A 144,179-nucleotide genomic window follows, 5' to 3' on the forward strand; every position below is an offset into this window, starting at 1 on the left:
TAGATGTAACAATACTGTGACGTACTTGGGAGGAAGCCCACTTGAAAATGACTGTATTTATTAATTTTCTGTTTAAGGTATGGTATTTTACGCCCATCAGTTTACACTATATATAAACGAAGCTGGAGAAAACCGTTAAAACACGTTGTCAGTAAATCTGTGGTTTTCTCAAACTGCACATGTGTCACATTCTAAATGTCTTCCCAGGATTCCTCTGCAAAGTTTCACAGAATAAAGTATGTAACTCCAAGACACCAGAAGCTAGACAACCTCTCCGGCATCAAAGCCTCTCTGCCACAGAACCCCAGACTATGAATCACCTCCATGTGAGTGACAGTTACCCAGCCAGCATCCCACAGCGAGCAGAGCTGACCAGCTACATGTCCAGAAGAGTCCTGCGAGGGCTGCTTTCAAAGACTCACTCTGTCCCGTCTCTTCAACATCTACCAGCCAAGCACTCGGAGGTCGGGGACCTTTCCTCAAGGTTTGGTCGGCCTTTGGCTTTGAAGGTGAGCGAGGACGGTTAGTGGGACAGAAAAAAGAAAGAAGAGCGTGGAAAAACTGAAGCTATGAAGACTTCCATTCGCAGCTGTCACTGTAAGAGAACTGTCGGAGAAAGTGTTGTGGCAGTTGCGGATAGCGTTCATCCTCGCTTTTGGAGTGTTTTGAAATGGAATCAAGTCGCACCGAAAAGTGTAGAAGTCACTGCCATTGTCAGCCGACTAGTAACTTAAGATAAAAATCTTCATCTCATTCAGAAGTGTTTTATCAATTCTTTGAGTGAATATTGAAATTGCGTTACATAGCTACACGTATCTTTTTCTTAAGTACAGCCCTGACTGACTACGTAATGAGCCCTTAACCAACAGCCTTGCAGGACAATTGGCTGCGATCGATATCAGGTCCATACAGCGCTGTGAGAGAGGCCAGAGGCTTCATTTAGATTGTATGCCATGCGACACAGCAAGCACACGGATACTAAAATCCTATGACTCAAGTTTATCAGCTGTCAAAAGGTTAGATCTAACTCTTCAGATTGAACAGAATAATCAATAGGTCAAAGCTCGACTGCTGGCCACTGGATTGAAATAATGAAAATGATCATTTAAAATAGAAAACATTAACGTGTAAATATCTCACTTGTACTACTTGTATTACCACGTGATAATGGAGTAATGGCCGCAGATAATTCAGCCTTGAATGTCATTTTCAATTACATTAAAAAAGGAAATATTTCACAATATCGTTTTATTTTTATTTGTTTCCCTTCATCACACGCAGGTCACGTTACGGTTAATAAAATCAATTGATCTTAAATTGCAAGAACATTCTATGGACACAATAAGGTACACAGAAAAAAAATGCTAAAATGTTTTATTATTTTATTATCATTATTATTATCATCATCGTCATCATTATTATTCAAGTTTAGATGTAACAGACATCTTTGCCATCTTTATTGAATCTTTTTGCATGTAAAAACCTACCACACAAAAAAGAAAGAAAATAATAATAATAAAAGTTAAGGTGGCAGCTGAAAAAAAAAAAGAAAAAAGAAAATCCTAAAATCATCATCTATGCACTTTAAATGCAGCAAGTGTAAAAACAATAACATTCTAAGAATAATGGTTAAAACATTTACATATTTATGCCCTTTGCCTTGACCTTGGCCAAACAAGCTTCCAGGCTCCATCAAATACTCCTTGTGTTTCAATATTGCTAAGACCTTCAAACATAGGCAAGATCTCTTTCATTTATTATAATGCAGTACCTGTACTTAGCATGCTAATAACACAGTTCATCTTTCTTCTTTTGCAATAGAGTAACTGAAGTGCAAGCATTAACATTTTCAAATTAAAATGAAAATTTAGACATAAAAATAAAAATAAAGAATCTTATGTTATTTAATACCCAACTGTATAAATGGTTTGTTGAAAAGCGATGGTCTATAATGATTTCAGTTATTTTTAAGAGGCATTTGCAGTTAAGCAGCGTTGTAAGGCTAGTTTCTGAGAAACGGGGAGAGAAAGAGAGAGAGCACAAATTAGACATTTTGAGTCTCAATTTCCTTCCTTTTCCCCAGTTCATATAAATAATGTCTGTATGAAGTCAGACTAGACCCAACTCACTGAACTTGTGACCATGAAAAGGAGCGTGTAGAGAAGTACACATGAGAGCACAACAACAACAACAACAACAACAAAACAACAACAACAGACATCTCAAAAAGTTGCTAGCAAACAAAAACAGAATCTGGGAGGTTTTTGATTTTCCTATTCAAATAAAATGCAAAACTGTGAAGATTCGTGAACACTGTTAAAATGCATCAAGTGCGCGACTTGATCGCGTATTTCTGGATCATTTCTGAGCTCATTATTACTTAAAAACAAGTTTTTCGGTCGCTCAGGTAAGACAGTTGCCCACTCCACATGATAAAAGTTGCAAAAGGATCATAAAAACCAAAGTACAGCTGGGTGAAACAACAATATAAATAATGTTATGCCTCTTTGAGACAACTGCCATCGAAAGGCACCAGAAACACCTGCAGTTATTAAGTTTCATCAACAGTACACTGAATAAAATTGTTAAAAAAAAAAAAAAAAAAAAAAAAAAAAAGTCAAAGGTGTTTTTAACTGCTCTTTAGAATTAAAGGTGGAACAGAATGAATTTAGACTGACAGAAAGTTATTATTTTTATATTATAGAGCACTGGCTCCCATTAAAATGACCAAATAAAGCACAGACTCATCAGTTTCCCTTGAATGTTCGAGCAGGAGAAAAATACAGGAAGACTTCAGTCCAATACAAGCTTCTTCATCAACTACAAAGCACAAGTACATGGTAAGAAGAGGCAACAAAAAAAAAATGACAACGCTTGGAATGAATAGTGCCCTTTTGTGGCCAAAACTAAAAAAGACATAGTACTTTTGTTTGATATTCCACCTTTGGAGGAAAGGAAATTGAATAGTCTTACTGTTTTCAAAAAAAAAAAAAAAAAGTTCAGGCGTTGCTTCATTACGACGTTTTGCTACATTTGCAAATGTAAACGTTTGTCAGAGCCAAACTCCAGGCCCTTTTCAGATGCGAGTTCAATGTTGCATATCAACATCTCATGTAGAAAATACTTTGTACAATATATCAGGCACTGATAATATGATTTTACTATTAACAACCTAGAAAAAAATATTTTTTTTTTATTCCTTCCCAAATTTCTAGAGTAGAGAATTGCATCCCAGCAACTAAGGCAGCAGCTTAAAAGTTCTGATGGAATTCTGTGACTTGAGTTACTTAACCCTATAACTTCAACACGCACACAAAAAAAGACAAGAACAAACAGAAAACCATAAGACATTTAGTATAATGTTAACTCGAGACAAACTATAAACTAATGTTGTCTATTCAGCCATACACATTCCCTGAGGATGCTGGATGTTTGTTTGAGGACGGCAGTCATTTATGCTGTTGCCATAGCGACAGACGACTGCCACATTTTCCTACACTGAGCCACACATGCAGAAACACATCCTCATTTTTATCAGAACCAGGTAAGAGAACTTTCCATAAATCTGCGAATACACACGGCGACGTGAAACGAAGCATTAAATTGGAGTAGATGTACCTTGCTTGCTGAACTGCCTTGTCGAAAATTACATATCTGGACTAACGAAAATATATCTAGATTGAGTAGCTACATGTACCGATGTCTTTGTTCGTTAAAAGTGTACGTGTGTGTGTGTGTGTGCTCCCACAGAAATGCTATGCTGACTGAAGTTTCTTGCACTGGCTGCTTAGGCACCATGATCCGTCTTGGCACATTTCAAGCAAAAAAAAAAAAAAAAGAAAAAGTTCAATGCATTCATTCGTACAAGCGCTCGCTTTCCTCGCTGCTCTAGTTGTGCTCGGTCCGCAGGTTTGTAAAGCTCATTGGTTAGAGGAGTTGCCGTTCGCCTCGGGGCCGGCCCGGTGGAGGCCTCGCTGGATGTGTGTTGTGAAGTCGTACTTATCGGCGCAAGCATGCAGGCAGATACTGCACTGGAAGGGCCCGCCATCACCATGGCAACTCATGTGCAGGGCGTACAGGACCTCGTCCAGGAAGACAATGCCACAGTGGGCGCATTTGCTCGAGATGTCATCTTGCGTGGCCTGATCGACCTTCTCCGGTTGGACCACTTGCGGAGTAGAGCGTTCCTCTTCGGGTTCTTCCGAGCGTTCCGTCTCGCGCTCCCTTTCAAAAGTGGGTGACGCCCGTTTCTCCTTGGCGACAAGGGTCCCGTTAGGTGTAGGACTGGGTTTGGAATGTTTCATGGCCAGGTCGAGAGGCGTGTCGCTTTCGGGTCCAGAAGGGGTCGGTGGGGGGAAATGAGGCGGTAAGCCGAAGGCAGGGTAAGGCACAAAGCTTTGGCACGGATTGGGAAGGCCAGCCACGGGGCTCAAGTAGTGGCCCGGGTTGCCCGGCACGGACATCTTATATTTAGTCCAGAAGCGTAACCAGTCCGCCTCGTTTTGCAAGTCGTTGTGGAGGAAGGGTAGGCTGAAGAACGGGTACTGGTACTTCTCGATAGGGCTTCCAGGAGGCGAGTAGCTGGCCTGCTTTGAAGGACGCATGTACTTCTCGATAGGGCTGCCCCGTTCAGAACCACTCTTGCCGTCCCCTCCCTGGAGTCCTGTGCTGAGCCCGTTGCCCTCGGCCCCGCTGTCCGCAGGGCTCTTGTGCATATGCAGGGGTGGCATGCGCTTGTGGATCTCCAGCGTCTGGTTGACGAGGAACGCGTGGGTGGAGCGAGGGCTAGGGTGACTTTTGGGTGCTGAGGGACCGTAAGCCTCGTATTTACCCAACTGCGCTTGGGCCTCGCCACGTGACAAAGACCCATCAGATCCTGCTTCCTCAGTCCTCCTCTCTAAGGGGCTGCCGTTGAGACGCTCCTCGCTGTTGACGCGTTGCTGCTTGGACCCCACTTGCTCAGAGGGTACGGGGTCAGGATTCAGGCGCTTGCGTGTCCGTCGACGGATGATTTGCTCACCATTGTTTTGCTTGATAATGTTCAGCGGTCTGGGGGTCTGAAAAAGAGACATGAAATTAATACAATTTGAAATTAGGGTCATTGATATGATGCTTTTTTTATATAAAGTTTAAGTAGTTGTATCACAACTTTTTTTCAATTATTTGTTAAGACAACATCTCATTTTCATTTAAAATGTACATTCCTTTTAATATTTCTACTTTATTTTTGTTTGAGCATTATTTTAATTAAAGATAAAACACACCTAGTGGTTTGATATAACATTTTATAGAATAATTCATTGCATTTGTTTAAAAAGTTTATTAATACTATTATTAATTAGTGCTGGGTAACAATTAATCATGATTAATCACATCTAATATATAATAATAACATCATAATATATGTATATACTGCAAGTGTGAGCCTTTATACATACAAAACCTTTATTTTGAAAGGCATTTAATCACAATACATTGTTGCCCAGCACTATAATAAATATATTTTTGTTAAGAACAATTATGATATATATGAAAATATATATATATATATATATATATATATATATATATATATATATATATACTGAATAAATAAATATATAGTATATATATAGATATACGATTTTTAAAATTATTATTATTTACTTAATAGTTAAACTACAACCATCAAAACCATGTATATAAAAAACAATGCACTTTGAAGGATGTAGACAGGTCTTGGAACTAAATAAAAAAAATGCAAAGCTGCAACCAGAGTATAGAGATATTAAAATATTAAATATTACATTTTTTAATACCAGATTTAGGTACGGTTGGTTACAACATCCGTGTGTGATAAAAACAAACAAACAAAAATTAACACGCTCTCCAAAGTGTCTGTAAGACTGGACCTGATCTATTTACTGCCTCATAAAAAGGTCTCTGATCTAATATTGTGATTTCAGTAGAGTGATTCATCCCTTCTGGGACACAGAGGAGTCACTCCTGTAATTAGGCTGGTTAGCATAATAATCTCCCATCAAATGGCTATTAATTACTGCTTTATTTTCACTAGACTACGTAAGCCTAGCTAGAAAAAAAAAATCAAGGCACTACTGTGAGTACTGTGAAATACAAATGAGTGAATTATAGAAGTGACTTTCAGCTTGACTACCAGAAAGAGACAGAAATCAATGGGTGAAACTGTTATGAATTGTGCTACTTTACAAGAAAAAGCCTGAAGTAAGAGTACGTTCCTTCGCATTTCTCATCCTTTACGTCTATGCTAAAATGGAAACTACTGTGGTTGGAGAGATGTGAGATATGCATATTTCCTTTGGTGGCAGACCTGCAACACGAGGGAAAGAATGGAGCACTTGTCTGTAATCTATTTTTCTGAGCTCAGATTCCATCCGGGTAGGCAGTGGCTCGGGGGGAAAACTTCAGTAAGGTGACGCAACTCATCTAGCTACACTGCCAGACACATTCTTCCAAGTCCTCACTCGATGCAGAGATCACCCACGACTCACCCAGAGCCAGAGATAATTGGCAGAAGAACCATGTCGCTCCCCTCAACCACCACCTTCCGACTGCTTGTTGACTTTGAGGTAGAGGAACATGGAGGGAATCAATCGTGTATGGTAGCCACTTGCCTTTGTAGCACCCAGATCCACCGTCATGTTCGAAGGCTAAGGAAAGCAATCTCTCTCAAAGACGAGGAGGCTTGGGAACCCTAAGTGTTTTTGTATGACAAAAGGAAAATTTTCCCATAAAGCTGGAAAAATTATTTATGCAAAAATTTAACTCCGCCTCAAACTAGCCTTTGGCTCCGCACCATATGTTCTGGGGGAAGAAACGTGAGATGCATATTTTCAATAATATTTGGCCACTGGGGACCAGAGTTCAATCTAAAACAAATCTTACTGTGTTGCTTAAGTTCAGTTAATGCCATGTGATGGACGGTGTTAAAATAAATGCGAGCGCTCACTCTTTGGAACATGTCAGGCCAGCTGTCGGTCTGAAGAGAGGACGGGGATGAAAGCCAGACAAAAATGAAAGAGTGCCCTCTACTGCTGGACCACGTCAGGCCCTCACTGCACACTACAGAAAGAGGGCATTCTTTCCCGTTCTTCTCTCCTTTTTTCAGACTAATTTTGTAAGGATTACTAATATTTCAAAAACGCGCAGTGCTTGAACGAACAGTTGGCTGTGAGTTCTTGACTTTTCTTTTTCAAATATCAAACCAGACAAGAGACATTCAAGTCGTAAAGTCTTTGATTACATCTACTTCCTACTACACAGAGATCAACTAACTCCTGGGGAAATGACTTTGGTGGTCCCTGCACATTTAATAATAAAATGTAAGCATTTATGGTATGAAGAAAAACAGTATATGGAGTTCATTTTAGAGAACACTTTTTGTGATTTTTAAAAATTAAATAAAATAAATATTGAAAAAATTAAATTCTATGACAAATGCATACAGCAAAAATGGAAGACTAGTTCTACAAAAATTCTCTTTCATAATAATATACTGTAGAGCTATTCAGCATCCCTGGGTATCTCTCTATTTATTTCATCTTATCTTTTTTTGACATTTTGAGTACCTTAGGTAAAGACTTTTTTTTTTAAACACTAAAATGTATTAAGTGCTTAAAGGAGCCTGGAAGGCCTGTCTCGACTATGCTGCCCATGAACAAAGCCTTGTTGCTATTCCAGCTATTTCTTTCTACCTTTGAGGCTTTCCAGTTCCAATGGGTGGTCAGAGTTCAGAAGCTGCGAGAACTTTTTTTTTTTAGAGAAAGAACGACATATTCTTTCTGCGACCCACATAAAAAAGTTCCATGATGGTGAATCTTAAAAAACGGAGGCGGCCGCAAGTTTTATGTCGGGCATTGACGCAAAGCTACGGCGCATGTCGGGTCCTATTATTAGAAGATAAAATCTGAGAGACATTTATTATTGCAATGTGTTTTGGCACGAGGAGACCAGACCTCCATTTAGGGCTCTCTACAGTGTGGTTTTATGAGGTGCTATTATGAAATGATTTCTGTACAGCATATAAAAGTTTTTATTCAAAAATATAAAAAATACTACTGGAAACTGACTGCTAGGCTGACATGAAGGACACAGTCTCCGCTGGCCCGCGTTAGTGCGCCATCAGTGAAACGGTCACATGATTATTTATTAAACCAAGAACCTGAAAGACTACGAGATATCTTCTACTAAACATCCCTACTGCCTTTACTCCGTTCCAGAGCTCAAACTGCTGTAGATGACTCAGCATCTTATAGCCGAAACCAAAAACAGAAACATCAGGCAAACAAATCCTGTAGCCAATCGGCAGTGTTTTTTGAAGGATCCCGAGGGCTTTGGAGAGATGTCTCCACATCTTGTTTATTAGCTTCTAGTGGAGTGTGACGTGTACACAACCTGATGGTCCACTGCATTAGCTACTTTACAGTAAAAGAACACAGAGAAGACAGACTATGCCCAACTGGTCGTTCAGTTCACCGCTGGAATGTACAGGCTTTTAGATCATCGCACCACACAGCTGTATCAAAAGTGAGCACTGAGCTTGAACTAATAAAATACAGATCTATGCTATTGCTAGTTTTGTATGCAATATGAGGGGAAATGCACATTTCACCAGCACTCTATACACGCACTGTACAAATGCAAATAAAAAGAAAAAGCTCAATAAAAGAGAGCAATTCTCATTACTAGGTTTAAGGTCATAGCTGATGACATTAAAAATACCAGAACCAAGGATTTTTATAAATTTCGTTAATTAAAGGTTCTGAAATATCTACAATATTCTTTCACTAATACTGATAGTGCCACTTTGAACTTTGCCATTGTCAAGACAGTCAGTTTATTTTCTGTCAGCTATCAAAAATCTCATTTTAAATGTATGATTCATTTATTCCTGTGCTAATAATGCATAACTGAGCATAGCTTCTGTGGTTTATGTGTCACTTCTGTATAGTCTGTGAACTAGAAATATTTTTTTATTTTATTTAATTTTTTTCACAATTTTAAATGATAATAATATGTCACGTGTAACCAGCTATCTGCCTGATAAGGCCTGAAAAATAACTGAAGCCACTCTCATCAAATTCATCACCCCTCGGCTTTTAATATCAGTGTGATCTCAGTAGTAAAACTGTCGAGAATTGTTCCCATTTCCCTCAAAGTCATGGCCACCCCACTTTTTCTGTCCCAGGAAGCCAGAGAAAAGACTGATGCAAGCTTCAGTACAGCTGCTGCATCAATGCATGATGGAACTCCAACATAAATGTCAAAGTTAGAAAAACTTCCAGCGTGAGGAAACTTATTTACTCCAGACAGTGTTTAATGTGGGGCAGTAAATAGAGCATACAGTATTTCACAAGCTCTGCCGTGAAGCGCCCATTGATTGCAGGGTCTCTGATGAAGCGGTGCAGACAGACGGGCAGATGTGAGTGCCTGCGCCGGGTCAAGTTAGCACGACTCAAGCCACCAGGTGGCATGGCCCCTGAAAGAGCCTCTTGTGGTCTGGGCGCTGTGGTGCCTAAACGCTTACCCAGTCGACCACACTGATTCAGTCGGCCCCCTGTTTCCAAGCCTGTGCCACCCAGACACTAGTCCCGATAGCCCGAGGCCACAGAGGCAAAGAGCGCTTCCAACATTGCATATCAAGACAGGAAGAAACCGTAACACTCACAGACTTGACCCAATTTTAAAGGAGCTCCAAAGATTAGAAAGCAAAATCAATGTTAAGTCCAGCAACGGGCTCGGGCACAATGCTTTTTCTGTTTCTCCGGCTTAATTACTCACATGTTTTCGAGACTGTTTACCCGTCATGTTTATCCAGACACCATTTCAAAAGAAATAGAAGAACACTAAAACACTTTCAAGGCTGCAGACAAAGCTTTAGGTATGACTGCAGATGAAAAAAAAAAGCTAATTCAGATCAAAATTAAATTGGGAGAGCGGAGAACTGAGGCGATAAAGCAAATCAAATTAAGTCATTTACTGACAGGCTACAGAAACGAGCAGTTTCATTTCTTTGTGCACATTTCACACAGACTACTATATTCACATTTTATGCATGTATAAATGTTATATATATATATATATATATATATATAAATGTTATTTTATTCAGATAAACAAAAATGACTATAAAATGCCAACTCACCTTTTGCCTAAGTATTTTTGCTATGCATGTCACAGTAACACTAGATCAGACTTATAAGCTATGAATCAGACCAACCAGCTACTAAAGAAATAACATTACAAACGTTCATTTGAAGGGAAAAAATGTTAGGAGAGATAGGAGAATACTGTTCATATAATGTTCGCATAATTCAGTGATTTTTCTTTCATATCAATTAGCTTATAACGATTCTTTGAATGATTGATATTTCTTTGCAGAATCGTGGGTAATGCAGTTTTTCACAAGGAAATCTGCTGTAAAAATGAATGATTATTGAAAAAAGCAGGCTAATGTCTTCAGCAAAAGCATTTGTCATTGATTAAAAACCTTGGAGCTCAAAAAAAAAAAAGTTATAAACCTTTAAAGGCTTAAAAGTTATTAAAAATCATTGCCCCTATGGAGAAAATGAATGAGTTTTTTTTTACTTTAAGAACCAAAATGTCTATAACACTCATAACAGAGAGGTGGTTAAAAAAAAAAAACTTAAAAGGAATAGTTTAACCAAAAACAAAATTTCTGTCATCATTTTTTCTTCCTTCCAAGCTTTGACTTTCATTAGACTTATAGGCTTTGGAACACAATTAGAGATATTTAGCAATTCCCAAGCTTCTTTTCTGCATACTAAAGAAAACGGCCACTAAAATAACTAGTCGCCACTGACCTTTTTCATATGGAAAAAAGCTTAAATATACAATTAAACGTTTCTTTTTGTGTTTGTGTTGTTGTAAATAAGAATGTGTTCTTAAGTGACTTGCCTGGTTAAATAAAGGTTAATAATAAGAAGAAATTCATAAGGGTTTGGAACTACATGAAGGTGAAAAAATGTTAAAGAAAGACTCCATTTGACTGGGTTTTAAGGTTGTGCCAGTAGGCATTGTGTCTCGGGTTTTAAGGTCAGGTGTTTGTTAGGACTGTGGGAAGTGGGGCTCCCAGCTGGTGCAAAATTACTTCCATAGGGCCATTAGCTGGCTGCAGGGCTGAAGAAGGCCAAAAGGGCTCTTCCCCCGGGGTCCTCGCCTGACAGCGCGGAAATGAAGCGATCAAACCGGAGCTGCTACGCTGTCACCTCTCCGTTCATTTTGAACTCTGTTTCTGCGATTTGTGGGTGGGCTGGCAAAGCGTTCTCGCCATCCCTTGCACTGATGTTTTCTTAGTTCCCCCCTTACCGAGTGCAGCTTCTGATAGAGGCCACACGCGTTGCACACGTAGCCGCCATTGGCATTCTTCCTCCACAGCGAGGTCTTGGTGGTCAGACAGTTGGCGCAGAAGACCCCCGAGCCCCGCCGTCTCTGAAATCATAAAAAAGAAAGAAAGCCAAAATGAGTAAAAAAAAGAAAAAAAAGCAGGCTGTTGAGAAAAAGAGGGATGGAGATTCAAGCTCAGCATGGAGACGGGAGGTGAATGTAAAAGAGAAAGCAAGAAAAAGAGGCAGAAAGAAGAAAAAGGCAAAAAAAAAACCAAGACTCAGCAGGGTGTAGCTGGATACGGAGCTCTGATGGTAAGGGACACAATGTGTTCAATCACAAAGCCAGGATGAGGCACAATTAATATAACCAAGTTGATTCCAACACTAATTAACCTTCCTGTGATTTATAGGCCTAAGATACCAGTGACATAAATATTTTGATCTTTCAACAAATGTTTCATCTCGAACACATGCATGACAGGAAGCTTTAAATGCATGGCTGGAACTCTAGAATATCTAGTAGCTTGAAATATTGCACTCTACTGTGAGAGAAGGGGGAAAAAAATAAACAAGTCGGAAAAAAAAGGAGAGAGATATAGCCACATGAATCATCCACCGGGAACGGACAGAACTACAAGTGAATCCCGAGAGTCAACCGGGGCAAATCACAGGAATTATCTCGATTACGGTCCCTGTAAAACTCATTTAGCCTTATAGAATGTGTACGATTTATTTAGCCTAACTTCAGACGGCTTGAGCAGGGAGCACATTTCTCCTGCCAGAAAAGTACAATGCTCCTAATTGTGCTCTAATACATTTAGAATGGAAAGCTTTCTGCAGACATAATTTTGGCTTCGAGTCGGTAGAGCTTTTTTGGCAGGGAAAGGGCACTTGATTCATCGGGTGTTTCACAACGTATCAGTAAAAAGTTTTGGGGCGCCGCCAGCTTCCTATAGGGTAATTTTTCCATCCAGATGCGCCATTGGAGGGCCCTGCATCAGCTAAACTAATTATGATCTCACCTTCGCTGATGCTTGCTCACTCTACGGTTCGACATCTCCCATTAATCATAGATACGTAGAAAATGAATGTGAAAAGAGAATGAGGGACGGTAGCCTGCACAACCATAAAGAATAAAAATGATGGCAATAACTTAATGAGATGGAGCAATGTTTTCCGTGAGCTATCAGCAAATGCAAAGTCACTCTGACAACTGCCCTTTGCAACCGCAGAGCATCGTTCTGATGCGTGTAGCATAACAGGCCGAGAGGGAGGGATCTCACATCCTATTTGTGCACGTGACGAGGTAGGTAAACTCACTGAAGGTGCATAAACACCTTTCTAATGGCTTGCAGCGACAATAATGACCCTAAAGGGTAGTGTCATTATTGTTGCGGCATGCCATTACAAAGCATCACACTTGCTCAAATCAAGAGATTTATTATTTATAAAAATTAATATAGCACTATAATATTATGTTGATAGCTTTAGATGGTTATGCATTTGCATATTCTATGGGTACCTTAATTAAATATTAAAATTCGTAATTCCGTATCTGCAAGGCCTATGACTGGAATGGAATCGATTTGAATTTGTCACTTTTAGGTGAACTGTCCCTTTAAGACAGCAAGATGTCTGGCATATCCTTCAACACAAACCCACAATACCTTGCTGGAAGATTATCTCAAAATCGAATTATGGCTCATTTACGTCAGAATCAGTGCTTTCTTACAACCTTTAAGCGAGAACGTATATATTTTCTGATCTCAGTGGGGTTTTTAGAGGGCCACATGCTAGTCCTGACAGTTTAGACATGATTGATTGATTTATTCTTTCCTATCCTGTTCTAGCGTTACAAGCCAAACAAAGTGTCCGTCATCAGCTTTGTGGATTTCTCTCCCTGGCCTTCTGGGCTCCAGAGCCAAATCACTCACACGTGTTTTCTCCGCCTGGCCCGCAGACCTTTATCGTACAACAGCCGCAGAGAGTTAATATACATACAACCTACACACAGTGTGAACACAACTGATAATTTATCTTGTTGGTCAAATCGTTCATTTGAGCTGGGCCTCCTGTTTAGCCATCCAGAAAGCTTATATGGTTATGTATACAGTGGGCCAAAAGCTTTGGATTTAAAACAATATAAATCAAAAGCTCTTGACTCTTAGTGCCAAAACTAAATCAGAATGAAAGGCTGATCGTGACTGCATCTGGTGTCCACTAACTGTGATAAGGACTGTTTCAGTGTTACTTTGTTACTACTTTGATCAACAGGGAAAATAAATGGTAAGGTATTTTTCATGCCATTCCTAGTTTGTGTGTGTTTGTATGAAATCAAATAATGGAAAAACATTGCATATATAAACAACATGTAATGAAAAAAAACTAAAATCTAAAATCTATGTATAATTTTGAAAAGAAATATTAATTTAGTTAATAAATATTTGCTTTAAAAAGCCCTCTTAATTCATCCACCATTATATTAGTCAGTAGCAGTTGTAGTAAAAAAAAACAACAACAACAATTTTTAACTGTAAAATTAACATGTCTCCATTAAAAGAAAAAAACTGCATGTTATTCATTAGGTTTATGTTCGTTGTAAAGACAAGGCTTTATATATTAGTTTTCTTACAGCAAAACATTCAAAATACAAAATAAATAAACACACAAATCGCTAAATAAAATATAAAATGGAGAGGCTGACCATATCTGCTGGACTCTGATGGAATTTGGTGTGCTGGATCACAGTAAGAGCAAGTTTTTTTCTAATAAACAATCAATTATTGACATCAACAATATTGCAGGGATTGGAAGAACAACTTGTTGCACTGGTATCTGGTCAAAGTGAATTCCAAAACAATCTGAAGCAAGTTCACAACAAGTAACTAAAGAAAAAACACCAAATAAGCAAGCTATAGAGACAGTCCATTACATTTTAAGACCGGATCGAATAAAAGTAGGAGTGTAAATATGTTGAGATGTGAATGTGTTTGGGAGCGGGTCGTGGGTCAATTACACAGGAAAACCCAGAAATAGCCTTCTGCTGTTGAATGGTACACAATCCCAGACTTCCTTTTCAATTATCAACTGGACCAGTCTGCCATCTGTAAAAACGTATGAGTACCTTGCTTTGCCAGGTTCTGTTTTTTTATATCTTTCCCCCTCCATTACATCTCAAAAACGGACAAGTTGGCGAGAGAAAAGAAAAAAAAAAAAAAAAAAAAACGCACATTTGACTGGCTTGCTGCAGCTGCTCACCAAAGGAAAAGGAGGGGAGGCGAATGAGAGAAAGCCCTGATTGTCTTTGTTTTCCCAAAGTGTGGGGCGATTTTTCTCGCCTGCCACGTCTGGCCGTGCTGTGAGGTGATGCATTGTTTTTTTTCCGTGGGCTAGAGGGGCCGCAGAGAGCCCAGGCCCTGTCTGTTTCCTGGCCTGCTCCAGTTTATCACTGTATCTGCTCTCAGCGCAGCTCCCGCTATCTGGTATCCGTCACAGCCTTCGCAAGGTGCCATGCATTATCACGCAGCACCGTCACTGGTTAAAACGCCGCTAATCATAATCAAAACAAACTTTGTGCTACCTTTCATCTGCAGTGGGATGAGGTGTAGTAATAGGTTGGATTATGTATTTTTTGGCATCATTTATTTCCATACGGCGAGGGCTACAACAAAGGTACGCGTGCAGGTAGCGCGAGGTTAGAGGTACTCGCAGTAAACAACAAAATGGCTGTTCTTGTTTGCATTGCGGGCTGTGATGAATGACCCTGCTGCACTCTGGTACTTTCTGTGGGTGTAGCCTGTGCATTCTGTTTGTATGTGATTGATTACGCATGCCTAACACTACGCGCTCTAGGGAGTCAGACTAATTCGGTCCTGGTGAGAGGAATCTGAAGTAATTAGAGGCAGGACCTAATTACATCTATTTATTTAACGAGCATGTTCCCACAATCCCATAAAGCTCTCCATTAAAAGCTTCTAGTCTCAGGTGAAAGAGGCGGGGAAGAAACGTCACACCTTTCTGTCTTAAACCTATTACGGTAATCAGCTGCTCTCAAGGTTTTGCAACCGGTTTTGCACCCATTGTCTTGAACTGATTTTCAGTTCTAAACAATAGAGCGTCTATGAAAAATGTCTGCGTTAGAGCTGAAAATAATAGCTTTCAGCACCTGGGAGATATTCAGGCCTTTGCAACGGCAATAGTAGTTTTAGTGAGGTGGACAGCAAAATCGTACCTAAAAGCAGAGACAGTTAAAATGATAGGGAGAAGCAGGGGATGCTTGGAGACTGACACACATCACAGACGTAATATGTGAAAATAAGGGCTAATATCCCATTTGGCATGCCGTGTGGATGTAAGAAAGGATTCTTTGGTTTAAAGGGGGCGATTTGCACACAAAGCCGGTGAAATGAAATTACATGTAATTCACTTAGGCAATCTACGGGGCCTCTTACATTAAATAAACAATTATTTAATCAGCTGCGGGGAAATTAGGTGAACCCCTACTGACAATTTCAATTTTAGAAATCCTGCATCAACTTTTCAAGGCTCAGGCAGTACCATCGAAAAGCCGTCGGCAAACATCTGGATACAATTGCAGACATATCGAACCATCAAGTCGTATCTTTGGTGGATGTTATACCGGGTTTACGCAAATCCAAAGTCTCTCGCTGAAATGGAGTCGTAATTATATAATTCAGTTTGATAAATAAGGTTTAATATATTCTGTGAAAGCCTCATTTCTCCTGGAACCTGGGAGGCCACGGTTCAGGGTAATATTCCCACATCACATCCACATTTCTTCACATTGCTCTCAGAACGCTTCATGTCAGGATGAAGTCTTTGAAAAAGCAGTAAGGATGGTCTCAAATCATCTGTAGTCAATCGGAAGGTTATTTAAGCACTTTACGTGCTGGAGAAGAGTTGTCACATTTCTCTTCCTACAGGGAATATTTCTCAGGGCTCCATTTTTTGAAAGTCTGTAAAATTTATGGAAGTTTAAAATATGTATGAGATGAGATACCTCATAGCAGTGGGTCTCAACCAGTGGCCTGGGGCCCAATATGGGGCCCTCAAGAGAGCTTATTTAACTTAAAACAAAGCAAGCATTAAAACAAATAAAACTTCAATTGAGATATTTCTTACTTTGATTCACTTCTTCACTGTCTTAAAAGATATAGATGTAGTTGTGATTTCACATAATATATATATATATATATATATATATATATATATATATATATATATATATATATATATATATATATATATATATATATATATACACTTGTACTTATGTACTTAATTCCAGTATAAACTTCTGGAATTCTGAAAATTCAGAGAAACTAAGTGTCTCTTCCTTTAAATATTGTTGTGGATAATAGGTGGTGTTGGAATCAAAAAGGTTGAGGACCACTGCCAACTAGCCTCAATAACCCATATGTTTAAAATATTAGTTGTGAATTGTGAATGCATCTACAGGAAAGGAAAGACAGAAATTAAGGAAACTGTCAACCTGCCACAGCTGACCAGTTCCCTCGGCCCAATTTCAAGCCACCAAAACTCTCTGAGGAGATGGGCTTCAGCTTTTCGTTCAAAGACAGCCCTGCTGTTATCTCTATCCAAATCCCCATCCACCCCCTTTGTCCTGTTCTGCATCACACCGCAGCGTACCCTGCTGATACACGAGACTCCAAATCAGATTGAATTGGACGACATGATCAAAGACAGACGGTTCTCTATCTGGAAGTGTGAAGAGCAGATATCCATTTGCACTCAAAGGGCTTATGGTTGTAGTCATGAGAGTAACTATTGTACTGTAAAATTCAAAGGTCTCCCTCCTTCTTGTGCAAATAGAAGGCGGCTTTATGTATTCTGGAATAATCTATTCCAGGGGCCGAACAATGCTTTGGTCTCTCCTTACCGCTACAAAGGCATTAGGCCTTTTGACACTATCGCTACACCCGTATCCCTTATCTAGGTCTTCCTTAGATATGTGGTATCCTCTTCTGAGAAACAGTTCCGAAGACACATCCTGTCTCGGTGACAGAAGAGGAAATCCGGATACGTCGCAGCTGGCCTCTAAATGTGTCATCTGTCACCTCCATAAGGTCCTCTTCAATGCTGTTTGTGTCGACTCGTCCTGGATGTCATAACATGGGTCCAGCTGACCCGAAACAATAGTTAAAGTGACTGACAATGACGGGCAGGAAAGAGAGCAAAGAGTTCAGGCATGACTTCACCAGCACACCTGCTCGTGTGTCACAGAGGCCAGTGAGGTTACCGGCAGTCACAGAAACTATGCCTGCTGATCTAGAAGCATTTTCTTGGATCTACAATTCAACATCTACAGAAATAAAAAAATATACAAATTCTGGTCTTGGATCAGTATTTTAGTATCAATGTTCATCCTAAAAACTCAATGACCTACTTTGTTTTCTTTGCTTTTTTTACATTAATAATGCATATCGAATTTATACATATAAAAACTGGAATATTTTTTTTACTCTATTCATTCATTTTTATTTAATACTTTTTCAAAAACGTTTATTTTAGACAATAATCATTTGACAGCAATAAAAAAAATAAACTGAACAAAAATATTGCAAATCACAATCTATATTAATTATTTATATATATATATATATATATATATATATATATATATATATATATATATATATATATATATATACATATATATATATATGTGTATATATATATATATATATATAGGTCATATTTTGCAGAAAACCTGATAAATAGAAGGATTGAGAGGTGTCTTGTAAAATAAGACGTCACCATGGAGCTTTTTCCAAATATTTTCTGCAGGCCCGGGGCAAGCAATTCATTTCTTCCCCTTTTAATTCTTCACCAAACTACGCAAAATAGAGACTGTGGGAACTGCCACTAGCAAAACTCTTTAGTAGTGTGTGCTATAATATTGTGTAGAAAGAAGGACATAGAAACCTCAATTCACCTTGCCCTGGAGGGGAAACACAGGCCACAGAGACATGTGAAGCTGTCTATGTGTGGGAGAGAGACAGTCTATACTACACAACACTCGGCACCTGAATGTGAGCCGCTCCGTACACTAACAATGACAGCCTTTTTTCCACTCAACTAATGTTTCTCTGCTGTAAATTTCACATAAGCTTGCTAAAGTGAGCTGTGGGCTGCTACACGTTTGTGGCTTTGCAATAAACAACAAGTAACGAGAACGCCACCGTTGAAAATGACTTAAGCTGAAAAGAAGTAAACCACATGCACACACTGAGATATTCACACCTAGCAAAAGCACACAAACTCTTGCTTTCCATTTATGTGCAATTAAGCCAACTGTAAAATACTCGAAAATACAACCAGAGCTTTTCAGCTCATATCAGTTTCACTGTCAGACATGGAGCATCACAATAATTGCCCTGTAACTCAGAACCAAATATTTTACTGCGCTCAGAGAAAATATCAAAATTCACAAGGATAACACTCATACGCTTCACCTCAGAGAACAGTCTGGCAAATGTACCCACTCAAAAGCAAAGAGAGGGAGAGATTTTGTTTGAGATTTTGTGGTGTAGGCAGTCACTGCGTGGGATCTGATATAACAGTGACACCATTTCACTTGATAAACATGGTCAGACATGGTTGAGGCAGCTTGCTGCTCCTGGATCAGGGGTTCAGGGTAGGCGACAGACGTTAAGTTAAATATAAGACTGACTTTTGGAATGATTTGAGATATTATTCCCCTTTAAGCTGACTATTTGTATGAACATATCAGACTACAATTAACGGCAACATGTCATTTGAGTATTTGTCATATGGTCTCAATGTTATCTTCAAAATGGTCTTTCGACAGATTTGCATCATTATATTATACAACAATGTATAATGGGACACATTAGAAAAAAATCAACTTGGCAAAAAAAAAAAAAAAAAAAAAAAGGTGTATAATGAACCTTTCCCTGATTGTACTTTAATTACTTCAAAAGCTTTACTTTTATTTGTTTTCTTACTTTTTCTACATTTCATCTCTTGGCAATCATCAACTTTCACAACTTACACAAGTTATAAAAAGCAATTTTTATAACTCTAAAGAGATTTTTTTTTTTTTAAATTAATGTCAGGATGCAGAACTGTGATGTTGTGCAGTAAGATTAACAAATGTCACTTTTTACAGACATAAATACAAAGTAAACAAATAACTTCTCTTTTCATACCAATTAAACTGATATATATATATAACCTATATTTAAGGATTTTTAACATAACAGGGAATGTCTTGCAATTTCAGGATCAGCGTCTCTTTCTCGGGCAGCTTAACAAACTTCACCGTTATGAGAAATAACCAACATTAGCTAAAGTTATGAATTAAATGCATGTGCAAAACTGCTCATAAAACATTTATGAATAAAGCGAGTTTCCACATCACCAGTTGAAGAGAACAAAATCGCCTCTCCAGTAGGAGAAAGCACTGTATATAATCATTTTTAAATACAATAAATTACTAGCACATCGGTCATGTTATTTTCAGAGCCTACGTTGGAATTAAGTATAATGAAGCATTTTGACGAGACTTTAGAATGACAAAAATAGCATTTCAGATGCTGTGCAAAGAGATCGGTCCATTGGTTTGTCCAATTTTATGCTGTGTGCATGTTTTCTTACCAGATAAGAAATGTATCCAAATTAGTTGAGCGCATACGTTTTATGCTCATTTTTAGAATTTATTTTTTATGTGACATCACCAAAACATGCATAGGAAAAGGTGGATGGAAAACATAGCTATTAAAAAAAGCTAATCGAAACTACCGCCCCAACAGAACATTTACAGGAGACAGAAGCTGAACTCAAAATTGACAGGAAAAAACGAAGAGAAAAGGGGGTAAAAAAGATGAAAAAATGATAAGCTGCGGGAAGGCAATGCCCCACTAAGCTAAAATTAGCAGTAGCGTGACAAACTCCAAGGGGCTCAGACTGAGATCCTCCATCATGTTGCCCAGAAATCATTCACCCACTCAGAGTACACAGGAAGGGACCATCAAGCCAGCAACCAACACTAATGAAGCCTCCATGGAGCTTCCATAGTTCAGTGCCCATCAGCTCGAATCACTATACATCGACACTGAGCTCAGACAAAACGCTCCTGACTGACACTACAGCACAGTGGCGTTTGGCTGTGCATTAAGTTCAAGTACAAGAAAACCAAAAGGAACAAAAAGGCATGAGGAACATTTCCGACATTATTTAATAATGAACAGCGTTCATTGACTACACTGAGAAGTTGTTCTCTTTGTCTGTTTGAATGGGTAAAGTGCAGCTTAGCGAAACCACTACGTGATTTGATAAAACTAACACGATGTGTTCATTGCGCAGCTAGGGTGGGGAACGTTCGGAAAGTGTATTATTCGTGGCACAGGCTTTGCAAGTAAAGTGCCTAAGCAGTTTCGAGGGTTGAAATTGCCTAGCAACCCTGGACAAGTGAGCTTTCTAAATTATCTGCTAAAGAGTGGGAAACTTCTGAGCTAGTTGAGTAAATTTCATTGTGCTAAATTTGGATAATTACAGTAGTTTTCAGGCACTGCTGTAATGAATGGCACTTTGTTGTATTAAATCCGGGGCTAAATGGCTGGATATGGCAAAGATATATTGGAGGATGGGGGCCAACACCTCCATCAGTCTGCAGGCAATGACTGAGATTCCACTGTAAGAACCTCATGAACCCAATCAAGCCATAATAAAGCTCTGATTGAGGGGGAGGTTCCTGGAAGTGATTGCATGAAGAAATAGGAGGAGAACAAAACAGCCCACGATAATTATTCCAGTGTAGAACATTATAGTATTATAATCTGATAATTTGCAATGAGAAAAATGCAACATGCTCAGTCATAGTAAAAAATTCAACTACAAAACAGGAAGATAAAAATACTAGGGCTGTCAATTTAATATGTTTATTTAGTAAAAATTAGATAAGGGCTCAGTAAGAGTTTTTGAAAGCTACAATAACCAAAAATACACTAAAAATGGCAACATTGTGAAACACTGTTACGAGCAAATATAATGTTTTTCTTTTAAAATATATTAAAAAAAATAATTTTAAACAGCTTTGACATCCTTTAATGTCAAAGCTGAATTTTCTAAATTTGTTGGATAAATATAAAGTTCAATAAAACAGCATTTATTTTGAAATATATTTATTTTCTATTGATGATAAATTACACTTGTCAGTACAGTAAAGTAGCTTATAGAACATGTACTTTGTAATATATAACATTTCATTACATTATAAAATAATAAAAATGAACTTTGTGACTACTATTTACAATATAAATAAATTATTCCAATTTATAAAGGCTTTTGGCCTCCATGTAATGCATTTAAAATAATTTACTGCATAGCAAGGTTTGGATTGTCCCTTACTAATAAACAGATAATATGCTAATAACAGGCATGCAAGTAATTAACTAATTAATAGTGAGAATCGGTCCCTATTAGTTGGTTATCATTTATATGTATATATAAACACTCATGTTGAGAAATTAACATTTAATCATACCCACTAAACTCTCTCTCTCTCTCTCTCTATATATATATATATATATATATATACACTGACATGTGTGAACAATTTTATTAAAATGTATAATAATTTTACAGTCGGAAAAAGGGAAAGAGAGGAAATGGAAGGAAAGGAAGAGGATATAGAGGATGAGGAAGTAAAGTTTTTCTGAAGTCTGTCACAGCCTCTTGGCCATGTTCACCTTGACCCCGCTGGCCTGACGAGCTCTGCTCATTTCCCAACACTGGGCTCCTTCCCCACCACTGAGCTAATCAGAGCAGGCAGGTCACACAGACCAGCGCCCGCCAAACAGGCCAGCAGTGGAGGAGGAGAATCTATTTTCAGACACAATTCTGGGCCTTCACATTCGAAAAGACACATGGAGACATGAACGGTGTAATTTGTTCCCTTCCTTTCAACGATTATGCTTTTACTGTACTGGTAAAATTTAATCAGTCATGTGTCCGAAAAGTTACTGGAACAAAATCTATGGCCTCCTAACAGAAAATACTTTAGTTTTCTGTAGAGTCACCAAGACCATAAGTTACAAATGTAATGCCAGCCAAACTGCAGAAACTGACCATTAACTCACTGCTCTAACATACGGATATGATGAAACTAGCTAAATCGGATTTTAAGCAACTATACTTATATACTCCATGTGCCGGACTGTTCCTCGGGATCGGGATAGCACAGTGTTTTTAATGGGTGAGAGCAGCGCTAAGGTCCATTACCAATTCCATCTGGAAGAGTGTCGAACTACAGGGCCCCCATCTGCCCTCAGGCGAATTGAATGACTCGTCTGTTTCCAATTTTCACACTAACTCTAATATCTAAAAGATACCTACATCCAACCTCTTTCTCGTCTGGTGCAACTCACCCTCTTAACAATGAAACGACAAATTCAGCATTTTTTTTTTCTCCGTGCCTGTAACACACTTTCTGTCTTGACCTTTGCTGCTAGCTAGCATTCATGCAAGCCATTGTTAATTACCTCTCCAAATGCTTAAATGTGCTGGTTTGCGGACGTTTAATTAACATGGCCACTGTAAATCCCATCTGAGGGCACCAGAGGCAGAAGATGAAGGGGTTTGGTGTGTAGGCATTTTTTGACACTTTGATTTTTAATAAAGTGTTGAAAGTCAAGCACATAAACATTCGGCGGTCCAGCGCAGATGAGAGTCTTGACCCTTATTTATTCAGTAAATGGAATTCAATATCTATTACACTGAATATACTTTTATGTTTGCACCTTGTTATATACCTGGCACAAAAAAAAAAAAAAAAAAAAAAAAAATCAAGATACTGAAAACTCTGAAAACAAAGAGTGAGTGTGTAAACTGCTGTCAGGTTTCCTAAAGTGTGTTACTCAGTAAAATACTCATTTCACTCTCCTTCAGTCACACAGATTCATAAGATGTGACTTCTGCAATCAGAGGAAGTCAGAGTGAACCATTAAGTGCCTTTCAGTGACACTAACACTCAGACTAATGTGGCCTGTGGGAAAAGTGACTTTACCGTTGAACCCACCGTTTCATTATTGGGGGGTAGTCTAGCTGTGCAGCTGCTGTATGACCCACCAGAGCTGGCTCTGCGTTTATAGATGAACACAGATCGCTCAGAAGAGAAACACTCCTTTATCATTTAAAAAACATTTTTGAAGATTCCATCATTGATTCGATTAGCTTCTAGTTTAAAATTGCTTTTCATGCGGTGTGTAACACAGTGAATGAAAACATCCTGCAATGTTTTATATCTGAAAGTGAACCATGTTTAAAAGAAAGAGCTGACTCTGAATGGGAAAACCTTTTGCGATGGTCTGAATGAAAATGCTAATTCATTTTTTTTTTTAAATAATTATGTAAACTTCTAACCAGAAATTCTACAACACAAAAATAAAAATTCAAAGTACAAGATATCTATAAAAGGAAAAAAAAAAATTATCTGTTATTTTTCTCGCATACACTTTCATAACTTCAATCCATAAAGTCTTTGAAGCTGAACAGTTTCATACTTTGAGAATTAAAGTGGTTATATCATGAGAGATCAAATTTTCCTTGATCTTTTAAAATAATAAAGTTTCATGCAAACAGCAATTTCAGAACTCCAGGCTTTCTCCCTAGTTTAAAAATACTATGACATACAGCTGCCAAACTTGAGAATGCTTTTGCTAAATATTACAAAAGGCATAAATGAACGATCAATCTTTTAATGAGACGAATGGAAGCTCTGAAAGTTCTATAGGAGGTAAATCCTTACCACAAGCTTTTTTCTGTGGTTACTGAATGCCGCTGATGAGCATTATGGGAGATGGCTATTCTCTGAGTATCTCTCCTATAGAGATGAGCACAGCAGCTGTGATCAATACATGAATTACAATTTCGTTCTTTTAGCTCTCTGCTCTTGAACACACTCTGTGGGGAGAGTGTGCTCATTGCATGCATAGAGTTGGGCTATGCTAGTGGGCTTACAACAAACAGGCGCAGGCTTGAGGATGACCCCGGTGCGCGTCGGTGGCTGAGTGGATCGAAGCCTATCTGGCGTGGGCAGTGATCAAAACAGCCGTGAAGGGAATTGATGGAAGCGGAGTGCCGGGTCACAGTGTTCTTTTTCACACAAGTCTTATGACACTGAATCTTTGAACCAAAAGAATTACTGATTACAGAACTAGATTTCTGCTCTAATTATTGAATTCCGATGCATAGGATGGCCCTCGATTTGGGCGTAGAGGGATTGGGTCACTGATCTATTTCAGCTGGCTGTGCAAAGTGGAAGAAAAGACCGTCTAAACTCATCGGAGACCACTGAACGCGCTAAATGTCATCTAAACATGCACTATAAAAACCTAAGACACTTTTACAAGTTTTATCTAGAAAAAAAAAGTTTTTGGTAACATTTTAGATTAGGGAACACGAGTGCACTATTAACTAAGAGCTTTACTTCAATAAACAATTTGGTGCTTATTGATGGCAAGTAAGGTAGTTGATGTAGTAGTTTTGTAGTGGTAAAAGATGTGAAATATAGTCATGCATTATTATGTGATTTAAAATGTACTAAATAAACAGCCAATGGTTAAAAGGTGTCAAATCATGATTAGATGATTTTCACATAACATACAGAACACATAAAAAGAATAAATATATAAATTCCAAATTGCTTGGCAACTATAAAGTCTACAGTCAAGCCAATGAACTAAATTACTTGGCTTTGCATCATGACTAAAATGCCCTTTAACCTTAAAAAAAAGTACAATTTGAGACCTTGACCTCGAATGTCTTGTTGCATTATTGAATGAACTGAAAAACATCAAACTTATTCTTAAAGAAATGGCAAGAGTTTCACTTTGTCTGCCAAAATGTCCTTCAACTAAGCAATCCCTTGTTGGATCCATCAACTCAAGCGGCTAATGTATGTGGAATACAGAATTGTCTCCAGTCAAATCAATAGATCTGCTAATAGTCTTAAATACTTTACAAGCTTTATTAACCTAACACCTACTTTATTTCCATTATGACATGAGCTCTATTTCAGACATAATAAACCCAGCGGACACGTGGCCTGAATGTCTCAGATGCACTTTAAACAAAAAGGCGGACGCGCCGGACCAATCAAAAAACACAAGACCAGTTCATTTCAGGTGTCACTGCTGTTGATGTCACTGGTAAGAGACCTTGTGACATCACGGGCCTCGAGGGACCTAATTCACCTTTGTAACGAGAGTCTGTCAAAATGCCAAACTCGATCGATAATTGAGTGAAAGGTCAGTGTGGCCTCTCTGAGCAGGATTCAATACTTAATTACCAGAGCTGACCTGCTGTACGAATTTGAATGGGTATTTAAAGCGAGAGGAACATTTGCCACATGACATCAGCAAGAATGAATGAAGCTTCAGGTATTTATAAATGCTTAAGGAACATCACACATACGCACACACCTGTGCAACATTGGTCAAATCTGACAAGGTCTATAGACAGATAAGGACAAATAAAGGGGTATGCAAAGCTTTAACCATTTATTAATTTGATTCCTGTTATTTTGCTTGGCTCAGATGTGACTTGTGTTTTCAATTGCCCTGCTGGATATCCCACTGTGAGCAATTACATGCATGTGTGTCTACTCCAGACAGTTTGACAGACCGGGTAACATTAGTAATTATGTTTGGTCTATTTGTTGATGCTGTGTGTGTGTGTGTGTGTGTGTACGCAAAATGTAAGGGGGAAGAGTGCACTCTATCTACACTTAGATTTGAGATGTAACATTACACCTTGCACCTATCATATGACTCAGCATCTGTTATGGCAGGGCTAGTCAACTTTGGAAAGGTCAAGAGCCACACCAAAAAATACACTTTTACAATAAATATAATATTATATTACTTGTTTTTTTGGTTAACACATGTTGAAACCCATTTTAAAAAATGTTTCAATATTTAAAAAAAATAAAGGCACAGCTACTACAAATTGAAAAAATAATAATATAAAAATATGGTTTTAGATATACTATATGACTGTAATATATTATTTATTTAAATAAATATTGAAACAGTATGGTTTTATTGGGTATGCTGGAAATCACTTTTTTTACATTACTTTAACATGCATTCATGTAATATTTCCATTGAGTTAATTACAGTGCAAAACGCTTTTTAATTATTATTTTAGAATGTGACAGACATAGTTTGTCATCAGTGCAAAAACAGCTTCACACATTTGGTAAAACCTAACAACAAAAAACAAAAAAATAGTACTGCATTATAAATTCAGATGAATCACATTTGAATCCATTCAAGCAACACCCCTCCACACCTGTGACCGCAAATCAGCAGAATATTTATATGAATTCTCCAAGGTGCAATGTGATGATGACAATAAAAAAAAAAAAATACTTTGAAGATTGTGTATTAAGTAGCTCTGGTTTATATTGCAGATTCTATTCACCTCTCTAAAAGGATGTTTCTAACAAGGAAAACACTGACAACAACCAAGGCCACATTGGCAAATTCTGATACCTTTTGTGCTGATGTCAGCCAACATCTGACAAAAGGTACGCCTGGTTTCAACAACAGATCACTTCAGAGCATGGCTAAGATGCCAGAGCATAGGCAGAAAACTCGAAAATCAATTTAAGTGTTCTGGAGGCCACTGCCCATGCAAGAGTGGAGAGCAGAAATAGATTTTCTGCTTCTCGCAGGTGGCCACCTTGACATTTGCAGGCACGGCGAAACTGTGAGTAAAAGAGACGTGTTCTTAAAAAGTGCCTCAGGAGTGCTAACACCTCATCTTAACGGAATAGTCCACCCAAAACTGAAAATACCCATTGGTTAATCATGCTCATATTGTTCCAATCCCACATAACATTTGACTCTCTTGGTAAAAAGCAACTAGCGCTTGGTGGAAAACCTGCTTTTGGGTTGCATGGAGAAAAGAATGAAGCCAAACTTAAATGTAAAGTAAACTGAAATTGTACTGATTTATTTATTTGCTTAGCTAAAGCAAATTTGTCTCCCAAAAGTATCATTTAAAAACGTTAATTATAATATAATAGAAACTTGAATGTGCGAATTGTACAATATGTAATACGTATTATTATGTACTATAATATAAAAATGAAATACAAAAGATAGTACATTTCAACTCAGGCCTCTGTAGCTCAGCGAAACGGCTAAAAGTGAATTATACAATAAAATTTAACATTAATAATATATAATAACACATACAAATTATATTATTCTGTAATATATTATGCTTAAAAAATAAATGAGATGCAAAATTACCATATATAAATTACATGTGTATATCCCAAAGCCTTGTCTGCTCACCCTTTAAAGCTCATCTATATAAGTGAGTGACAGAATTTTCATTTTTGGCGAACTACTTTGTTAAATAAAGAATAAAAGTTTTACTCGTTAATTAAACCCAGTGATATCGAATGAGAGGGAGGCAGAAGAGAAAGAGATCTGGCAGTGAACCAGAGTCTCCGGTTTTCAATTGCATTGTTTTATATCCCCTGTGATATATTCTTCATGAGAATAAAGACTGTACTCAAGCACGAGGAGAGGATGAGGGAGAAGAAAAACCCCTCAGAAATGAGAGCTGAGGGTTGCAGCTGCAGCAGTGCTATTTAGAAAGCATTGCGTCACAGCGAGAGGGGGCTTACTAGTATCAGACATGGTAAACCCATCCGATATTAATGTCCTATTCCTACTCGCCCTGCGCTGGGAAAACAGCAGCACTCGTACAGCATACAAACGCGCTGGGACGATGACGAATGATGGGCGAGCTCTAAGCTGTGAAGGCATAGTCGCATATGCACACACTGTGGCTGTGAGTGACGTCTGACGCAGTGGGATAGCAACTGACACATCTGAGAAAGGCTTTTATTTAACTCTAAATACAGTTTGTTGGGCTGTGGGCTGGCAGTTAGAGCTTTAAACATGTAAAACAGAGGCTTTTAACGCAGAAGCCACAAGTCTGATTCCTTCCTGTGTTATGCATCCATTCCTTTGCTTTTCAATACTTCTATTTTCTGGACTTCGTTTATTAGCAAAAATGGAAAAAAAGTCCCATTAAAGTATTAAGAGGAAGAAAAGCGTTCATTAGGGTTGGTGCTCTTGTCGGCGCACAATAAACACAAAAACAGATCAGTAGTTTCTGCACATCTGCTGATTGAACTTCTAAGTGGCAAAATATAAAAAAATAAGTAATAAAAATAAATCAGAGACAGTTTTAATGCCTGGACAGGAGGAACAAGCTTAGTGCTTCAGCACTTCCATAGTGACTCAGCAGTTCTGAGAAAGGGGAATCCCCCACACACTTTCTTCTACCTGTTTATTCTCATTTCCATTTTCCATTTGTTTGAAATGTTGAAACTGTGATACATTTACAAGGGGTTTCACACACGTGTGAAACTTCACAGATGCATGCACACGTGTGCAAACACTCACACCAAGAGTAGTCCGTCATTCACAATCGAATTGGGTTGCCTTCTAATTTTCCATTCTATTAAAACCATATTTGGACTGAGGTAGCAAAGAGGATGCAGAATTGTATTTAAAATGTAAATATAATTTAAAAAATAATTGATAAAAAATAATTTTTAAACTCAAAAAGCAAAAATAAACTTGACTGACAGTTTTAAAGGAGAAGTGAAGCTTTAAAAGTGTAATCTACATTTAGACAGACAGACAGACAGACGAATAGATGGATATAGACAGAACAATAGAAAAATAGACATATATAGGTAGATAGAATGGTTGATTGAACAATAAATAGACAGAGATAGTTATAGATAGAACAATGGAACAATAGATAGAATGAATGATCGATAGAACAAATAACTAAACAATAGATAGACAGAACGAACGAACGAACGAACGAACGATCGACAGACAGACAGATAGATAGATAGAACAAAGACATAAGAAATATAGACAGAACAATAGACACACAGACTTACACGGGTAGAACAATACAAAGACGAACAGACAGAAAGAGAGAGAGAGAGAGAGAGAGAGAGAGAGAGAGAGAGAGAGATAGAACAGGGGACAGATAGACAGATGTAATTCCAATTCAAATTCTAATCAACTCACCACTTTGTCACTTTTCCCATGACACAGCCTTTCCATCTGTGTTTTGGTAAACGTTAACTTATTACCAGGTGCATGTTTTTTAAACAACCTTATCAGCTAATTCCATGAAACAACACAAACACTGAATATTGAAGAGATGCCTTTGCGCAGCGAGGCCTGTGGAGAGCATCAGAATGGGGATTGGTTCCAGCGATGTGCTCCGGCTGATAACTCTTCTCTCTCTGAGAGTGTTGCGAATGCTGTCTGCCGGCATGAAAGATGACTGACAGCCAGACAGATACGTTCACAAGTGGCACGCTAGTTAAGTATAATGTCTGGGAAGATCGTGAATCTGCATGGAAATCAAAGATTACCATGCTGATCACTCAAAGAAGCTGAAGCACATGTTGTGGAAAAAGGCCAGTTGGAATATCTGCCAGAACGGAGAACCGAGTTCCACGGACCTCCAGGCGATAGTTAGAGGGGGGCAGAAAGCTGTGCTGTGGACGGAGACTCACAAAGAATACAAGTGTGTTAATAGTCTTTTCTTTATCAATGGCTGCAGGCCAAAGTGGGAAGCAAAAGAGAAAAGGTTGGGTTTTGACTGTGAGCACATTTATGTGAGTTTTAAAGCCGGAGATAGTGAGCCATGTCCATGTGAGAGGAAAGCGAGGGAGACAGAGAGTTCAGGACAGGCTCAGTGAGAAAGAAAGGCCCTTTTCTCTTCTTGTCTAGAGACGGCATCTTCGACAGGAAATGAACACAAGCCTCGACTGAATCAGCTGGTGCTCATGCCCACTCTCTGCTTTTCTGTTCTCACAAGAGGATACAAGAGCTCTTTTCCAAAACCTAGTGAGCTGCCTCGCTTTCTGCTGCCTCCATAGACAGCATTCTAACCGTCATGGAAGATCATATGTGACTTATTTGGAACACTTCACATAGGCATTAACTACACAACGGCACCGCAAAAAACGATCCTCTGCGAGGGAGATTAGGCTGACGAATGATTTCAACGGAAATACTTAAGCATAAATCAGTTTCTGTTATCGCCGTCAATGGAAACTAAATTCGATTTTTCCAAAATGTGAATGGCAAAACTGAGACTAAAATACAAGGAACGTAATAAAATAAAAATTCGAAAACACTCAATTAAAATTAAAAATAGGTTTCCATCCAAAGCTGCGAAAATTAAAAACGGCAAAATTGGAATATCGCATAAAACATTTGTTTACATCCTACGAGTCAAAGAAAAAAAAAAAAAAAAAAAAAAAACAGTCACTTCCTGATAAACTGACAATATATATCACCAAGTAAAGTTGGAGAAACCATTGAATATAATAACTGTAATAAATAATAAATAATAAATTACTTGTGCCTCAGAACGAGCAGACAAAATACAGTAAATGCGGTCATTGCTTTCGGAGGCGAATGCCTGCTATTTGGGAAGGCAGTCGTATAAGACAATTATATAGAGATGCTTTGATGACAGACTTTGCTTGGGCATTTCAGAACGACCATAACATTTCACATGCTACGGAATGAGATCAGTCCGCCGGTAAGTCGGCAGGATTTGCCTCAGCACAAAGCACAAAGTCACATGACTTTTTTCAATGCGCAAGGAGGAATTTATTCGGCAAATGCTTTCCATCCACCTCAAGCAAACCTACAAACATTTTGATGAATTAAGGCAATTTTATTCAAAATTCTGATGCGATACTTTAAAATGTGCATAAAAGCAGGTTGATGGAAACCGAGCTAATGAAGAAGAGTAAATAGTAACAAATTGAATCAGTAAAAAAAAAGTAAATAACACTAATTTAAATGGGAAAACTGAAGCAACAAAATATGTTATTTGTACTTTCTATTCATCAAATAATTCTTATATTATCTGATGAATAGAAAATTCATATTAAGCAGCTCTACCTTTTTTAACACTGATAATACGAAGCTAGAATTAGCATTTTAAAATGATTTCTAAAAGTTCATTTGACATTAAAGACTTTGCATCATTGCAATTCACAGTATAAATGACATTTTAAAACATAAAAATGCAAAAAAAAAAAAAAAAAAAAAAAGTTTTCACAACAACTGTGGTTTTTAGCAAATTAATACAGCCTTGAATTAACATAAAAGCAAATCGTAGACCGCAAAAGTTCCAACCGTTCAAATTTGGCTATTAAAATTCCCTGACATCACAATCAAGATACCCTTCGTCTGTCTACTATGCCGGCAGCTCACTAGGTTTTGTAACAGTGGCAAAGTACTGAGAGAGAACTTTTTATCTTTTCCCTCACCTGACAACTCTGTGAACCTGTCTGCCTCTCATTGTCCTCTTCCCTGTACATGAGTATGAGCATCTCTATCTCCCCTGTCACGCGTCCCCCCCCCCACTTCCTCTCAGCTCCTGCAATGCTATTGAACCAACAACTTGAGGGCCATCAAAAGAAGAATAAAAGTCAGTGAATGCTGCAGATCAGCCAAGCAAAGACGTCCGAAAGACTCTCGCCCCCTTCCCCCCGCCCCCGCCATCACCTCTCACATTCTCCCTCTCTTTTACTCTCTGCGAGCGTTCCTGAGCTGGACACTATCCAGGATCTGTAATAAAGTGCTAAGCAGAAGACAGGAAATACTGGAGAAGTCGAACAATGTTATGACAATACTTATAACTTTTACAGTCGAGGCCCAGCTGCACATCTGCATAGCATCAGGCTCTCACTGGCCCAGACAAGAGGAAACCATTTTTACTCCTGGCATCCAGCGCCTCCAAACAGATGTTATCACTTTACCAATAGCCTTGTTTTGTTGTCTTTTTTTTTCTTTAACACAGCACAAAGAAAAACACAACACAAAATGGCCATTTTTCAAATGAGGAAATGGGAGTTGTTGGCGTTCGGGAGGGTAGGGAGGGCAGCATGGAGAAACAGCATGATAGATTAATAATAGTTACCGTAATTGATTTAGCATGAAGGAATCCGCGGCGATCTCCAGAGGGGAGGTGAGCAGCGTTACCGCGTTGCCTCACAGGAAGACGAGCTGTCGTGCTAAAAGAACATGCTAAGCAGCGATACGTCTCTACGCTCGAGAGATACTCAACAGCCTGTGAAATTAGCCCCGGCCACCCCACAGGTAGTCATCTGTGTGCAACGGCATCGCTGTTTCTTGACCGCAAACTAAAGTCAATATAAACTTAAACGACATTTATAGGTTGCAGTTTGACTTTCTGTCAAACTGTCTGTCTTGTTATGCTAGCTACATCCAAACGTACATGCAACTGCTTCCATTTCTACTTAGCGCGAAGCTTGAAATAATCAGGAAATAGCTTAGCCAAAAGCCACAATACAAGAGGGAAATAAAAAAAAAAGACCTCCAGGCTATTGCAGGTGTAAACTCTGGTTGATGGTTTGCTTACGTCCCATGTGAACAACACAGGCTTCCAACTTTCTGCAAGTCTTTTGGAAAGAAAGTTAATTGTTCACAATTTGACAGCGAAATGCGGAAGTCTGTTCCGACTGGGGTATAGTTGTGTTTGTCTGCTTAAAAAGTGAGTGAAAACAGCCTGGCTGTTGCCGTTATGTGATAATGAGTTTTTATTAGCATAGCATGCCTAATCACAATCGACACCATGAGCCCATTTAAGAATGTTTTGTTGAATGTTTTTTGGAATAGCACTTTTTTGACTCCCCACGCAACAGTGGATTTGCTCCAAATTCCAATTTAATCACAACATACCGACTCCGCATATCCCTATCGTTTTTCCCTTCGTCGTTTTTCCCTTCCCTTTATTTATCATTAAATACAGATTAAGCTTACGTTCGCAAGGGATTTAAGTTAATTCTCGCTGTGCCGGCCTTTGCTACGATCTCTGCTATACCTTTCACTGATCCGACGAGAGGAAATAAATCTAAATTATTCATTTATACCACAAAACTTCCAAGACGCCCTTGGGCTCATAGGAAGAGATGCTCATCGAGATTGACGCCACTCACCTTCCTGACCTTCATTTACAAGATCTCAATACAACAGCTCTACTGCGGACATACACTAGCTTTCAACGTCCTCTCTGGTTTAACTCCCGCCATCCGAGGAGGATTACAGGCTTAAACCCAAAAGAAGTCTCTTCTCCCTCCTGGTAAATACAAAGCTGAGTGAACGGCTGCAACAAACTGACATTAAATGAAAAACAGTCCTTTGAGAAGCAAACTTGGATTGTTGAATCAATGAAAACGAGCGGATCTGAATGCTGATGGACAGTAGCTACTGTGTTGTTGTCCATATTTTGATTCATCACTGGGAATAAGGCTTATTATTTGAATTCTCTCCTATTTTAAAGTATAATCCGCCATTTCCACAGAGGCGCAGCCAAAAGAGGGCTGATATCACACACATGCGGAGCGAAACCGTTTCATTCGGGCGGCAGGTTTTACAGCTCAATTTGAGAACAAGTGTTTCATTAGTAGAAAACAAAAAGCAGACAGCCTCCCTCAGTTTGTGAGGAACGGCAGCCAAATCAAAAATTGGGGTTAAAGAAGTTCTGCATAGCAGTCCAAAAAAAAAAAGAAAAAGAAAAAAGGAGGGGAAAAAAGTACAAACAAGAAAAAAAAAGAGAGGGAATTGAAGAGAGATAGAGAAAGTGATAAATGTAGCTACCTAAAGGTACAAAACCTCCCAACACCACATCCTTCTATCTATCCATCTATCTGGATTATTTTGTACACAGATACTGTGTACATTACACACATTACCAAAATAAGAATGCATAACATTTCAAAAGATATGAATAATTTAGATTATATTTTAGATGAAATTAATGTCAGGGCATGGTCATTTCGATCCAATTAATTCATTAATTGATCATTCTTTTCTGAAAGTGTACACAAGCAAAAGTATTATTAAGACTGCTTAGGCAAGTACAACAATTGATTAGCTTAATAAAGCTATTAAAAAATATCATGTTACAGTATAACACAAACCCAGTAATGCACATTGAAGGGGTTAGCAGGGTACACTGGTGTGCGTGTGTTTTGTCAGTTCACACGGATCAGGAAATGATGGTGGCCTGGGGGAACCCCCAGTAAAGTACACAGAACATGAAAAAGCATCTAGGTGACAACGCACAGCTGTTTCATGTGCACACAAAGCTTCTCACAAACACTAGGAAGCTGCTGCCTCGCACCCTTTTCAGTCTATGTTACCACTCTACTGCAAAAACAGCTTTCGACATATGGTGACGGCTGAGGGACATCTGCTTAACAAGAAATCCAGGGTGTGAGAGCCGAAATGAGGGGAATGAATTGTGAGAGAGAGATTGAACGAATGAGTGAGTCGGATCGCCGTGCTTAGTCTCTGAATAAAACGGTCCTTTTTCCCCGTCTTTAAACGTAAAAAGGGATAACGCTTCCCACGGTTTACTTTGACAGCCTGGAAAAGAACAAGGAAAAAAAGGAAAACGGGACAAAAATTGAAAAATGACGAGGAAAAAGGAGGAAGAAAAGTAGTAGTATGTAAGCCTATTAACTTCCATCCATCTGTGGGCTGTACATTACCCTCAGCTGCCCTGCAGGCACCACATCTACACACAGGAGCTTAAAGAGAAAAAAATGAGCCAGGCAGAACACCGGAGAGCTAGTGTACACAGTCTTTTCATTGAGCGAGGGCCTTCCCAATTTCCAGTCGGAGCTCATACACGCATGTATCATTTCTCTGCTGATTAGGGAAGAGGGATGGTTTCACGTTAAAGAGTTTAAGTGCAACAGACTTCCAGCTGTAGAGCCGATAAGGGATGATATAAAAATGCTGAAGCATGTTTTTCCCTGTGTTTTAATCTTCTCCTTCTTGTAATGTAACACTGGCTATGGGGCTTTGCCTTGAAGCTTTTATTTAAAACACATGTTCCCAGCTCTCCTCTTAAAAAAGCCTCCCTTATCTCTCCATCAATCTACAGACACTGGCTGATTCATTCTGAGCGTGATGGAGGCCAGGTTTTACATTTGTGTGCGAGTGTGTGGGTGGGTTGGGTGAGCGAATCAGACTTTGTGACTATGTAGGCACTCTATACCATATTACATTATTTCGGTGTGCGTGTATATAAATATGCATATGTAAAAACACACAATAAAATAATGGAATATTGTGCAGTGTGTCTACAGTACATACATGTATATATATAAATACATATATAAATGTACACACTTACTGTAGAGATAGAAATAATTAAAACAGACTGAAAATAAGAAACTTATTCAAAAACATAGAAAATAATGGACATCATATAAGCAACTTGAGCAAATATAGGAGTAAATTTTGAGAAATTTATGCGTTAAACAGACCTTCCCGAAAACTCCCATCTGGATTCACTGACGCTTTGTAAACATCCAATTAGACAGTTAAATGTGTATGTTAATGAATTTCAATCATTCTTAAAAAAGGCTTTTGTGCACACTCATCACAGCTACTTCAGGCCTTACATGCCTAACAATTAATATTCAATAACCTGTGTTCGCCAAAGAGTTTTTAGCCAGATGTCAAGCGCTCTTCTTAAAACGACCAGCTGGTGGCGCTTGAAAATATTTAGGTGGCACGTTTTTCCAGCTGAGACACTTTAGTTGCTATAATTTGAAATATTTGTGACGGCGACGTACTAATAATGTATCCAATTTTTAAGAATTTTACTAAATATATAACAGTAATAACCAGTAATATTGACTTCTCCGTCGTTGTATGAATGTGGAATGGTGTAGAATGGTGGGTCGTAATTTGAACTCAGCTGCAAAAAAAAGAGGGCTAGCGCAAATTAACTTAATTATTATGGCAGTGCATCTAAATTCAGTGTCATCAGTTTGCCGAAAAGAACATAGAATGCTTTACGCAGCATTTACACGTGGTAGGGAGCAGGTGTATACTCCCTTAATACCAACCGACATTTTGAAAATACAAACATTTTTATGAATTCGAAAGTTTATGTCAGAAGGATTTTACAAACGATTTACACAAAAACTCGTTCCACTCTCGTTTCATGAACGAGGCCCAATGTTCTTACACTAAACCGGTAGATTTTGTAGTTTTTTGTTGTCTAGAATTTATGAAAAAACTAATGCGCTATAACTGCCTACACCCATCATAGCCACCATATTATTATATAGTTAATGATAATAAGTTACAGTATTTCCTGTAAATGTGCAAGGCTTTGAATTCATTAGCTGCCATAAAAGATTAGAGTAAAAACAGACACACCTGCTCTGCTCTTATATTAAAAATAAGGAGGATAAGAAGATTTATTCACCTTCATCTATTTTGAACATTCAAACACATCCCAGACATTCAGAAATACTGTCCAAGCAAGAAAGCAAGACAATGGGTTACGAGCCAAAGCCGGAAATATATGTAGGATACTGGAGTCAGTGACATTTAAATGTTTTACACATGTTGACAAAAAGGATTAAAACTGAAAAAAAAAAACTCCTGCAAATACGACTGGCAGTGTGGCCTGTATGCAACAAGTATACTCTTTAATAAGAAAATGTTCAAAAAAGAAGTTGATAAATATTGAGATCAAGAATGGATTGTGCAAATATGTTGTGACATTACCTGTGGACTGCTCTCATAAAGCTTCAATATTACTGAAGCAACCTGAGTCTCCAGGAAAGAGAAGGCAGTGGGAAAAAAAAGAAAGAAACAAGCTCTAGGCAAGGAGAATAATTTCAGCTCTCCTCTTCAATTATTCATTTGTTCATTTTCCCCTCTGAACGTGTGTAGATAGACTGGCAAAGGGGCGGTAGGGCATGAGTGAAACAGAAAGAATGAAAGAAATAGAGAAAAAAGATAGAAACAGAAAAAAAGAAAGAATGATCATCTGGGACTTACTTTATTCTTTACAGTTATTATTTTAGAACTGCCTTAAGTACATTGCTGTAGCATTATTATTGTATTGTAATCCAGGGCCAAGCATGAACCCAAAAAAGAAAATTATATATAACACACACACACACACACACACACACACACATATATATATATATATATACACACACACACACACACACACACACATATATATAAAAATACACACACACACACACAGCCACAGTGCAAAGATGCTGTGGATTTTAGCCAGGGTGTTGCTATGCGGTTGCATAGAATTTATGCGAAATTATCAAGACTCCCACTTGAGTGGAACACATTAATGTCCACCATATATTTACAGTCAGTTACAAACATAAAAAGAAAGACGATCAGAAGCAAAGAACAGAATAAAATCATTAAAACATATTTGACTTGAAGACTGGAAGCTTGGAGAGAAATATATACAGTAAGAGAGAAAGGCTCTTGACATGTCAAACAAATCCTCTAAAGACACCGACACAGAGAACTTTAAAATGAGAAAATAATACGTAATATATCCTGCTCGAGAGGCCTGACAATAGCAGTATTTCACTCAAATACCCATAATGCTTCTAGGCTCATGGGAAAGAGAACTCATTCAGTACTGCGTTAAAGGATCAAACAGTAAAAAGGTTTCATTATATATCTTCCAACACTTCACAAGAGTCATGCTGCAGACACTTGCTACAAATGTTACAAGTAAAATAAATTATTATATATATTCAGAATTATAATTAGTGCAATTTATTTTAAATATTAAATACAATTAAATGCTGCAATTTTATTATTAATAAAAATATATTTAATTACTTTAACAAATTATATATATATATATATATATAATTTTATTATTAATAAAAATATATTTAATTACTTTAACAAATTATATATATATATATATATATATATATATATATAATTTTATTATTAATAAAAATATATTTAATTACTTTAACAATATATATATATATATATATATATATATATATATATATATATATATATATATATATATATATATATATATATATATATATAAGTAACTAGTAAACATAAATTTAAAATATATGACATTATGTATATACGTAAATTTTATATATGTAATATCTAATCATCTAATTCATTTTGAATCATTTGAGACAAAGTCATTGCTGTATGTGTGATAGATTTATTTGGATGCACGACTGGAGGATGTGATGTACTACAGTGGGCATTTTCATTCTGACAATGTTATGAGTGAGTTTAAACACCTCCAGATCAGAGCGCAGGGAGAGAATGGCCTCATCTGATTTCTTAGGGGAATGTAAACAGCGTTTTCAACAGCTTGCCTCGTCTGGTATCAATCAAGTTCAGACTTCATGACTAAAGGCTGCTTTTCTGTACTGATAAAATATGGCTGTAAGTTAATGTTGTGTGTGACAGTTGCGGTCAGAGTTGTTAGGAAAAAAATATAGACAGAGAGAGAGAGACTGGAAAGAGAATGGAAAGAGAGACGCAAAGATAGACAGTCGAAGCGAGGAAGAAAGGAAGAAAGCGAGAAATAAACAGACAAGCAAAGTAAGATGTTTCTCAGTTAATTGGACACAGATAACAGTATGGCTTTGTGAAGAGGAACACAGAGATATGTGTGTGTGTGTGTGTACATAGCCAGATGAGGGTAATGAAAGCAGTCAGAGTCTTGGTGCTGCTCGGCTGCTCTTTGTGCCCACTTTGAGCCCACACCACTGGCCTGATAATCCACCCGTTGCCATGGTGCTGGCCTTGAGGACCGCCATTATTTCCCTCCTGCAGAATTTACCGCTTTGCACAAAGACGCACACTCTGTCCCTCATCATCATGATTCCTCGCTAAACGAGTGATAGGAAAGACTACACTGGGAATGAATGCTCATCAACCGGCTGCTGCTGTTGTTCAACAGTGTAACACACATCTCTGTGCTCTTTAAAAGCTCAGGGGGAAACACAGGAACAACACAGAGGGAGGATATAGAAGAGAGCAGGCAGGAAGGAAAGGAAACCGGTGTCAAAGACATGAGTTACTGTAAACTCAATATATTATGGCTGCAAATTTAATACAATTGAATTATTGAATTAAAATCAAAATATGATATGACACATGAAATAATTTAAAATGAAATATATTTCAATGTTTTGAACAGAAACATATGTACAACAGGATTGTATATAACTGAACAGAAGCCTATTACTGACCTACAGTTCATAAAATTAATTATATATATACACACACACCTGTGTGTGTGTGTGTGTGTGTGTGTGTGTGTGTGTGTGTATGTATGTATGTATACACATATATATATATATACACACACACACACACACATCTATATACAACATGTATATATAAACTCATATATATATATATATATATATATATATATATATACATGAGTTATATATACATATATATATATACACACATATACATATATACACATATATATATATATACACACACACATATATATATATATATATATATATATATACATACACATATATACACATATATATATATATATATATATATATATATATATATATATATATATATATATATATATACATATATATATATATTCATATATATATATATATATATATTCATAACTATTAAAATATACAATCTCACTATGTACGCGTGTTGTTTTATTTATCCTACTTGAAGCGTGTAGCAAAATGAATATATATCTTCATTTTAATTCAGTGTTTCCTCTAGGGAACTTGCAGGAAATTGCATTTCACTGCCAGCAACGGCTTCTCCATACTGTATTGATGTGCATTTGATAAAGAAAACCTTGGATCTTAGCACTTGAATGAGAGTATATGGAAGAAAGCACAATGTTTTTTGATTAAGTCATGTATATGGGGAAAAAAAAGTGTGTGGTATTTTGTCACATACGCCATATAAAGGTTGACATTTTAGCACTTTAAGATAATGATGATTTATGTCCTTTATGGGTTAGATACAAAAAGTCTCCAAAAAGAGTGTTACAATGTGAATGAGAATGTAGAGAGGGAAGTGTGAGCTTTCTAGCTGTGTGGCTAGTTGTGCAGAAACAGATCACAGTTTGTGACTGATCAAAAGCAAGGACAGACATACCAACAAAGCCCACCGGTACATCTGTACACAGCGGCTTCTGCAAGCCATCATATAGCTGTACTCCTGCTGGACATGTCCTTGGGGAGCAGGATGGACCTGCCTCCAAAGCTAAAGAAGTCTCATCACATTCTGTCCCCACGCTGACCTGTGCTCCCCGGGCTCCCAAATGAGAGCATAACAAAGCTGCTAGAAGATGATTCACTGACCCCGAGATTCTGGGGAAGAGTGGGCACATGCCACATCACAGATACTGAAGAGAAACGACAGAACTGAGACAATCTGATGACTTGAAGAGGTCAGAAGGATAACGGATGGGAAATGTAACCATTAGCGCTGACAGTTTTTGGAAAAGAGAAATGCGACGGTTTTAAACGCAAACGGTGTCTAATAATTGGAGAAAGCAATCTGTTAGCATTTCCATTCAACTTAATGGCAGTTAAAATAAATGGGCTCTCTGGATACAAGCCAATCACCTGAGGCGTTGTGACTAATTACTCTGGAGTCATATTCATATTCATTTTATCAAAATATTCAGCTACTTTTAAACAGGCATTCAAAAAGAGTTTTTTTTTTTAACAAAATTATGTATTCACAAAATCTATCAGTAAAAAAAAAAGAAAGAAAAATAAACCAGTTTCATGAAACTCATCTTGTTTAATGGTAAATTTTCTCCCTGTGTTTCATGCATAATCTAACAACATCGTTTGCATTGATCGCATTAATATTATCTGTAACTACCGTTTTATATTGTAATGCTTATTTGAAACAGCCGAAAACATTTCTTAAACACCTTAACTTTGGGGATTTAAAACAAGTTGGAGGTTGGAGGTTAACTTTAATACAATTTTTGCTGAACTTTCTCTTCAGGAATTCAAATTCAAAGTTTTGCCTTTAGAAAGTTAAGACGAGAACAGTGGAAAGAAATGGGAATATAAAATATTCTTACATTTATTCTTAAAAAAAAAAAAAAAAAAATGCTAGTTAAAAATAATTAGCTTAAGAATATTTTATGAATCTAGCCCCAGGTCTGCTGAATCTAGCAAGAAAAAAAAAAGAAACAATAAAATACAACAAATAAAGTCACTAAATGCTAAACAAAGTTCAGAGCTATACTCTTAGAAAGCCAATTCATAATTGATGCGTTCTGCTGCAGTGCCTAAATTTACTTTTATATACAATAGTGTATTAGCAGACACACACATCTGACTGTTTCATCTGCCAGGCACGCATGAATAATAAATTGCATCGTACCTTTCCTGCCGAAAAGCCATTCATTAATGATGTACACCTTTCTTTCTTAGCCATTTATGTTTCACAAACAATAAATAACCTTTGCTTTCCAAACACAAATCGTTCTGGGAGGAAATCTGGTCTACTCGAGTACCCAGAAATAGAAGGGCCGGTCCCAGCGGTGCTGTCTGAAGAGGGCAGCGACACAGCTGCTAATCAATAGCAGTCACAAGGTTTAAAAAGGCTACAGTGGCAGAGTCACTTTGACCAGAGTTCGGCTGCGACGGAACCTTTTGTTTGAGATTTATCAGCGGGTAGCATGCGCCTGCGACCTCCAGTCACTTTCCATGCAGGAAGGAGAGACGGCAGAGGGACATCTGTGGGGAGTTAGCATTGAGAAAGAAAAGAGACGAGGATTAAGCCAAATTTCATTTCAGGATTTGCTGCTTTCCAGGCGATCTTTCTCCCTCTTGTGGAGAGAAATCTCCTGCTGGACTTCGATATATTATATGTCTTGGAGAATTAAAAAGAAAGGGATGTCTATTGATTTCACGGCAAAAACATACTTTTTTTTTTGTTACCTTTTTTTAGCATGACTAAAAGTGCAGTTGTTTTGCAAAGCTCCTGAAGGTATTTTTTCATCTGAAAAGAGCCGGGGAGATAAAAGTGCAGCTGGCAGGAGGGCTGCCAGCGCTGATCCTCCTTTCTACAACAATGAAGTTAAAAATAAAAAAAGCCAATGACCAGGAGGGGCCCGAGCAAAACCGGACTTATTTTTTCCTGCCGGATTTGCCAAGGGTCCCATTAACTTCAGGCCCATCTCCGTAACACACATTAAGCAACCGCCGACACAAACCCACACGCGTTTCATGAATTATCTAAGATGTATCATAAAAATATAATCTCTAATTCTATGCACACAAAAGAAAGAGACAAGCATGCTGAAACAGCAATGTGCTAGCCGAACAGGAAGTTATCCCTGAGCAAATAGTCTGCGGTAGTCCAGGCCTACGGGCCAAGCTCAGCAAACACAGAGGAAGCTTAACATCTGTAACCATGAACAACCTGTTTGTGAAAACACACAAATCCCTAATTAGGCCTCCATAAAAGTGAATATGAACACCATGCTTCGAACTTTCGTACTTTCCAGAGACACCCGATTCAGCGGCAGAGGAATGCTGAGAATTGTGCGCACATTTGTTCAGGAATGGGTTTTACAAGCTCTCTGAGAACTTCTGTTGGACGCCACCAATCTGCCTGCTGAAAGCGTGGGACTGTTAAAGCTGGCTTCCTGTATTCTGAAGCACAGAGACAGAACTAGTTCACCGCAGCCTCTGTTAAGCAGCACACGCTGCATTTGGAAGCAGATGCCATGTTTAAGAGAGATAAAAGCATTAAAAACAAAAGCTCACTGTACACATTTATGCATCATAAAAAAACCCGAATCTAAATGAAAACTATTGAGAACTAAAATGAAGACGCTTCTAACTTTCACTAAGTGAAAATGGATTTTTAATTTAACGCTAAATATTTGTAGTATTTTTATGTAGCATGTGTCTTGTTAAAATCGGTTTAAACAAGGCAAATGAAGCCTTGATGCATCAAGTGTCATGCAGAAGCAGAACAATATCCTTCAAGGACAGCTGCGGCTCTATTGTGATAGTTTGACAGCCCAATACACCATTAAACCACCATCTTCCCTTCACTCATGATCTCAAACAATACATGCAACGAAAGCACACTGACATTCTCCCTCTCTCTATCGTGCTTCCAGTCTTTCTAAGGTGAGGGCACAAGTTCTGCTTGGTCAGCCAAGAGTGTTGCCACGTCACAGACCGGCCTGCCAGTGTCATGGATTTCAGGGTTTCTATGGCAGCAGTGGTTAATTCCCCAGGCCCTGCATGGTCTCTTTCTCATCAAGGCTGACACTTTCTCTCTGTCTCTCTCTCTCTCTCTCTATTTGGAAAAAAAAGCTCCAGCCAGGCCCTTAGCCAAAAGCCTTGGAGATAAGCTGCTAATAGGAAACAATCTACAGCTAATGCACACATTCCTCAGTGAAAGCATCTTTTAATAACAAAAACAGAGTGCTTCCCCTCTTCTCGTTTTTCTTCCCCCTTTCTCCCGTCTCCATGGCCCCTTTCTAAACAAAGCTGCCGAGCGAGCGAGATAGCGGGAGAGAAAAAGAAAACTGGTCGCTTTCCTGTTGTTGAGAAACGCACAGGAAGACAATCAGAGCATGCTGCTACCTGAAGAAGAATTGGTAGAAAAGCGTAGGTGTGGCACCTCGGCCCCCGAGGCTGCCAGCGATTAAATGATTACAGAGGGAAATGAAAGAGAAAGGAGCGGAGAGCAGGCCGCGATCTGCAACAAATGGGCAGAAAGTCAGGCCCCCGGCGCACGCAGACGTACACGCTTCACGCCGGCTTGTTTGTTTGATGCCCCGCTGCCACGTTTTTTTTCCTGCAGATGCCGGGAGCGATCCCAGAAGCCGCCGCTGAGCAGCGTGAGAGCGAGCCAAAAAACACGAGCGCGATCTCCGCCGCGATCGGTGATTCAGCTCGCAGATGTGCGGACAAGTATGAGTGAGAAGGAGAAGTCATGAGAGCAGGGCGGCTGCAGGTCCATCTTGCTGTGATTATAGCTGCAGTCACGTCTGACGTTGTAATTGCAACTGGCTGCGAGCTGTTTATGGGTAGAGAATCACACATATGGACTTGCCCCTTTCATTTTAGGGCTGCTGCACATTCTCCTGATTACGTCTCCTCCTCTCTCGCGCCCGTTCCATCACTGACACCATCGGCGCAGCCAAGCCCTTGATGGACGGCTGCGCTGCGCGGGAGCCGTTGCCGAGCGACGCCTGTAAACAATGGGAATGTTTTGCGCTTTGTTTATTCGTATCACGCTGAGAATCGTCGTGCCAAATCAGCTTGTGTTTTCTCTAAACAATCTTGGTGCGCTGTCATATCGTGATACCTGGAAAAGCTGTCAGCGGATTCGCTTAAGATTACCTTACAATGCCAATGGCAAACAGTCTGCAAGCAAGCCCCCCCCTTACAAAGGCAGCATTTATGGCCCTTAATGAAGCATAACAGCCACCGTCAGCACTCATGCTAACATTATGCCACACTCGCCTCAAATGCCACCTGCGCTGAGTAATATGACGAATGACACGACCATGCATAAACATTTCTACAGTCCTTTTTTTAGCAAAGCTCAGAGCTGAAATGATTGTGCAAAGCTTTTTGTCTTGATTGAGTCGAGGGATAGTTCAAAATTTCTTTTTTACCAAAATATAGTCATTTACGCACCCTCACGTCATTCTAAATCATTATTAGTTTGTTTTTTTCTGCCAAAGATGAAGCGTGTCTTCTTTTTCTTTCTTTTTTTTATTCATGTCATGAAAGTCAGTGGGGTCCAAAGTTGTTTTGCACCTACTTGCTTTCATTTCAAAAATGGTTGAAGGATTATTCATAATACTTTCTTTTGCGTTATTAAATAATCATAAAATATTACTCCAAACAACTTAAGAATTTCATTCTTTAATTGTTTTTTTTCCTCGTTATATAAGAAAAACACATTTAACATTTTTGGTTTTCACCCAAAAAATTTTTTTTTTAGAATTTAATGCATATTCATCATAAAAATGTGTCTTCACATTTTTTGTTTAATTGTAATGAATTGCATTTCTTGTAAAATTTGCTTTTTTTTTTTTTTTTTTTTTTTTTGCAAAAAAAAAAAAAAAAATCTCTACATATGTTGAGGTTTCTTTTATCTCTCAAGTGGCACAGTTATAAAGTGGCCATTCTGAGCCTGAAAGTCTGTCTATCTATCCTTGGATAAATATCTTTGGTAAATAGCTCCGAGGCTTCACTAAGGAATATAGTTTGGATCAAAGAAGCCATGTCTTCCTGTATAAAAAGCCTAGGCCACAAGCTTGCTTGTTTGTCTAAAACAATTAAGGTCGTTATGAGGGGGGTTCCTGACAAATAGCTACCAGCTGATAGTGCTTTGGCAAACTCCAGAGGAGGTTGGCGGGGTAGTAAAAAAGCAGGGGGCCAGATCCTGAGACAGGGCTCTAAATTAATGATCGGTCAGGGTCCGAAGCCCTCCTAATCTTGGCCAATTGCTCCTTAATTATGTAAGGTGCTGCCAATTTGAACTGTCGAGCAAATCAGGATCAGCATGCATTCATCTCCCCCCCTTGTATCTTGATTGAGTCTGGTCATTACTCGGACGGATCTCATTTTCACACATGGAACCAATATGCCGGCCAGATGTTCATTTGCAGTCGGGTACAGAGCACAACGACTCATCTACACGCAACGGCAGTTCCCCTCAACGCTATGGCTGTCGTCTCACACCCTAGACAGGAGCAAAGGACATGAAAGGAGGAGGAGAGAGAGATTGATGGAGAAATACAAGGAAAAAAAAAAAAAAAACGTCTGGTAAATGCACTGTCAGGTCAATGACTTTTGTCGTGCATAGTTAAAACAGATGTCTCGTTGCAGTCAGCCCGACTCTGGAGTTGGACCTCTGTGTTCAAACAAGCAAGCTTTGGTCAGCAAATCAAAAGCATAATTCATATAAACATTCAAATTATGCAGTACCGTTTTTTCCCCATCTCTCTCATCTTCTTCTGTAGGTCATAAATAGCTCAGCTCAGATTCTGGTTTCAGGCCCCGCCTGCATTATTAGGGCCACCTGGCTGTTTCTGGCACCGTTCAATGAGCGAACCAGGTTTTTTTGAATGATGGCGCATATACAATTGCTTCCTCATTAAATGCAGAAATGATCTGTAGTGACGTACTGCCAATCCAAATTTAGATCTGCTCATTTTGAGTGAGTTTAAGGTATAAAAGACAATGTTCCAGATACAGAATAAAAAAAATTGTTAAAAACTTAAGTTATAGCCTAACTCAACTTTAAGTTGAAGTACTAAAACTAAAACTGAAATAATCTATTATAGCTAAATAGAAAAAAATCCAAAAGTCTATTAAATTACTAAAATTAAAATGAAAACAACATACAACATAGTATAATACAAAAAAAATCTAAATACAACCAAATACAAAAGCCATCTATAGAATCTTGTGCTGTCAATTTAGTGCAATTAAACAAAAACTACAAAGAAATAAAAATGTAAAAGCGTATAATAATTTAAACAACAATAAAAAAAGATAGTCCTAGTTTTAATCACTGAGCAATAGCCAACTATGTACAAAATTAGCTGAGATTCAAACAGTTACAGTTACAAACTTACAGGGGTCTTTTATGTGTTAATTCAATGAAAGAAAGTTGCAACTATAGTAGTATTTGAAACACCAGGGGTGGGGATGACACATGATGGAAAGCGAGTGTATGTGGGGTTCCCACTATGAGAAACTAGCGGACAGATGAGACACAGATCACCTAACAGCCCACCCCAAAACCAGATGTTTGAACACTGAGGGATATTTACATTTGAGTATTTCTTTCCTTCGTCCCACCTCAGCTTTCTGCACATTTGAACAAGATCTACAGCTATAAGATGGGCATAATACCAAAAAAAAAAAAGAAAGATCGGAAACAAATCCGTCATGGAGCTGTAGAATTTAATGAGTGATTCATATTAAAAAACAACACATTACACAATTAAAGAATAAAAATAACTCTAACCGCCATCCCGTCAGTGAACAAATTATGCTTGTCGACGACATTATGGGCGCGCTCGTGTTTTGCATTGCGTCTCCAAACCCAGATAGCGTCACACCCTCTCGTTTAATATTTTGCTTGGGTTCAAATGTAAATAACATTGTGGAAAGGCGGAGGGAGGGGGTGGGGTATGGCTGGCGAAGTTTTATCATCGCTGACATTTATTCTCATTATAAAGGTTTTGGTGAATGAAAGCAGACGTGGGTGGTAAGGAGGCAGGTTTCCGGCACTATTTAACAAGGTGATTCGCTGCAGCTGTGGCTGGAACGTTTGAAGGGTGGGCACACAAAACAACGAAACAGTCCAACCTGCTACCACATATAGCAACATAAAGAGAACCACGTTTGAATTCAGGTTTTCATTAGAAAGATAGTTCCACATAACATCAGGTTTTGATATCGATTCGGAACAAAAAGCCTTTTCTCTGTGGCCTGCGTTACAGGTTCAGCGTGAATATAAACTAAACGAGGCGCACGACCAAACATAACAGAAGGTGCAGTGTACTTGACATAAGTGCCATTCAGACTCAAAGTCGATAAATTAATCAGTCATTGAAAAAAGTAAAGAAAAAAAAAAAAAAAAACGGCATGGAAATTCACATGGCGCATTTAACCAACGCTGAGCAAACATGTTATGAGCAGCTGGCCGTAACTGAAAGGACTTGATTTAGGACGGTGGAGAAGGATGTAATCACTGCAGACAGACACATGAGTGAATTACCGCCGATTATGTCTTGCTTCAACTTTAAACACAATCTGACCATTATGGGCCACGGAACAGCAAACTTTGCTCACGGCCTCGCCATCCTTTCCATTCTACCTCCTGCTCAGTACAGCCAAACCCCAAAAACAGGACGAATACACACACGCACACTGGCCTGGTCTGGCGTGGCCGGCTGGCTGCACAAGGGTGTCAGTTTGTTTCTGCAGCAGTCAAATTTCCCATCATTCCATAGACAAAAATAAACAGGGGCGTCCTGGAAGACTGTTGAAACGGCTCAGTGTATTCCGCCCCCTCAGACGGTGAGGTCATGCACGGCTCTCCGCTTGCCCGCAGACCGTAGACTGCAGCAGGTAGTCACATTCCCTCCCCTCTTTTTCTTTTTTTCTTCCCTCCCTTCCTTGCTCATAAAATGTGGCACTCTGTTACAAAATTCGTCTGCGAGATGCGGAGGAAGGTTTTCCACTTCCTGTCTGAGCAGCATTAGCGCGGCTCTCGAACACAAATGGACGTGGAAACGTAAACACACACACTTGTTCGATGACAAACAAACACCGACATAAACAAAAACTTGCTGAGAACAGAAATTAGAGAGCAAAAGTCTCAATATTTTCTTTGTAAGCAGAGCATTTCGAACTATAAACCGAAACATTCGGTGTCGACAAACAACAAACAGAACGCAAGCGGCTGTGGAAGATTGATGTGCGCAGGGTTGCAGGCCGTGTGATATTTTCACAGCGCAGGTGAGGAAGAGCGTATTAGCCCTGAATCAAACTTCTCTGCAACACTCAGCTTCCTTTACAAGGGCGGCACGGCCACAAAAGGAAAATCGGGGATGTGGCAAAGACACAAAGTGCAAAACACTGCAAGTGCATCGAGTTAAAAAGTACAGAAATATAGAGAAGATAATGAGGGATCTTGTTTCAAATAAAAAACTAAAAAACAATACAGCTATAAAAGTTTAACGGCCTAATTAGCTTCTTTAAGTAAAAAAAAGAATCCGGTCTTTTTTGTCGTTTTTGTAAAAAAAAAAAAAAAACTTTTTCCTTTAGTTTATTCCAGAGGTACAGCCTGTTCTCTGCCTTCCCTTTTCTGGCCAGAGGATTGTCATTCCGTAGCATCTCGCCCAGAACTCTGATCCACTCAGCACTGACCGATGAGGAAATTATCGCCTAAGTGCCGGTGCCGCTGATACAGCTAAAAGAATGTTAGAGTAATGAGATGCGGGGAGGAATTTGTGATTAGAGCTCACTGATCTATATAAGCCATTACTTATTATCACCAAAGGAAAATAACCTTGGTCATCTTTCTGCCAGTGAGGCCGACTTCCTGAAAGGGCAACCTACCCATAATCCTGCCAAGCTTCCATTCTGCTAGGAACAACTGGGCATAGAGAGCATAGCCCAGTTAAATTAGATGGAAGGAAAACAGCTCGTGTTCATTATGTGTTGCTGATTATATCATCTAGAAATAATCTACAAAATGTATTTGATTGGCAAGATACAAAAAGACTAAGATACAGTAAACACTGCGTTGTGCTCCTCTCAGAAAGTTGGTAACACAATCTTGTGGCCAAAAACCAGCAGTGTTACGGAAATCTGAAGACTTCCAAGAATAAGTTCCACTTCGATGTCTAAAAATTTAGAAGAATTAGGAGCATGATTTTTCATTTTTTTGTGAGAACTACTAATCTTCATTTAATGCTTCATTTGTATTTAGACCAAAATCTTAGTAAAAATGTTGTAAAAACTACAAAGTTCAAATAAAATGAATACAAAAGCAGCTCATATAATGTTTAGTTTGACCTCCTGAGATGCACGATCAGCACTTTCTAAAGGTTAAGTGCCTAATTTCACTGACGATTTGTTGAAGAAAAAAAAAAAGAAAATGGCCCTATTTTGTACCTTCTTTATGGAACGTGTCCTATATGCCAGGTTGGTCTACAGATTCGCCCTGTTTCCTGTGGCGAGCACTCTAAAGTGACAACAAATTAAAAAGAAAAGATGTTCTGGTTTCCTGCGTTGAAACTCACATAGCCAAAGGATCACGACAGGTCATGCGGTGAGGGCAGGTAGGGCTTCAATGACTCCTCTTGGCCGAAGAAAAAGATTAGAGGGCCTAGTCATTTGTAAAATGTCATCAGTAATTACGGACTTATGATAATGATGATAAGCAGAAGAGAGAATTCATCATTCGCCTATTTTTTTCTCCACGACAGGAAGCAGCCCCACCCATCCCATTCATCTGCACTGGTGAGGTGGAACTACATCTATGTAATATTCCTCCACAGGACTGGCTCTGCACAATTACAAAGGGGATGGAGTAAGAGAAAAAGAAAAGGCTATAGAGAAGAAAATGAAACACATTATGAAAGAAATCCCGATGGAAATTCAATACATTGGAGTCCCAGAAATATACAGTGCGGCTTATCAAAGCAGCTGTCACTAAATATAATTTGAGGCAGCGGGTGGAAATGTAAACGATGGCAGACCTAATGAATTTCATTTCAGGCCTGCCCAAAGTAGACGGACTGTTTATCACAACCCTTTCTCCTTGCAATGACTCATTTACGCTGTGCTTGCATTTGCCCGCACTTCCAGGTCTGTGAAACTTTCGCAGTAAATTGAGTGCTATGGTTAAAAGAACTTAAGGTGTATTTGTCACATAATGAGTACATAAATGGAAAACACAATGCGGAGATACTACTTTTTACTAGATGGCTAGCTGCTGAAGATACAGGTGTTTGCATCAGTAAAGAGTAGCAAAGAATGAGTAATGCTATGAAAAAGCAATGTTAATCTAGTGCTGCTACATACAGTAATGAAGGATGCAGTAATGCTTGTGGATAGTTCAGGCTTCTTGGATACTTCTGACTCGACGTATGACGCAAGTTGGCTCACACGTTGATTCATAGATCAGCCAAGAAGCCGGAAGTTTTTTATGTTATAATTTGAAAACTAGAAATATTTTCATTACAAAAACCCATCTATGTGCACAGAACATGTGATAAAACAATATAATTATTTTAAATAAATGTTAATAAATCCTAATTTAAACTGATGTTAAACTTGCTCCAGGTAATACACGTAAAATATAAATATTAAAATATTAAATAAAGTCCTGCTCAATGTAAATATAACTATGCTTTGTCTAGTTATACTGCATAATTTATGAAATCGCATAATACTTCAAAAATATTTTTGAAAGAACATTGAAGGAAAATGCGTTCACGTATTAGAACGAAGCAGGAATGTTGCCCTGTGTACAGTATCCAAACAAGCCTTTGATCTAGATATGCAAAACATATCCATATGCAACATAAATATGCAAAACAGAATCTAATAGATCCTTAACGAAGAACATGTTTGTTGCAATCAAAGCTTACTGCTCCTAAGATACAACCCCTCTTTGATACTTGGAGGGTAATCGTGCATTCAGAGGCATGTGGACACGATGTGCTAGGGGAAATGAATTGCTAGTTCCTTCAGTTTTGTGCAGGTGCAGGGAAACCTGACTGAGAGAAATGAATTGGTATTTTGGGGATCAGCAGGAGAAAATGACACTGGTTGCTCGGCTGTTTCTCACCTGGAAAGGTTGAAAAACTCATGGGGGGGCGGGAAACCGCACGTCTGGTTAGGGGCTGAGATGGGCTGAGTTGGGCAGATTGGGCGATGCGTCTTCACGTTACGCTACTGGATCTGCGCGAATGGGCTGCCTTGTCAGCTTGATACCCAGAGAGTCTTACAGTGCAGAAACGGCAAAGAAAGGTGAGGGAGAGAGGCTCCCTGGGGAGAAACCATCTGTCTGCAGAATGCTACAAAGCACCTGTGCCACCAACCCCTCCAGTTTCTACCACTCTATGTCATGGATACACCAAAACAGCCATTCATTCATAATCTCCCACATTTAACCACACAACGGCTCCTTGAACACACCAACAACTTCACAGAACAGGTTAGAGAAGAGGATGTCTGGCCCTTGGGTAATACAGCAGCTGTTGGATTTCATGTCATTGTGCACCTCGGCGCATCACCTGCCTGATGTGCCTGCTGCACTCCGCAAGGTAATCACACATTTGTTTACTGCCAAGCGCAGATGTTTTGTGTTTGTTTAGAGGCCTCTGGCTCCTCCCCCTCATCCCTCGCTTTTGAATCACAACCGGATGAGAGTCTTCGGGTGTATTTCTGAACCAGTGTCGTCTCCTAAATCCCAAAGCCTGGCACCTGACACTTGGATTCAGCAGACTAATAGGTAAGCCGTCTCTTCATTAGGCTGCAAAGTAAAGCTAATCAGCAGCTACACAGACTCCTTCTCCTTGTTTCCCTCTCTCGACCGCGTTCCCTCTCTTGCTGTCTATCCGTACGGCATATTAAATGTGAACTAAATGCCTGCCTGAACTGAGCTGAACTACAGACCCAAGGGGGAGGGCTAGAGGTAGGGAAAAGCATGTGAAAAAATGGGAAAAGGGAAGGGAGAAAACAGTGAATGTCACCTTCCTCAAAGGCCCAGTTAATCCGACACTCCGCACAAATTAAACGGCAGATTGTATTCGTTAAGGAACAAAAAGGGGCTCCTGTCTCTTTGATGTGGGCCAGGCGGCACTGGACGCTGGAATCCGCAGCCAGTCTTGGTGTCAGATTGGGATCAAACGCGGTCAGACTCACATCTAAATAGGAATCTGGGATGGAAACAGTTCCAGAGAAAGGTGACCACACATGAAGAGAAACAAAAGGAAATGGGTGAAAGAAACAAAAAACAGAGCCGAAAGTCAAAAGTTTGGCTTCACGTGCCTATATGCCTTCTCTCGCATGATATGATGCAAGCAGATTGTCACTGACCTTGTACAAGACTTTTAAGACTCTGGATATCACATTTAAAAAAAAAACATACAATTATTCATGTGTGCATTTGTATAAAATATATCTTAGATTATATAAAAGTGTGTACAAAATCTATTAAACAAATTTACAAATCACAATTTCTTTCTATTTTTGTATTCATTTATGTAATCAAATACAATAAAGGAAGTAGTAAAACACTGAACAGCTACCAAATAATTCAGCCATTTAAAATCAGTCAAACATTTACTGATTAATCTCAAAATAATCAAAACAAAGTCAATGAAGTTTAGACTAAAAGGCAAAACCAAATCACATCATATCAAACACTATTGTATTGTAAAGATTTTTATGCAACACTAGCATCCAATGCTATTCAGTCCGACAAAAATAGAATATGAAGTTTGTAAAGTCTAAGTAGAGCCCACTGGGAGCAAAGTTCAGTATAATCCACAGGGTTGTGGCTGGAGGCTTAATTAGGTAATAACAATGGGCCTATCTTTAGAGATACTGAAGTGCACTAAGAGGCAACATAAAAGGATAACCGCATGATTAGTCTCCACAGATGAAAAAACATATCCGTTTGCTCCAGGGGTTGACCAATGCCAGTACCAAGCACAGCGGGAATATCAATCTGGGGCAATTAACGTGACCTGCAACTGGCAGGAGGTCAGCTGCAAAAAAAAAAAAAGCGTCCCTTTTGAACACAACCCTAAACAATGATTGTGTGGCAGGGTGCAGCCACAATGCACCAGGGGGGTTAATTGCTGATCGCTGGACAGGCTAGAGAAGGCGCCAGCAGGCAGATTCTGGGTAGCATGCAGGAGAACGTTGGACCAGGAGTAATGAGCTCTGACATGAGGCGACGCCGGTAACGGGCCAGCAGGCCGAACGCTGCCACAGGGGGAGAACGCCTCTCTGTGGGTATGCGGTAAGACTAGAGGAAGCTGGAATTCAGAGTCAAGGGCAAACAGGCATTTTAGAAATAGGGAGGCATGCTGTTTTATCACAAAGTTAGATTTCAGAGAAAAAGAATACTAGAGGCTGCTTAAAATACAAGGACCTTTATAAACATTAATGTACAGATTAGGTATAGTATAAATATATAGATACAGAAGCGATAGGCAATACATAAAATGGTTTCTAGCTCTCATAATGGACAAAAATGACAAAATTTTTGCTCAGCAAGAAAAGCTGGCACCCTGATTCCTTGCTCAATGATGTATGTTGAGGGAAAACATAAAATTTTAAATATTCTTAAGGTTAGCCTAGTGTAAACGAAATGACCTCAAAACTGTGGCTTAAAAAACCCAGAATTTTAACTTTATCCCACTCTTTATACTTTAGCAAAGTTGTGTTAACTTAGTCATTAAGTGGGAGGCTGGAAGAAGATGATATTGTAGGCGATGCAGATCCTTTTTTTAATTAATGCAAACAACTAATAAATGTTGGCCAAAGGCTAGAAGCAAAAAGTGACTATACGGTGGTATATAATTTGAACATTATCTAATGTGTGGAGGTGGGAAGACAACAGCAAAAACATGATAATGGTGAATCACAAATGTTTCATTGTTACGTGCTCGAGTCTAGACTTAAAAATATTTTTTCATCTGATTTTTTTTTCCCGCTGCACAAGATGACAGAAGATGATATTCACGTCACTAAATAGATATTCGTTAAAAAAAAGCGCAACAAAAACCAAGAACAGCATGAAAGAAACAAGCAGTTCTCCGGTTTCTAAAAAGGCAACTCCCAAGCCAAACCCCTTCATCACAACGTCTCCGTCTGAGTTATCAATCTCCTCTCCAAGTCCGAGTGCTGAAACAGGTCTGTGTGAGCCTTGGCTCCAGACTGGGTTCTTCAGGTTCTTTGGTAAGGAACCCTTCCCTGGCTGAGCCGGGTTTCATAATACGATAGATGACTCACACGCCAAGTCATGGTAACTCAAAAAATATTGTGACGGACCTCAGATCCCTTCTGAGTCCCATTAAGCCCTAGCAGTCCCAAAAAATGTTCTGATTCAACATTTCCTGAGGGCTAGAGCGAGGCCTCCACCTCCACCCCGAAGCTTTCACACACTCACTGACACGCCTAGCCTAATGACTTAACCACCGAACGTACCACGCCCGGGCCTCTTCTCCTGCCAACCGTTTTCCAGAACCATCCAGGGAGGACGTACGGCTCGCAAACCCCATTCCCGTTCCCCTTTCCTTTTCTTTTTTGGGCCAACGCGTTACATCAGTGATGCCTTTTGGACGGGAGATGCACAGGAAGGAATGATTCCCAGCAAGGGCCTCTCGTTACTCAGAGCTCCACTTAAAACGTAGGCAGACAAGGAGGCTAGCGAACGGAAATTGTGTCAAAAAATTGCGTGACAGCCACTCCTTCTCCTCGCTGTCAGCCAGCGTGGAGATCAAAGAGGAACGCGGAGCTTTAACGTACACATAAATATACAGAACGCATTGCCAAGCTGTTGAATCTACACCATCGCACGACCTTGGGTTTGGAGAAAGACATTTAACCGCAGCCCAATCCTGCTTCAAATGTCAGACAGTGAATACATTACATAAAAAAGCCTTTGTAGAACTCTTGTTTTTAATAGCTGTGCATCTTTGCAGTCTCTGCCTGTCACTTTTCGCCTGCTCACCTTTAACAACTGCATGAAGAAATCCAGATCGCTACTCATATCATAGTGACACTAAAGACATTATACGTCCTGATTTTAATACACTTGTAACACATGCTTCTGTGCAGCTGAAGCCAGTGTCAGATTCACCATGTTATCCGATTGATGTGCCTGGCAGCGACTGTGGCATATGGGAAGCCAGGTGGCACAAACACAAATACATTGTTACAGATAAAAGACAGCCGTTATGCACAGGTTATTGTGTTACATTTACTGTAACCAACACACATTTCGTAATGTGTTTTCATACTCTGACACTGATGCAGATGGAAATTGACAGGAATTTTTAACCAGATTAGCATTTTCTAGAGGAAATATTGATGCTTGCAAGGCTGCAGAAAGAGTATGTAAACATTTGAAATCATTTTTGAATTAAATGTCACAGAGCCGCTTTGACAGTGTCATGATTCTTGTCAGAAATGGTTAAATGTGTAATAAGGGCAAATCAAAATACCTCATGCTAACGGATTACTTGCAATGGAAGTAAACAATTGTTACTATTATGTCACTGAAATCTAAAATTTCAATGCGATCAATATGGGATTTTTAAACGTTATGGTTGAAGTATACATTTAAAAAAAGAATATTAATAAAGAAAAAAAATAATAATAATAATAATAATTTATTGCAATTATGTCACTGAAATTACCATGTGAATTAAATTCGTTTTTGAAGCATTTAAAAGTCTAAAATATGATTGCAATCTTTGATGTTCCTTCTCAATATCAGCTTTTGTATCTCTTCTTGCCAGGTGCAGATTATTTTTGTCTTGTACCTCCCCACAACCTCCCACTATTTCACTATGTCTCTAATATTTGGCCTTCTTTTTAAAATGTGAAAAAAAATAATACAATATCAGAGGTAGGGGAGAATAGTTTTTTTTTTTTTTTTTTTTTTTTTTTTAAATGGCAATAATTCATCACATTCTTTAATGATTTACAAACCTTAGACATGGATTGAGTGGAGTTACATATATTTTTTGCCATGAATATGCATATGCATGTTTTAAAAACGATTAAATACAAATATACTGGTAGTTGTATTTTATTAACACGACTACAGAGATGCTATCAATAATTAATAATAACAATAATAACATCAGTGTATATACAATAAGGTTAGGTAAAATGTAACACACATTAATGCAGGATCAATAAACGTTACTCATCCTCCTCTAGATGAATGATTTTTCTTTGCATATTTATCTTATTTGGGAGTTTCACGACAAAACAGCGACTGTAGATATCTCCACCATGCTTTAAAAACATTCAACATGTAATCTAGAGTGAGTCACGCGGAGCGCATATTCGCTTCGTGTCTGGTAAGAAAACACCATTTTGTGAGTATTGTGAGCTGAAATAATCCAAAAAGGCCAGATTAGTCAGAGCACTGCTTCCTAAATCTTTTATAATGTCCATCATTGAGGAGTGTAGTTCAATCAGAATTTTGAAGGTAAAGGGCACAACGCTTGGGTACTTGTTACCTTGGTTTTTTTTACGCTCTTGTACTCCCAATTATATCTTTGATTTGGATTTGAGTGTTTAGTCCGTGAGCCAAAATTTTGAAGAAGTATATGTTCCAGTTTTGTGTTTTGTTTGTCTTTCAGCGTTGAGGACCACAATGGCTCTGTTATTGTGTCTGCAGCTGTCTGGGTAACTACCTCAATTAGTTTGGCCAGGCTTTTAAGCTACAGAGGGTCTCTGCACATACTGACTTCATTAAAACCACATAAGGACAATCACACACACACGCACAAACAGACAAACAGACAGAAACACACAAACCCGCCCCAGAATGCCGCTCAATATGATAGGCACGGAGAAGCAATTGATAACTCTTCGCTGTCTTAAGAAAAACCCTGGCAGATGTTCTCAGGTCAGGGCTCAAAGCAAGGATGGAAATGTGAGAGAGTTTTAGAAGAGGTCAGTGTTACCTAAGTCCCTTTAAGGTGAGTTATGTCAATCAGTGGCAATCTTGAAAACGTGTCTCAGGCATGCAAGTCTAAACTCTTTGAATATTGAAACATCCAAAACTGTTTGCCAAGCTTACGATTATGTACCAATGACGCTTTCATCAGTCTTTTTTGCTTTCTGCAATAAAGCACTATTTTTCTGCACTAAACAAGTGAAATCTGCCAAAATATTTTCAGAGATGATAGGCATGATGTTGTAGAATAATTATTTAATGGAAACCTAATTTTGACAAAAAAAGAGACAACAACCTATTTATTCAAATTTCCTAAAAACTTTCTAGCTTGACACAATATCAACTATTGTTATTTCTCAAATATTTTATAAAAACATTTTTAGCAACATATTTATGTGTGTTTGTTAGTTTGTGTAGTGAGGCCAGTGCAATATTAGCAGAGCAAGGAAAAAAATAAATAAATCTGACTGTGCCAGCAGAAAAATAATCCTTATTGTTCAGCTCGGCCATGTGGCTTAACTGGAACGGACATGCATACATTTCCAAGAAGATTAAAAAAAAAACAGAAGCAGAAATCCAGACAGAGTGGACAGACAAAGACCATCACTTACCCGTAAGAGAGACTGTGACTCTTCCTTGGCACTCTTGCCCTCGGTAGAAGTTGGATACTGCTGCCCAGCTTTCTCTGCACCGCTCGTCGGTGTCCCAGGAAGGTAGCCTTTAGCATCTGCGCTGAGGCTGAAGATCAGTCCAGATGAGTCTCTAAGCATGGTCGCCCCCTTCTGCTGCTGCTGGTCTTTTACCCCAGCTGCCACAGCGTTCAGCAGACCCAGTGTGGCCTGGGGGAACGGGGCTGGGCTTCCTCTAAGGATCTCCCCTGCACGTTCTTTGGGCACCCACACCAGGCTCTGCACGTGTTGCTCTCCACCTCGGACTCCACTGCCAGTCACAGGGCCCAGAGCTTCAACCCAGCCTTTTTCCTTCTCGTCCTGGGCCTCGCTCTTCACGCCCTCAGAGCCGGGAATCGGCTCGGCTCTGCTGGCCTCTGGAGGCACCAGGCTATAAAGTTTCAGATCACCTTTGCTCTCCTCTTTGATGCGGAGGGTCGAAGGGGCAGAGCAGCCGTTGGCAGGAGCAGAGGCTGGATCCGCAGAGTCCTGGCAGTGGGCGGAGTTGAAGTGGTCCAGCAGCGCCGTGGTGTCCGTGGCAGTGAAACTACAATGCCGACAACGACAGCAGCCGTGAACTCTCCTGCGAAGAGCATAAGAGACAGCTTCAGCAATCATGATTTTTATCAATCTTCATGGATCAAATGGTCTTTTCGTATACTGCCATGCTATTTGGCCCCTAGAGAGCCATCTGAGAGACAAAAGATGAAGCCACATCCTGAGTATGTGTACTTTCTCCTTATCTGACGTCTCTGCCCCCCTGAGCTCGGTCTGAATCTCTGTAATGTTGTGTAATTACAGTTTAGTCAGCTATTTTCGCCTGCATAATGGCTCTTTGTTCTGTTCCAAATAAAGGAAACAAAGAGCTGCTCCAAACTCTCCGCAAAGGAAAGCTAAATGAACAGTCTGCTAACCTTTAGGTAAATGAATGTGACATTCTCTCCAGAAACACCAATGATTTTCTATAAGCTTGTACTTCCTGTTTGAAATCGACCACTGTCAAAGAAGTATGGGTGAGTGTACCCCACCCAGAAAACTATGTTTATTTTACATGCATCAGTAGACGTGCTTGGACAATGGCCATTCATTGATAGGTTTGGCTGTAAGTGCTAACTGTACCGCAATGGAGTATTTACACAGATTGAGAGGTTTAGAAAGCAAAAAAGTCCTTAGTGTTGAATGTTCAAGGGCAAATTAAGTTATTAATATCTTTTGCAAAGATCAACTGTAAATAAATAATAACCGTAATTTAAAAAAAAAAAAAACGTTGACATGCTTATAAAGCATCAGTCAAATGATTTTTACGACGGTTCTTAAAATCTAAGCAGCCTTTCAAAAGTGCTGTTATCTATTGATGCCAACAGAGCCACGCTATTACACTGGGAACTTGAACTGGGGAAAAAAAAAACTAAACTTTAAAGTGGTTATGCATGCTTTCAATTCTTTTAGAATTCTTTTTTTAGAAAAATATAAAAAAAAAAAAATGGCTACATTTTATCTGCCATTTAAGTAACACTGTATAAAAGCATGTTTTGTTTCTGTAACATTCCTTAAATATAAAAATATGACTAACTCAATATAATACAATAAAAATGAATTTAAACACAGTGTTGAAACTAAGAGTATTTAGGATGAAATATTACCAATGGTTCAAAAGTATTTTCTTTGTTGAAATTATTTTTTCAGCACGTATACCTTTGATTGATCAAAAACAGCAAAGACAGTGAGAGTAAAGACATTTATAATGTCACAAAATGTTTCTATTTCAAATAAATGTTGTTCTTTTAAACTTTCTATTCCTCATAAGAGCCTGACAAAAAAAATCTAACACATTTCTCTCGAAATAGTAAGCAAAACAGTCACATGTAAAATAGGATATAGAAAACTGAAAACTGTACATTTTCACTGGATATTTTCTACATAACTGGCTAAATGCAATAAATGTGGCATCTAGCGGTTTTGCTCCTTCTTCTTTCACTTTTCATCCATCCTGTTTTGACACAAAGTGTCTTCTTTGGGAAATGAAAGCAGTGCCTGGTGTTCTCATAAATGTCCACTAGAGTCCTATCCCCTAAGCTGAATCTCAGTGTAATATTTTCCTTATTTTGAAAAAACAAATAAAATCTAAGATCTGTTACACGGTGAACAGCCTCTCATGATCTGACTCAGTATCGAACCAGGATGGATAAAAAACAAACGAAGAAGAAAGAGAGCAAAACAGCTAGATGCCATCTTTGCCCCTCTAGGCACCAAACAAGGGACAGAGTGGAAAAGTGCTTTTCATCATTGCTGCTGCCTGACTTTCCCAGCATGCAGTTCTGTAATTTCTTCGTCTTAGGCACACGAAAGGCAGGGGCAGATCAAACATTGGTGCATTCCAGCGACCGGTGAGGTGTGAGAAAACGTATGATCCATTGCATGTACCCCTGATTACAAACAACTAAATCTCAAGAAAAAAAACATTAGATACTCGCATACAAATATCACATTGCAACGTACAAAAAGTAACGCATTTCTTTTGCTATATTTTAGTTAAACGTCATTTAAAGAAAAACGTCTACACATCTACAAAACAACGAACATCTGAAGATCATATAAACTTTTGTGAAGTTGTTTTATGAGGACCAGTTACCGTAAGCGACAGACACACAGATACATTCAGTTATCATTAATCAGTACCAGACAAAACTAGCCCCCCCTCACCACCACCAACCAAGACTCAACTGTTTTCCAACAAAGCATGGGCTGCTTCCAAAACAAATCGTATTCTTTGGTCACTGACACGGAGCATAAATACGTTTGTCAAATCCTGCAACCCAGAACTGATTGTCTTCTGGCATGAGTTCTGTTAACAGTTTTTAAATGGTGTAGTTGATGTGAAACTTTATTCTTCTAACATGCAATGCCTTCATGAACTTAACCGCACAAGATTATCTCTTACATTGACAGTACCATTATTTGCTGAAAATTTAATATTTTTGAAAAAATATAATTTACACAATTTTGTCTATTTTGCACATTTGCATATTTATGTATCTATCCATCTATACATCCATCCATTCAGTAAATACTTTAATATCTTAAAGACATATTTTTTTTCAGGAGATTACAACATCATATATACAAATATATCATATGTAAAAAAAAATTAAAATAAAAAAATGCAAAGAATCTACTTCATCAATTGGAGCAAAAAACTCATTTATTATTATTTACAGTTTATTTATTATTTTATTATTTTTATTTATTATTTTATTCTAATGAATAATCTAATAATAACTTGCTTTTTGTGTATTAAAAACAAGAAAAATATATTTTGTTTAAAAGTCTGCTTAATGATTACATTATGATTACAAAAAATCTACTAAAGATTAATGTTAAGATACAAAAAAGAAGTAACAAAAACAATTCCCCTTGTGTAAGCACAGAGAATGTAACATAATACTCTCATCGTAGTTCATTTAAACATTAAGTAAATAATTAAATGAGCATTACAGATTTCTGTAAACATCTGTTAATGTCAATCACAAGTACAGTGCATTACTACAGTAATTATGACAGTTTCCTCAAAATGAGTTTTAATTAAAACGCTGACAGGTTGTCACATTTCCTGTGATGTTAAGAAAAACACATTAAGGCCATTAACAAAATAAAGTGTTAATCCCAGCTGCATCTGTTTGATAATGAGGTACATATAGCACCACTGAAAATCAGCAGCGATGCAGGAATCACGATCAGACTAGATGAGTACGTTCAAGTTGACAATCAAAAAAAAAATCAACAGCAGAACCAAAAGACAAAAAAAAAAATGAAAACTGTGGATTTTTTTTTTTGTTATAAATGAACAACTAAAGGGGTTCAAATGATCTTGTTTCAACCAGATTTACAATGACAACTTTAAATAATTCCTTAAAATTGAAGGCTTTTGTTGGGCCATTTTGTGGGCGATGTCAATCTTACGTCATTCGTCTTTCCGTGGCTATGTCACACTGGGATGTGTGTTAATAGTTCTGCCAGTTTGTAACCGTAACTAATGAGCAACATTATTAAAACTCAAAAAGACAACCATCTGAGAAATAGCTTGTTAAAACAATCAAAAAAAAATTTCCCTTGACTTTAAAAAGCAGGCTACTTCATTTCACTGGGTCACAAAAAAACAGTAGCAAAGAATTTGTCTTTCACCCCTCTCAGACCTCGAAAGAGTCAGCATTCACCTGTACAAAACTGCACAAGTACACTAGAATTCCCTCCATGCTTAATTGCAGACACAGACTATAGATTACCTTTTTTCCAAGTTACATTTTGCAAAGCATCAAAACAACATCATCGATTTAGCGAGGAAATACTTGAAAACATGAAAAAATGAATGAGAACCTATATCGATGTCAATAAAGTTACTGAGTCGCAGTAATTTGCGCTCGTGAAAATGAAGCCCTTTAGCTATGCACCAGCACACCGGCTCAATACTACCATTTTACAGGACACAGAGCAGAGATGAAGCGTTAGCGACACCGCCCCATGACATTAGACGGGAAATGGAAAAATGGGTACGGCGAGGCCTGCCGCTTACCTGAAACACTGCTTAGAAAAAAATAAATAAATCACAGCAGGAGGGTTAAAGTGCGAGCTCATCAGCTCATTTAAAAAGGAAACAAGGATCCCTTGTTACCAAAAAAAAAAAAAAAAAGAAACGAAAGATAAACAGGTGAAAACTCTAATTAGCATTTCACAGATGGCATGATTTGCCACTTTCAACACCTATGTCATGTAAACAAGCTACAACATGTAAACATGTCAGCAGCGTGGACACATTTCAATGTGACCCAAAACGACAACATGTAAAATTTGTTTAGCTGAAATATCAATTTTAGATCACTGGTTTATTTCATCACCTAAGAGCATGACGAGCTAAACAGCATACTGAGTCTAATTACCCAGAGTTTTAGCAAAAATTCACTTTAGCGCATTATTGCGCCAGATAGCTAATTTTTTTTTTTTTTTTTTTTTAGAGGTGAAGTGTATAACTTTGTCACCCCTTGCAGAGTGCAAAGTAGATCAGCAAAAATGTTTGTGGTGGGACTATTTATAAAAGCAATGCATCTAAAGAGGTGCAGACATCACACACTTCGCCTTCCTAAATGACTCCCGGAATGACTTGACTCAAAGTTTGAAACCAGCATGTCTAAAATCCAGTATGGTATTCTCGCCATTTCAGCTCCTGCGCGTAAATGGTCTCCTTTTCCCGAATTGGAGGGCAGCGTGATATATTGGAGTGTGCGCTGGATCGAGTGGGCACGAGGTGTGGGAGGCTACGGCATTAATATCAGGTTCACGTTCGTGGTGGGTGGGTTGCTGTTTGGAGACTAGAGGGCAGGATTCTGCTCATAAATCTACACTATAGCGAGGTATTCCGGAGAGACGCATACACATACTGGAAATATTATGTATCAGTGATTCCTCAGACCACACAATCGTTTGCACGCACACACAGAGGTCACCGAACGATTCCACACAATGAAACCAGATACTATGACACAGATGTTCATACAATAACACAGAAGACACGATGTTGAAAACATGCATGCAGTAGCCCACGCTTTAAAATCTAGTGTACTCCAAGTGTACACAAAATTCTCATGCTGCCCGTAAGCCTGGTGAGAAAAAAAAAATTGAGGGAAAAGCAGCTTAAAAACAAAATATGACATGCACATTCTCGATCACACACACACACACACACACACACACTGTACGGTCTGAGCTGAGAAGCAGGAGCTCTCCAGGGAGGCCATACAGGTCTGATTTCGTCTCTCTCCTCGCCGGGTTCCAGGCTGTGGGCTCTGAATACAAACAGCGCCTTATTCAGAAAGGCCGCACGCACAGGCTGAAAACACTCTGCTCCACGTCCACCTGAAACAACCAGCCCCGGGCAGCTGGATCATGATGGACGTCACTCAAGGCTCAAACGCACAAAAACCTTCACACATGTTCCCTAGGGGACAGGTGGGTGTATGAAGCCTGAAAATTCAGCGTTTCCTGACAAGAGCGCCAACTTGACAAATGATTCCTCTGCCAAGATCTTTGACAAGTCAGATTAGACCGTTGATCATTTAATAACGTGAACCTGTGCAATTACTGAAAAAACTTTAAAATAGAGGAAAAATTGTCTGTCGTGCAGATATGTTATTTTATGAAGGTAGACTGAATTATAAACGGGTTGACAATCGATTCTTATGTAAAACCAATTCATTAAATTAAATTAGTTTCTTTAAAGCTAATTCATAAAAATTTAAGAAAAATGATTTCCTTTACATTTAGTTCCACTGACTTTTAAAATACTGGCATTTTTAACAGATGTGAATAAAAAAATAAAATATACTTGTATGAAAAAATGGATGTATACATGTGTGAGCGCAATTTATTTATTTATTTAAAAAAATGTGAACTAAAAAAAGACTCAATCAACAAAAAACTAAAGCACAAGGTTGGTTAGCAAAAAAAAGCAAAACAAAAAAAAACATTTTTACTGTTCTGCAGCCTGGAATCTGAAACGATCTGTTCATTTGCAACAGGTTCTGATCATTGCTTATAAAATAGAATCGTTAAACTAAATCTAGCATAGCAGCATTTTAATGTCACAATAAAAAAATGCAAAATTGGGAATGTAGTCAATGCTAGGAGAATATGAAGGAATTTAAATTTATTGCAAAGAAAAATTCAAACAGACGTGATACAGTTTACTGTTCTCCATCACATTGATGTTAAATTCTCTTTACTTTACTCTCATAATATTACATCTAAAATCTCAATGTAACTTTTGTTTTCTTTTTATAGCACAAACACAATCATAATTAAGGAACCATAATCAATTAAGTATTAAAAAAAAAAAAAGTATAAAATGCTGACGCTGCCGAATTGTATTAAAGTTTTGTTATTGGATTCATTTTGCCATGTAAACATCAGTAGTAAAATTGCTCAGAAGAGGTTCTTGCACATAATATGGCACAATATACTATAATATCAAACATATGTGGCATTGAGGTGGTTTGGTGTATTTACACAACACTTATATTAGATTTAGCAAAGTGCCTTTCTGTTCTCTTTCTACTGTGCCAAACTAAAGCGGACATATGGATTTCAGTGGTGCAGTAAACTCATTTTTATCAATAAATTCAAACCAGCACATGTAGACATGCCTGTAAACTCTGGCAGAAAATGGAGAATAATTGAGATCTTATGTGAAGGTAAAACAGAGCCATACTCATCCGCGCCGTACATAGTACACAGCTGGTGAAAGAAAAAATATGGAAAGGTATAATACTTTCTCACATGTACGTGCTTAACGGACACACGCACATGCGCGCGCAAACAAACACTAAAGTGCACACATTTACATGCGCACCTGGCCTCAAGACAAGCTAAATCAAAACCAATAAGGGACTGCTGTAGGAAAAGTTACTCCCTGACGTTTACCATTTTCAGTTTATTCAGCTGTGATGCTTGACTTCAAGTAAATTGCAAAAAAAAAAAAAAAAAAAAAAAAAAGGAAAACCTGTTACCTATCAGTATAAAAGCAAAACCGCCAACACAGAAACAAATGTGTAACACAAGCTCGCTAGCTGTAATCAACAGCTGCTTTCACTGTCCAATGCTATGCCTATTGCTACAGTAATAAAATGTATATATAGAAAAACTGTATAGTTACTGAAGTACTACTACATAGTCCTCAACATTTGAAATTTCAAAAAAGTTTAAAGACGAATACAATTTGATTTAAGGTTTTACAACAACTTTGACTTCAAATCTTAACCAATGACTGTCTGTCTATTAATCATTTCATTTAATTTTTTGTAGGGATGCATCCAAATTTTGTCGAGCCAAAAATAGGCTATGTAATATTATATATGGCATGCCCCGCCCTTGTCACTGCGTGGTTTGACGCTCTGTTCGGGATTCAGCTCAATGAATGCGCTTCTGCTCGTATAATAGCCTGCCGCTCATGTTTAAAGTCCAATAACAAAGCTCAAAAAACAGGGTCTGCTCAAATAACGCTCGACAGGAAATGCCCATGTAGTATACTTGTTCCTGTTTGCACTAGCGCTACTGTGCTGTAACATGCTGCAGTACAGCTGACACTACACTCTCGTGATGCCGTGCTCTGCTCACGTGCTCTGGTAATAATAGCTTTGTGGGATCATACATTATTTAAACAATTAGTTATATCTGATTCTGTCGCATTAAAATTAAGAAAAAATTATGCAATGCTATTTAATATTAAACACTTCCCTTAATTAATGTGTTAACTGACTTGAACGAACAATATCTTTATTACAGTATTTAATGTTTTGTTATTGTTAGTTTATTCATTTTACTAATTTTGTTACAATATCAATAGCAAATATTACAACATCAAAATATTACATATATGAAAGTTAAGCATTATTTTAAAAGATCCAATATTACATTTAATAACACGTAATATTTATATATTTAATGAGCTAAATTTAAGTTCAAGTTATGCAATTCAATGCTAAATGATATACATAAAATGTGTATACATGTGTATATGTATGTACACACATATACACACACACACACACACATATATACGTATATACATATCCCACACATATTTTGGGTTTTGAGTCCCTCCAGAAGAAATTATACAGGATAAGTCAAATATAATTATAAAATGTATAAAATGTTAACAAAAATATGCAGTATGAATGCTCATTAAAAAATAATGTGATTTGTTATTTGATTTTACCTGTAGTGACGAAAGATCTCCTCCTCCACTTCAGTGAAGAAATGGCACTTAGTGCAGGCGTACTCTCCAGGATGGTCCCGCCCTGGCCCTGGCCCTGCATCCCCTGATCCCTCCTCCTCTGGTTTGACTTCCAGTAAGGTGTGCGAGGTGTGGGTGCTGTCATAGTGCAAGAGAAGCAAGTCTATATCAGTCGAGGTGAACGGGCACTGGTCACACTGATGAGTGACGGACGCTCTGGGAGTTGGCGGGGATGGGGCAGTGGTCCCTCCAGCTGTTAGCTGCAGCAGAAGTAGAGCACAGTGCGAGCAGGAGCTCTTACGGCAAGCAAAAGGATAGGAAATCTCCCCCAGGTGCTTCTCAGGAGTGCAGAGCCCACGGGGACAGAAGGGGCAATGTTTGATGGTGCACTTGTGAATGCTGTGAGCCCGTTGGTAGTGATGCAAAAGCGGAGCCACGACGATGACTTCCGGCCCGTGAGTCATGGAGTAACGGAAGTCACAGAATTGGCAGTTGTAACTGGTTACTACCGTTTCCTGGTCGCCCGCTGCTCCAGTCTTCTCTTTTTTCTGTAATTGGGAGTCTCCGTCATGGTCCTTTCTGTCCCTTTCCACTGGACTTCCCTCCCTGATGGCCACCTGACCGTGTCTCTTCTCATAGTGCTCCAGAAGCCTAGAAGCACTGGTAGCGTTGCAACTAAAACTGCAATACTTGCACCAGTAATATGAGGCAGGGGTGTCACCTCCAGTCTGGCTGGGGGAATCCGAAGCCCTGATTGGTACCGAGTACCCAGCCACCGAGTCATCTTCGGCCCGCACCGCTACCCGATCGGCCCACTTCCCTTGCTCATCTGCCCCAATGCGCGATACGCAGTTCCCCTTCCGTTCAGTTGAGGACTTCTCCTCGAGGCTGGTGTTGGACGGAGGTGGACTCTTCATCTTGTTAGGGTGGGTGGCCAGGAAATGCTGTTCCAGATCTACAGAAGAGCTTCCCATGTAGGTGAAGTTGCAGAACTTGCAACGGAAGTACTTGGTGTTGCCCTGACAGTCCTGCGTCTTCCTCCCGATTCCGATGAAGGTGCCGGCTAACGTTACCTGTGAAGATAGGTAAGTCGAGAGGGGGGTAGGAATGGATGACAAAGAAAGAAAATGAGATAAAGGAAAAGAACAATCATCCGTGAGTTACAGAGAATTACAGAGAAATAGAAGTCTGATATAATAAGACAGACAATAGACTTTCAATAACCCTCCCAATCTCGAAGACGAGGCAGCAGTTATCACCACACAAAGGCAAATCACATTTTATGTTCTTATTACTTCTCAGCACTGAGAATTCGAAAATCCTTCTGTGAGCAGATGGGAAACCTGTAGAAGATTCAAAGAGTAAAGCAACCATGCATGCAGAGACTAAATGGATCTTTTCTGATTATTACTATTCAGGTCTAACTTTAGTTCTTATTATTTTAAAATTAAATTGTGGATTTAAGAAAAGAAAAAAGAAAGAAAGAAAAGAAATAATCACCAACTTAAACCGTGGTAACGCTTTACAATAAGGTGTCATCTAATGTCAACATTAGAACTAAGAATACTTCTACAGCATTCATTCATTTTAGTTCATGCCTAGTTAATTTCAGCATTTACTAATGAATTATTAAAATCACAAGTTGTGTTTGTTAACAATAGTTAATGCAGTGTGATCTAACATGTATTTTTATGAATTAACATTAACATTAAGATAAATACTGTAATAAATGTATTGTTCTTTGTTTGCTCATGTAAGTTAATACAGAAACTAATGCAAAAAAAAAAAAAAAAAAACTAACGATATATTTCTTAATTGCATGTACATTAAAATGTAGACATGCAGTCCTGCGGTTTAAGATGCAATAGATTTCTGGCCTACAGAAAGCATATGGAATATTTAGCTGCAAGTTACAGAGCCAAAAGAGAGTGTGAGTGGGAGGTCTTGAGCTTCATACGCACTGTGGGGAATTCAACGTCATGCTCCAGACAAAACACTCAAGGAATGTCACAGCACAGACAGGCCCTTTCCCCTGAGCAGCCCCTGAGCTGTATGTTGAAGCAATGATTAAATAAACACCCACTGCTTAGTGTAATATATGCTTGATTTTAATTCTTACACTAGCATATTACAGATACAAAGGACTAAACTTAAATCTCAGCTGGTTGCTCTATATCACCTATCTGAGGAATTGCACTTAAGTAAATCGCACTTGTGCATATACCTTTCATTGAGAAATATGTTATAGTTAGGTTAAAAAGTAACAGTTAATGTTAAGAAATTATCTATTATATATATTTAAATTAAATATATAAAATTTAAATGAAATGAAATTATATATTATATATATAGTAATATAATTAAGTACAGTTGTTAGTTATTGTTAATCATGAAATATATAATAATAACACAATTTTATGTAAAAATATAGATATATTTTGTATAAATTGTGTGCTATGTATATTTACGCATATTGGAGTTTAAAATAATTCCTCTTGCCACCTGTACTGAAGTTACCCATATAAATATTAATAAATAATGATTCCATAATATTAAACATATAGTCACTATAATACAAGATAATAATAATAAATAAAATTTAAATAAATAAAATGTGATATATATATATACAGTATATGTATGTATGTATATATGTATATATATATATATATATATATATATATATATATATATATATATATATATATATATATATATATATATTCTCATTACTAAACAAGGAAACACATGTAAGAGAGCTTACATCAGTGATTTAGCATAATTAATTTTAAATCATTACTGGCTGGTAAACTGGACAAAATCCCCCTCGCACTGACTAAAGCTAAATGCTTCCAAACTTGGCTCATATTTAAGAAACCGAACTTAAATATGCCGCTTAAACTGTAAACATGACATTGTTGAAGTGAAGAGTGAAACCGTGCTGAAAGTCAGGCAGATAAATGACTATGACATCTGTTCATTACCCATCGTTTAAAATAAATCGACTCCTGTGTTTTCACTGGCTCCCCTCACCAGCTTCCCTACGCTCTTTTTCCCCCCTTTTTTCATTGGGAAAATGAGAAATCGCAGTCGTCGATATTACTGCATGGAAAATTCCACTAGGAACGAATTCTGAATAGAGTCATTATTCAAACCTTTTTCCTAAGAATTTATACGGTATTACGACAATTTGTAGACAGGCTGATGTTGAATTGAAAAAGATCGCGGCCGGTGTTATTAGAAGAAAAAAAACATCAGGTACTCTAAGCTGCGCTGTGTGCTTGCTTGATTGAGTACATGCACATGTGCAAAGCAGGCAACTGTACATAATGGTCCATTTAAACATGATACACTGAGGCTAGGGCTACGATAAATCAGCCAAAAGTCACAAAACAAAGGCAAATACAGTGTGCCAGCATAATCCAGACTAATCTCCTTCACATTTTTGTTTGTTTGTTTTTATAAATCAGAAATCACCAAGGTGATATGAAAAAATGATGCTTGTATTTCAATTTGAATGGAGCAGCTTGATTGCTTATTCATGACGTTATTTTATAACACATGCATGAACAAATACAGACTCTATGAGGGCTAGTCAAAATTTCGAAATTAATGCAGTCAATGTTCATCAGTGTGTGAGTTTCTTGGTGTGCATGACTTTGCATGCATCATGTACGGTTACCATCCATCTAGTGGTTTTACTTCTGTGACATAAATTTTAAGTTTCACAGCTGCATGTGCATGCATCATTTTTAAGCCTTAATGACCCATGGGTCTGACTACAGCACTGCTCCAAAAATATAAAGCCATCTTGCTTCCTACATAGGCAGCTGCCTTCTGAGGCAGCATCTTAACTAAAACAGGGCCTTTATAAGTCACTGATTTGGAAAGCTCTACATAGGATGCAAGTTCGTGTATGATTAAATAGCATTTCACAAGCAAAGCAGACAAAGATTCATTTCATTTGAATTCATTTCACATGGACTACCATTAAAAAGTTTGGGCCTAGAGTTTTTTTATGTTTTTTTTTTTTTTTTAAAGTCCCTTATGCTCACCAAGCCTACATTTACATTATCAAAAAATATAGTAAAACAATAATATTTTAAAATATAGATAATTTTTATAATACTTATTTTGGTTGTGTGTCACACGATCCTTCAGAAACCATTCTAATATGTTGCTTTTATGCTCAAGAAACATTTATTTTTGCTGCTTAACATTTTTATGGAAACTTAAAAATCATACTACTATAAAAATAAAAACCATTTTTAAACATTATAAATGCTTTTTTCACAACAGAACAAATATCTGATCCCAAACGTTTTAACAGTAGCAGTTTTTATTTTCAGTAAAAAATCATTTAGGTTTTTTTTTGGTAACGTAAGTTTTTTTTAATGTATTTTTACTACTTATAAGTATTTTTCTAGATATTAATTCAAATTCAAATTATTAAATATTAACAACCTTTTAACTGACTTTTGCCTCAATAACCCCCGAATTTGCTGCACATTATTAATTAGTTAAGTGGTTGTTAAGCTTAGGTATTATGTAGTGGGATTAGAGATATCATGATCAGAATATATGTAAGTAATGTATATAAGTACTAATAGTAATGTATGTAATATATATAAGTACTAATAAACAACATGTTAACAATAGGCATGCTAATAAGCAACTTGTTAATATTGAGAATCGGTTTAAGTGTTAACGCATTTTTATCATTTATAATAACATTTAATGAATGTTCAAAACCTTCATCAGAGTCATAATAAAGGCAAAATGTGTTCTTGTTTTAGGACAACTTTGATTAACTTTTTTTTTAAATACACTTTCAATGTTAACTACTGTATATTGTATCCAGCAACATCTCCTTTTTCATCTGTCTTGTGATTACCTGTACGTCATAGGTGCCGTTAAGTACAGAGGATCTGGGTGACCCTGCTTCCGCCACAGAGCCGCTGTGAGCTGATTGGCCAAGGAGGCGTGCGGAGTCTTTGGCCTGTGTTTGGGCTGTGAACTGCACCATGTTATGTAGTGCCAGAATCTTATTGTCCAGCTCTGCGTCCTGCCGTGTCCGGTTATGCAGGCCCAAATGGTACTTACGAAAGTGTTTGATCAGGTCCGTGGGGTCATTGCCGTAATAACCGTACCCACAAATGTTGCACTTAAAGTCTTGAAGTTTGGGTGAGGTGGGTGGAGGTGCTCCAGTTTCAGCTCCCAGAGGGCTAGGGGCATCTTCCGCTCCCCCAATGGGCCTCTGTGGATGAAGTGTAACAGGAGGAGCTTTAGAACCTTCGACAGCCGCACCATGAGGGCTGTCAGAGCCCAGCAGTGCTAGCGGGCTGTGTGTGGCGTCCCTCTCCTCTCCGTTACTGGTGCAGCCCTGTACGATGACGCCACCTGACCGGGTGCTGGGTTTTAGACCATTCCGCTCATCCTCACAGTCTCCTCTTTCACCTGGATCAGAGTTTGTCGGGGAGGCGGTAGAGTCCAGCGGTTCGGTATCTGTGCCCTCGCGGCTGGAGTAGGATGCTGCCAGGTTGTGGCTGGAGTAATGCAAGTCAGGTCTATCTGGTTTGATGGGGCCAGGGGAGGACGGTTCCTCCTGTTCTTCGCCCACAGCCCGGTCGGGCTCTGAGGCCTGGCTCCCCGCGTTCCCGCTCTCTGGGCTCGTGGCCTCGGCCGCCACCGCTTCGCCCTCCTCTTCTTCACCGCCGAAGCTTCTCAAAGGGGGATTCTTTTTCCGCACCATATCTGGAACCCCAAAAAAAAAAAGAGAAGAGCAATATTAGAAATAACTCACTCAATGTGTGGTTCCGACTGCTCACATGCTCAAAACTATTTCATAGCCAATGGCGCCTATTCTGTTCTCTATAAAAGCTTCTCAATTGTTCTTTGATTTTTGAAAATCTGAGATGGAATGCCCTAGAAACGGTTCTGCTGTTCCAGCTCAATCCATAAACAGCAATGAGGTTCTAATATCGGTGACTATGTCGGCGCCGGCCTTTGTTGATGATGTTTTAATGAATAAAATCTGTGCACTTATGTCACTGATGTGGCTTAGGGACACACATTTTAATCAGTTAGCAAAATCAAAGATGATAGGGAGAGAGAGAGAAAAAAAAAATGTGGAATTTATAAAGTGATTCATAGCGAAAAATTTCCATCAGAACTCAATGAGGTCATGCGTGTTTGTTCATAGCAGGCAAATCGCACTATTAACTAGACTTTCCTTTGGCACAAACTCCTGCTATCAAAAGTGAATTTCTATGAACGGTTTAGCACAGCGCTAAGTTAAACATCATTTTGCATTTGCAAGATGGTGTGCCTGTTGGCCAGTTTCAATTTAGGGCAATTACAGTTTCTCGTGATTTAACAAAACAGGGGCCTGTCTTATTTCGACAGACCATCGAGAGCAATTTCCTCATTTAGTCTGTGATGCAAATGGATATTAAATAAAGCAATTCATGCTTTGCAGAGGGGCCACACCTTAACCAGAGCTAAGTTAATAAAAGCCTCGAAAATCTAATCACAAATAGAACCACACCCTGTCATATCACGCAGCATCTCTAACGCTTCTCACCATCCGCACTCCGCTATTTCTGAGGCGGGTGTGCTATCCATTTAAAATTGGTATTGATGAGAAACGCACCTGTTTGTGTCATATTACTACCTCCTAAAAGGGGTAGTATATTGCGTTTGAAGAAATGTATTCAAGTTTAGCGGCGTCTGTAGCGAGAGTGACTGACGGTAGAAAAGATGGAACTAATGGCTGATGCTGGTTCTTAAAAGCCTACTTTCTTAATCTGTCATAATACATCCAAAAATGCACATAATTATTTTATCATATCAAGGAACGCAATCAACGATATACACTACACTACATGCAGGCAACAGTGTGGTCTGATCTGAAACGTCTTGATGAGAATGACAAATAAAGTAAATGCTAATTACCGCTTCGCACAGCAAAAGTACTCATTTGGTGATTTTGTACATGTGTTTTTATGTATTGCAAACAGGTCCCAACGTCGTGGAAAACTTATAATGGAATTTTTACAATTGTGTTTTACAGGCTACCAAAAGTCATAGATATATAAATGATGACAATAGAAATGATAATAAAGTGAAAACGGAGCACCACACTCTAAATTAATTGAATAAATCATAAATACATCAATTTGTGTTTTTGTTATTGTTTTTGTGTAAATATATAAATATTCCATTATTTATTTGTTTATTTATAAACTGAAATCTAGTTAGTATTTGTATTATTGCATTTTTGACACCTCTATAAAGTGCATGAAATATCATTTGAAAATGTCTGGGCAAACAAAGTTATAGTAGATATATTTTCTCCGTTATTACATTATCTCATTATTTGACTGATAGGGTAGTAATATGAATTACCTTTCTTCACACCCAAATATTCTTCCTCAAAAAGTACTTAAACGGAACACAGAATCAATAAGAAAAATCATAGCCGGAATTATAAAATATGCAATTCCCATCCATCATAAATATACACATTATGCTGTGCTCTAAAATGTTTCGTCTGCTGGATATTACTCTTGTGTAAAGCTGGTGAGTAAACATGCCCACTAGCCATTGAAATAACAGATTTGCGAGCAATTCTTCTTTGGAGTCAGGTCTTTTCAATGATTTAGCTAGATCAATTCACAATTAAAGTCAGTTTAAATCTAAACGATTTGATCCCCGCTACTGTTTAATAAACTGTTGATCAAATGAACTTGATTTTTTTTTTATATATAGCATATTAGGCTACACAACGTATTTAGAAAGCTATTGATTCACTGAACGGACGCTTTCCGATTCACGTTTTCCTTTTACTGTCCCTCAGTTTATGAGAATAAAGGTACAGCCTTGTTATCGGGATCGAATACTAAGTAACATCTTAACCAACATAGAAAGAAGCAAAAAGGAATGGAGCGGGAGGACAAGAAAAGTTTTTAATACCTGATATGGCGTACAATTACATTAAAAACTTGCAGGGGAAGCGGTGAGACATTACCGTTCCAGGCCGCCATCAGAAACCGAATAATCTGCTTTTATAGCTCCCAGGCATTTGCTGCGTTCCTGTACCAGTCAATTCAAATCACTGGTTCACTATCCACCCCCACCTCCTTTTCCTTTCCTATATTAAACTGCTCCTCTTCTGTTATTGTGCCTACTCAAGAACTTACTTAATAAAGTATAATATGCTTTTTGAAAAGGACAGGACAATCAATTTTCTTAATTAAAAAAAGTAAGGAGGGGGTGAATGGATCGACAGCGGCCTCTGTCTGCATACAGAGCAGAAGATAGAGCAGGGCTGTCCCTCGAGCGCTCTATGACACTTCAGCTAATGCAATCTAATGACAGGAGTCAAAGCTCAATCATGGGGCTTTGATAAGCGGGCATTACTACGACTAGCTTACAAACCGACGATTCCGACACTGTGTACGGGAGCGTTAACCGAGTGAAGAATTCCAGGGGGTCTTAGAGATGCGAATAAACAAAATGCTGTCATTGGCTTTCATCAGCCACATGACTTAAAGCTGCTATATTATGTTTTGACATTTGTTTTTTTTATCAGAGAAATCTACCTGTCGACAGGCATTTCGTCATGTCATTGTGACACGGTGATGGAAGAGCTTGCTGCGATTTAATCTCACACACACAAACACAAAACACGCTGTATACGCGATCCACTGACAATGCTGCGACACAACATTCCTGCGGAGAAAAGCGTTAATGACAAGTGCAACACGTCAGGATAATTCGATTAACAAGTCACCTGATGCAAATTCTGCATGCTGAAGAACTAAATGGGTCGTGTGCATGTGCTCAGTCTGCAAAGAAAGATATTTTTAAACGGAGACAAAGCAGACCAACATTGTCGTCAACTTTGGGGAATTATGATTATGTATGGGTGGATGACCTATTAATGTGTCCTATGATGTGAAAGAAAAAACTCCAACATAATCCTCTCTCATGCTATTTGATACACTTCTCATGTTATTTAGTTTTTTTTAGATTTTTGCAGTTACAATTTTTATGGAATATATATATATGTGGATATTAATATTAATATCATATAGAAAAAAATCTAATCAATAATCAATTTAATTGAAAAATCTCAGTATCATGCATAAAATAACAATAATATGTAATACCGCTAATATTTTAATTAAAATATTCATTAAAAATGAATGCATCTGTACACATTAACAAATGTCACGTCACTTTCTTCACCCATTTATTGAACTTCCATGCATGCACTTAAAGACACTACAGACACTTAACAGTTCAACTCAAAACGATTCATATCTGATGGATGCTTCACAACATCACAATGATCCAAAACGAACTACAGATGAAAAGAGGATCGCTCAGTCGCAAACTAATGTTCAAACAGACACTTGCCATGGGTTTACGTCTACACAAACTCCTCTAACATCGCACAGGCAGCTCCCTGTGAAAAACTCAGCACTGGCCTGCTTCCTGTTGGCCCATCTCTAGTATCAAAAGAGCCGGCCACATACACACAGAGCCTCATTTGTGAAGAGGCAATGTGACTCCAAATATGTCATCTTCATTGTCAAACTCATTTAAGAGATCTTGTTTCAAACACAACAACAAATACAGGGGATTTCCTCAGCCATCCGGCCCAGCCTGGTCAGTATTGATGAGATTTTTAGTGGTAGGGTTTAACTTATGGCACCAAGTCATTCCCACTAGGCAGTAGATTTGCGGAGTCCAGAAAATGTCCGGGTGGTTGAGGTTAGACCCTGGTGGCGGCGGGAGTACACGTAAAAGTTTCTGCATACGTTTGAGTTTTGTGCATTTCTTTACTGTGTGTGCTCATTACAGTTGCTTTGGTTAAGTGCGTCTGCAGTGTGTCGAGGTGTTGCATAGCAAGAGAGTACTGCTTAATGAGTCTGCTTAAAAAAAAAAATGTAAAAAAATGCACACCCACACACAAACACACACCCTTTCTTTAACTATAAGCAATGTTCTATGCTGTCAAATAGGACTGGTCAATCTACACATTATTATTGACAGTTTTGGACAGTATTTATACAGCATGTTGACAGACATCATTAAATTAACAGTTAGCTACGTGTATTAACTTTAGCAAATCTAACTGTGCTGGCTTCTACTAAGGATTCAATTCAACACTACTAAAAAGAAAAATCCAGGTCAAATCTGCAAGCCTCAGACTGAAGATTAGTATACAGTCTTTAAGTAACTTACAGACAAATAAAAAGCACATGCACCGTTTGAACTGTAATCAATGTCTTCACAAACATGTATCATTCAATATAATAATATTCGATATATCAAACACATTATTTGAAGTATATATTTCATCCACTTGAATCTGTCAGAGGACAGCAACTTGTGGACTTATGGAACAAGCTCTAGCTAAAAGTCTTGCACCATCTAATCCTCAAACTTTGTACACTTTTTTTTTATCATATGGAGTATGATGCATTTATGGAATCTGCGTTCTTTTTGAATTTTTAAAGATTCATTGCCTATTCAGCTACATGAAACATAGCCACCAGCACAATCTTTAAAATGTCTGCGTTTTGAAAAAGAAAGAAACTTGTTGTGGGACAACATTTGTAAATAACGACAGAATTTTCATTTCCGAGCAAGCCATTCCTGACTAAATTGAACAAACCGCCAATTACTTAAGCCAGCCCATAGCTACTTTATTTTGGTCCCAGACATTTGCCCCTTAATATTTCACTCCGAGTTCAGATGTAATCCTCTCTACATCGCGGCCCCCAGGAGGATCACATGGGAGCGGAGATTCACACACACAGCTGGAGGACCCCATGGAGCGCTGCAGCCTGGGTCACTCCGAGCTCTCCACCCAGAAAGTCAGTTTATTAAAAATACATTACCCAAACCGCCCCTCATAATTCAGGCCTGTGCTTTCAATCCGTCGGGGGGTGGATCTGACCGAAGTCTTAAATAACAAACCCTATACACACACACGCAGGCTGACGCTCCCTCATATAAATACTAAAGCAGTTGCGCGGGCACACACGCCGTGGATCAGTCAGGCGGAATATTGAGTTCCCCAAGATCCGAAATGATGAGACTCATTTTGCATCCTTTATTTACCGGCATCATAAATTGAAGCAATAGACAAAAAAAAAAAAAAAGGAGAGAGAGAAACTATACGCTCTAATTGCTTTCCGTCATGGCTGGAAGACAGTGTGGAGGAATTAATTTCTAAATGAGTAACTGGTACGATCATAGCAACGGCAGAGCTAAACTTTATCAAACTCAAATAAAGAACTGTGTTTCTGTCTGATTTTACTTGCATGTTCTGGGATTTACCGATAGGCAAGTTTTTGGGGCTACAAAAGGAGAATGACATCCAAAAAAAAAAAAAGGCTAGAAAAACATCACTTTAAAATGAAACGGGCCCTGCCTTCCATTCTAACAATGGTATATTCAACAGCACACATGGCAATTAGCCACAACTCGGATCCGTCAGGCATACCATGTGTGTGCGGTCACGTCTAAGAACGAGACGTCATAAAAGTGTTCCCCCAGCCATCCCACAATCCCACCTTGTACCGTCTCCTTTATTATTCCTCCTATCCTTTATGATGTCACCACCGCAGACTTTTGCGGTGAGAAAGGACTCGAAGGACCCCGATCCATCTTGCAGAGGAGTTTAATCTCGTTTGTAACATTAGGAATAAATCACATTACTGTCTGTGGAGCAGAGTTTCAAGCATGCGGAGGGTCTATGGAAAACACATATGTGAGATGCTAGATAGAAGCAGTGCAATTAATTATCATTAAAGCGAAATGTCAAGAGGAGGAACTGGGCTCTGAGTCAGTGGCCCCCCACCTCACGTCACCCATATCCACCCCCCAAATCGGGTGATACACACACTTTCACATATGAACCATGCGGCTGTGTGTCACATTAATTTGACCCTGGGCTAAAACATGGCAAAGAAATAATTGCCTCTAAAGCAAGATAACTACCAAGCTGTGACACCGAGTCAATTTCATTTAAGTGCTCTATTTTTCTTCTTCAGATGCAGGACATTTCTCTATGCCATACATCTGAAAATGGATTTTCTTTCCTTGAACGTCAGAGTAAAGAAATTTAAATGTACAATTATACTGATTAAGAGAAATCCTGACAGCAGCAGATAAAAGCATCGTAAGCTTTGGGAAGAAATTCTATGAATTTTACTTTTTAATTACTTTCAATTTACTTTATTTGCTTCCACTATTGTTGGTCCGTTTGCAAAACACTGAAATCTCCTGTGCAATCTGGAACAGCCAATCAAGTGAGCAGGCATTTCCATAGAAACTGAGAGAAAGAGTAGCACTCGTGCCGCAAATAAGTGACTTTGAGGATGCAACAGGCAGCTAGAGACAGCAGGGCTGCTCTGTCTTCATGGCATCACGACAACATGGCCTCGGGCTTCTTACTGAATACCAAAACACATTATACGCATTATGTTGAAAAAATTAAAAAAATAAATTTGATTTGTGAATTTTAAAAAAAAGAAAGAAAGAAGAGCATATGAAAGCAAAGAAAACAACATTAACAAAAAAACAAGCAAAAAACAAAACAAAAACAAAGCAAAACAACCAAAATAAAAATAAAACACTCAAAGACAGGTTAAGAATAACAAGAAAGAAAATGGAGCATATCAAACCAAACAATCAACAAAACCAAAAAAAATTTATTTGAGACAAAACAAAGCAAAAAAAAAAACTGAATACCAAAACACTTTATATGCATTACGTTACAAATATATGTGAACGAAAGAAAGAAAGAAAGAAAGAAAGAAAGAAAGAAAGAAAGAAAGAAAGAGCCCAAAGTAAACAAAAATCAAAAGAAGACAACAAAAACAATCAAAACATTCTAAAGAAAAAAAATAACAGTTTGTTTTTAGTTTTAGCTATCACTGACATAAACCAGGAAGACATCAAAGGGAAATGTTTCTTTTTTAAATTATCAAATAGCCAACAGGCTTTAGTTATGTCACAGACATAGATCGTGACTTGCAGCTAGTCAGCTGCAGGTGTCTATCTATCTATCTATAGATAGATAGATAGATAGATAGATAGATAGATAGATAGATAGATAATTTAAAATTAATATTTAAAATTAATATGGTAGCAAAAAACTTTTGCCAACTTTTAGGAGTACACTATTTGTCATCAGAGCTAACACAGATGGACTTAAACCCATAGGGTTTTGAAAGTTCACAGGGTCTTTAACACAATGAAACAATTATGTATTTTCTATAAGAAACGTCTGTATAATAGCACACATTTCCGGTTTGGCACCATATGCTGCACTCCCAGTTAACTTCAAGTCCCATGTTTCTAATGCTGCTGTCCAGTGGCGAAAACATCACGTTACCATGTCATTTGAAAATGAAGAAACGTTATTACCATAGCAACCGTAATCTCTTTTCGATGATCTCATCTTTTCAGTTCCTCTTAAGCAGCATCTAGTCATCAGCAAAAAAAAAAAAAAAAAAAAAAATCAGGATACTGATTCTACAAGAAAGAGCTGAATATCAAACGAGAAAGTGCGGAACGTAGGCAGCCTCTCACAAGGGATTCAACCTTTAATGTAAACAAGAAGTGAGGAGACATCTTTAGAGACTGAAATAAATCAACAGGCCTGCCAGAACACAGGGCTTTCTTCAGAGGGTGTGTGTGCGTGTATGGAACGGCATACTAATCTCCTCCCATCCTCAAAGTGAGAGAGGAAGAAGATAAAAAAAAAAAAAAAAAAAAAAAAAAAAAAACGAATACTGCCACTGCAACACTAAGGCCTTTGAAGGAGGCGTGGACTGCCAAAATCTGTCTCCATACAGATGTCCGGGAACGCCGATCTGTGCTACGCCCAATATTCCACTCGCTTTGAAATATCAGCATGCAAAAAGGAAAAATAATAGCAAAGAGCACTTGAAGAAAAGACTACGGCGTTCCTCGTTAAAACCTGTAGAGATAGCCAGGTTTTATGATTCTGGAGTTACAAAAACAGATATGGAAAGCTCTGCATAAAATTATAAAAGCGTGTTTCAAAAAATCATACCTCATCAGCCTTCATTAATAGTTTGCTGTACCTTGTTAAATCTTTATCTACATACAAAATGACTGTTGCGCATTAAACGGAAGATTTCAAGTTGACAGACCTGCAGGGGATGATTTCATTCCTACGTGTTTGTGGTGGAATCATCCAGCCTGGAAACATACAACTCATATACGACTCTGAGACAGGAAGTCCCCTCACCTTAAGCGATGTGTCGTTTCAGCATGCGAGAGAGAGAGAGAAAGTACAAAACTGACAGAGAAACGTCAGAAAGAGAGAGAGTGTGTGTTTGTGGAGTAAGGAGAGAGGAGGGGTTGGCATGTCAAAAATAAAGAGCTTTTCCCATAATTCTCTTCACCCCCTGTTTTCCTTCCATGAGGCAGCTTGTGAAAGGGTGACGTGCTCAATAAGAAGGGCCCGTGACTAACTGCCTCTCTGTGACTTTTTTTCCCTTTTTTACGTGGCATGTCAACGGTACACAATACAACCAACACAACCCCCCTTCATGTTTATTCATGAGAACTCATTCACATCAAAGAAACAACACCAAAAACTGTTGCCTTTGGCAATGTTGGCAAGGTTTTAACCCACCTCCCAAACTCACCCCCCACCCTCCCCTTCTTCTCTTAATCAACTGAACTAAAGTCAAACTGAAGAACATGTGGACCTGTTGCACTCGACCAAAACGCACTTGACAGATATCCCAATATTTCATCATATTATTTCTTCACAAGTTTCACATCATTTGAATATAGAGGAAACTGCTATATGGTTCCATATTCAAATACTAATTTACCAGTAGATGCTTCTTGTGTTAAAATGCTAAATATTTGCTAATATTACTTACGTAACCATTTGGTTATTTGTATTTCTTTTTTTTTTATTATATTATTAAACTTTTATTATGCAAGATACATAAAATTATAAAAAAGGACAAAAGAGTTTATTATTAAAAAAAAAAAATCCCTTTTTAAATATATTTCATTTCTTTGAACAATTTTTTTTTAAGCATTCTTAAACTAGAATGGTTTCCACCATGATTTCTGAGCACTAAATCAGAATGATTTCTAAAGGATCATGTGACACTGGAGCAATGGCTACTCAAAATCCAGCTGTGTCTTTTTAAGAATAAATCACATTTTGATAGTAGAATAGTAAAACTAAAAATCTTTACTTTAAAATATAATAAAATTTTAAAATTATTTTTAATAAATAAAAGCAGCCTCTGTTAGTATAACAGAAATTCCTTTATCACATCAGTATAACACAGAAAAATATTCAAAATGCCATGCCAAAATGATGGCATAAAGTTGAGTTTATTTCTATTACTTTTCCTCTTTGCCTTTTTTTGTTTTATTTATTTATTCATTCATTTATTTTTATTTTATTTTATTATTATTCAATGCATATTAAAATAAAATAAAGTGTCAGTAGTGATGAACTACATATTATTTTAATAATTACAAAATATTTTTAAGGGTCGACTTTAACATAACTGAACAATTTCTACAAAAATTGCTGAACGTTATTACAAAATATTCAAACTTAGTTTAAATATCAGCAAATATTGGTCAACCTCAAACCAGAAACCTTTGAATTTCCAAGAAAAAGGTGTGATCAGACAGAAATGTTTAAATTAGCACTTGACCTTCTAACACACAGACGCCTTGTTCACAACTACCTGCTTAATTTGCAAGACCCAGAACCTTCTGGCCAGAGTGCCATTGCACCACAACAGGAAAAAAGAACTTTCTACCAAGTCTTGCCCAAATGTCTCCCCAATCGGCCTTCCAGTCAGGAATCGGGGAGGGGGAGGAGCGGAGGCCCCTGTCTGAATGACCTGGCCTCTGTGCACTCAATCAGCGCACGCTAGAACCGGAGACAACAGAGAACAACTGCTTCCCTTAAGCTTCCTGTGATCACAGGCCCCGAGCTGCCAGAGAGGGGCAGGGATCACGCGCTCTAGAGAGAACTGCAGATAACAGGCTTCCGCCAACGCCACCGTGTGTGAGAGTGTGCGTGTACGCGTGCGTGTGAAGAGAGAGAGAGAGAGAGAAAGAAAGAAAGGAGAGACAGATGGGAAGAAAGACCTCATGGAACTTAAAGGACCTGAGAAATGGCTGCTTTTTTTTTTTCACGTTTACGTGACCTGCCGGTTGCAACGTGCTTGACTTCCAGAATGTGACATGTCCGAGCGAAACAGGACATTTAACGAAAAAACATTTAATAAATGAGGGCAGGACTTAAGCGTTAGGAACAGCGTGGATGGAGAACAGTGGCCATTGTATGCTAGAAATTACCCAGATTAAATGAGGATATGCAAAAACATTGCCTAAAGAACTTTTGTGCTATTGCTTAACGTGACTCAAGAGACATCAGCAGAAAAGGAAATTTGTTTCAGATGAAGAGCAAGCTAAGGCATTCTGATTAAAGATTATGAAGATTAAAAAATGCTTTGAAAACAAGAAATATTTGTGCTGACAATAAAGTAACAAAAAAAACAAAGATCATTTTAAATGTACATAAATATAATATATTTTTTTCATATATTTAGTAATTATTCTTTATGCAAAACATAATCTCTTATTTGCATTTCGATTTTGGAATGCAGTTTGGAAACTTTCTGAATTGCTGAATAATCTTCGTAAAAAGTGGCAAGTCAACAATCAAAAATGAATAAAAGCCATGATAAAACCAGCACCACTAATTAGCAGCCAAACCGCGCAAGCAATCTCGAGTGAAATTCAAAATTCTGCAGTTCAGAAATCAAGTCACACCACATGTGACACTTCCAGCAGCGCTGTAGTTAGTACCCATCTAAAAATATATATTTATTAAGCAACAGGAAAAGTCAGACGTGATTGTTCATTGCACAATGTGCTACCCGAGGCACTGATGAGAAATCACTTCTGCTCGGGTTCCTCAGTTCTCCCCCTGCTCTGCTTGCGCTGGGCCGCTCTTCTCTTTTCACGCGCCTCCGTTTATGGAGTAGCAGAAACAGCTCCTGCTCTGTGATGTTTTTTAACTTTCCCATGAAGGACTAGCAGACAGTTAAAATGGCCCTGCAGGCAGAACAATAGCTTTAATTTCCTTCTCTGCACCTTGATGATTGAAATGGTTATGAGGTTTTTACGAGCTGACATCTCCCCGATGTCCTACCCAGGAGGAAACGGCTGATTGCAGCCCACCAACGTGGAGTCACTCTGAAATGCACCTTGAGATAAGATATCCAGAGATTTCAGACGAGTCGAGATGATTGAACGTCGAGTTTGACGAAAAAGAAAGTTGAACAGGTAGAAAGTTTTAAATAAAGCCGATTCTCCTCCTGTGCTGCAATGATATTTTTTACCATTCAAAGCAAGCCGTTGCAGCTACAGTGTGAAACCAACAGTAAACCACAGCCTGAGATGCATTTCCCCTCTGAGTTAAAAGCACAAAACGTTGCGACATACCTTAGGCTTCTCTAAAGTGACACTCACAATCTCATTATAGGACTCTAGCCATTTTAAACCGACTACCTGACTTTCCACAAAACAAACAGAAAATGCAGAGGAACTCTTTGACTAAATAAAAAAACATGACTGAAAGTATACGCGTTGTATCACACGGAAATCTTAAAGCAATATCTTGCATGCGAGTCTGAAAATAAACTTCAAAGCGTGGGGTCTTCGTTTGAGTCAAAGTTAAAGGAATGTTCCGGGTTCAAGTCAAGTTAAGCTCTGTCTACAGAAAATAATTCAAATTTGTCTCCAAGTTTAAAAACATGCAAAAGAACAGGCACAACTTGACGCATGAAAACACTATAACAGGAATATTTAATTAACCATTTCTGTGAAGAAGTAAATCGTTATTTGTACTTTTATCGCAATCATCTAAAATCTGTAAACTTTCATAAAATACATGCAAAGACATTTTAGATAAACCTGATTTTTAATTCCATTTATGTAATCACAAATAATTATTAGATTATTATTATTAAATTAAGATTTATTAGTTGCATTTCAAATAGATATTGTATATTTTATTTATTTACTTTAATGTTGTAAAAAAACAATTTAACTTGTACTGAACATCCCTTTAAGAATATGACACTGGTTTGGCTGAATGTGAAAGGCCAAAGGTTGGAGTCTGCCACATCGTTTACAAAATGTCACTTGCTGAGGAAACCTTTTCTAGCCACTGTAGGGAAGAAAAAAAAACAACCCATTATCTTTATCACATTGCCCGGAGAACCACAACCAGAGGCAGATCCTGGTGACAGCTAGGCCTGTTATATTAGTCACTCTGCTGCCTCTCTGGAGAGCTTCCAAACGTGATCAGACGCGATTAGCCACAGTTAAGCACTCTTTGAGAAAGTCAGGTATGTCACCTGACATCTGCGGCAAAATATTTGCGCATAATCATGTTTGGAAAGACTCGCTTAACATACCAATAAGGGCTTTAACCTTGAGATTTGTCTTGTTGAACATTACAGAAGCTGCTGAAGCTTAGCACCGAGCTACAGACGGGGCCTTTGAACGCGTGTAGCTCACAAATAGTTCAAATAAACCTTCCTCACACAGACAATATTCTTTGTTAGTCGCTACTTGTTGTTTGTATCCCCACCCCTGCACACAAACTAGGTTACCTGGGACGCTACGAACTGCCTAAATAAACACATTTCAGCTTTTTCACCACTGCCGAGACAAAAGAAGGACCAACCTACGAGAGCATCAAGTCATATGCGCTGTATGGTATTTTCTATGTAAAGGGAAGCAGTTTAACCACACTGGTTGTACAAGATTCCTCTATTTGCTTAGCACAATAATTCTTCTTTCAAATGCCATATAGCCTTGGGACTGATTAGTCATCAGAGCTGTTTGATAGAAACAACCACACCCTCTGATACCATCTGTGATCCTTATGCAAAGACGTACCTGCCTGTCTCTCTCATCATGGGAACTCTGCCTCATTCTACGCTTAGTGAAGCAGAACAAATTTCTGTGCGGCGGTGCACTAATATTTACTCGCTGTGACTGAAAAAGTACCGTAACTTCTCATGAAGAGAAATCAAAAACTGGAGAAAGATGACCCGAAGGCAGAAAAATATGCTACCTCGCTTGCTCTCGACTTGGTCTCCAGCTATTCGTACTATTAGCAGAAAGGGCACCCCAAACAAGACGGCTGAAGTAAGCTGAGGACGGAGATGATACCTTAGACACGCAGAGGTCTGAAGTCACCGCTATCTATAACACAAACTGTCTGTCACACTGCCTTTTTACCATGAGAAGTAGGCCACATATCATTAGGCTGGGTGAACGTGGCCTGCTCGAGACGGGAACACTCCTGCAGGATTTGAGAGCTTGATCATCTGCGATGTTAGAGAGATAACAATACTGTGAGATAGAGATGTCAAAAGTGCTGAAGTGCTGACTAAAATAGTAAGTAGCTAGTAAAATGTTGCTAAAAAATAGATCAATTTGATCTCTCTGCAAATGACTGTACTCAGTTTGGTACAGAACACAAAAGTAGCCGAGTTTCTGCCCACATAGTTTTATGCAAATTTTGGGAAATTGCATTAAAATGCAAAAGCAAAGATTTGAATGGTTTACAAAATGTGCCAACATGCTCGCTGAAGGTGGATACGTTTTTTATTCAACAAAACCACAGGCACACACTGCGATGGAAACACATTTACCAAATAAATTCTAAGATGTGCTTCAAAGTCATGTGATTAAACATTTGAGAAAAATATAATATCATTTTACAGCATCTCAAAAATGTTTCTAGTCATTATGAATGATACAATTTTGTCATGCACACAAAATTAGAATCAAAGTAAATCATCCCAATAAGTAATTATTTATTGCATTATTATTATTATTATTATTATTATTATGAAATATATGAAATATATACAAATATATTTAAATATATTTTGATGTTTGATTACTTGGAGGCTTTGTGATATAGGAAGCTATATTTAATTTCTTCATGTAACAAGAAAATTTCAACAATACTGAAATTTTGATACGTCAACCTTGGGTTCTTGCAACCCCTGGTTCCTACATGAGCTGTGGACTTCGTCTGAGTTCCTTTCTTCCTCTGTAGCAATGTCTTTGTCAGAAAAAAGGTCAGGTGATAATGCCTGTATGCGCATATGTGGTTTTCACTGTGCTAGAGTGCCATAATTGGACTCACTGCAATTGTGTATCCGTATAAGTGCAAATATTACACATTTCCTCTCAATAAAATGACTAAAGCCTGTGCATGCAAGTGCATGTAAACGCACGCAAGAGTATGACTGTTTGCTAGAGAGCTTTTACGTTTTAGCCTCTGTACAATAATTCTCTACCTTGAGTGGAGCGCTTGGGGCTCGGATCACCCTCAACATATCAGCACAATTGACAAATCCAATCCCGACGCCTACACAAGCGCCTGGCTCTCTCCGTTCAACAGCTTCCTATAGAGTCATCGCCCCAGTTAGCTATAGCATGCAGGTCGTAGCACGCAGATTTATGGCATAGCTATACTGCATGGGAAATCCGAGCGCTGTTTAGTGCCAGAAAAGTGCTAAAGTAGGGTGTCAGATTTGGTCACGGAGTGCGAATTTAGAGAAGTTGGGGTTTCTGAATAAAATAGAGAGACAATCATTTGAAACAGATCTGAAATGTTGGTAAATAAGAAAAAAGCGTGAGCAAAAAGTGGGCCTAAAATAAGGCTGTTGCCAGCTAGGTCAAGATACATTCAAAACTGCCAAATAGGCGAGAAAAGACCCATCTGACTGCCCAAATAATGCCCTACATTGGATTGAAATTTAGGTAGCAGGACTCAGGACGTGCTGAAGCAAATCATATTGTTACCGCATTCTTTCCAGCCTGGTGTCACTGGCTCGGTCCTCCACCGTCCAACTGTCCGCTTAAATCTTCCCCCCCATGCCGCAATTGGCAAAGCCGAGCCGAAGGAGCACTTAAAGCTGCTTGGCTCCAGTTCGGCCGTCCTGACCGCCTCCAAGTCAACCAGCCCCGACGTATAAATAAGAACAATATCAGATAAGTCTTGCAGGAAGCCTATAAACATTTACATTCTCTTTCAAGTGCTGTTTATGGATATTTTATCTCCTATCTGGAAGTCGAAGACATGGTGAAAAAAGAAGGCGACCTGGAGAGGAATCCGAGGCGAGTGGTGAATCAAAAAGGCAGCAGGCCCTGACAGGGACTCAGGCCCATTGACCATAATAGGTGTTGAGAGTGGCGGCCTCCACAGATGAGGAACCAGCTCCTTAGGCCTGCCAGAAGAGTTATGGGATGGTGCGGGTTAGTGATGGGGAGGGGAGGGGTGCCTGGTAAGCTACTAATTCTATATCTTCCTCTGACAAAGACGAAGTGCAGCCAGCAGAATTCAGTCTGGGAGACGGGGAGAGGGAGCTTGCAGGACACACTAGTGTTGTGTTTAACAGAGTGGACCCACTCCTGTCTTTCTGTCCTCCAGCCTGATGCCTATCTGAGGCCGAAGTCTGACCACAGACAGTTAGCGTCTGGTTTGCTATGCCTGAAAGATATGCAAAAAATCTTGTGATTACTTTTTTGCGCCCATTAACCATAGATTGCTTTTTAAGGTCTGTCCACGAGCAAAAGCATGCAATAACGGGAAGGTAACCAAATGAGTAGTATTCCACTGGTCATATGACCAAAACATGAAAGGGCTCGTGAGGTGAACTTCTACACGTACATGATTCAAACCATTTTTTTTAATATTAGATAATATTAATTTCTTTCCTTTTTTTTTTTTTTTTACTCCTCTACTACATGTATAAACTACCCTAACTTTTCATCACTGTGGACGTGCCAATATTAACAGCCTTATGCGTTTTTTCCTGATTTTGCTCTTACTTTTACCTATTAGCGTTTGGCAACAAATCTGGGACGAAAAGATTTCTCATTCATGTTTGCATTATCAAAGAAGCAATCTGAAAGAAGAGCTTATGCATCACTGATGGATGAGTGATAGTTAGCAGGTTAAATATCTAGACCTGACCTGCGATTTAAGTCCTGTGGCGTTAAATGTGTTTAGACTGAAACTGACATTAGCTATGACAGACAGCTGTGTGAAAAGGACTGCAGTGCAATGATTCTGAAAGCTGTGTAACATATGGGCGACACTACAGGTATAATATTCCAAAAATTCAAATAATTGATTTAACCCCTCGCTGTTGTAAAATTGTATAACTGTTTCTTCTCAACACAAAAGACGATGTTTTGAAGAATATTGGAAACAAAAAGACATTTCGTTCAACAGAAAAAAAAAAATGTCATTCACACTTGGGTGACACAAGAGGGGAGTAAATGACGGCATTCTTTTAATTTTGCCTTTTAGTTAATAGTAAAAAAAAACAAAAATTATAATACTGTGCTGCAGCACTTTAAAAGCTAGTCAGAGCACAAGCAGCATGTGTTCAGGTGCAAACGTAAAGCTTAACGTGTGAAATCAAGTTCAATCTGCTTAAAGTTTAAAAAGTTACCCAACACCGTGAATAACATATTTTAATACTCAAAATCAAAAACCCTATTAGAAAATCTCAACAGCGTAATTTGAAGTTTGATTACACCTAAAGCTATCTTAGATGGTCAAGTACAGACTCTGGACATGTGAGAGACCTGAACTTCAGTGCAACGGAGTAAGCCAAAATCACAGCAAACAGTAGCTGTGCCACTCTGGACGGCCTCAGTCCTCCCCACAACGTGAAACTAAGAGAAGCTCCCACACACACCTGAACCCTTCTAATCTGCAAAATAATGGCGCTCTTACACTGAGGTGCATCCTTGCCTGACGTGACGCCTTTTGTCTCCTCCTGTGTTGTGACAACACTTACATTTGTAAATTGCCCTCCTTGTAGAGGATAAACATCTGATAGCCACAAGAGAAGGGGGTTGGGGAGTGTAACGAGCCTCTGGGACTTCCTCTAAACAAATGGAGAGATCTTTAGAAGGCTACTGTTTGTGTTTGCCAAAGACACGGCCAGGATACATGAGGCTCCTGTCAATGGCCTCCAGGCACCATTCAACTACGTTAAGGCTGGCCGACAGGGTGTATCTGAGAGGGTCTGAGGGGAGAAGATCGCAAATGTTGCAGAGAGTTATTGCAGGTTAAAGTAGCTGCATTATTGTATCTGAAACAAGTAATACGATCTGCATTACACTACTCAACTGAACCTGGGCTTTGAACCAAAAGCATAATATTGCTGCGCACTGATGCTGTGCAGGCATCACTCAATGTGTGAACAATGTGGTCAGGAGCACTCTGTCAAAGCTGCTCATTGGATTGGCAATTACTTTAAAAAAAGAAAGAAAAAAAAAAAAAAAGAATGGCAGGGAGGGAAAAACAGCAGATTAATCATGCTGTTAGCGATGAAGATGAAGACGTTGATTAATGCAGTTTGGCTTTTTAAACAAACAACTCCTGAGTGTGCGGTGTGCTCGGCATTACCCTTTAATTTAGAGAGGGTTGACTGGAGAAGTTTTGTTTTTGCAGCTTCGCAGAGGCTCTCTGCCCCCTTGTTCTTTACCCCCTTCTCCGGGGCTTTTTCCCCCCTCTCCAACACCATATGGAGCAGGCCTCGCGGAAACAATCCGCTAAAAACAACAGGCCTGCACTCAACCGTTCCCTCCTTTTTTAACACCACGCGAGAATAAATTGCTCCCTTATTGTGCGTACTGCCAGTGGTCCGGGATCATTTTTGTGTTCTCGATCTAATTAGATTAGTTCGGTGCTGGTTCGGGGTTATTGCAAGGAGGTGCCATACGAGTGGAGAATATCAGGCTAATTGGCAGGAGGATACGGGCCATTCCTCGCCGTTTGCCAGCAGGTTCGCTCCTCTGTCCTCTCTCATTACCGCCGTTTTGCAACTATCTCAAAAGTCTGTAATAACCCGGCTTACCGTATTCTTACAGGCAAGAATTGGGAGTCAAACTAGCGAGTCTCATTAGGCGCGTTCACGACCGACACCTCTCAGTCTGCAAAGGCTCTGCTGTTTATCTAGCAGGCCTGAAACGCATAGAGATGTGGAATTTCCACTGCAGTGGCAACCAGTTCATGCTTGCATGCTAATTCCACGTCTGGGGAAAAAAAAAAAAATCAACTACTTTAAAAATGTATTACAGCAACTTCCTAAATGCTTTTTTACCTGCAAATGAAAAGCCTTTTTCTTAGAGCCTTTATATTTATCAACAGTAACCAAGTGGTTGTTGAGTACTATATAGCTGCTGATTAAAGTCTTGCTGCGTCAAACATTTCTATACGCGCTGAAAAACCGAGAAACGGTGGAGGCGAATGATCAGACTTTTAAATGAACATTATGAAAACATTTGGCCGTCTGCCTCCCTCGGCACACTGGCATGCCATACATCACGCAGGCACCTACTGGAGAACTATGCAGACCACTCAAATTTCCCCACCATAACTCAACCAAATTATACAAAGCAAGGTACAAGTAATAAGCATAAGCTTTAACTCACGGCATAAATCCATGTTTATACCCAAAAACGGGCATGCGAGTCAAAGAGATGTTCCAGTGCGTAACAGCTGAACCTTTAAGCATATGGACATAAGTAAAGCCTATACTTTAGTTTAGATGCAATTGAAAGTGGGCTGAGATCAGAAAATACTCATTTTGGAAATATAAGATACTTAAGTGCAAACGCACCACATGCTGCTTAATGCGTAATATCAGTAAATCATTGTCAAGAATCGTCGGCTGGACTAAAAAACAGCCATGAATTAGCATTTATGGGTTTAGTCTGAGTCGCAAGCATAATTTTAAAGCAAATCCACACAATTAAAAGTGAATTAGATGTGCATTTCTAAATACAGGGTCTTTCAAATCTATGTCATAGAAACACATTAAGTCACGTTTGAAAGGAGAAGACAAAATTAATACAAAATCTAAGTAAACATTCATATAAAAGCATCCCAATATATTTTTTATTATTTAAATTAATAAAAATTAAAAAGTATTTAAAAATGCACTGAAATGGCAAAATTGTCTATAAATTGGAATGTTCATCAAAATTCAATCTGTATCCGAAAAAAAGTAAAAGATGAACAAACGCATTACAACTTAGTAAGCCCCATCAGGGGCCCCTGGACCCCTGTATTAGCACTCAGGAATCTCAGGTGACCCTTGACCTACAAGCCTGTGTCGGAGTTCTGGGTGAAGGATCCATGGGGTTAATCTCACCATTCAAAATCACCCCCACATCTACGCATACAACACCAAACAAAAAAAAAAAAAAAAAAATCAAGCACAAGCACATTTCAACCATCCCAGTGTGGTGTGTGTTCACACACAAGCAGGTTTTCCCCTGAAATCCAGACTGGAGAAGATGGCATATGTTTAACATTACGCAAATCTGCTGAAACGGCAGGGCACACGAGAGAAACCTCCACTGTGGCAACGTTCACATAGGCAGAATCCCCTAATCACTAGCCGTTACAGGTCGTTTATTATACATTTCGGCACAGGAGAAAACAGTCCACTGTGACACACTCTCAGATTACCTCATTTAAGAACGACTACTGCTCGCAACCCAGACCGCAAAGAATGCGGCCGCTTTCAGAAGTTCAGATTATTGCATTTCTACCCTTCATTAGCCTGAGACTTAAAATCATGTGCGGTACAGAGCAAGTAGGCAAACCGCTTTTAAAATTGAAATCTCAGCCAAAAAGGAGTGTTAACAGTATTTCCTAATAACTCTTAATGCCGTTTTAACGATTTATAACATATCTAAATAGCTGAGCATTGTGATAACTTTAAAACACAAAAAACAACAATTGCAAAAACACGTAAAAAAAAAAACTATCAGTGTTTGACAGCAGCTTTTGCGTGGCATAATCAAACACCATTTATAATGCTAAACTACAAAACCATACTTCATTTTATCTATGTGCTACTATGCACTTTTTTATGTATATATATATGCGATGCAGAAATATCTCCTGAGAGGAAGTCTGTCGAGTCCAGCTTTTCACAAACACAGTGGCAGAGAAGAATACCAGACCACAGTATCACCTGGTCCACAAATGTACAGCTCAAAGAAAGCCCCCACAGACTTAAAAATACTGCTTGTGTGGCCTATCTTATTACCCTGGAGAAACCCACAGATAGTCAAAAAAAAAAAAAGTCAGAGAAAAGAAAGTCAGTAAATTCTACTGTTCCACGTAATAAACGCCAAAGCAGGGGATGATGGCCTTACAGAAGATCAAAGCACTTTAACAGCTTGAGCTATCTAGCGGTCTAGATTACTGCCCTGAACTACAGGAAGACTGGGTTAAAAGTTACCATAAATAAAGTTTTAAAGCTACATCGCCCTAACACAACACCACAGAAAACCTGACGACAAGAATCACGTCCTTCTCTGTCAATCCTACGTATTAGTTTAGAAGACGTGCAACGTGAATTGCATCGAAAACCACAATGCCACACGCTGCCAGAAATCCCTGCGTTGCTGTAACACACGATCGTAAGTATACATACCTCTGTTAAGCATTGGGTTATAGCATTATCACACTCAAATCCAACAGGGAGGCAGATATCAAAGCTGGCAGAGTATCCAAAGACCCTTCCCTGAGGAGCCCTCCGAGGTATCCTTTATTCCACATCCATTCTGGCCTGGGAATCATTCCATTTTTTCCCCACAGTGTTCGCAAAGTTTACTCGCTCTACGTGCGTCGCTTGTGAAATGTGCCGTCCCGTACTTCCTTTTCTCAGAAGACCTCACAGGTGCAGAAGATCCTAGGCGCAAGGGGTGACCACACCATGCCGTTCTTCTCGATCACTGTAACGAAACAAAAACGCACATGTTTAGCAATAAGGAAGTGCTCGGTGTAAACAGTACTTATTGAGTCATTATTAAGAGAGAAAGTCAGGATCGCCACACATTAACAATCACATAATAAAATTGCACAAACGAAGCAATAAAAAAAAAAAAAAAGCATGATCTACCAAAACAACTTGGAAAAAGCTCAACATGGACACTGCAACGCGCTCAAAAAGAGCAGAGAGAAATCCTGTGTCATGTACTCAGGCAGTCTGACAGCAGGTTTCATGAATGGGAGCTCTGACAGTACGGGCCCTCTGGCCGACCAAATTGGAAACAGGAAAACAAACATTCTCAAGGAAAACTCCCCCCGCATCCACCACCGTAACCCCCCTCCCCCCACAAACCTTTTCTTTCTCGACTCATTCTGTCCAACCTGTGTCAGGTTAGCAATAGTCAACCGCACCAGCCTCCAGACCACACAGATGGAGAACGTGCAGCCACCGTGAGATGGAGAGGAAAAAAAAAAAAAGACGAAAAAAGCAAAAGCGAAAACCTGTTTGCGAGGTAAAAGAACACACACCGCGATAGAAAGGAAAAGAGAGAAAGAAAACTACGGCTAAACTGACTCATCGACGTTCCAGAGGGGCCGGCGGACAGGAGGATCGGCGGACGCACTAAACTCAGCTCGTCGGAATGGGGAGGAGAGGAAGTGGGCACTGCTGGAAGATCTAAACTGAAAACTTTTCTGATATGAAGCCGAGCACGGAGGCTTGCGGCGGGATAAAGCTAGGCTAACAAGACGAGTGTTTTTAATCAAACAAGTGCTTTCTGATGCTCTAATTTTAGTATAAAAGTTCAGGAAAGTCGGTTCATATGAAAACCTAACCCAACGGGAACCACTAGCTTTGAAAAACCACACGTAGCCAAAATGTCAACACATCCAACCAATAAAAGGTTTATCGTCACACATCACTTTAGCTTGCATTTTCAATACACACGTCAGTTATTTTTATATTCTTGGTAAAAAATAAAGGAAGTTTTTGTCAATGAGTAAGACCGAAGATTTAGGGGAACTTCGATTTCTATTTCTTCGTTTGCAGTGCAACCTACCACTCTACTGGGAATACGAGAGTTTTCAGTCAGCAAACTTTACCAGATGTACGCTAACCACTAAAATATTACACGCCACATAATTAGCCTAACAAGTGATGTCAAACAGCTCTGACAGAGTCAGAGACCCAAACCGTCTCTTATCTGGAGGAGCTGTTAAACACACTTCAGCTGCGTTTGTGACATGTAAAAATTAGCCATCAAATATGATATTATAAAATACATGGAGAAGCTAAAATTATACTTTTATAACGGGATAAAGGAGGTTGCTATGACACCGCAGGTCAAAGGTCCTTGTGTTTCATTCCCACACAGGGTGTGAGAAAAAAAAAGGGAAGAGAACGAGATTTTTTCTAACAAAAGAAACACTTACATTTAAAGCACTTAATTTGGATGACAAAAACTTTCTCCATGTTACACTTATATATACCGCCAAGTGACTTCACAAATGCACATTTCTAGTTATCTCTCTTCAAATCCGTTCATACTGCGTAAAAGTTTAGTGAGAAAATCCATGACGATGGCAAGTCTTTACAATATATCTGCTATAACTCACCATAACAAGTCTATAGCACACATCCAGAGCCATTTAGTGACTTCAAAACACTGCTAAAAACAGGATGAAAAGCGTATGACGAGACAAGGGACGACCTCTGTGAACTGCGGCTCTTTTATTCTTGAAAATCCGGAGGAAAAAAGACTAGCTATTCATACGCAGGCTAAATCAAACATATGTTATAAAAGCTTTTAAGGCTACCAATTATTAAGAGCTGTCTCTGTGTAAACCTTGGCATTTCATCTGGCGGATACAAAAAAAAAAAATTAATAATTCTCAATTTTCCTGTCTCCCATGTTTGGAGATTTCTAACCACGAAAAACAAAACAAAAAGGAATTTCTATAAAATCATTGATGCGTTATTTCAAAACAAAAGCAGCGATGGTCCTTTGCGGCTTTGCCTGTCGCTCGTATAGGGTGTGGAAAAAATACAATGCCGCTTCTTAAAACATCAGTTTTAAAAGAGAGAGAATGATGTTAAAAAAAAAACTAATGTAGTCTATTAAAAAAAAAAAAAAACTGTATTTAAGTACTATGTCCTTAGCAACATGAACATCTTTGAGATTAAGTTTTCAAAACATCGTTTTGAGCAACAAATGAATACGAATGCAGCAAACATGAAAAGTAAAAAAAAAAATGACGATATTTTAAAGTCATCAACTCGTTCCAATATGTTCTTTGCGAGCAAACACCTGGATTTAATACGGTAGCGCGATCTATTCTCTTTCACTGTCATTAAAAAAATATCCCCTACAATTTATTTTCTCTACAGGCTTCTTATTCAACAGCACCAACGCCACATGAAGCTGCCGCAGGGACACAAGTGGCAAATCACAGTGCGGCAAGAAGTTAGCCCAAAAAGAAGTTGTGCAAACTCAGAAGCCACGAAGAACAAATGGAAGACCCCCACTGCTGCTTTCTCCCTCCACCAAGGCCCAAATTCATTTGTCAGCCGTAAAGTTCCTGACTATACAGCGCTGATCTATTGCCTCTCTCCAAAGAGCTCACAGATGTGGAGTCATTTACATTTCAAATACACCTCAAGCTTTTCAATCACTTCAAACGCGTCTTATCAGACAACTCATGTGGATCTTATTCTTCTGTGCAGACTGAGAACCGAATCTAGTAAACCGCTGAACGCATAGCAAGAACGAATTCACATATTTGAGTGTTTACGATGCGCAGGGAATTAAATGATATTCCGAGCAGATGGAGATTTTTCTTCTGATCTCTAGGTCGCTGTGCGTGTAAAACGACAACGAGCCATGTCGTGCACGGCAATAAAGCGGGCGAAAAAGTTCATTAAATACAAAATAGTCGCGTAAATGCAAAAAAAAAAGTTAACATAAAGCAAATGTAACTGCAAAAGACTGACGACAGAGCTGAGGTTCACTGTTGACTGTATATGAAACTAAGTTTGTAGTTGTAAGTTTCTCTGTTTCTCTAAATGATGAGCCGCTTTTGCCTGCACAGACTTTGTCATTAAGAAACTTTTACCGACAAACTATTTCAGAAAGAAAAAGAGAGCATATCATTTCCAGACTGCCCGAGTGTGGCAACTTTCACAGTTTACAGGAAACAGCGCAACTCATCTACTGGAACCAACATGGGATTTTGTATCATAACAATCAGATACAGGTTACGCTCCAGTGCAGCACATTTAAGTGAAGTGTGGGTGATTTTATCAGTTTGAAGATAAATACTCGTTTCCACCCACTTGAAGGTACTAATGATATTCTACCGTGAAAGTGATTGTAAAACCAAATTAACTGGAAACAGTACCACAGTTGCAGAACTGAGGAACCTTGCAGCAACTCAAAATACAAACAATGTTACAAAACGTATAGGATATGAACACACGCATGCACATAACTTGTTAAAACGTGTTAGAAATGACTACAACACTGGAAGCGTGTTCCTGTCCCGCACAAAAGTTTCCACCGACGAATAACACCAACAAGAGAAGACAAGGAGAAAACGACTACTGTACACGCCAAGAAAAAAGTACAATATCTGTACGCGCGCCTTCGTTTTAGAGGATTAACGCGGAGTTATTTCAATTCCCTGAACTTTTGTCGAAAAGTTTTTTGGAAAGTGATAAGCTCCATCACGCCACTTCGGTCACGCCACAAGAAACTTTGTGAACTACAGCCCCCCCAAACACACACAAGTGCGAAAGCTGTCCACACGGTCGCTAAAACAAATAAAAAAGCTTTTCCCAACAGTTACAGATTCACAAAAACAAACACCCAAATGAGAAAAGAGCATTCGTACAGTCAGGAGCTCGTTACCGCTATTCATAAAGTTTTCCTCAGAAACTTGCCGCACGTCTCCATCGACTCGAAGAACGCAATGAGACAGAAAGACGTATTTTCGCTACCTGCCTTCGAATAAAACCGCAAAATAGCGATAAAAGCGCCGTTCAGATCCGCAGACTGTCATGTAAACAACCTGCGCCTCTTTGTATGTGGAAAATGAAGTGTAACGTTCAGCGCGTTGCCATGCCTACGCGTTTTCTTATCGTACATCAGTTACGGAAAGTTTTCGAAGTTTGTGTGGAAAGCGCCATTCAGCTCGAAGCATCATTTACGCAAAAACAGTAGCCTACACACCAATGAAACTTTCTACAACTTGGGCTATGCGCCGTTTAGCTACTTTAGCGCGCGGCGCGACCGGTTTACACATAAACAATGCAAATAAAAGACGCTTCGCGGCTTGAACGTACGAGAGAGAGAGAAAAACGATATTACTACATTCGGGATATCGTATCTTGCGCAAAACGCATTGCAACACGGAACGAAATAGCTGAAACGAAATGGGAAGGAAAAAGTAATCCAAAAACCTCTTCGTGTGTTTTCTCTCAACTACTGGGAGCTAACAAGTCGCCAATTTCAATTTGCAATTTAGCCTCAAAACCCAAATGGCACGCCGAAATCCGAAGAGCCGTGCTCTTATTTTCATTGCAAAGTAGCACTCAACTGATTCATCACCAAATCCCTTCGCCCTTCTCAACATTACATAACATTCTCCCCCTAAAAGCCATCAGGAACTACAGCTAAAATTCACATCGTTCTTCTGCCGTGATCGCAATGCTCATTGATTCGCTTTCTCCTTACCTGTTGATTAAATTGCAATAGTCTTTGCAGTCTGAAAGATGGTGGAGCTTTGGCGTGAGCCATGAAGCGTCTTTGTGTTGTTTGTTTGTTGATCTCGGGGAATGATTTCTTTTTTATGGGGATGTAAGATTGCGAATTGCTCCTGTACACGTGAAATCTTGGGAGACTGTGTTTAATAGTAAAAACGCCTGAGTCTGGGATGGAAAAAAGGAGGTTGGTTTTTGCAGTGATCTCAGTTCTTTATCAGAAATGTTATCGCTTGTCAGGACCTCAGACTCCAAGCATTACGTCAGTTTCAAGACACCAACACTATTAATATCAAGAAGCCCTTGCGGAGGAAAGCGCCACCCTAGAGCGCGCTCTCTTAAAGGGACAGTGACCACTAAAACAGCTCCAGCACCGCTCTGCAACTTCGCCATAGACTACTGAAGAAACCTTCTCAGATAAGTCATCTAAACTAGAATCGGTTCTCAATCGGTGGTTCGCACTTCTTTTCGGAGCACAGACAACAAACAAAAACAACGACGTCAAATGCAGCGTAAAGATTATTTCATCATTTTTAACGGAGATCCTGTATTATTATTTTAATATATTTGTCTCATGCAACGCTAATGTTTTCTTCCAGCTTTTAATAATCTACAATCAAAACACTGCTTAAAAAAAAAAAAGGTCAAAAATGTTAGTTTAAAAATGCTATCTATCTATCTATCTATCTATCTATCTATCTATCTATCTATCTATCTATCTATCTATCTATCCATAGTTAAGATATTTAAAAAATATGATTATTAATATTTAAGGGTAGAATAAAACTTTTGCTCTTCAGGGCACAGTTCTGGTTATGAATAACAAGTGACAAGCGCATTCTATAACTGTAGGGCTTAAATCAGGAGTCATAACCAAATTGTGAGTGAAATGTCTCAAATGAGCTAATGTTAGTATTTTTGTTTTTATTAATATTGTTTGTCTGCTTGTATTGTTTTTGTTAGTTTTTTGTTTTGTTTGTTTGTGTGTGTGTGGGGGGGGGTTCTAAGTGCTGTCAGTTCTTGAAATAGGGGCATGGCAAAAAAAAAAAAAAAAAAACTATTAGAAAGAATTGAGCAGAAATATTTATATACATTTCACTCTTTGATTTTAAGGACATATTTGTTTATTCAAACTTTCTCAGTGCTCAGCAATGTAGAACTGAAACCAAATAAGTGAAATGAAACACGCTGTCATTCAGTGAACATTTACTGACAGGTGGTAATTTCTGTGTGGAGTAATTAGCAGAACACAGTAGTAGATGTTTTTGACAACTAGTATGAGTGTAGCTGACATGAAACAATTTCGGGAAGTTGACATGTCCTGTGGTGTACTTCATCTGAAGTGACTGTAAACAGCATTTCAAGATTATTCTTGTATAATTATCATATATGAGGCATTTTTGATCGTATAGCCTAAATGGAACAGTTGTACACCAATGGATAATTGAATATGATATTAATCACCTGACATATTATATACATTTATAGAAATACTAAACTAAAATCTTGAAATCTTTAAAGTCTGTCCTTGTACAATCTGTCATACTTTGTCATATATATATATATATATATATATATATATATATATATATATATATATATATATATATATATATATATATATATATTTAAAAAGCAAATGAATGCATGTTATGTATTTACTATATAGGTGTATGTATAGTCTTATAATAATACAGAGTGCATGATATTTACAATGTTAACATGGTTTTGGGGTCCAGGTGTTTTACTTGTACTCATGTTTTAACGGTTCTGTTCTCATCCATGACAAACCATAAACCATAAGTCCAAAGGTCCATAATCACTAGTCCTGTTCACAATAACAACTTCAAGATGAACAAACCACTTGTTGTCAAACACACACACACACACACAGAAAACACAAAATAAGCTTGGCAGTAATGTCTCCAAATAACTGCCTAAACTATTATTGTCTGTAATGCATTTTATTTTCAATCTATAAAAACAAACCAAGCAAAATTAGTTTACACCAGTTTATCACTACTATTCTGCTAGCTGTTTATAATATTAATCTGCAGCATGAAGATAAATACATATAGTTTTATGATAAATGTGTACAACAATAAACTTTCAGTTGCTAAGAAGTATATGAACATTTGGGAAAGCTTCCTCAGCTGCAAGAGAGTAACCATTTATTTAGAAAAAAAATTCTGCATAATTTATCAATTTAATAAAATATTTTTCAGATACAAAAATGTTACTACATAACCTATATATTTTCCACATTGTTAACAACCTTTTCCATTTGTTTAAATGTATTATGGTCACTTTTTCCCTTTTTATGTATTCTCTTTTCCTCTGAATTTTTCTTACGAAAACAACAAATAAGCCGTCAACAAAAATAAACTGGATTTGATTGCCAGCATTTACTATATTGGTTTCCTGGGGATTAGCATGATTTGAAAATAGCATCGCACGAAAAGAACTGTTTTCCGAGAATACACATATTATGTTTTCCCTTTTTTTTCCCCGATGAAACTAGTGAAGCTGGGCCAATTACGTGTAGACAAAAATTAACTCAGACATGTTCCACCCACTGATTCAAAATATATAGTATATATAAAAGCGTGCAAATAAACGTAATCATAAATTATATTGCACGTTTCCACAAACTTTTTTAAGAATTACCAAAGCGTTGTACTCCATTCAGACCACAAAGAAAAGAAACAACGACATATTTTAGGGGGGGGGTGCCACCGTCGTGAGGTGTACCGACGAAACCTTTTTAGAGATGAAACCCGAGAAGTCAAGTCAACGTTGTTTATTTCACATAGAGATATCATGCCATGAGGTGGACGTCACTGAAATATTTTTAGTCCTGGTGGTTACATTCTGCTAGGCATATTACATACTGCGGAAGTTGGCGCCAATGCTGTCCCCTATCTGAGCTTGATACTGTTTCGGTATAGCCTTTCCTCTGTCCATGCTAACAGCCAGACTCATCATGTGTCATATTTAGAACGCCTCGTGCGTAAGAGGCAGCCCTTCAATTGAGCTATTGAACGCCTCCTGCAGTACGAGCGTTACAATAAAAACACACTTCTATAATATCCGTATACATGTGTTTAACAGTAGGCACATCTGTAGGCAATGTACTGACTCGCATATTGCATTTAAATCACTAATCTGAGAAAAGTTAAGGAATAACTTTTTTTTTTTTTAGTGTGTGGGTTTTGGTTAGTGGTCCGACCCCTCCAACCCTCATAAATTATTGACGTAAAGGCTTAAATATCCACTTCTGTAGCGTTTAATGTGCATTTTAATGATCTTTCCTAATTACTTTAGTATGTTACAGTATAATGTAGCATAATGTTAAAAAACAGTCCTGTTAAATAAAGAAATAATTCTTATTATTAGAGTTACAGTGTACTATATACAGTATAATAACATATTAGTGCGTATTTATTTTTATGGCTGCTTTTCTATATTTGGAAAATTTAGAAAAACATAACTTTTAAGTCATACTGCTTTTTTTAATTAAAAATTGATTCCTCACATGCAGAGTGATCAGAGACTAATGAACTTGAACCAAAACACCCGTAGAACAAAAACTAAATTTTTGATTATGAGAATTTTTTTTTTTTTTTTTTTTTAAATGTCTTGTACCATCGCAATCCCTAAAGACATCTGCTGTGAGAAGAGAACTGCATATGTGGCACAAATGTGATTCATAAATGGGCAGTTTTCAATTTTACCATTCGGTTCAACCATGCAGCGTAAATGGAATTTGCAGAGTGTAACTTCTGAATAAAAGGGAAATTTGAACTGGAAGAACGGCTCAAGGTGATTCTTCTACATTACTTTTGCACTCCAAGGAGCAAAATAAGTGATACATGGAGGGTCGGAATAAAAACAATTTTATACTTGAGTAAAACATTTTTCAGATACATTTCCGCATGAATAATTATATTATTTTTTTCCTTTCCTCCAAAAAAACAAAAGCAGGAGATGGAAGCAAAACACGTACACAGCATCAAATGAATAAGACCTGTATTTGCGATGAAAAATGAGTCTCTAGAACATGTTTTTGTTGTTGTTCTTAAAATATTAGAAAGGCTTTTGTGATCAAAATGAGCCTAGCGGAGAGGAGCAAGTCATGAAGAACACTGACACTAAACTAGACGCTGAACAATGGCGTAACAAAAAAAAACAACAACAAGAGATATTCTATACTGTTCTATATGTCAGTATTCACTGTGTGTCATCGCTAATTAGAAGATTAGCTAAAAATGGAGATAGTTCAGAGGTGGGAACATTTCCGCAAATAAAATGATGTCTGAAACAGAAGTGCTAATAGAAAAGACAATGTGTGAAATTTTTGTAAACGATTATGGCATTTTTACTGGAAGATGATATTTCTGCACATATAGAGCTCATTAATTTCTGTCGGATAACAAACTGTGTATATGTTTGAGTTAGATTTTTTTTTTATTATTTCCAGAATTACTTTTGTTACTTGCTGAGAGAATTTCTTAGTGAGAGCCGTAGTGATTTCTTGAATGACTAATAGTTGGCATGCGTAAATTTGGTCAAACATGATTAGTATTCTGCTAAAATAATGCGGCTTATTGCTTAACCTGACAAATGATATACTTCCACAGAACACAAAAAAAGACATTCTGACTGTGCTGTTTGATCTTTCCCATTCAATTACAATGAAAGGGTAACAAAAACAAGATTATAAAAGTGGTGAATACGACTCATGCAACATATTTCAAGCCTGTACCGGATCAATGAGTCAGTATGTTAAAACTGGATCGGTCTGATTCATGAACGAATCACCAACAAGAGATTTTGTTTTTCAAGCTGTTTTTATTAAAATCAGTTTTTAATATTCCTTTTATGTTTCTCCTTCTTTCTTCCGTTCCACACAAAGTGAGGTAGAATTATTACCTTAGGAGGCCTTTCTCTCCACTGCTTATGGTGTTCAATTAAGTTCCTTCCATATTACTAACAGGTCTATGTGGCCTCACTCCGTTAGTTTCTCTCTCAAAGACTTCCTAATGTAAACCTACGTGACTCCAACCAACTTATTGTGCCTTGAAGTGCTCTTTTTCTCTCTCTTTTTTCCTTCACTCACCCACTCAGAGAAAATCATACACATCCAGTAGATGTTACCTTCATTACACACACACAGAGGCAATAACAGAGGATACTAATGGATTTTGCGGCACTTTAAGTGATGAAAAGTGGCTGTGCATTGAACGTTCATTCCATCTTGGGAGAAGATGAGCAAGACTTCAAAAGAAAGCAGTAGAATAAATATTCCGAGAGGTTCAGATGTGTAACTGATTGAGCGCCACGGAATTCCTCTTAGGTTATCACCAATCCGCGCAGATGAAGGGTTTAATCACCATCTTCTTTTTGATTAGCTAGCAGGTACAGCGTTTCTCTAATGTTATTGAGAGATTTATACGGCCGCCCGGAGATAGATGCTGACAGAGCTTCTTATCTACTGGAATCTGTGACAGTCTGTATCTCCTACTCTTTTCTCAGGAACACAGCGTGTGCACTCGTATGAAAGTACAAAGCTTGTCACACAATTTCACGCAATCGCGATTATTCAAAATCTGACTCAATCATATATATTGCCCATATATATCTTGAAAATACATCAGGAGATAACAAGATAAAGGAAAGTAGATTGAAAATAAAGAGAGTGAGATTGCTCTATGATTCTGAATAAATATTGAACGTAAAAGGCTGTCAGATATATATATATATATATATATATATATTTATAAAACTACAGGTGATATTTCTCCCTGCAGCTCAAACAGCATGGCACTAACAACATAAAAGTCATGGGTTTGATCCCCAGGAAAAGCAAGAACTGATCAAATATCTTAAATTTGCTTTGGGTAACAGCGGCTGCCAAATGCATAGATGTAAATTCATCCCTTGAAGTAGACTACATTTCTCAGGAGGAATTACATATATCTTGAAAGATCTGATACATCTTAAATCTTTATCCATGAAAGATTTAATGCATAACCTACAGCCATACAAATGTGGATTCTCAGAAAACACTATTTAAAATAAATAAGAAAACATGAAGTAAGCTTTCTGTAACCTACGTCACTGGAGTTAAAAATAAAATCATTTCAGTTTATTCCAGAATGGTCTTTTGTTGATTTATATTGAGTTGAATAAATCTTTTTTTTACATTTTTAAGTTAAATGTACCATTTCATTTAGTGAATTTTACTGTTAGGTTTTGCGATGTAAGAAATGATTAACTGATTTTCAGCTGATCCTGCTGGTCTCTTAAAACTATAGTTCACCAAAAAATAATCATTATTTGCAAAATGTCAGTCTTAACCTGGAGCACAAACGAATACATTATTTACAATAAACTATTTGAGATGTCAGACGTTTAGAGTCGGAAACCCTAACATAGCAGCGTTATCTAGTTTTCTGAAATTTAAGGTAATATAACACAAAACATAGTTATAATCAATCGATCACTTTTATTTATATAGCGCTTTTAACGATACAGATTGTGCCAAAGCACTGTACGGTGTTAAATAGGATAATAGAGTGATAGTCATGTTTAATGATGAGATTAAACACTTACATTTCTTTTAAATGAAGAACCTGTGTCATAAAATCGATGATAATTGCTAAAAATGAAGTGTTTCCAATTCGTGTTAAAAGGAAAATATGATGTTTAATAACTGCCGAAACGCTTCATTACAGTCCATCGTATTTGTCGATTGGGGTTTCAATCCCAAAATTCATGAAATATCTTATTTTGTGTTTCACAGAATATAAAAAGTATTAAAAGCTTCAAAATGCGAGTGGGTTAATAATGACAAAATCTTCTTTTTTGAGGTAACTTATCGCTTCGACTGGTCATTAAACCAGACCGTAACCAGACCCAGACCAGCTTGAACTGGGCTGTTCATAGTCTCCAGGTGAACTCTTTCAAACAAACCCCTCTGTTTTTAGCATCGCAGGTCATTATTTCTGTGCCCTGCTCAGCTTTACACCTTGTCGGTTTCCTAAACACCCCCCTCATCCCCGTTCAGCAATATCTTCCTCATTTGCAGCCTGTAGGAAGTAGACCTGCTGCTTTATAACGGCAGATCTCTTTGTAGGAGAAAGAAAGAAGGAAAAGGTGCGCATGTCCGCATTTGCGGCGTTTTCTTTCTCCTGCATTTCTTTCTCCTGGTTAAGCTGCAGGTGACTCATCATTTCCCACCATGCTAATGATACAGGACTGCTGATATGAACATCCAGCCAGACACATTTATCATCCATGCCGCACCTTCCCTTTAATCATTCGTATGTAAAAAGGCAACGATAAATTACATGTTCATGCAACGACAACAGATCAAATAAAACGCATTAGCCAGGAATTTGTCCAAGTGAATTAATCTTGTTCTCTCTTTAACTATTGCTGATTTGCTTTCATTTATATACATGACCCACAGCGCGCTCTATGGAATAAAATTAAAACCAATAAACAAAGGGAGTGAGTCACCAAAAAGAAAGTTATTCACTCAAGGACAGCGCTGGTCGATTTGTTTCTGGCATCGCACCAGTAACAGTAAAGAAGTGATTTGCTGCATTTAGTATATGACTACAAAAACAACATGTGCATCAAGGCATTTCAAATACCTGCATATATCGCTTTTTACAGCAGAAAGACCAGAATAAGGCCAGTGACTATAATGACTCCACTTTACTGATTTGCAGCAAAGGATGAGAGATGACAGTGCAACTGACAGTCTGAGTCATACTTCCTGTTATTGTGGTGGTGGTGGTCTCATAATAAAGTGATAGTTCACACAAAAATGAGGCTTAAGTCCTTATTTATGTTTATTCCAAACCTGTATGACTGTGTTTTTCTTTTTGCGTGTGTCTAAAACAAATCTATAAATATATATAACAATATATAACAACTAATATTTGAGTTGTTTTAATAATCGATACTGATTTAAAACTACGGCTCAACAAACAAGAGATTAATATTAAATAACTTATATTTTAAACAACATCTTGCTCCAATTTCCTCCGACCATGTTCCACATGAAGCCAAAGCAGTTCCTTTTCATGCATACTACTGGTTGCTCCTGACTGAATCATTATTTCAAAGAATCAGTTGACTGATTCCTATTATGTCTTGCTCATTAAAAACGGTCACTTTTTCACCATCTATTAATATAACTATGTGACCTGGGGAAAGAGTCACACTCAGTGTTGCCAAGTTTGCGGTTTTCCTGCAGAATCGGGCTACTTTAACATTGTTGCCATGGGTTGTTGTTGTTTTTCCATGTCTGTGGGTTGAAGCATTCCTAAGAAGTTCATTTTCAGACCCTGGAATGCTAATTTTACCTGTGGCACCTCGGCAAACAAAACGCGTATTTTATCTTGAGATTTTTACCAAAGGACGCCCTCGAAACGGAAATGGGCTAGTTTTGGTTTAGTTTCGAATAGAAATTGAGTGGAATTGGTTACGAAAACCTGGCAACCATGATCATAATCCACAATAAAATGGTGTATGTATTTGGAAAAGTGTACTTTATACATATTAATATATTGTATTGCACTGAACTTTCATTGTTTTTCTATGTAGAAACATGACAGTTTTTTTTTTTCAGGTTTCAACTACCCTGCATCAAACACTTTTAAATACAAAACACGTTTTGTGAATGGCCCCTAAAAACATTATTAGTATTCTTTCTGGCACCATTTTTTTTTTATGATAGGCTATTTACTCTTATTCTTCTCTGTATTGCTGGAAAAGAGCGATATAAACAGTAAAAGTTCCCAGCCTGACCAATCAATTTCAAAACCAGAATTGTGTTTATGATTATAGTATTTGTGATATACATGTTTCCTACTACTTTCGAAGGTCTGTCAATGGAAAAATATACACATATGCGTTTTTGTAACAAACCAGATTGTGTAGTTACGGCGTCTACCAGCAGGGGCTAACAGGTCCATGCTAAGTAGCTAAACCTTGACCCCTTTACAGCGACACACTTGCAGAGCGAGGCAGTGTGAGAATCCTGATCGGTGGCGGAGGCACACGTCTGTGCTAATGTACAAAATATGCTCTTAGCCGCCTGCTGCACACGATGAAGCTGAGAAGGGAATTGGAGGGGCGTCTTAAGTAGCTGCCAGGCCAGCGATGCAAGACCCTTTCCAACAGTAACCGAGTTAGGGAGGTGATCTGGGACAACTGATATGCCCTCTGATAATTCTCAGCATTACAAGCCATTCTCTCTTCAATTGCTCTCTATCAGTGAAAAGAGAGGGGACTTTTATGTTAAATAAAGATGGAAAGGGAGAGCCAAGATCCATTTAAAATGACACAGTCAATTTTAAAGCTAAAGCGTGTGATTTTCTTCTGTTAAAATAAGTATTTCAACTTAATATGCAGAGACACCAAGTCATTTATAGGTTGATTTCACCGAAAATGCTTTTGCTGTGTGCTTTTTATTGCTCTGCTCAACTATTTGGATGAGTTTAGTGCAGGTAGTTGTTATCCCACCATTAGCAAACAGTGAGCATCTGGGAAACCAGTTTGATTACAGTCATTATTAAAAATGTATTTATATATAACATATGTTTTAAGTATTTAAATATTAAACTCTATATTTTTATTTTCATTGGTTTATGGAACTGCCATTAGAAAATGTGTTTATTCTAAACATTTCTAAACCCTCATCTTAAGATCCTTGATCAATTTCTCTTTATAGGAAAATTATTGGGCATATAAAACAGACCAAATGGACCACTTATAACGTTTCTGCAGCTGTTTTTAAAATACAACCCATCCTTGTGAAATATGTGTAATGTTACATATATATGAAATTGGGCATTTGATACATTTTTGTTACATTTGGCATTTATTTCTCAAATGAAAATGCACATGTTGATTTGTTAAAATTGAAATGAGCAGCAGAAAATACATAACACTAAAATAACTCATTAAATTACCTGAGCAGCTCATTATCATTTTCACATAAAAAAATTCTGTCAACTGTTATAATGTTAACGTGTGATATATATGTCACCACAATAACTTGTAACCTCATAACTCCTTTTATATAAATTTTGTTTAGTTAATGTATTATAACCAGTTTAAGTGTAATCTAGGATATGCTAAAACATTAAAATTATTGCATGGGTTGAAACAACTTTCTTTTTTTTTTTGTACTTTCAGTAACAAAAACACTATTGCTGACAGTGCAACATTTGCTATCCTGACAGACCACTATTTTGGAAATGGCAACAAAAATGCAATCACCGTCACATGACCAAACCTGGGTGTTGATTATATGTCATTATATTTTTAACCCACAATGTACACGGTCTACTCTAACAGTATGCATCCTAAATCTTTTTTTTTTTTTTAGCCAATTGCAATCTGATTATTTTTGTCATCTAAGCATCAAAAAACAATACAATACAATTCAATCCCAACCACATTCAAAGACAGTTTGAAATCCAATTCAAATCAGATTCCTGGAGATGCATTTCATACAAGCCCATCAGAATTCAAGTGTTTTATTGTCACTCTGTATGTGAAATGTATTTGATGTCATACACTTCACACAATAATTATGAAGGCACACACACCAAAGCAGCAAAATCCCTCCGCCCTCTTCTACATTCGATCATGATGTAAACAGAGGACAGATTTCCTGCTCGCTGCACCCAATTGCCGCAGAAGTCACTTGGGAGCACAACCAATATGTATATTTGTCATAAAATTACTTCTTTGCCCTCGAACACACAGATTTGATTTCCTCACTAGCCAGTAACATTGCGGACAAACATCAGCTTTGAAAAACGGAAAAATAATCAGCCCTGTTCTACAGCCTGTGGGACAAAATCAACTTTGAGGGACGTGTCAGAAACTTTTCTGCAACAATAACATTTACCGCATCTGCTGCTTCCTGTCACCTGCAGACATTTCCCCTTGTTTTTTTTTTATTCTGGAGGAAGGAAGGATTTTACCTCTCGGCCCGAACAGACAAAGGCTATTGCACATATATTTCACAAAGATTTGTCCGCAGAAACATCCTCTATCCTCTTTTTTTTTTTTTGTGCGTCATCGCACAGCTTATTTCTCCTTCTCACTTAATTTGATAGAAAGTATCAGCTGCTGATGTTCTGAAGTGATTTACTTGTTACTCCTAACCCCAATCTACTTTTTATGTCACCTGTTATTGGCTAAAGCCAACCGCCCAGGTGATTGATTTGTGCGCTAGCCTACCCAGTCAGTGCTCTCAGTGCTCACTTTCCTCTCAATGGCCAGAGATTTCCCCAGAGGCAGTTTCTGACTCTTCGGCTGGCCGCTTGAATATTCCTCATTGCTGTAATTGAAACAGGTTTTCTTGGCCTGCCTCCATTAAATCATGTCTGAGTGAATGCCTTTGTTCTTTGATCCCCGCAATTAGCTCCAGTACTTCATGTCCTGTCAGGAGGTGGAGAATTATTTGATGTCTCACTCTGCCTTTCGCCCGCTTCTGTATTGGTCTTGCGGGCGGTTTTGCCATCGCTTCAGCCCCTCTTTTTCGCTTTCACCGTTAGCTCTGCGTCTCAGAAATGTAATAGGAAAGAAACGAAACATGGGCTCATTTTCCAGGCAAGGGCGATTGAAAGAAATATCATCTTTGCTGAGAGCGCCAGTGACTGAGCACAAAATGGATGCTATCCAGTATCAATCACAGGCCACGTTCGAGGGGGAGAATTGCCATCATCAATGTTATATAATGCAGTGCTGCACATCGATGAGAGCGATTTGCTCTCTGGATATTGTAGACTGCGGTATAGGATACAGCAGAAAAATGCATTGGTCAGTGACACAAAACAGTGTCTAAGAAGAAAGAAAAGAAAAGGAAAAACGTGTTTAAAACGTGCTAGTTTTCAAAGGTTTGTTTGTTGTTGGTTTCAAATGATGCAAAGCATATGATTTATTATATATATATATATATATATATATATATATATAGTACTAGTTGTACCTCAGCCAAATATCGTCTGATTCAATATATATATATTTAATAATACGCCAAACTATATAATACGGTTTTCTTTTCATGAATTTAATTATTTTAATGAGCCCTGTTTCTTTATAACTGTGCCTCCAAAAACAAATAAAAAATTAATTATAAATTTAAAAATGGAAATAAAAAACACGCTCATCACAGAAGAAGTGCATTCAAGGGGTTGCATTTTTTATGCATCTTTAAATAAATGACCAGATGAGCGTCATGTCATTGACCCATGTGTCACAGATCTGCGAGGCTGGCAGACATCAAAAAGACAATGTAATCTCCCAGAGAAGAAGGGGGGAAAAGCTTGCGGAAATGTCTCCTGCACAGCTGTAGCAGGCAGGCGTGCGGCCAAGCCAAATATGCAGACCTGCCAAAGTGAATTACGCCCATGAAGCGGAGGATTGTCTTTGCTAGTCCCGCTAGTTACTTGGTCAAAGCATAATTGATTTGAGGCGGGAGAACCTGATTGTTTCGAAAAACACTCAACCATACATCCAGAATGAATCATAAATTCTGCGTTTCATGCGGCGATACTTCTCCCGCATTCAGCAGATAAGGACGGCGACAGAAACGTGAAAAAACGACACGTTTCTTAATGGAAGTTATCTTGATGAATATCTCGCCGAGCTCTGAGACTTTTAAAGCGTTTTGAGACGCATCTCTTCTGATCTATGGGCGTTTTCTGAGGCGACGCATACGGGTGGCTGCCAGAATCGTCCTGCTGGCAGACAGGCCAATCGCTCTGAGGAAGCGCCGCATCTGACAAACCCTGCTGACTTATCTCTGCTATGGCTCTTCCCCTCCCTTCAAAACACTGGAGATGGATTTTCTGTTTTTAAGAGCTGTGGTCACAGTAAGGCAATACTCTCAGGCACGCAGAGCCTAGCCGCTAGTCACGTCTGCCCTGCTCGCAAATGCAGTTCAATCTTTTGAGACCCTACTGGAAAACTGAACGCGGCCAATTAAAGAGAACACAGGGAGGAGATGGCAAAACCTCATCAAACAAGGGCCGTTCAAAGTCGGGTATTAAAATGTAAAAGAACAGAGCGAGGTGGGGATGTCCGCACATGAAAAGGCAGCGGGAAACAACAACAACAATGAGAAAAAAAGGCCGATATTTGTTCCCATAAACGCTGAGCCGTCTTCGCACGCCCCGCGTGGACCGGCTGGTCACGGTCGAAGCTATTCCCAGCTAATGTCTTTTACAGCGCGCTTCTCGCTGGCCCGTTTGAACCTGCATTGTTATGGGCTGGCAGGCCACAGGCTTCATGAGAAGGCAGGGGAACCCTGGGCCGACTGATGTCTCTGTGGTCAGCCTGTCTGACCGTGAAGCCCTCTTTTTTTAGATTTAGGAGCGGGCTGACTCAAACTTGGCACGCACCGGGAACCCACAACTTTCCAGCCTAAGGCGACAGAGCTGACCACTACAACGTTTGCTCGGTCACAGCAGAGCCAGTGGTAGCCATTTGGTGACCGAATGGTGTACTCGACACAGTGTCGCTGTTGTAATAATTACAGTCCGGCATTTCTTTTCGAGAACGGAGGATGATAAAGTTATAAACGGTCCCGGAATGAAATTTTTTATTCATTTGCTGTTGTTGTCGGAGTCATTTCAAAGGCACGTACTACACTCCTTCATGTCGTAAAGAAAGAGACGTTAGGGGTTCGCAAAGAACCCAAAGCACAGGAACTGAAGCCACAATATAATAACTCATTAAACCGTTCAGAATATTGGAACGTATACGTGACTCAATAACACAAATACAAGAATGAAGGTTAACCGTTAATACTTAGAAGCCTGTATGACCTTCATGAACCTGTCACAACAGTCTGTTTTATAGCAACACTGTCTAAAATGTGTTGAAGTATGACAGAAATTAGCCTGCAATTGAACTTTTACCCATGTTTCTTCAGCATTAAGAAAACAAATGTACTTTTCATATTCTCACTACAGTAGTTTTTATTTTTTACTAACAGCATCTGTAGAATTACTTTAGAATGTCACTTTTTCTTCACTTTTTACATAATTTGACAAAATGTAACATTTTGCCCAGAAATGACATATAATAAAAACAAAACCAAGAAATATATACATTTTTTTACAAATGATGTTTACCTTGTTTTTTTCTTTCCTACACCTCATGTCCAATGTATATATATCATTCACAGAACATATTAAAAAAAATCTATCCATAGATTTTAGCTTAAAACAATTCATTTTTTATGATGGACTTTTACTACTTTTGCAGTCTTCACCAAAAAGTCCATCATAAAAAATGATTTGTTTTAGACTGCAAAAGTAGCTAAAATACAATGCATATGCTAAAGACGTCTGAAAAGTATTTTTTTTAAACAATAAAGTAAAAAAAATAAATAAAAACGTGTACTACCTCCACTCTGAAAACCAGCTTTAAGTCGGCATGAAAATCTATTTTCCAAATGCATATATCTTCTATTTTGTAAATAAGGAAATTAAATTAAATTAAAACATTTTTGATTGACCATGTAATGTTTAATCAAAATGCCATAACTGGTGAAACAACACCTCTTCTGGTGAAACAAAAGACTTCTAAATTTCTAGATTTCATCAATCAGGCTGGTTTAGCTGATCTGTCTGTTTGCAGAAAGAAGGCTGTCAATTAGCTGGTTGACAAAGGAACTCTTGCTGGTTAAGCAGGTTAAAAAGTCTGGAAGCATAGTGGATTGCTAAATGTCTCTTTGGGTCTTTTTTTATCTCCCCATGTCCTTGATTAGCATGATTTCCCTGGGCTTGTTTGGCAAATCAGCCTCCAATGAGATGGATTATGAATAGCTCTGATCTACATTCAGCATGTGAAGAATGAGCGCTCAGGTCTGGTCACCAGCAAAGAGTAATGAACTGTACATACCAGTGGAGCAGTAGGCTGCCCCAGGGATACTTTCACGGAGGGATGGGTTGCAGAAAAAGCCGATGACAGCATTTCACTGAGGAAAATATGCTTGTTGATTGCAAAATAATCCAGAGCAGATGAAGCGGCAAATTTTCAACTCCTTTAACATTTATCAAACACACAGCCATGTGTCTTGAGCCTTCCTCCTGTCTCAAACACACCCGGCGCTCCAGCAGAGGGATTCACCTGCATTTACAACCAGTTTAAAGCAAAGTATACAGCTGCATTAGATCAGTGCAATATCTTTCAGCAGGAAAATATCCATTTAGGAACATTCACCAAAATCAGGACAAACTTTTTCTTGTTTTCGAGCTTTGTGCTGCAAGAGACATTTCCAAAAATAAAAATAAAGGCGTGGATAAAATCCTAAAAAGATACAGTACAGTATACTGCATTAGGAAAATACTAAATTACAAACTGAAATAGTTTTGTATTATATTTATTATTATTATTATTATTATTATTATTATTATTATTATTATTATTAACGATATGCATTTTTATACTATTAAAAGTAAATGCTTTCAATAAAATAGAAGCACAATTATTTTATGATTAGTATTTAGAAAAAACTATGAAATATTCACATTATCAACTATTTATTTATTTATTTATTTGCATTTTCAAGTCCCTGTATTAACTTGGACAGACAAAAAAAAATTGGGAAAATATTCCTGAAGACCACCGAGCACCACTGTCCTAAAATACCGCCAATCCAAGACATGAAGTAATCATTAATATACTGCCTGCACCTATGGTGTACCTCTCTATTATACACCCCATACAAGTTGCCATAGCATAATGTCCCTCATTTTTGTCATATTTTAGCCTCATCAAGTTCATGTCATCTTTTATCAGTTCAACTACCAGGGGATCAATAGCCTGAACTAAACAGTCTGTGAACTTGAATGACAGTAGACTTAAATAAATGAATGAATCAATAGCAAACAAGATATCGATCAACTATCAGCTTAAGATTCATTTCACATTCCAGGATCTTGTTTGAATGGGCGATGAATCAACATAGTCAACGTTAGTCAATCATGAGTAAGCAATCTGACTCATGTACTCACAGGGTCAAAACATAGATCAAGATGGACTTGTATCTATGAACATGCCCAAAAGATGATCGGAAATGAAAGGGGACATTTTTTCCGCATGAGCATTTTCTTAATGAATACATCGACATGTACTGAAGAAATAACAGTGATTAAAGTATCTCAGACAAGAGAGACTTGAAGAACGGTGATGTTTTCATATATAAGTTTTGATGTGCTACATAATCAGGCTATTTTATGTGCCAGACATCAATCTGAGATGTTGCCTCAAGCCGCTGAGGGAGGAGAAGTAATTTATATATCATTTGTAGATTTTGACGGCAAAAGCTTTGGGATTCATTTCATTCACGTAAGTAAACATACACAGCAATTTTTTTTAACACTTTTCAAAAAGTAATTTTTAAAGAAATGTATTGATGTATGTTTACCAGGCCTGGCGCGATACATGTGATCATACTGAACCGTCACGGTACGGGCATCTCGGTGCGGTGCATGCAGACGCACGACAAATACAGGCACGAATACTGCTTTTATTTGTTCGATACATAGTGCTTTTATAAGACAAAGAGAACAGATAGGATGTCGCTTTCTGCCATTTGAGAACAAATTAAGCAGATCACAAAAATCAACTGAAATTCAGCATATTTAGGCTACGTTACGGGTCGCACTGTATTTTTGCCCTTGTTTATCTGTTAACTAAATCAAATATATTTAAAGAATTTATTCTTTGCACGTATGCATAGGCTACTGCACATTATATATATGTTATAATGTAATTGTAAATTTTTTTCCTTGTTGTACCAAAATCGTTTACCCCGTACGTACTGAACCGTGAAATCTGTGTATCGTGCCACCCCTAATATCTACTCACTTCCCCACTGAAAAGAACTACATTGCATAAGGTTTCACTACACTGTAAAAAAAAGACTAACAAACAAAAAAGTATTTCCAAACCTCTTATTGGGGTATGTTTTACAACAAAAAAAAAAATATTTCATTAAATGTGTTACTTGCTATCTCTAAGTAATGGTTTGAGTAATTGACTTATTTATGAGAAAATTATTTATCAGATCTATCGAGCGTTAGAAATAAATTGCATGTATAATCAAAGGAAACCAACGAAACGGTCCAGATTTTTTGGCTGCTGAATCACTGTTGCATTACCAAACTGAATAAACAATCACAGCAGTCTTTCCAAACAGTTTAGAAAAGAGAATACAATAATGCTATAATGGACGGACAGTAAAATATGTAGTAAACCACACTTGGTTAAGATGATATAAGTATGTTGGACTTTCATGAGGAAATTCCTTGACAAGGTTAGTAAAAGGAACTTTTGGGAAAAATTTTTATATAATTAGTGATTGTTAAACGATTAATCACATCCAAACTAAATGTTTTTGTTTATGTAATATATGTGAATGTGCTGTGTATATTTTATATATATATATATATATATATATATATATATATATATATATATATATATATATATATATATATATATATATACACATCTGCATGTACACATTTCAGAAAAATATGTAATATTAACTATATAATATAAGTTATATGAATATAAATAGACATAAAAATATGTGTAAATATTTGTAAAATATATTGTATGTGACCTACAACCAAGGATTTGTTATGTAGGTATGTATATATTACATTACATTACAGTATGTACTATATATACTGTAATATCAAGTTAATGCCATCTTTTATTAGTTCATATATGTATGTATACATAAATACAAAAATTAATCGAGAATAATCGCATCCAAAGTAAAAGTTTTTGTTTTGCGTAATATGTGCGTGTATGTGTTCTGTGACACATACACACACATATTACGCAAACAAAAACTTTTACTTTGGATGCGATTATTCTCGATTAATCATTGGACAGTTGTAGACATAACATTTTTCAAACACATTTTGAAGTACAGTGAGGACTTATATTCCCGAATTGATTGAATATATAACAACGACAAAAAAAATTGTAACACACAATACGCATCTTCCAGCTTCTTACTGAAAGCAGCGACATACGCAGATAGTTTTATCCCTCGATTTACAATATCAAAGGTGATTCATCCATCCATCAAACGTCCTTCAAGCTGCTTTGAATTGTAAAGCGGGTTTGTTATATTTACAGATAAACATAATTTCATCCTTTGAGCTAAATGGCTCCTTTTCATCTTTAAATGTATATGTATGTTTGAGAGCGGACACTGATGAATGGTTTAGCAGGGCATTTGTAACTCGCAGGAGCACGGAGTGAGGCTGGGGCCTCTTCAGAGGAAATTCCAGAAAGGTTCACAAACTGTCATTAACTTCATCCATCTCTGCCCATTCGCTGCGACCCACCATTGCAAGCAGTCACGACAACAATGCCAATGTGGCTTTCCCATAAAATGACATAAAACAGAGAAAAAGCGAGGGAGAGAGCGAGAGGGAGTCAGAAGAGGGAAAAAAGACATAGCGGGCCTCGAATTACAGGCCCAGAGCAAAACTGATTGTGCTCAGATCTAAAGGGAGCTTGAGGCCAAACTTCATCTTTAACTTATTATGTATCCAAGAGGAAAACCACATCTCAGAATGCCAATGTTGGGCTCTGACATTTGCTTCTGTCTTTATTTACATTCTAGCTTTGTCGAAGAAAAAAAGAAATCTTTTGCAGGCAATCCAGTTTCCCACTACAGTTTAAATGTAAAGAGCCGAAGACATGGGATCCAGAAATCAATAATAACAATTTACAAAACAACAATTTTAGACAGACTCTATGGCATTTGCTTTGAGCACAGCATCAAAACTGATTAATTTTTTCATATCTTGATCAATACAGCGGCCTGTGGATAATGTATCTCAAGTCTAAGCACAGCTTCAGAGGCATTTTGCGAATTTTAAAGTAAATCTAATTATTGTAAAACTATGACATTATTTATTTAAAGAAACTATTGGTAAATAAATGTATTTTATTTTATTTACATAACTTTTTTATGCCTCGAAAAATACAATGGGCTGTATCTAATACATATCAAATTCAAAGTAACTTAAAACAATAAACATATTCATTTTATGAACAAATAAACTATGTTTTAAATAAATATACAATTAATTTATTCTATTTAGGCTACAACTGATTTATTTCATTTTAAATAATTCATTCTTAATCTTTTTCTACATAGACATCTCAATCTGAGCACAAATTCAAAAGCTTTTAAGAGCCTTTTTTAAGAGCAGTTAGAATTCAGCCAAAATAATGTAACATTATTTGGTGTATATTTATTTTAATGTAACTATTGATTGATAGATAAATAAATTATACATTTTATTTCATACACAACTATGTATTACTTTATTTCTTAATCATTTTATTTTTATGTTTTAAATATTTTATTTAAAAGTTTTATTTTAAAGTTTAATACATTTTATTTTTTTTTAATCAGTACAGCTGAGCTTAGAGAATGCATATTAAATGCAAGATCTACTTCAGATGTCTTAATGTTTTAAAATTAAATTTGAAAATGATTCAGTATAACTGAAAACTATTACATTTATTTTTTAACATCAATAAAAAAAAACTAATGTTGTAAATATATGAATTTACTTTTTATTTAAATTCCAGTTCCATTTATTCATTTCAATTTCGTTTCTTTATTAATGTTTACGTCTTGAACACCACAGCAGGCTGTAGACAACCCATCTCACATCTAAAGAGCAACTTCAGAGACTTCTGAGAGCTCCAAAACGGTTAGCATTCAGCCAGTGTAACTTAAAACTATGACATTTTCCTCGGCAAAATAATCCAATTTTCAAGCATTCTCTTCTCATAAGGGTTAATAGGTCCCGCTTGGATGTAATTGCAAAGCAACGGCGATCCACTTGGATGCAGAGAGAGTACAGTGGGGAAGAGAGTGCTGGCAGTTATTTGATTACAGCTTTCAAATATGAATCAAGCCCATTTACCTATTCACCACCTAATGGAGGAAAGCACTGCTTCATTCAGAGCTAAACAAAGAGCGCTGCAGAGTTCATCATCTTGCGTAATGACTCCCTCGGAGCAGACACTTTCGACGAACCTCCGAGAGACTCATTTAACCTCACGAGTCAAATGAATACATCCTGCTTGGTCAAACCGACAATAATTGTATGCATAAAGCTAAAATGATAGCGAACGCATATTGCATCATCTGCAGTGATATTATAGCGGTATCCAGAAGAAGAAAAAAACTGTCTCCATTTTGTAATCTCGCTAATGTGGGCTCTAACCACAAATGAGGTAGGTGAGGACTCACTGAAGCTCATGAGGTAATTTTGCCTCCTGAATAGCACAGAAAGAGATTTATTCCTTCTTTCGTGGCTATACGCTTTCCAGCACAGCTACCCTGAGTAGAGATGGATTAACCCACGCGTTGGAAAGTGTGAAGTCATTAGGAAATGCCCAGTTTTCTCTGCTAATGACTGGAGGAGTAAAACCCAGCGGTTTCGGGCTCACACAAGGGCTCGCTTTCTCTCCGACTCGGGCTGCTCGTGCCAAACAAAATAGCCTCGCTTTCTGAGGCGAGACACGCCGAGCGCCCTCAGGCCCGTCCCACAGACTCATTTGGAAAGGAGAGTGTAATTGTGTCAGAATTTTTTGGCCTCATATTATGCAAATTGCAGCCGCTGAAACCGTGGGACGTCAATATGAGCCGCCATTTTGATTGCTGAGGACGCGTAAGAAATACGGTTGTCAGATCCCTTAGACTTTCCACGAAAAGGTTTCATTTGCAAGTCATGTATGAGCATTTATTAAACGAGCACAATACAGTCAGTGTTCGATTTTTCTGAATGCTCCCGATTAGTGAATAAACATGAAACCCACTGACAACTAATTGCACTTCATTGACCTCTTGGTAAGAGGCAGCACTGTGTTCAATAAGCTCAAAGAGCTTAAGCTGTTTGCACAAGAAAACAAACCTGATAAGCATTTTTGTCGTTTGTGCGAATGTTTTACAATGTGTGTGTGTGTTAGGAAGTAGGAATTATACATCAATACTGCATTTTCATAGACTTCCTTCTATAGTTACAAAAATAAAATAAAAGAAATGTTTTATTTAATGTAATTTAATTTACATTTAAAAAGACAATTTCCTCAAGAATAAAATGGTTCAGTAAAAATGGCGTTTTAACAAAAATACAAGCCCCTCTTTTTTATTTTTTGTTGTTCAGATGGATAGATAGATAGATGGTTGATGGATGGATACTTATTCTCATTTGCATGTCTAAATTTTAGTCCAACTGCACATATTATACACTTATGTGTGTGTGTCTGTGCGGAAGTAAAGAGAGAGAGAGAAAAAGTACCATGGTACTCCTTACAAGGACAGTTTGAGCTGAGTTTGTTTGTTTTTTGTGTATTTTTTTAATCTAAAAATGCTAAATGTTTTGTGTGTGTGGGAGTGGGTTAGGATAAGAAGGTAGAAAACCCAATTACTTTTTATTTCTCAACCGTGATTACACTGTATATATAGTTTGTGATATTTGACGGACATCAGTTGAACCCGACTGATCGATCAGGACAGTCACTGATGGGCTATCAGTCATGTTTCAGCGATACACCCGCTACACGACACCCTAATCCTGTCAGTCAGTCAGTCAGCCCGTGAAAAATGGCCCGAGATACTTCACACACCTGAGACTGCTGACTGAACGGATTTCTTCTCTCGTCTCTCATTCACATTCTCTATCACGTGTCCTTTCTTTTGTCATTCTCTCCCGTTCCGCAGTCTGCATACGAGGCATCTCTGCGGGTCTACATTAAAGCGTAATCGCGCCGCAGTCGTTCACTATTGATGGAGGCTCAGCGTGTTCACAGGTAGAGGGCGGCTGAGGTTGACACGCAGCTCATTACTCAAAGCCCAGCGTCTCCTCTCCGATGTGACTGATTACTGCTGCTCGCGTCACTCACAGTAAATGTGAGGAGAATGGGAATTCAGGAGAATTGCTGGGAATTCGCAACAAAATGAGACACTCTATCATATACTACGCACGAGAACGAGCTTACACATGTGGATCCACAAAAGAACAATAAGCAGAAGGGCTTTTGCTCGTTTGTATTATAGTTTGCTATTGGATGTACTTGAGCGGTAACCGAAATATTAAAAGCTTTTTTAATTATTCCATCTATTTATAGATAAGGGTCAAAGACATCCACATCAAAAGGATTTTATGTCCATAGAAAGCACTTTAAAAATAAGTAAAGTGTCTACTCTGTTTAATGTTTCAAAAGTTTTTGGAGCATAAAATGTTCAAATTTGGGTGAAAAAGTACTTAGTCATACAGTGCAAATACAATATTTATGTAACAATTCAAACAACATGCTTATTCTGACTTGAACGTATTAAAACATACAAAAGCATAAAGAAGCATACTTAATTTTATCGCGTTTTAAATTAGTAAAAAAACGTGATGATAATAAATCTCACAGACAAATCAGTAAAAACTAGGATAGTGGCAATTTCTTATGTAAAATGACCACTCATAATCTTTTAATGTGTCATAAATTTATTTCTGTTGTAAATATGCTTGACAAGATACTGATTCAGTAAACCAGGAAAACGTTATTTTTGTCTCAAAAAAACCTCTCTATCTCTCTGTATATACACACACACACAGTTTTTTTTTTTTTTTCATGTGAGGTAGCAATATTTAGACATTTATTCCTGGCTTCCATGCCGATGATTGTGCTGGAAATCTGATGAGAGTGCGCAATGACCGTAATGTTTTCTTTAAGCCGTGTTTCGGCTTTAAACCATTAATGCCAAGACCTCACTCAAGCATGAGAACAAAGCAGAAAAACAGAAAAACCCCAAAGATTGCAACACTCTATGCCAAATAGATACTCTGATACTCATTCATTTGCTGTGAGGTATTCAGTGCTTTACACGGCCAAAGCTGAACACAGCATGTGACCCTCTAAATGTGGATTTTTTTTTTCAGAAATTTTCCATACTGCTGCAGCTATTCAATACAGTATATTGAGGATGTTAAGTAGTCATTTAGGAGACGCTTTCATCCAGAGCGATTTACAGTAGACTTATTACAGAGACAGTCTCCATGGAGCAATCTGGGGTTAAGTGCCTTGCTCAATGGAGAGGTTTGTAGGCTACCAGCAACGATCTAGCTCAGCCACCATGCCAATACTGTTTAAACATCTTTAAAAGGCCCTTTTGTAGAAAAATATTATAAAACAACACAGAATGGTCATTCAAAAACAGATGCAGTGCAGATCAGGCCTGCATATTCCTGCTTTCCTCTAAACACTTCATCATTCTCACTCTACGGCTGCCCCATTTAAGTCATACAGTACATTTCCATTCTTGAACAGAGTAATGTGACGTCTTTATATGGTCTCTTGCATGGGGCACAGTAAACTCTCTTCATCTGACGCTCATGTAAGGAAGACGAGGTCACGGTTCAATCAACCTTAAGTGTCGCTTGGCTAATACGTATATATATACAGGAGCAGCCCTTTTCTCCGCCCGCATCTGTCAACAGGGCAGCATTTCTGTCACTCCGTTTTCTATTTTTTTGCAGGTTAAGCAGCATGACTGGAGAGTAACCCTCTAATGCATGAATCATTAAATCACAAAAAGCATAATGCTTAAAAACAGGGCTCAACAAAAGGGATTTTGGAAACACTTTGATAGTCCACTTTAGACATTCTACTAAGAGTAAGTAACTTTGCAACTACATGTCAATTAGCAGTCATTATTAGTAGACTGTCTGCTTACACTTTATTTTGATGGTTTCACTACATAGAACACACTATCAGAAACTTTGTAAGTACAGTATATGTCAACTTATTATATCAACTTATTCTACTAACCCTAAACCTACCCTAACAGGGGTTTTTTAACAGTTGCTCGACTTGTAGTTGCAAATGAATGAGAATTAGTTGACATGTACAAAAATTACTTGTAATTAGTAGAATGTCTAAAGTGGACTATCAAAATAAAGTGTAACCAGGATTTTGTATTACAAATAATACACTTAAAGGTGCTGTATGTAGGATTTTGATTCTACTAAATCATAAAAATAACACGTTTGCAGATATTTAAGAAACATGCTAAGTTAACATACTCGTTTATCTGAAAAACAATGCTATAGTCTGTTATTCTCCTTTGAAAATGTGCTTTCCGATCCGGAACGTCAGCTTCTGTTTTTTGTTTGTTAAACCCGCCCACTGCCAGTTTACCCAATCGTGTTTCGGAACCCTGGGTTGCCAGTTGGCGGAAAACAGAGCGTATTTCATTTTGATCATGGAAGCTGGCAAATAAAACGCGTCTGAGGGGAAATCTGGCAACCTGCGTGTGCGTCAAGTCTGAGTAGGAGGGGCCGGGTTAAAAAAAAAACGTCTCCAATATTTTGAATTTGGACTGCAATACCTAGTTCAACCACTCTGTGTCAATCCTACAGCACCTTTAACTTATTTTTTATCTCAGATTTCCATTTTATTTATATAAAATATCTCACCAGTACTACTACTAATAATGCTAAAACATATTTATATTAATTTATTGCTCTTTAAAAAGAAATATAAAACTTAAACATAAATTCATAAACTTTTGCTGAAGTGTTCTTTTAGTATCACTGAGATTCTGTAGCAGTTTTTATTAATACTTTTGATCTGTATACATTTTCTCTTATTTATTCGTAATTAAATTAAGTTTTTCCATTTTTACTATTTTTTTTAATTAATTCTAAATGAATTCACATTTATTTGTACAGCAATTTTCACAATACATATCGCTTCAAAATCAGCTTCACAAAGAAATTCATGTTTCTACATTACAATTAAAGAGTTACTGTGTCAAAGATAATCATGCAGTTCAATCATACAGTTATTTTATCTTGGAATGGGCATTTTTATATAAAGAGCATATAAAGAGCACGGTTATATGCAATTATTAGTAAAGGTGAACGGTCACCAATAGTGGTTTCAATGTAATGTTCCATCATAAACGGAGAATAATGGCTTATACTGTATAGTGGACATCATGCATCAGAGGAGTAAAGGCCTAGAGACACATATTTAATAAATAGTATCTTGGCAAGTATCCGGGGTGATGTAGCTTTTCGGATACAATATATTGCATTTGAAAGAGTGTCCATTGGAGTGGGATTTTGTTTGGTGTATTTACGGCTCCTTTTAATCTTTTGCAAATGAAAATATTTGTACGGTCACGAGAGCTTCAAATAAATCACAGAAACTGCGTGACGTAAACCTGTGTAGCACAGCAATTTTATGCGGCACATAAATCAAACATCATCAGGAGATTAATTATCTCAACCAGATTAGGACAAGATTAATTATCTCAGTCAGAAATGTTTTATCCCCTGAAAATATCTACAATTATTTCCTCTGAAAGGGAAGTAAACATGTTTTAGAGACACACGGTGAAGAGTTCACGAAGAGAAATCAATTAAATCACCTTAGCAGACACCTGAGGACAAAAGTCAAGTCAAAATGTCAAATAATTTGTCAGTGCATCATGCTGTACATCTTTCCTGTGGCTGTGCCTAATTAAATCAAATAATTAGATATCAGTAACTAATGTTACGCTGTCTAATTAGACTTTCCATTAGTGCGTAACGACTGCATCTGAATGTTCTAGACACAAAAAAGCACAGTAATTGCTCCAAATCACCTGCCTCATTTTTTCCCCGTCAAGGCAATTATCATCTCTTGTTAGTGGCACGGGATGTCAATTAGTGTGTCAACTCAGCACCCACTGGGAGGGAACGCTTTGCTGTTTTTTTCATGTTGAGTGGGGATACATTTGCATTAAAGTCATTATATTTACCTGAGGCTTTAATTTTTTGTTTTTTCAACAGTTTTTTGCTTGCTTCCGTTTCAATGGACGGTAAAACTATCGATCAGCTATCTTGTGCGTTTTCATTTCACTTAGACTGTTTAAAAAGGTAAATAAAAACGCTAAAAAAGTTCTCGTAAGAATGAAAAAGCTGAATTTTTACAAAATATAAACGTTTGTCCGATGCATTTATAATAATGGCATTAAATTTGGTGTACAAAGATTCCTTTAATGGCGTGTGAAAGTTTCAAATAATTGCTGACACAAATTTCCCAGAAATGACCATTCCTTGTTTATCTCCTATTTCAGATAAGATCACTCACTGATAAAAAAAAATAAAAAAAAATAAAAAAGTATTATGGATAAAGGACATAATAATACAATAAAAACATGAGTTTGGAAGGATTAACGCTGTGTAGATTAAAAAATATTGTAAGTTCACAAAATTTGATTGGAGGGAGGACACATCCTCCTGGCAAATCACAGTCACAGTGACTGCTTTTCAGCCCATCTCAGAAGCCTGCTGTGCAGCATGGGTAATCCCATCAGTGCTTAAGCATGCTCTGTATCAAGTATACAGCCTCCTCACTGAGGAAACATTTTGATAAAATTCCATTATTCACACAGACGAGACTTTAATGAGTCATACCGATAATACAATAAAAGAGATTTGTAATGAGAACACAAGACTGGTAACACTTTAGTATAAGGACCAATTTTCACTATTAACTCAGTATGCCTATTATTAACATATTGGCTGTTTATTAAAGCATTCTGAGTGATCATATTCTGCACCCCTATTCCTACCTAATACCTACACTTCAGAGCTTACTCATTTTTAATAAGCAGAGAATTATTGTTAATAGTGAGAATTGGACCCTAAAATAAAGTGTGACCAAAGTCTTCAATAAAAGTTGTGTTTTTCATGCATAACTTGCAAACTGTCAACTCCTCGTTCCTTGTTTGTGTTTGAGTTTAATGGTCATAACAACGGTCAGAAATTCAACTTAAAAATCTATAGTAATATAAAGTAAAATATGTAGTAATATAACAGCTTTCATTAAATGAAATGCAGTGTTGATAAGAATTTTAAAAAGAAATAAAAACAACAAACATAAAAGACTATTTTTAAATAGTAAGGTATGTTCATTATTATATATATATATAGCCAATATAAATAAACAGAGACATAACACATTTGACATTTGCGTTTCAAATATATCTCTCTTGCTTGAGATTATGTTCTGAACAAGTTATATGCTGAAGCACTAAATGCAGTAGTACACAATCCATTACGACTGCAAAGTTACAGTGTTTTTTTCCATCGGCTGCTAATTGGACCCAAGCAAGCCCCCCAACTCACGCGAGCAAGTTGCAACAAATTATGTTCATCCCTTGATGCAGCCCTCGCAAACAAGGAACAAAGCTTCCTTGTCATGACTGTATTCCATTTACTCATTAAATTATATTCTTGCTTTTCCTGCATCAACGTTAAAAGCTTGATCTCTTTCAGATAATGAGCTTCACAACCTTTCGCCAGCTTCTGAGGTCCCAGTCAATTAAATTAGAGAGGTTTGGGCAGCAACACTCTCACTTCTCAGACTTGAGCCGTCACAGGGAGATCAAACTGTCAGGAGCATCCCAACCCAGGTTTAACCAATGGAAGACCGTGGGTGGACAGGAAGCCATTTGAAAGCAAGAATTATTTTTCCAAGTGATGATAAATAATCAAACTGTATGCTGGAGCTCTTGTAAAAAAAAAAAAAAAAAGATGTAAAGACTTTCGGTACATGCTAATGCATCTTTGGATAAAGTGCTTTGCTCCAGGTTGTTATAGTGATGAGGGCTTCTTCTGCCATCCAAAAATTTCAGTTCATTTACAGTGGTTTCAGGTTGTTTATTGGTGGCACACCATCAGTTACGACAGCAAACCTTTTCAACGTCCCTCAGTTTGAGAAACAAAATGCACTAATAGACCTATAATGGAGGCCTGCCTGCCATGTGCATTTAACAGCAAAAATTTCACGTTTTAATTTACATTAAACTACTTTATTTTTCTGAGAAAACAAAGTCATTTAAGGTCCAATTCCCTGCGAACATATTTTTTAACTTCCATTGCAAGTCGTTCATTTTGAGTGAATTATTTCCTGTGGTAATAGACAGAACCTCAATGATTACTGTATTTCAAAAAAACATGCAAGCATATATTTTTATATATTCTACTTTTAGATTACACTCTGAGGGCCATTTCTAGCCAGAAACTTGACTGACTTTCTTAGAACATAAAAGGAGATACTTTAAAGAATGCTGGCAACCAAACAGATTTGGCTAGCTTTCTATCAACCAATGTCTCCAAATACCTTCTTCTATTTTCCAGTAAAGACGGACGTTACGTGATGATCTTTAAAAAACAAAAATGGCCGTGTAATTCACCATTCTTGTAAACTTGCGAAGCCGGAATATTCTTTTGACACTTTATCACCACCATTCAATTCATTTGATACTACTTTTTACCTTTCCATGTTATTTAGCCCAGTTTCAGAGCACACAGAATGACTATTAAGCAAATATGCTCTGTGCAATTCTAATTCAGGATGTGCACATATTGGACAACTCGTGTCTTTGCAGCAAATCAGATATTAGTCTATCTGAGGCAGAAAGCTGCCTCAATGAGCAGAGGCATGCATCAGAGAAGAGAAATCCCTGCTGGAGACCCGTTCGCTCTTTCATCCCCGACACATTTAATGAAATATGGAAGTGCTGAATGTCTCGAGAGGGGAGGGGTGAAGATAGAACCTAGAGTTCCCTTAAAAGTGTCTTTCTCAGTTTCCCACTTTCTATGTGTCAGAGTATATAGGTCTCTGTCTGCCTGTCTGTCTGTCTCCCTCGCTCTCTCCTCAAATTGTGCATTTAGCATGGTCCTGGTTGCAAAGAAATGGCTTTGATCTCCTTTGCTGTTGCAGACCTCTGCTTTTTACCATTGTAATGGCTAATCCCACGGAGACCTGCGAAATGGGAGGACTTGCCTGCTACAGCCTGGGGTCCAAATGGAAAAGCCTGTTGCTGCTGTGCTGAATTACCCAAGGTTCCACTTTCCTTTCAACTCCCCTTCACCAGATTAGAATTTGCCCTGCGCTCTCGTATCAAGATGCGACCCAGTTCTTCTGCTGCGGACCACTGCTGTGGGTCCAATCAGGACCATGACTGCTGTCTGATTGGCTCCTCGAGTATGCTCCTCTTAGATACCTCGTGCCAGACCTGTCCATTAACATTTCAGAAACAGAAATCACAGTGGGCACTGAGGTCAAGAAATGGGCGTTCGGGATATACCAGAACCAAGCAACTGAAGAAAGTCAACTGAAGCAAAAAACATTCTACCAGGGTTAAGTAATGATTGTGTCGTGTTTTAAAGAAATCAGTCTTTTATCAATAAAACATTGTTTGTTTGTTTGTTTGTTTGTTTGTTTCATTTAATGAAATTCTTTAGACCCCCAAATATGAAGATCCCTTTCTGAGGAACCCCCATCCTTACTGATTAAATAAATCTAGTTAAAAACAAAAACATTAACATTAAATGAAAATAAAGTAAAAATTATTATTATTATTATTAACTTGTTTTATTCAGCTAGTTCCTTACTTTCAAGTACTGATTTAACTTGATATAATAAAAGAATGTAAAATGGAAAAAAACACATATATTTATAAACACACAATATATATTTAAAAAATACGGAAAAATTATCAAAATTAAACAAAAATTAAAATGAAAGCAGAAAATATGAAAATGAAAACAAATTCTATAAACTATAATAGTATCTGAGTGGTACAAAAATAACAATATGTAAGGGTGGGAAATAAAATTATGACAACAACATGGTATTACACTGAAAACCTAAGCTTTAAATAGCTTTTAAAGAGAAGATATTCTCTCCTTAAAATTACAGCATATGCATATTGCTAACTGCTAAAGTTGTTGTAAATACAATTAAATGACAGCAATTAATTCCACAAAAATTCTTACTTTTACTTTTTTGTTTTTTATTCATTGTTATGAATAAAGGGAATATGTTAATACATCCAGTGCATTTGCTATTTCACACTATGCATGTAAATTTTTCATTAAAAAAGGCAAGTAGCATGAAGTAGTTGTATTATCAAAAAAGCGATCTGAATATAGTAATTATTACACAAACATATATCATTAATGTCATGCGTGCATTCATATTTACATGTTAAATTTCATAGCTAAAAATATAAATTTTAAATCTTTTTTGTGTCAAATTTGTTACGGCCCGCCTGGGGTTACCTGGATGCCACATTTAAAAACATTTAGCAAGACAATAAAAAGCTTGCAAACACAAATGCATCAAACTGGAAAAACGGTAAATAGCGACTATAAATATAACGGCATACTTCAACGCCCAGTGCAGAAGCATAAAATGCAGCTCGATTTCTTTTTCTCAACTAAGAAGGGCATGGCGTCCAATTTGCATTTGCACCAATCCATGCAGATCCATGCAGCACATTTTGAACTCATTTTCGGGAACTTAAAATTGCACGTATTCATGTTCACCAATGACCCCGAGCTTTTGGTAATGCTTCACTTAAGGTAGCGTGAACATGAGTTCAACCAACCTCCCTGTAAAAGTGACCCCAAAGGCCAACAAGGGTGATTTTACACGTGTGAAAACACAGACAGATTTATGGGAACAGTAGAGCTTCACAACCTCACATTCTCTTAAAGAAATAAAGAAACGCATTCTTTGTAGCAGAAACGAATCAGTAGTACTACGATTCCAAATCAATGTTTCACGAGTCGCATCTTAATATAGGACATATGTAATGTGCGTTTAATCAAACTTCAATAAGACGCAGCGTGTGACATACCTATGGGATCTGTGCAGGTATTGTTCATAAGCTCACTTACATTGTGTTTGCTTTAAACCTTCCCACCTTACAAAGTATATCTAAGAAAAAAAAAAGTTTACTTGTATGCACTCCAGCATTTGTGAAAAGGAATAAAACAACACACAAGCTTCACATTTTCCTAGACGACCAAGATTGATCTATTCTGTTAAAAAAAGAAATATATAACAGAACATTAACTCTAAACCAACATCTGCAGTCTGCCAGTCACCAGGATGGAGAAATGTATTGCCAGTTATTGTGGTGTAGCTATTTTTCATTTGTTGCCCACTTCATGAGTGCAGAGGGTTTTTGCGATAATGGAAGAAAGGATGGGGGAAAAAAAAGTATCTTTGTCAATGTCAGCTGGAATTTTCATGCACACAACTTTCCTCATATTTCCATATATCAATCAAATTGGCAAAACATTGTGTGCTTATTGGTTCACAGTATATTGTGTAACCAGCAGATTATGCACCGCATTAGTAGAGGCTTTGTAGAGAGAATTTCTACTAAATTGGATTCACATGCATTCGAAATCACAAGGAAAATGATTGATGATCTTGGCCGTCATACAAAAAGAACGTTTTCAGCCACTCTCTCGATTTAAAGCGATCCTCTGGGACTCTGAAGCAATGAAACTCGGAGGCATCTCCGCTCTTTTGTGTGAATGAGGACAAGGAAAAGACATCTGTTTGAGTCTAACTCTCAGGACATACAGTAACAAGTATCAGTAGTCAGAAACATAAGCAAAGGTGTCAAGCCAAAGCAATGAGGCGGGGGAACTCGCTGCGTTTAACAGCTGTTTAAAAAAACACACACACAAAAAAAAAGGATTGTCGGTGTCATGTCAGTAATTCTGTCTGTTTTCAGCGTACTATGAATGTTGGCCTAAGGATTACCATACCCATTACCGTAAGTAAGAGGACAAGCCGAACAAGGAGCACAGCGAGAAAAATATGAAGCCAGCAGCTGGATGACAAGACATAAATCAGAAAAATGAATAGGTGTGGAGTGAGAGATCTTTAATCAGTGGTGGAGGAACGCAGGGCCTATCAGCACCACAGGACGTTTATGGACTCAGGGTTTCTGTGATGCCACATCCACTGAGAATCTAAATGACCAGAGACGAGACGCGGTGAGATCAGAAGAGATGAAGGATGATGAGACCAGATGATACCAAAGAAATGATGTGAGATGGGATGAGACGACTGGGAGAAAACTGACAAGATGGCAGGAGATGAGAGGAGACGGCATGAAACAAGCTGAGATGATAATATAAGGGATACATGTAAACAAGACAAGATGATAGCAGATGAGATGATTCAACAGAAGACATGATGAGATGGAAATTGTAGATGAAATGAGGTGAGAGAAGACTAGAATGAAACTTGAAGAGATATGATGGAAAATAAAATAAAAACTACTCAGAATGAAACCATTTGAAACCAATAGATGTACCATCATTATTATAATTCTCTCAAAGATTTAATTCGGTTTTTATTTTGTAAAGTACAAAATAAAAAAAGTCTAATAGATTACTGATACATTATCAAATGCCTGAATGATAAATGTACACAAAAGGTTGGGTGGCAGTAAGATTCAGAAATTAACTTAATTAATTAACAACACTGCTGAAAAGAAATCGTGTTTCTTGAGCATGAGTCAGCATATTAGAATAATTTCTGAAGCATCACGTGATTGTTAGAGATAAAAAAATGCTTTTTTTAATTTGTAAAACAATTAATGCAGAATAAATTCAAAGACGCATATATAGGCAAATGAAAACACATTTTAAAATGTTTGCTATTCTTTGTCAATAAAACATAAAAACAATACTTTTTTGAGAAGAGAAGAGGTATTCAATCTGTGACATTATACATCATAGACAAGGCTGGAGTGGAGTGGGTGATAAGTGGGAACACTTGATATGGAATATCATTTGTTCATCACACTCAGATTGTCATGTGTTCAAAGCTGCACTAAGAGAAGGTCTGATCTCATGCAGACCTGAAGTAGTAAAGTCTCTGAAGTGGTTTCCTCTGAACTCACTATATATTCAGACACCAAGATTTGTCCCTGTACACAGCATGAGATCTCACAAGCGCTCAGATTTTTTTTCCTCTCCCTCTCTCTCTTCTTCGAGCTGTGAAGGCCAAAAATGAGACAAAATGGAAACTCTACCTGCTCGATTGAAACTCTTCTGTCTCTGATGAAAAGGATACATTTTGCATTTTCTTTTCGCAGCAACAAATTTGTGTCGAGAACATCTACTCTCCTTCTCTGAATACGAGGGTCTATTTATTGCATTTTAAACAAGTCATGCATTAAATTCAGCCAATTCTAGAGTCACCAAAAGACAACTCACTGGGCCAGTTCAGTCTTAAGAGTATTTTTAACATGTGATACGTGCATAGAAATGAGATGAAAATCATCTTCTCAGGTTTGTAGAGGGGATAAAGCACACACTTCCAAGACATGTTTTCCAGGAGTTTTATCTGCCATTCACTTTTCAGTATAAAAACTGCAGATGACCCGTTGCATCTTAAAACCCATTCCCCGTCATGTCTCAGCCATGGAAGCTCAGAGAAAGCAGGAGAATTGAAATTCCGTAAAAGGCTTGTGTCTTTCTCCTGTCACCGCCGTCTGTTCCATCCAGAGGAACTGATGAGAAAATGTTCCTGTCAATACTTCAGTCTCCAATCATCCCTGATCACTCAGGCATGAAGTTTCCATGCTGTCACCTCCCCTACCACCCACACTCTTATCTATTTTATCAGCTAAATTGTAGGATTATAGATTATAGGTTGCATTTCATTTCAATTTGACAGAATCATTCATGTCTGCAGCGATTAACATCCAAGTGATGCACTAGAAGTTTCCAAAATATTCTAGTGGTAATTAAGAGCTAAATAGGTCTCATGACCCACAGAGAATCAAAGATATTTTTTCACATGAAAATTTTCACATGTGAATTTTGAATAAAGTATTTACAGTAGTTTCAAACTTAACATTCAAAAAATAATACATTTAAATAATAATAAATATTAAATAATAATATTAATAGTAATAATATATATATATATATATATAAATAAAATAAGCAATGATGACAGCATTTAGTTGTTAAACCTTACATTTAATAATAATAACAGTAGTAGTTGTAATACTTTAATAATACTACTTATTATAGTTTATTAATAATTATTATTACTACTAGTAGTACTATAACAACTGTTGTTATTATTATTTGTTATTGTTTTTATTATTATTACCAAATCAGCAGTTATTTCTTTTCTGATGCCACCTTCACCTCCATGTGATCATTATATTGATCCTTTTGGGTCTCAGCACAAAAGTTTTAAAAACAGCAAAACGTTAATGAAATGATGGTGAATAAACACACATTGACAACATGTCTACAATTTGGGACACTGGCAAGTGATTATGGTTTTCATTAACATATGTGATCACATTTCACCAAAGTCTGTCCTCGGTAATGTAAAAAAAGGAGGTCTCATTATTACAGTGTTTGGAGCCCCGAAGCATATCTTTTCCTCACGGTACGTGACCCCAATCAGCTTAGAATTGATGAGATACTGTAGACGCAGGCCTGCAGCTGGCTAACCAGCACACGGTCTATGGAAAGTTCCAGACAATCCATGACGACTTTCTTTGAACTCCTGTAATGAGGTTATTTATCAGACTTCCATCTTCTACAATGTAACAGACTGTGAAAGGGTTTACGTGAAGCGCTGGAGACAGAATATTTCCACCAAACCACTGATGAAAGAGGCACTGTGTGGCGTCTTTAAAGTGACCGTGTAAGTTGCAAACCACCAAAGCCCAACATTTTAATAAGATCAGGCTACAAACACAGGGCTTCAAACAACCCAAAAGTCTATAAAATAAAATAAAAATGAAGTAAGATATTATGTCGATTATTTTTTAAACGTGGCACCCAAGCACAAGGCTGGGTCTGTGAATCTTTTTGACTGACTCATTAAAAAGAACCAGTTCATAAGAGTCATTTTCTTGCGCTGCTGTGTGGAGCGAACCCTAGAGCACTAACAAAATCAGAGATGCATGCACACAAAGTTTTCTCAATTAATTAATTTCTCAAATAGATTTTAAATGATTGAATTTTTACTCATATTCTGGAGTCCTGAAATAGGGAGCACTACGAATCCAACCGCATGAATCTCATGAACTGATTATTGGTTCGCGTTATGTCTTCCTCAAATACTGCAAGATTTCACTCTCGACTTGAGAGGGCAACGTGTTTCAAATCAAGTCAGCATAAAGCTTTATTCTGGTTTTCATGACCGAGACTTGATTTGTAAGTTAAAAGGGGTTTTGCTGGTTAATAATTCAGAGTGTCCTGACTGTGAGAGGAGTTACTCTGGCGGTCTGAGGGGGAGTAGAAGCACTAAGAAGTGGATCGATTAATCATACGGAAGGATACACGTCTTCTTTATCAAACCGGGCTTGCTTTTTGGGTGGAAGACTAGGTGCAGAAAACTGTAATCAGTGACAGCTTATAAAGAAGGCTTAGGCTGCTCTTCTGTATTTAAGGTCATACATTTTTGCAAAGCACAGCAGAGTGTAGATTTGAAAAACTCACATAATTATCTAATCTTTGGACTTTATAATTTGGCGAACTTGCAAAAATGCCGCTCTCGTTTTGCCAAGCCCACATTCAAATCTGTCTTGCATCTGTCTGAGCAATGAAACATGAGAAACTAAGAAGCATATTTACGTAGGAAGTAACACACACACACACACACACACACACACACACACACACACACACACACACATATATATATATATATATATATATATATATATATATATATATATATATATCACCATCATTTTTACATATGTACACGCTAGGGGTGTAACGATTCACGTATCATTCATCGCACGGTTCAATCAAAGTGATCATCCTTGTCTCCTTGTCAGTGGGAAATTGGAGTGAGTATAGCACGTGTGTCATTATTTAGTTGTTTGGAATGCATTCGGCAAAGGGAGCGATGTAATTTAATCATTACCTTCAGCTGGGATGTTCCCATGACAACGAACGCAGCATGGTGTGTCAGCAGATTCGTTGATGGACATAAAAATACATTTAAATAATCTCGAGCTGCGCCGCGAAACAGTCTGTTTTAAAACTAAAAGACAGAAAAAAGACATTTTCTCATGCTAAGAGATAAGCAGATGTATGTGTAAGAGAAAATTCATATACTGTATGTGCATATATTTTTAGTTTCAACCGTTCTATAAAAGTACAATAAACACAAATTGATTTGTACCTTAGTACTCTCATACCTTATTGCTTACATATTTTATGTCAGTATCTTTTTTCGCATTTCTTAATGCATTTCATCCGTTCTTCTGCTTTTTTTTTTTTTGCATGAAAACGTAAATATGCCGATAATATAAACTTGAAAAGTTTGAGACATTTCAGCTTCAACTGTCAACAAAGTAGATTCTTTGCATGAGTTGCATCAATATCTGTGGAGGTCCATCATAAAGGAATGTCATGTTTTTTGTAGTCTAGTTTTGATTAAGAAAAACTCAATAAATCTTTGTTTATACCGGTTTACATGTGTGCTAATTGGTGCCAAAACAGTTCAGAGATGTTTGTTTTCACGATGACTTGAGAGATGCCATGAGGACGACAGAAGTTAAGCATCTATGAAGAGCGCACAGCAGGCCAATGTTAATAAAAGTGTTCTGGCTTACTGTACCTCAGTTTGCTTGCTTAACTAAGAAGTAAGTCTAAAAAGAGAATGAAGAAACAGACACAACAAAGAGAATCCAATTCTCTCAGAACACGCCCTTCTCCAGTGAGACTATGAAGGTCATGAATGCTCAGGGGATATAATCCTCTGCAGAAGAGACAGTGTTGCCCTCACTGCAGTCTGTAGGATAGAGAGAGAGAGAGAGAGAGAGAGAGAGAGAAAACATGTTTTAGATGTTCTTTGAGGTTTCTGGGAAACGCGATAGGGCTGGCAAACATGCTCCCCAGAAGCAACCCCCCTCAAACTGGGCCGAACAAAGCGGAGGAGTCTCACAGTGGAGCAGTGGCAGATGGAGAACGTCTACCGCATTCAGATTTCCTTCTTCATTCTACCTCCATTTTACTGCAATTCTATTGGAAAGTCGTCTTATGGCCCACAGAAAAACATGTTACTGCTGTCGCTCTGCATTTGTTGAAACATGTTACTGTGTTTTTAAAGCAGCCTTAAGCTGATATTCCTAAAACATTCTGATTAAGGTTTTGTTCCCTAACACTAACCATTCAACTTCTGCCATCAGTTCAGCTTGAACTGCTTCTAATACACAACCCACTCAAGGTTTTGTGGATGTTTACAGTCTTTTCCTTTCACACTAAACCTAAATATGTAGCACATTTAATTTGGAAAATGACCATTTTTTCCATAAAAACACCAACCAAAAAGATTCAAGCTTTAGGTCATTTGTCCAAAGCTGCTGCAGTTACACTGTAATTCCGTCCATAGCACATACACTACTATATGGGATTAGTAAGACTTCATTTCACAAGAAATGAATACTTTTTTTTTTTTTTTTTTTTTTTTTTTAGAAAGGATGCTTTAAAATGCAGTCACTTAAATGTTTACAAATAATTTATGTTACAAATATCATTAAACAAACTTAAAAAATTTAATTGTACCAATTGATTTTAACACTGATGATAATAAATGTTTCTTGATCATGAAGGATCATATTATACTGAATACTGAAGAGAAATTAGGCTGAAAATTCAGCTTTGCTACGGCAAGAACAAATTTGACTTTAATTGTGTTTTTATTTTGAATTACAATATTTTAAAATGTTATTGTTCTTACTGTATTTTTGTTTAAATAAACCCAACCAGTGGTCAACCTAATATACTTTCAAAGACAGCTTTTGGACGGTGTATGCAAAAAAATAAGGTCATGTCCAAAAGGTCATAAGTTTGATTCCCACTTATAAAACTATATAATCATTCATACAATCTGAGACTCCTGATCTGTCAAATGCATAAACATAGAAAAATTATTGTTTAAGTCATTGCTTCAAAGATTAACACAATATCAAAATTATTACTATGGTTCAACAGTTAAAATCCCTCAGGGCCCACCGGGACACAGCTGACAATGTAACCTCAGAAATGCACAATGTTTTTAAAAGCATTACTAAAATGGAAATAGCATAAATAGTTGCAGAATGCTGGGTATTTTCTATTTAAATGACAATAGTGTAGTAAAGTCGAGAGCACAAGCTAAACTGAAACTCTACTGAATATACCTGCAGAACTTCCAGGCATCTCAGGAGAAAGACGAGGCCTTCCAAGGTAACACCATTATGTATTTTAGGACATTATTAGCATTCACACACATTAGCTGTTTGATTTCTACTAATGCAGCCTTACTGGGCAAGAATCCTCATATTTATTCATAGCCATTCTTTTTCCTCCCGCCACATTGAGAAACATCATTTCAGCCAATTCTTTTGATAAAGAAAAGCCTGCTATATCACTTCTGTCATGCCATTGTGTCTCTATTACACACATTTTTTTTTTCTTCTTCTCTCATATTCTCCAGTGATACAGAAAGCTGATGCAAAACATCTTAATCTCGGGCTTTCCAGCTCAACAGATCTCACATCTCAAAAGATACAGCTCTCTCGGCAAAGCCTTTAATTACTTTCTAGCAATGCTCACAGAGCTAAATGACTTTGCAGGTTCTTTTTTGCCTTTGTTATTGGACCGGCTGCAGTAATTAGCCAAAGATTTTATCTGCTGGTTATGGACGGAGAGAATGGACCGATTCCAAATGGCACTTTTGTGCCCCAGAAAGGGCACTGCAGAACTCGTATAGCTGTTCCAAATAGCTATAAGCAACTAGATCCCTCAACAACAGACCAAAAGGAGGTAAGTGAAGGGGTTACTCAAGCGTGTCCAAAAATGACTGCAGATTACAGCACATTTTACACAACTAAACTAGTTGAAATATTAATGAAATATGTGCTTTTATTTCATTAAAATGTATTTAATTTTTTATTATTTTATTCAGGTGTGTTTTAATACATTTTTAGTTTAAATGTGCATGTACATGTTCCAATCATATTAAATGTAAAACTATTAAGACCAAAGCTTTTAACAGCATTTTTTAAACATGGTCACTCGAAGGTTCAAATAAAGCATTTGAAGAAAAGTACTGTAAACGTTCATGTGCGTTTTTTTTCTGACCTGTGACACAAACTGCACGAATATCAAATGCACGTTAACTTTTTATTTTTGAAAAGCATATTTTCCTTAATAATCATTTACTTATAGGACTTGTGACATGCTGCACTGCAAACAGAATGAAAACTACTTGAAATCGAGATCCGATTGTTCAGAATGAATAGCGTTTACAAAAAAAAAAAGCCATTTTAAACCACGGAAAAATAGATTCCATGTGGAATTTTTTTGCTGTTCAGACTATAAACAACTAAACAGATTTGAGCCAGATAGTCTAAAAAAAAAAAAATCTGCCATCTGACTGAACAAAACTTTTTTTTTTGGCCAATTTAAAGCTTTATAAGTGCTAAAGTGAAATGTTGAAGGGTGGCCAAAAAACCCATCCAAATTTCTAATATTCCTTGACATTAAAAACAGACATCAATAAACACTGGCCCGCATACAGTAAGTCAATGATCCTTTCACTGTGCATTGCATAAGCCAGTGACCCTTCCTTGGCGATGTCCATTATCAGCTGAAAGAGTCAATGAAGAGATTTCCGGCTCCACGTGACCTATGAACAAGCAAATAAATAATCGCAGACCCCCAGGTTGCCCTCTTCTCCAATACTTATCCTAGATACTAGTCGTATTGATTATTTCCGAGCATGCTGACAGATACGGCACAGATCCGCTTCTGCTGAATATTCGCAACCATATTCAGCAGCCTGCAGGAATATCCTCATTGTTTTCCGACAGTAACTGCTTATGAAAGATAAGGAATTATTTCAAAAGCACATCATTACAGCATTTGGGTTCAATTTGCTGATCCGCACATGAAAGTCGGAGCTGCATGCTGATAGTCCGGCATAAAACCCAAAGCCAGAGTGTGTGATGTACCTCCCCGGTATTAATCACACTATTACAAGCACAAATACAGATGGCACGTTACTGTAAGACCCAAATAGGACACACATGCTCGCTGATGCTCACTGAGATCTCTCGGTGGAGGCCCCACGACGGCCCACATTTGCGTGTAAAGACATAAAAGTGTTTCATTTCTGGAATAAATTGAGTGGGACTGAATGAAGACAGATTTCTGTGTTTTTTCATCCTCAAATCTCGCAAAAAGCAAAGTATTTTTAGAGGGAGACTCCGCTTGAGCTCAACGGTTCTAAATTAGCGTAATTTGTGAGAGGATTTCTGGTTTTCTGTTTACCACGTCTAAAAGTTGACCTACATTTAGATACAGTTTCACTGGATTTATTGAGTGTCAAAAGTATTTGAAAGAGTTATGCAGTATCATACAACAGACAAGCAGTATAAACTGTGTTTAATGAGGAAAATGGAGAGACTAGTTACCAGATGATGGTGGGGGGGGGTGCTGTGTTTTAGTTTCCATCCATATTGCTTATTGCTTTTCTTTCCAAGGCTGTCATGTCCATCATTTTGAAGTAATATTCGTCCCGTAAACAAAATATAACAATAAAAGAAACCGTGGCATCTGTTTATAATAAACAAAGAATTGATTTAAAACATTCCAGAATGCAATAAAATAAATAAATTGGAATAAGCGAACATTCGAAATTAATAAAGTGTACATTAACACACGAAAAAAAGCTTACTTTGAAAATCAAGATTTACAGAATTAAAGACGTAACATGCATGCAATTTGGTAAACACTGCATGATACAGAACACGTGCACCTTTTTATTTTTTTTGGAAAAACACTTGTCCCTAAAATAAATATCCATTATTTATTTGAATTAAATTCATTCGTTTTATTCATTACTATTTTATTTATTTAAACCAAAACAACTAAATTAAAAAACTGTTAAATAATTCTTTTTTACGTAATAACGTTAAATGTAAAGCGATCAGGCAAGGGTATTTATTAACCCGAGCTCTTAACTGCTTCTATTAAAGAATTGAGACATCTCCGTTTTTTTATTCACGATTACATCGAAACAGATGGTAGATTATCGAAGCGGTTTCTGATATTTTATGTAATTATTCTTTTTCTGGTGCAATAGACCGTGACACTTTTACGGTTAAGTCATACGATTCTTGCTGTCTCTGTTACTTTCTGCTTTTACAAGCTCATCAAACAGGCGTTGCAGAACACCAGATGTGCTGAATGTGACCCCCTGTACCTGCTGCTGCATGCGCACGGACTAAATCTCACATCTCCGTATGACATATCCGTACGTATATGTCGGCTTGCAGGTGTTCAGCCTCATTTACATATATGCACTTAAATGCAAACACTAAACAACCCATCTATAAAGAGAGCTTTGTTCTATCAGTGTCATGCTGGGGAGGGGTTGATGTAATATTATGATTTTTCCCTTCCTCTCCGCTAAATGGCACAAACTCGGGCTAAAAATGTATGCTCATGCGTGAAATCTCCCACAGACTGTTACGCTTAGATGGACATAAATTATTCACAGTTGCCCCCTGCCCCTGTTCAAAAAGCTCGGGGAACGATCTTAATGTAAGATTTTCATACGCGATAAAACCTACTGTCTCGATTATGTCAATTAAAAACAATTTAGTGACTTTTTTTTTTTCTACAAGAATTAAATTCATTCTGCATTCTTAGCAGCAACGGCACGGGAATTATCACAGAGTTAACAATTTCAAACCCGATTTATTTATTTCAAAGCCCTGCCTCCAATGCATTTCAGGCTGGGTTTAGTACAGAGGATCAATCTGTCGCAGGCCTTTGAAGCAGACACTGCTCTTAATGAGTTGCAGCACAGCATATGGTGTAATGCATTTCAGTTTCCAAAGAGCGTCAGACAATATGCCACATGAAAGCTCTGTGTCCAAACTAAAAGCAGAGGGAAGCGGAGCCCGAGCAGGCACGTAGATTAAGACTGGGCGCAATTACCAAACAGAGAGAGGCAGATTAGAAGTGATTTTCTGTGAGGCAGTGTTTACATTAGGAGCATTGGGATTCAGATTTAGAATTGTTCGCATGGCAGCAGCATGACAAAGCACGAGAAGCGCGTGGAACAAAAAAACATGTTACTGCACTCGTGCGACACCTATTATGGAACGCTGTTCAGATTTATAGCCTCACTCGAGATCCTCGTGAGGGTTTGTTCTGTGCGCGCGCGAATGTTTACGTTGCCATGCATTACGCAGAAAACGATTTTAAAAAGTATTAATACATATAACAGGTGCTATTAATACGTATACTTTTTATCCCGGAAATATAATAGTGTAAATAATTAGTTGATTTGATTTGTTGTCGTCTTTGTTTTGTTCGTTGTTTCATTTCTTTAAAAAACAAACGTGAAAAAAGTATTATGCAACAGATGTTTATATGTATTAATGTGTGTATTTTTTCAAGAGATGTAATAGCGTAAATGTTTAGTTGATTTGTTGCGTTTCATTTCATTTTGTTTCGTACAAAACTTCGAAGTGTGTAGTCGGTACAAAATCCTTAAGAGCAAACAAAAAAACATTTTTTATACAGCAGGTGTGTTATTAATATGTATGTTTTCATCCAGAGAAATAACAGTGTAAATGTTTAGCTGATTTGTTTTTGTGTTTTTTTGTTTTATTTGTTGAGTCGTATTTCATCGTGTTTCATACAAAACAAAGTGTGTAGTTTTCTCAGAATCTTAAAATAAAAACAATTTCAACAAGAAAAAAACATTTCATTAAAAAAGGGGGGTGTCAACTACCAATGGTAACCCAATATGATACTCAAATCACAAAAACAAGCATCGGTAAATCACTATATGACAAAAATTTAAGTTACAGTCCTGCAATGTGTTTGAAAAAATAATCATTTTAAAGTGCTTATATATATATATATATATATATATATATATATATATATATATATATATATATATATATATAAAGCAAATTTAAATAATAAACATGCACTAAATCACATGCATCTCTAAGACAAAAGTTGCCAAACTACATTCACATCATGCTGCTACTTTCCCTTTGTGAATGTATTGTGTAAATAAATGTAATGCGTTAAGCTGTCCTGCTTTAAAAACGGCTTTATCTTTAGAACTAGCTAATGCACCGCATATATATTTTTTGTTGGTTGGTGTCAACAATGGTACAGCAGCTATAGCTTTATGAGATTTCTAAATTTGTAATAGTTGCTCAAGGGACACATCTTAATGAGCTGTGAATTCTGGGAAACAGCAGTCACCCAGGTAATACGTTTCTATATCACAACGTGCAGCAGAGCTGCTGCAAATGCCTACTGCAAGAGACGGGCTCACACACACACGCACGTATCCACAATAATCTTTCCCGTTTAACAAACTGCATGAGTGCAAAGAAAAACAAACGTACGGAGATTAAGCCGATCCTGGAACCCCATCCCACCCACACCGACTCTTGAAACTACTCAAATTGATTTCTGAAGTGGATGTGGCGAGATTTTTTAAAAAAGAATTTTCATTGCCATGTTTATTGTGGGATATGTTTGTTGTTCATTCCAGTAGATTATCTTATATTATTTTACACATGTTAGAAATTTAGGGAAAAACAGTGCAGTTTTGATCCAGATTCAAACCTCAGATGTTTTCTGAGAATAGACTCGCACTGGTGATTTGCCTTCGATTCATTTTTATCTCCAGACCCCTTACGGCTGAATATTCGTCACGGTAGATTTCTGTAAAAAAGCCCACGGTGGACTTAAAACGCTACTGCTGCTCCGCCGAGTCTCCCCGGTCCTGTTTATTGGGCATTCGCCCATTCCTTTATGAAACAGTAGTGCCCTTTGTGGTACAGAAACTCATACTGGATTTGTCTGGCAAGACATGTCCAGCACACGCCCCATCAAGGGGAGCGCTGTGGAAAATCCATCTGGCATTTTCTGTGCTCATAACAACGTCGAGCCAAGTGCAAATTATCTAAAGAAAAAAAAAAAAAAGAGAGAGAGGGGGGGTTTCGGTGCTGTTTGACTTCGGTTGCATGTGCACGCAGAGGGCCCTTTCCCGCTCTCCTTATTACGTGGAATGAGACGCATGAAGGGAAAAACGCTAATCAGTGAACCCGAATCTTGCGAATTTTGCAACGTCTGGAAAAAGCCCCGTGAATAGCCATCTTGAAAGTCTAACTTCACACATTGGCCAGATTGTAAAATGGATAAATCGGCTGCCAACCCAACAGACCCTCCTCCTTTTTCCCTCCCCCTCAATATCGCTCAGACCGGCTGAAATAGGTTAGGCATGGAAGTCATTTCCCCTCTAGGTGCTCCAGCCCTGCTGTCCAGACTCAACAAGGTCCTGAAATATCATTAACATCTGATTTTCGCCAGCGCCGTACAAGCGGCTCTTTGTTCCCCTCGCACCAGACGGGGGGAGCGCCTCTACATTACCATATCACCAATGTAATTACACCTATTAGAGTGGAGGAATATAGAATTTATTCCTTCTTTCCCTCCATCTCCTCTCTCGCGCAGAAAAGCGCCGTGTGAATATACCTATTGTGTGCATTTCAATTTCAGAAAGTGGTGTGGTATAATGCTATATAAACATTACCTCACCTTAACTCATAGCAGAGACCATTTGAGGCAAAATAGACTAGTTAACTTAATGACCCGCACAATCAAGCCTTTGTGCCTCTGCCATCAAGGGTCGAAAAATGTTCCCATCTTTCTGTGGTCAGAAGTCGCCGTGATGAAGCAGGAGGCGGCGGTGAGCAGGGCGGGCATGACTGGTGAATAGCCTCGGCTCGTGCCAAGAGTCCAGTTAAGTGTCACCAGCGATTATTTTCACTTATTGCCGCTGTCACTTTGTGCCCCTCGTGCCATTATGCTCCAGGGTACACGCAAACAGCAGCCGCATTTATGTTTCCTTTTGACTTAATGCGTCACAAAACTAATAAACCTGTTGTGAATTTTGCCGCTGTCAGTGCGTGTGCACTCCGAGAATGATTCACGGCAGATGAGTGTCGATGCCAGCCTTATAAAAACCTACATCCTGTTTAAAAATTCCTTCATAATGTTGAGCAACAATACATCTTTCTTTCCCTCCGTAAACAAGCGTTTCTCTAAACCAGTTAAAGCGGTGCGTACCGGCACCGGAATCGACATTACATAATTAAAATGACATTTGCAGAAAGGCGGTTTAGAAACATCACAGCAAATTCCTGTGGTCGCCTTATTTTAGTTCAACATACCCGAGCCTTGGAAAAAGAAATGAGCAGGTACCGACAGACCCTGTTAAACTGACATGGATTTCATATATATGTTTATATGTAATTTAATGTCCCAATTTGTTCATTGTTTATCATCAACCTGCTTCACCTGTTATTTGGCGAAGAGATTGAGAGTGATTAAAATGTGTTTAATTGTAATAGGTGATACCCAAAGGGTGTCTGGTTTAATTCCGCATAATATTTCAGAGGAATTTCCTGTTCA

The 144,179-nt window shown here is 37.9% G+C and overlaps 1 protein-coding gene across 2 annotated transcripts; it reads right to left on the reverse strand.

Annotated features, from left to right (window-relative positions):
* Nucleotides 1-1,365: 1,365 nt before the first annotated feature.
* Nucleotides 1,366-99,013, reverse strand: trps1 (trichorhinophalangeal syndrome I). Of its 2 annotated transcripts, none has more exons than XM_043218425.1 (7): nt 98,702-99,013; nt 93,634-93,934; nt 71,919-72,778; nt 67,007-68,097; nt 58,186-58,825; nt 11,347-11,469; nt 1,366-5,057 (listed from the first exon to the last, which is right to left on the reverse strand). In XM_043218425.1, exons 2-7 carry the CDS (start codon nt 93,644-93,646, stop codon nt 3,921-3,923), a joined length of 3,864 nt encoding a protein of 1,287 aa, XP_043074360.1. In that variant the 5' UTR covers nt 93,647-93,934; nt 98,702-99,013; the 3' UTR covers nt 1,366-3,920. The 2 variants fall into 2 exon arrangements, with proteins under 2 accessions (XP_043074360.1, XP_043074361.1); XM_043218426.1 differs by lacking the exon at nt 98,702-99,013 and adding an exon at nt 94,324-95,556.
* Nucleotides 99,014-144,179: the final 45,166 nt, after the last annotated feature.

The sequence above is a fragment of the Puntigrus tetrazona genome, chromosome 19 (assembly GCF_018831695.1).
Source record: "Puntigrus tetrazona isolate hp1 chromosome 19, ASM1883169v1, whole genome shotgun sequence".
NCBI lineage: Eukaryota > Metazoa > Chordata > Actinopteri > Cypriniformes > Cyprinidae > Puntigrus > Puntigrus tetrazona.

What these genes read in the sequence shown, in the direction of transcription:
- trps1 (XM_043218425.1), bottom strand. An exon ending in ACGGCACCTATGACGTACAG is followed by an intron (nt 68,098 to 71,918) that starts GTAATCACAAGA and finishes CTATCTTCACAG; the next exon opens with GTAACGTTAGCCGGCACCTT. An exon ending in GAGATCTTTCGTCACTACAG is followed by an intron (nt 58,826 to 67,006) that starts GTAAAATCAAAT and finishes TGCTCTTCGCAG; the next exon opens with GAGAGTTCACGGCTGCTGTC.